Consider the following 144,179-nt stretch of genomic DNA (forward strand, 5'->3'; position numbering starts at 1 on the left):
AGCAGCAAGGCCAGGCAGGAGGCAGAGGGAACAATGGAGTGGGGAAGACATGGACAAGAGCCTTTATTGTGGCTAGCTTGAATAATTTTGAAGGTTCTGGTGCATGGTAGCTGGCCCTGCTTGTGTGGTACCCAGCCGTGGGGACATTAAGGCAGGAGACAATGGCCAGAGTGGAAGAGCTGGACAAAGACATTGAGCGGGAGTGTGGACTCTGTGTTGGTTAGTTGACTTGGAAGATGCACCTGCAGAGTAGTCATTTCCTCTCTCTAGGAACTGGCTGGACCTGGGAGGGGCAGTCCCTTCAGTGTCAGCAAACCCAGCTGTCAGTGCATTGAAACCTGTGGTTAATGCAGGTGCACACATGCCAGCTTGAAGGGAAAAGTGCTCCTGTGTGTGGGGAATGATGTAAAATGCTTGGGCATTCTAAGAAGAAGCAGCTTCCTGCTTAGGCTGGTTTGGTTTGGGTTTTGAAGAGTGTGCTGAGGAGGTCTCAATGGAGGAAGGACACTTGGCTGAGCCACCAAAAGTGATGTGTGACAGTTACTGGTGAGGTTGATTGCAAATGAAGAGTTCTGCCTGGACAGAGGCCCAGTATGGGAAGGTGTCTGAAGGAGCTTAGCAGGAAAAATGTAATAACAGAAGGTTCCTTCCACCTATCCAAGGCCAACAGAGGTCCACAATCTATGGTGCGGTGAAAAAAGAAACTTTATTCAGATGAAGAGTTTGCAAACTGTTCAGGTGGAAACCGAAAGTGTGCTCCCCAGAGACAAAAGAAAGCAGCTTTTATAGAGAAAGTTCTCACCCTGGTTCCTGATTGGTGCATTTTTATGCAAATGAGCAATCCCAATTTGCACAGTCTGGTTGGTTGTTAAGAGCTACTCTGATTGGTCAATAAAGATGCAAATGAGGATATGGCTGTGCAGTTTTGGTTGGACAGGGTAAGTTATCTCAACCCATTGGTCAAAATATGATATCAGGAACCCTGTCAGCTCAGCCAGCAGGAACTCAGTGTTGGAGGCTTGGCAGCCCTGTCTGTGGCTTTTCCACAAACCGTAGTTTTCATATGAGAAGCCTCTGCATAAACAATGGCTCTTAGCCTCTGTTATGATTTTTGAATCCAGTTAACCTCACTGAGTCCTTAGCAGGTATTTTCCTTCTTAAGGTCAACAAATGGTTGAGACACTAAAGTCAACTCTTGAATGCCCAACTGAGGCAACTCTGTAAGAGATGTGCAGAATAGTTAGCCTTCTGGGATTTCTCCTAATGAATTCATACATTCACAGCCACAGAGTTTAATCAACAAGGTTAGGATGCTGGTGTGAATTTATTCTGGATGGAAAAAAAATCCACTGTGGTAGTGGTTGAAAACTCAAGAGTCTCCCAGTCCTGCAGGTAACACCAGTGAGTGACAGAGTTCTGGGACTGCAGGGGACAACCAGGCCCCAGCTGAAAGGCTGGCGGTCTTTGAGCTCCAGAGGGTCACATTACAGGAATGGGGTCCAGAGTTACCAGGGTGAAGACTCTTGAAATAGTTTTCAGACAGGCTAGAAATTTGTATTGCGTTGTGAAACCCCCTGACTTTTGTAAGTCAACTTGTATCTTGGCAGAAGCTTAGCTAAACTCTCCCCCTCGTCTCAGCATGATGGAAGGTAGTGGAAGGCCTGCCAGGTGGACCCTGGATGGCCTCTTCCTGCTCTGCACCCATCATTCCAATTGAACTGTGAAGGTCAAAGAGGAAATGGGATGATTACAAGGTGTGCCTAAGTTGGGAAACTGAGGCACACTACAGCAGGGATCAGATCTAGCATCAAACATGATCCCCAACACCTCAAGTGAGCCCTTCTGCCAGGCTTTATCTTCATGTTTTGGTGGGAAAAACTTGTTCATCTTATAGATGTTGAATGTGTTTTGTGCTGGGCCCAGACTGACATTACACACTCAAAACCAAAACTGGATGGAGTGCTGTGCAATATGGAGTCGCTATTATAATTACTTTTCAACAAAACAAAACTGAAAGATGCTGTGAACAGTCTCTTCTTTTGCTGTCACTGTGGGTGCAGACTCCTGAAATGGTCTTCTGGTAGCACATGGAAAACATGGTGATTGACAGGTGAATGGATGGGAGACCTGCACAAGGCTCCCCTGTTCATATCACCTGGTCTGGTTCTGTGTCCCAGGCTGTGAGCTCAGTGGGTGGGCATGGCCTTCCTGACCCTGGTGGATGTCCAGTGCCTAGTATGGTGCTGGCATGAGCAGGTGTGCAGATGTGCTTCAGAGGAATGAATCTCATGTGGCAATGTCTGGTTTTAGTAGAGAAGATTTTTGAGAAACAGTCATAGAGAAAGCCACACAATAATCACAGCATTTGACAATGAAAGTCAAGAGGGTAGGTTCAAATAGAATTTGTAAAATACCTGACATTGTGATGACATAATTATTGGGGTAATGAATTTTTAGATTGGTTTTGCAGTGAGCCAACAACAGCTAAGAGGTTGTCTTCAGAATGTGAGGCCTCGTTTGGTAATGTGCCCTGCCATGTTGGCTGGGATGGACAGAGGAAAGGTTGGGCAGTGTTCCTTGGACAACTGTCTGTGGGTGTCAGACTGTGCCTAGGAAGCTGTGCTAGTAGAAAATGAGCCTGTGCTCACAGTGCTCATAGCAGCTGCCCTCTGTGCTCATTGTCATGTGTATCCACACCACCTTCCATCCACACTCCAGGGCCAGGCATGAATTCCAAATGTCTTATGCCCTAAAAAAGATTATGGTCCCCTTTAAAATGATCAATAAAGACAATTACTAAAGTATAAAATTACATTTAAGGAAGTCTTTATTGACCTTGGCTGGGTAGCTCAGTTGGTTAGAGCTTTGTCCCAATATGCCAACATTGCAGGTTCCATTCCCGGTCAGGGCATGTGCAGGAGTCAGCCAATGAATGCATAAATAAGTGGAACATCAAATCAGTGCTTCTCTCTCTCTCTTTCTCCCTTCCTCACTCTCTGTTTCTAAAAATCAATAAATAATTTTTTTAAAATGAAAGTCTTTATGAACTATAAAAATTAAGACAAATTGCTGCTTCCCTTCTCTCTTTGAGTGATGGATGGATATGCTCACTTCACTGATGTCTGAAGCACAGGTGTGCCCTGCCCATTAGATAATGTAGCACTGAGAGCACCTGTATGCATATGTCTGTGTATGTGTGTGTGCATACCTGTATGTGTGTGCATGCGTGTGTGTGAAATGTTCATTCAGAAATCAACATAAAAGACAGAAGTGTTCAAAGACAGGAAACTGCCCTACCCAGGACTATGGAGCATTGGCCTGCTTGGAGCAGAGGCTGACCTGCCACAGGCTGAGAGATGCTGCAAGATTGATCCATGAGTGTGCCTGTGGGGACAGTCCCACTCCACATTATAAGCTGCTCCAAGGAAGGCCCCAGTTCACAGTGACACAACAGCTTCAGAGCAAAATGCAGCCCTGCCACGGGGCGCAGGGTTTCTGGCAAGCTTGGAAAGCACCTTCTGCATGCGGAGCTGCAGGGGGGACTGCACATGGGCTGAAAGTAATGACCTGTCTGCGAGTCTGCCAGGGGCACCAGCATCAGCATCGCCTCCTGGTAGGGAATGTTCTTTTGAAATATGTTTTAAGATGTTACTCCCATCCTCTTAATTATGTCACAAACTTAGTAAAGCTGAATAATTAATGATCCTGGGACACTCGGAAATGCCATGTAAATGTTAAGGAGTAAAAATTACCCTGTGTGTTAAGTAGATATGCTGTTTTAAAAATATTTCATGGGAAGGTTAATTTCCAGAAGAGCCAAAAAGCTTTGTTTTACTGTCTTCAGGAACTCTTTGTATCTTATTTTCTTGCCCACATTTCAGAGACTTGGATATATTCTGTGTTCTGAAGTGTTAGAATAGCTTCAATACAAATGGCTGCTTGGTCCTTATAGCTCTGAGAATAAAGTTATCTGTTGGCTTTGGGTAAAACTGTGTCTATTTGGTTCTCTCTAGCCAGAGGCACTTTGGGCACAAAGAGAAGAAAGAGGTCCAGGTCACTGAGCACCAAATGCAGACCCTTCAGCTGATGCCTCACCTGGCCTCAACCTTGGCCCTGACCTTCACCAGCAGGTAAGATGGCCCTCGGGATTTGATTTCTCGAGCTGAGTTGAGGCTCTGGCATTCAGAAGAGTGAGAGGAGAGGCAAGGGGTGTGTTTCTTTTTCTCACTGTGAGCATGAAGGAGTCTGTGCTTAATCTGATCCTCAGATGAAAAGTTGTGTTCATATCTGAACAGTCTGTGTATCCAGATGAATGGGGTACTCAGAGAAGTTGAGGAGATTTGGATCAGCGTTTAGGAGAAACAGACTCAAACACAGTTTCTCTACCTCTAATAAAGGTTCTAATTTACAGTAAAGTTTTCAAAAATAGGTCAAGGTGTGTGCATGTTTGGGAGCAGGGAGGAGCCAGGCTGTAATGAAACACTGTGAAAGTACTGTGAGTTCACATAAATTTGGTTGTACGGCAGCCATCATCCATTCCTCCTCACACACCCAAGAGTTTGCCGGAGCAGTGGTGGGTCGTCGTCACAGTCTAAGGATCAGAAAACTGGAGATTTGCCAATTTCGGTCCCAACACAGAGATCCTGAAACCCTTGGAATTTTCTGGGCGATAAGAGCATCTTTTGATCTAATGAAGTGGCTCTGTGTGGGCTTCTGGATTAGGGCTGGTCACCAGAAAGACCAAACCATGACTTGAAACTTGGAATTTTCACACCCCATCCTATTCTGCAGAGAGAGGAGAAGAGGTAGAAATGGAGTCAATGATGGATCATGCCTACAAGATAAAGTCTCCACACAATCCCAGATGTCTGGGGTTCAGAGCTTCCTTCCGGGTTGGTGAACACAAGAGGTACTGGGAGAATGGTGCCCAGAGTGGGCATGGACGCTCCATACCCACCATACACGTCTCACCCTGAGCATCTTCTCCCTCTGGATGGCATCTGTACCTCATCACATCCTTTTATAAGCAACTGGGCTTTTATAATAAATTGGACTTCATTAGAAGTAGAATCATTTTGTGCTTCAAAGGGCACCATCAAGGAAATTAATAGTCCATAGAATGGGAGAAAATACAAATCATACATGGGTGAGCAAAAGTAGTTTTACAGTTATTCATTTGGAAAATAATACAATAATTAATAAATAATACAGGCATACACTCTGTGTTCTGTGTTCTGTGTACTCACAACTGTAAACCTACTTTTACCCCACCATGCATATTGGATAAGGGACTTGTATCTATAACATATAAAAATTATTGCAATTCAACAATAAAATGACTAATAGCCCAACTGAAAAAATGGGCAAATCTGAATAGATGTTTCTCCAAAGAATATATACAGATGGCCACTAAATACATGAAGAAATGCTAAACATCATTTTCATCAGGGAAATGCAAATCAAAACAATGAGATACCACTCACATGGACTTGGATGACTAGAATAAAAAAGACAGGTCCTGTAATAACGTGTGCTATTGAGGACATTGTGAAATGGAACCTTTATACATTGCTGGTAGGAATATAAAATGGTCCAACTACTTTAGAAAACATTTTGCAGTTCTTCAAAATGTTAAACATGAAATTACCATGACCCAGCAATTCCCCTACTGGTTACATACACACGATAAATGGAAACATGTGTATGCAAAAACTTGTACATGAACATTCATAGCATGAACATTATAATTATTTATAATACCCAAAATGTGGAAATTAGCCAAATGTCCATTAACTAATAAGTGGATAAACAAGTGTGGTGTATCTACACAATGGAATATTACTCAGCAATGAAAAGGAGTGAAGTACTGACATGTGCCACTGCAGAAATGGACCTTGAAAACTTTATGCTAGGTAAAAGAAGTTAATAACAAGAATCATATTACATGATTCCATTTTCAGAATAGCCAGGTTCAGATAGACAGAAAGCAGATGGGCTGCCAGAGGCTAGAGGGTAAAGGAGAGAATGAGGATTGACTGCTGATGGGTGGGGGGATTCTTATGGGGTGATGAAATGTTCTAAAATTAGTTATGGTCTTGTAACTCTATAAATGTACTTAATTGAATGGAATTGCTTTGAAAATTTAATTACTGATTGTTAATGTATTATAGAAATGTAATTTTTTAAAAAGATTGATGTTGTAGTCTGTGTTCTCACTAAATTCACCTATTAGGTCTACTAGTTTCTTTAAAGACTGATTTTCTGTATTCACAATCAGATCATATGTGCAGTTTTACTTCTTCCTTGCTAATATTTTTGCCTTTTTTCTTGTTTTTGCCTTACTGGACTGGCTAACCACTTTACTACAATATTGAACAGCAATGGTGAGAGTAAACAGCCTTTTCCTGATTTTAAAGGGAAAACATTCAGAGTTTTCCTACTAAGTGTGAAACTCACTGTAGAATCTATAGGTATCTTTTGCTATGTTGAAGAAATTCCCTTCTCCTCGAAGGCTGAAGATTTTTATCATAGGTGTTGAATTTTGACTAAAGTTTTCCCTCTCCTGTTATTTATTTAGTTGCTATGATTGTTACAGCTTTGTCCATCAGGAGCTCTTTTGTGCTGACTCCCATATCCTCTATTTCCTTTAACCCCTTTCCTCAACTTCTGCTAAGTCTCTCTATTTTTTTTCCCTCAAACTAAATAAGCTCCCTTAGCTGTAGACAAGACTGCTTCATCTTAATCTTAGTATTCTTAAGACTATTATTTTTTACCTGAATTCTTTTATCAATGATGTCAGAAAACACCTAGCTAGTGCATGAAGGTTTGTTAGCACTTTTTAATTGACATACTGTTTCCTATTGTTCTCATACCCTAGTTTCTTATGGGGAAACTCACAGCTGCTCTCTGATTTCCACAAATAGTACAGAGACCAGACAACTTGGATATTCTAATAATGCATCAATTAAGGAAATTCTGTTAAGAGACCATGTATTCATTATGAGTCTAGTAAAATATGGTCACAAAGACATGACATAAGCTGGCCTACAAAGTAGATCACACACAGGTATGGAGAGTACACCTTCTAGAGCAAGCAGTACCCAGGGCAACGTTGTCAAATGCCTGGCGTGTGTGTTCCCACTGCCACTTTTCATTCCTTGCCCATAGCAGACATCAATGAGTGATTGCAGTTCTTTTCCATTTTCCCATTGAGCTCACTCCTATATCTTTTTAAAGTGCTTACTTTTCTTTAGCACTTCTTTAATTTATGACCACAGAAGATTCTCCAGGGTCATGTATTTTTCCTTTTTCCTACCCCAGCCCTAGAATTTCTGGTTCCTTTTATTGGAGAACGGTGTTTAGAGCCAGAGGTCTGGATGCTGGGTATGCTGGCTATTACTGGAGTGTGATTGTTATAGTCCCCCTCTCAGAGGACATAGCTGGAAAAAGTATGTGTCTGTCAGTATATATAATAACATTTTTAAAATGAGTTTATACTGGTACCTCTAACCCTGGTCCAGCACAATAGGGTTTATTCAAACATTTTCCCCTTTCTGCATTTTCTGCATGTGTTACTTCTTTCTCTGACATTTCTTTCTTGGTTTTTTTTTTTTTAGCTTCCAATGTCTTTTTTAAAATTAAATTTTAAAAAATTATAGTTGACATACAGTATTATTTACTTTCAGGTGTATAACACAGCGATTAGACATTTATATAACTTAAGTAGTGATCCCTCCAGTAAGTCTAATGCACCTCTGATACCCTACATAGTTATCACAATGTTATTGTATTCACTATGCTGTACTTTAATTTTCAGGCATTCTGTGCTCAAACAAGAAAATGTATTGTAGCCCTGTAATAATAGTCACAGGGCTACAATATGTTTTCTTGTTTGACCTTAATATGCATGCACATTAGTTCCAGAATTGCAAATCTGTACCACTGTGAGGAAAAAGTTACCAACTAGCTGACACTGTTAGTATATACTTCTTCTTTCCTTTAGCCTAATCCAATCATTTCACACTAAAATTTCTCTCAAAGCATTGCTTCAGCTGTATCCCTCTGTTTTTGATATGTTCTATTTTCATTATCACTTTCATTCAGTTCAAAAGTTTCAAATCTTCCTTGAGACATTTGTTCTAGCTGCTTTGGTTGTTTAGAAGTCATTGACCAAAACATCCTTTAGGTGAATTCTGTTCTTTTAAATATATAGCTCAGAAAACACACACACACAAACATGCACACACACAGGCACACATGGAAAGAAATGTGTAATTTGTTATAGTTGGGAGGATAGTTCTGTAAATGTCTAGTAGGTTAAGTTGAATGCTTGTGCTCTTTACTGATTTTCAGCCTACTTCTTCTGTCAGTGACCGAGAAAAAAGGGTTGACATTTCCAAATATTATTATTAATTTGTCCATTTCTTCTTTCAGTTTTTGCCTCAAGTATTTTGAATTTTTTAGATGTATACACATGTAGGATTGTTATGACTTCATGGAGAATTGAATTGACTTTCATTGTCATGTAATTTTTCTCTAAATCCCTGAAACTATTCCTTGTCCTGAAGCCTGTTTTGTTATGTTAGTACAGGTGCTCCAGGTTTCTTTAGTTCAGTGTTTTCATGGTGCATCTTTCTTTATACTTTTATTTTTAGCCTACCTATATATTTTTAAGTGGTTTTCTTATAAAACCACATATAGCTGGGTCTTGAGTTGTTTTTTTTTTTTTTTTTTTTTTTTTTTCATTTTTCTGAAGCTGGAAACAGGGAGAGACAGTCAGACAGACTCCCGCATGCGCCCGACCGGGATCCACCCGGCACGCCCACCAGGGGGCGACGCTCTGCCCACCAGGGGGCGATGCTCTGCCCATCCTGGGCGTCGCCATGTTGCGACCAGAGCCACTCTAGCGCCTGGGGCAGAGGCCACAGAGCCATCCCCAGCGCCCGGGCCATCTTTGCTCCAATGGAGCCTTGGCTGCGGGAGGGGAAGAGAGAGACAGAGAGGAAAGCGCGGCGGAGGGGTGGAGAAGCAAATGGGCGCTTCTCCTGTGTGCCCTGGCCGGGAATCGAACCTGGGTCCTCCGCACGCTAGGCCGATGCTCTACCGCTTAAGTTTTTTTTAATCTAATTAAAAATCTCTAACTTTTAACTGGCTGGTGTGTTTAGACCAATTGCATTTAAAGTGATCATTGATATTTTTGGATTCAAATCCATATTGTTAGCAATTTTTATTTTTCCCAGTTTTGTTTCTTTTTTTCTGCTTGCTTTTGAGTTAATTAAACCTTGTTTATTATTCTATTTGTCTCTTTTATTGATTTTTTATTCATACTTTTAAAAATATTTTAACTTGACCTAGGATTTATAGCATAAACCTTAGTGAATCAGAGATTACCTTCAAATAATATTATACTGAGTCCCATGTGGTGTAAGGGTCTTGAATACTGTGTTCCCAATTCCTCCCTCCCATCCTTTTCTCTGTTATTGTTTTCATATAATTTATTTCTAAATGTGCTACAAACACACAGTACATTGTTACTTTTTCTTTTATATAGTTATATTTTAGAGCAAAAAAATAATAAAAAAATTAAAATTCCATATTTTTTCACATCTCCTATAATTTATTAAATTACACATTTATCAAGCCAAATTGAAATTATAATTAATTGAGTAGAGCCTAAGATTTGTGCCAGAAATGAACAATGATCTGAAAACTCTAAAAACTTTGAAAGGAAAATCCATGTAAAACAAAGTATATTCTACAGAAATACAAGTGTTGAACTTTAACTTGTTGGTACAGCATTTTCATGCTTTTAGAAAATCACATTACTAATGAATAAATCTATTTACCTATGGTCATTTAAATCATCTGCTAAAAATACACTACAATGTTCTTCATATTTTATTGAGACTCCACATTTCTATTGAACAAAATGTTGTTTGTTACATATTAAAATTCATTATTGCTTCTACAAAAAAAATACAAAAAATCAAGTTTTATTTTTACCTTTATTTATTTCATTTCTAACAATTTCTTTGTGCATATCCAAGTTTCTTTTGTGAAAAACTTCTAACATTTTTTGTAGACTAGGTCTGCTAGCAATAAACTCTCTTTATTTTCTTTCTTTTTCTTTTTTATTTTTATTTTTTGAGAAAGTCTTTATTCTCCTTTTTTGAAAAAGACAATGCCAATAGATCCAGAATTCTGGGTTGCTGTTTTATTTTTCTTTGGGCACTTTAAAGCAGTCTCTTTGTTCCTTCCTGAGCCCTTGGTTCTCATGAAAGAACAGCTATCATTTTTTCTGGCTGTTTCCTTATATTCCTTATACATTTCCACTCTAGCTGCTTTTAAGATTTTCTTTGGTTTTCAAAGTTTGATTACACTGGTCTAGGTGTGGTTTGTGGTTTTGTGTGTTTGTGCTGTTTGTTGAGCCTCTGGGATGTGTGGGTTGAAGTTTTTAATCAAATTTGGAATTTTTTTTTTTGGCCATTACTTTTTTAAATGTATGTTTTCTGCCCCAGTCTTTCTTTTCCTTCTGGGTCTCTAATGATAAAGATGTTAAACTGCTTCATATTGTCCTACATTTCACTGAAGTGGTGTTCTTCTTTTCCTATCTTTTTTTCTTTGTGCTTCAGTTGGGATAATGTTCATGAAGTTAGCTTCATGTTCTCTGTTCCCTTATGCAATGTCCAATCTACGAAACAAGAAGTGCTTGTTCCCTCCCTGGAATTCAGTTCATCAAGGCTTTCTGCAGTCTTTTTACACTATTTACAATTCTGTGGCCCAAGAAGTTACTAGACCACATAACAAAGAGTGGCTGTCTAGTCTACATTTGTATATACGTGCATCTTTATGTGGAACATAAATTGTCATGTGTATCAACATGTTTCCTTTTTCTTCATGTTCATTTTTATTTTTAGCTTGATTTAAACTTATTATATCTTGATTTTTTTTAAAAGAGGTATATTGCCAGTCATAATAACACTTAAAATTTCTCTTGACTTTTAGGGAGACACTCCCCAAATGCCAACATTTGAAAAATAGATAGAGGTCACAGTTCTAGCTTTAGGTTTAAAGAATAAAAATGAGAAGTGATTAATGACAATTAATTGATTAATAAGCCCCAGGTCCTGACCATGGCATGCGTGGGTGGAACGGTGAACAGGACAGGTCAGACCCGCACTTTCAGCAAGCTTCAGTGTCATTGACCCGGACCTTCTACTGTTCTTGACTTTTGCCTCCCTGTGTCCTTGGTCCTTTGTGTCCTCATCACAGCTCTGCTGCTCCTTCACCTTCTTTTCGTTCCCTCTGTCTTCCCATTGTGCCTGGGGGTGACTCACTAAAGATCTGGCTGGAAAAGTTCCCAGGAGGGAGTGTCTCACTAGAGGACAGGTTATGCATACCCTAAGACAAGCCTGGGGAGAAGCCTGCATTTTCCGCGACATCTGGTTTTCTTGTTTTTTTCTAGTTCGCTGACCCTGCTCTCTCTCCCTCAATTTATGAGGAAATAGTTTATGAAGTTGGTTACCACATGTCAAAATTTATGTTAGTACCTCTCCCCTGTCGCACACCTCACTCTTTAAAACTAAGGTTAAGGAACTGTGATTATAGGTCCTGTCTCTCATTCTTGTTTCTGTTTGTTAAATTGGGGGCCTGCTTGCTAGGCCCTGGGCATATAGTGGGGCTTGAGTTAGTGTGGACCCTGCTACGTGGACTTGCAGTGCCTTGTCTGGGGTTTTATAGTAGAAGGTTGGCAAGCAGACCAAGTTCCTGATCCCCTCTTTCTCCATTGTGTCATAGGCCTAGAAACAGAGAGGACCTGTTTAGCCCTTAGTGAGCCCCCTACCTCCACCCTCCACTAGAAACATTCTCTTACCCTCAACAAAGCTGATGGGTCCAGGAGGGGATGAGAACCTGCTTCCCACTGGCTGCTCCACTAGACAGTGCTGGCTTGTCGAGGATAGTGCTGGCACGGCCGGGGCCTCTGAAAGAGGTGACAGCCCTCAGAGGAGCCTACGAGGGCTCTGCTTCCTGCCTACTCTTTGCAGAGCTGTCAGAGCTGGCCCCTCCTCTCTCCCTATCACCTCCCAGGCTTTAGGCATCTTTTCAGGCCCTAAGGAGCAGGCAGCTAACAGAACTGTTGCAGCTCTGCCTGGGTGGCTTGTGTGACCTGATGGGATTCCTGTTTTCTGCCTTTGGCCGTGGGTGCTTATCCTGGGGTTTCTAATTAACCTCCTCCTGTGGGACCCAGGCTTCCAAGGCCTGCTTCCCACTACTGAGTGCTGCAGGTAGTGCCCTGGGTGCTTTCTGGTGCAGTGCCACGCCCATGGGTGACTGAGCCAGATCTCACTCAGTGTGCATGCCATGATGATTGGCTGCTGCCTCTGGGTTCTCACCCCTGACTGGGACAGTGATTCTTCTTGTGGTTGTAGCAGATGCTTGATAAGTTTAGTTGCAGTCGCCTCCAAGACTCCTGAAGCTTTCTACCCCTACCCCACAAGTAACCACTTATTTGTATAGCTGTAAACTAGAAACAACCAAAATTCTCATCAAAACATAAATGCATAAATGAAATGTGATCTACACAATGCACCATGGAATTCGAGTCAGCAATAAAAAGGAACATCTATGAATATGTGTTACAATATGATGAATCTCAAAACAATATGCTGCTTGAAATCAGCACATAGCACATACAGTATAATCCCATTTACATAAAATGCAAACTAGGCCCTGGCCAGGTAGCACAGTAGATAAAGCATCCTCTTAGCATGCTGAGGTTGTGGGTTCGATCCTGGGCAAGAAGCAATCAATGAGTGCATAACTAAATGGAGCAACTACGTGGAATGAATTGATGCTTCTCTCTCTCTCTCTCTCTTTCTCTCTCTCTTTCTCCCCTCCCTCCCCCTTCCTCTCTTTCTCTCTCTCAAATAATAAAAAAAACTTTTAAAAAATGCAAACTAATCTATAGTGACAAAAAGCAGGGCAGTTTTAAGGAGTGAGGTGGGGGTGGAGGAAGGGATGTACTGCAGAACGGCGGAATATTTGGGAATATTCTGTAACATGGTTGTAGTGGTGTTCTCATGGGCACATGCAGTTGTCAAAACTCTTTAAATGGTGTGCTTTGAATGAATGCAATCTGTTGTAAATAAATTATTCCTCAAAGATGTTGAAAAGGAAAAAAAAGATAAATTGTTTAAAACAAAAATGAAGTTTATAACATATGTAGAATATCTGTCTACTCTACAATAGCATAGTGCTTGGAGGCATAAATGGAGATTTACTGTTGTATTGTGAAGTTCTTACATTATCCGTGAAATGGTATAACATTTGAGGGGAAAATGTGATGAGTTTAAGATGCATATTTTAGCCTGTAGAAAAATCCCTAAATAAATAAATAAATAAAATAAGAAGAACAGCATAGTTAGAAATCAACAGTGGAATACTACAAATTATTCAATTAATTAAAAGAAAGCAGGAACAAAGTGGAAAGGAAACGAAGAACATTTGGGGTAAATACAGAAAAACTGCAAGATAATAGTTGTAAATCCAGTCAGGTAGGTGTAAGTGGTTTAAACATTCAGATTAGCACATTTCCAGGCAGGGTAAGTCAATTCTGAACTAGATGCTTTCTGTAAGAAACCCACTTAAAATATAAAGATAAATAGATTAAGAGTATGCAAAAAAAATTTTATCCTGGCAAACAATAACCATGAAAGGGCTGGAATGGATTTCATAAAAAGAAATATTTTAGATAAAGTGGATTTCAGAAAAAAGAATATTTCCAGAGATGAAGAAGAATACTATATAATGATAATACAGTTTACTCATGAAGAACACGTAACAATCTAAACGTGTATGAACGCAACAAAATAACCTCAAAATACATGAAGCAGAAATGGAAAGGATTTAAGGAGAAGTGAAAAAATTTGCAATTATGGTTGTGGACATCAGTCCTCCTGAGTAATTGGTATAAACAGGCAGGAAAACAGTAATGATATAAAAGCATCACTAATGAACTTGACCTGAATGACATTTACTGAACATTCTATCCAACAACAGCGCAGAGAACATTTATCAAAGTAGACCATATAAATTTTAAAAGATTGAAATTATACAAAGTGTGTTCTCTGATTAGGATGAAATTAAATTAGAAATTAAGAACAGAAAATATTTGGAATTATCCCCAAATATTAGGAAACCAAACACCACACATAGTTCACAGGTCAAAGAATAAATCACAAAGGAAATTAGAAAGCATTCTGAGCAAACTGAAAATGACACGTAACATATCAAAATCTGTTTCTTCAATGTTCCTAAAATATTACATATTCTAGTTGCCAAAAATCATTAGGAAAATAAAAGACTGATTTAAATTTGGAGTCATTTAGGCTACATACTTTAGGAAAAGCCAAAAAATCATTCACCTACTCATTTGAAATTGAAATGATATAATTCTCATTGACAGACTCTTATAGGATTATAAATACATCCTAATATAAATATATTAACTCAGAAGGAATAGACTGGGTATTCTATATAAATTTATAATTGCAAATTTAAACTGTAAAAGAAAAAGTATCCAATAGATGACTCATCTCCTATGTTTTAACCCAGTGTTTTTCAACCAGTGTGCCGCGGCACACTAGCGTGCCATGAGACATGGTCAGGTGTGCTGTGGGGAAATTAAACATGAGTCCCCAAACTACGGCCTGCTTACATACAAACAATGAGAAACAGGCAACTTTTTTGAGAAAAACCACAAAGGTAAACAAGAGAGCCCTCAAAGCTAGCTACCTTGTTGCTGAACTCGTAGCTAAATCAAAAAAGTCCCACACTGTGGCAGAAACATTAATACTGCCAGCTTGTAAAGCCATTGTAAATGAGATGCTTGGCCCTACCACGGCCAAAGAGATAGCTAAAGTGCCTCTCTCAGATAACACAATTGCCAGAGGTATTGATGACATGTCTGTGGACATTGAAACTGTTGTTTTGGAAAAGGTGCGCATCAGTAAGAAATTTGCCTTGCAACTTGATGAGTCGACGGATATTAGAGGACACTGTCAGCTCTTGGCCAACGTGCATTTTGTGGATGGAGAAGCCATTACAGAAAACTTCCTATTTTGCAAGGCACTGCCAGAAAAATCAACAGGAGAGGAAATATATCGGGTCACGTTGGAATATCTTGATAAAAGCGGGCTTACATGGGAAAACTGCACAGGTGTCTTCACTGATGGAGCCGCAGCCATGGTTGGGCGCATCAAAGGCTTCATAAGTAGGGTCAAAGAAAGAAACCCAGATGTTACTGTTATGCACTGTGTTTTGCACCGTGAGGCCCTCATTGTAAAGACCTTACCAGCAGATCTAGCTCCTGTGTTGGATGATGTTGTGAGCATAGTGAACTTTGTGAAGACACGACCTTTGAGATGTCGCTTATTTGCATCTTTGTGTAAAGAAATGGGAGCGGAACATAAAATCTTATTGCTCCACATGGAGGTCTGGTGGCTGTTGCATGGCAAAGTGCTGGCCCATGTGTATGAGTTGCGAGAGGAACTTAAAGTATTTCTGACAAACGAGAGGTCCGATTACTCAAAGCTGCTTGCAAGTGATGAGTGGTGTGCAAAGCTGGCATACCTGGCTGATATATTTCATTATCTGAATGAACTGAACACATGGATGCAAGGCCGAAATGAAAACCTGCTTACAAGCACTGATAAAATGAACGGATTCCATTTAAAGGTGCAGCTCTGGCAACAACATGTGCAGCGTGGCAACCTTGAGATGTCCCCACTCACCGAGAAACAGCATGATGGCAACACTGCTGCAGTGTGCGAGGTGATTGGCAGACATTTGAAAACTCTTGAGAAGACGTTGTCATTTTATTTCTCTTCAGCCTTCACAGAATGCCTTGACTGGGTTAGGGACCCATACAGCTCAGTATCCGTTGCTGGAAAGGCCATGACTTTAAAGGAGCAAGAGGAACTCATTGAACTGAAACAAAATCGTGGTTTAAAGCTAAAGTTTGCTGATCTTTCTTTGGACAGTTTTTGGTTATCTGTTGCCAAGGAGTTGCCCATTCTAGCCAACAAATCTATTTTGACATTGCTCCCGTTTTCAACCACATATCTATGTGAGCTGAGCTTCTCAAGCTTGACTGCGATAAAAACTAAAAACAGAGAGAGACTGAGAACTGTTGAGGAAAAGCTTCGTGTGTGTCTTTCTACCATTCCTGCCAGGACATTCCTTTTGTGTTCATCGAAACAGGCCCAGGTTTCACACTAAGTGAGTATAAATACATTTAGAAACTATATTATTAACTATATGTATAATATGTACTGTGCTGGAGTGTCATTTTGTGTCATTTGGTAGGTGGTGTGCCCCAGGATTTTGTAAATGTAAAAAATGTGCCACGACTCAAAAAAGGTTGAAAATCACTGTATTGGTAGATCCCATACAGTAAAATATAAAACTGAAAATACCCAACGACCATGTGGGGTTTATCCTAGGAATGTTAGGTTGGTTTAACATTTGAAAACCAATTTATACAATTGACCATATAACCATTATAAAAGAGAAGAGAGTATAATCATGTCAATAGATGACACTCAGTTGACAAAGATGAAGAGTGATCAGTAAACCAACACCCCCAGTGGCTGTCTCTGTTACCAGTCTCCAATGCTGGCTCCCTTTGAAAAGACCCAGGCTTCATGGAACTTTCCTGGATTCGTCCAGTAAGTTCAAAAGTGCTCAGCCCATGTGTTGACCATCCCTTGATCTTAGTGCCCAATCCTGAGGCTTCCTCTGTGTCCTAGAGTTTGACTGAGCATAGAAAGTGTTCAGTGAAGTTTTTACCCCTAACAGTTGTGACAGACAAGGACTCATTTTAGAAGAGACATTATAAACAAGGCTAATAGGAAGGACCTTAAAAGAAAGGAGAGAGGTTAAGCTGTGATGTTTTGAAAAATGGCAAATAGGAAAGCCAGAGCCAGGAAGAGGGAGCACAGATGGAGGAAGGCCATAAGACGTCACCATGGCGCTGCACAGCAGTGGCGCTCACTGGTGGCTGAGAAATGAGGACAAGAGGGATTCTGCATTTTGGTTCATAATCTGTATTAGGTTGCTGTTGGTGCTGTAACTAATTGTCACAAACTTCTGTGACTTAAACACATCATCTTACCATTCTGGAGGTTGGAAGTCCAAAATGGGTCTCACTGATGAAAAATTGAGGCTGCGGTCCTTCTGGGGGCTCTAGAAGGAAATAGATTTCCTTGTCTTTTCTAGCCTAGAAGCTGCCTCGCCACTTCACTCATGGCCCATTTGTCCATCTTCAAGGCCAGAAGTGCTGGCTGAGTCTCTCTCATGCCGCACCAGCCTGCCTGCTTTGCTGTCACATCTTTCCTGCCTTCCTCTCTTATAAGGACCCTTGCGATGACATTGGGCCCACATGGATAATCCGGGGTAACTTTCCTATCTCAAGCTCCTTAATTTAATTGCACTAACAAAATCCCTCTGCCAGGTGGGTAAGAAAGACTCAAGGTACAGGCGTGAGCACCTGCACACCTGTGGGGACCATGTATCTGCCTAGCACACGAACCACTTCAGAATTTTCCACAGAATTAGAATTTAAAACATTAAAACCACAGAGACATTAAACCCTTTTTGTGTGAGGGGTTAAAGAAAACAATTTGGAATATGATGCTGTGTGTGTAAACTAATGCAGGAAGAGAGTCAAGCCAGTGCCCATGTCAGCAGAGGTCTGGGGGTGGGGGGGCTGGCAGAAGAATATATGTGGACGGAGGTGAAGGAGAAGGTGTGGGGGCCTCAGGTTGCAGGGTGACAGTTTGAAGGGCATGTGTAGCCTCTGGGGGGAGGGTCTGAGGAGGAGAGGTTTTTGCCCAGTGCTGCGTTCTCACTGGGGTGCTGCTGCACGTGTCACATGTCTCTGCTGGTCTCGCAAGTATGCCAGGGTCCTTCTGGATGAGGATGTCTTCCAAGGGAAGGAGCTGGTGGACAACCAGCTGCTGCAGGCACTGGTGGCAGGGCTGAAGGCCTACACACCCGGGAGAATGTCCGCTGTCTGCAGGACTGCCTCAAGTGCACCGGAGGCATGGTGAGTCCCAGGGGGCCCGTCCCAAGGCTTCCTGTGTCATGGCATGCCCAGGGGAACACCTTGTGCCAAGCAGAAACCGCTACATTCCTCATGACCCTGGGTATATTGCTCAGCCTCATCTGTGTGCGTCTATCTCATCTGGTGCTGCAGGCCCGACACTGACAGTGCAAGGCTTGGCCACAGTGCCTGGCCCGCAGAGTCTCTGGAAGAGGCCATTAAACTTGGTGGTGTTGGTCTTGACGGTATGGGTAAGAGCCAGGTGACATAGGGTTTTAGCCCCGTAGGGAGAGATCAGAAGTTGACCTCAGGAGTTTCTCACTTGAGAAAGGGGCACATGGGGCATGCCAAGCATTTAGTTGGCTTGGTGTGTCTCCAGTCCTGGGCCACAGACTGGATTGGGGTGGGGGCACCCAGGGTGAGAAGTCCCATATGAACCTTCGGGGAGTGGAGAGGACTGAGAACAGCAGGGACCTGGGCCCTGTTCCGCGATGCCTACAGGGTGCAGGGCAGTCTCTGCACCTTGTGGGGTCCTAGAGCTGGTAAGAAGGGGGCCCCAGTGGGGTCTCTGAAGGCAGGACAGGCAAAGTGTGGGACTCTGAACCTGTGACTTGGTCATATGGCAGGACTATAGGCATCAGCTGTGGTGGCAACTGTGGTTCAGCCCCAGACGGAACCCTGTGTCAGCAACCCTGGGACGGCACCACCTCCAGGCCACAGATGCCACCTCCCAGACAAGAGCAAGCCCTTCGGCCTGAGTTTAATCCTGAACTCGGCTGAATATTTGCCTCAAAACAGCAATTCTGAACCTGAGGGGATGGGTGAAGAGTTTTAGCCTCAGTGAGAAGGGGTCAAGAAGGAGGTCAAGGGCAGCTGTAGAAAATAAAAGGGGCAGGATGAGTGTCTGGAGAGGGACTCTCAGCTTCTCTGCACTGGGGCTGGGCCTGTGGAAGGGGGGAGAGGGGCTAGGCCTTTCCGGGTGCTGGGCCCGAGGGTTCCTCCCACCTGAACGATGGCGGTGAGAGTGAGTGCCTCCCATGTACTCTCATCTGAGAACCTGCATGATCATTTTTTGGAAAGAGGCTCAGTAAAGTGTACACTGACCAGGGGGCCACGATCAGTCACATGTGCACTTGTGCCCGTGCTAGTGGTGGTGGACACACTTACTGGACTCTTATGGAAAGTTGTGTGGTGTCGACATGGAGAAGGAGGAGAATGGAGAAGAAAATGACAGTTGGCATGGGGACATTCTGAGACCCTCTGAGGTGGCCAGGAGCAATGACTTGTTGTGACCATCCCTAGTACCCTCACCCATTGGAGGCCCTGCAGGGGCCCATTTCCACCTGCTTCTCCAGGGAGGTGGCCGCCCCTCAAATAGGACTTGGCAGCACCTGGGAACAGCTCAGGGTTCCTGGCACAGCAAGAAGAGTTAGGCCAGCATCTGGGAGGTAAGACCTGAAGTGACCCTTAGGAACGGCAGCCTGCAAGGGTTGGGCTGGGGTACAGCTGGGGATGCTGGGCAGACTCAGATATTGTGGCCTGTGGCAGGTCACTCATCCCAAGGGTTCACTCAAAGCCACTATGGTCTTCGAGTCTTCTAGTCTTTCTCCTGTGGCTAGTATCTCTTCACACCTTCATGGGCTGTCATGCCCAGTGGTCTTCTGGCCCTGGCATCATACTGTTCTTCCTTTTGGCCTGCACGACTCTCCATCCTCAGCCCCGACCCGGTGCTCCATGCTGAAAGGTCATATTCACCCTTGGTCAATCTGAGCCCTGGTGGGCTGCACTGAGCAACCGGTCCTTACCCTGCTATCCAGTGGCCCTATTCAGTCATGCTGTGTCCTCATTGTCCAGCATGACCAGAGAAGAAATGACCCTCCACCTGCCATTATGAGAGACATAACTCTAGATGGCTGTTCTTCTGGCCAGGTGCCAGCCTTGAATTCACCCAGGTCCTCCTGGGAGCCACTCAGCACCCTGGGTATGGGGGCCCTGGCTTCCATTTCTGCTCCCTCCCTTCTTTTCCCCACCCTTGTCTTCTCAACATGTAGTACAGGCTACTGGTAGAAATACAAGTGGTTGTTGAAATCAAGCACAGCATCTCCAAATGATTCTCAGTTCAGATTCCCATACTGTGTACTCTCTAGGCAGGTCTCTGGATGAGGAAGTGTGCACTGGAGTCTGGGAGCTGCGGAGATGACCCTGACAGCCTCCTCCTTGTGGCCTGTAGGTCTTCCTTCTAAAAGTTGTATTTCAGCACATGTTCACTGTCTTTGGAGCCAGCAACCAAGAGTGTGCTTGAGCAAGTTATTTCCCTCTGTCCACCTCAGTTTTCCAATAGATAAAATGGGTATAAGACTTCCTTTGTAGCGATTCCTTTGTGAGGGCTACATTATGACACAATGAACATAAAATGTTTCCATGTGACCCAGTCGGTGACCATTGACATCTCTATGATGTGCTTACCCCAGGTATTTGGAAAGGAAAATACTGCACAGTGTCATTTACTTGCCATTACCATATTTTTCGCTCCATAAGATGCACTCCCCCCCCCCCAAAGTGGAGGGGAAAATGCCTGTGCGTCTTATGGAGCGAAAAATACAGTATTTTATTAAGTATTTTAACACACCATTTGGTTCATAATATTTTCTTTCTTATTTTCCTCCTTAAAACTGTAGGTGTGTCTTATGGTCAGTTGCGTCATATGGAGCGAAAAATACGGTATCTAAGGTGGATGCAGAGCCCGGCAAGGTGTGGCTGGCCCAGGCAGCAGCCAGGCTGGGAAGACTCAGGGAAATATGGGGAAGAGTCCCCAAGCAATGTCACTTTAGCAACTTAAAGGGTAAACAAGAACCTCCAGATGTGTATTGGAGGACCTGCAGGGAGGCAACATCTGCATGCAAGATGAAGGTGTGGGATAGTGTAGCACATCCAGGAACACAAGAATGGGCAGGGACTGGGTCCAAATGAGGGTACAAGGGAAGAGAGGACTGAGGAAAGGCAGCCAGAATTAGACCCAGGAGAAGGGATGACTCTCACTGCACAGCTGCTTGAGGCAGGCACTCAGATGGCCCCTCCAGTCCCCAGAGCCTCGTGGTACAACTGAGTTCATGGAAACAGAGCCTTCAACACAGTGCGTGGCAACTGTAGGCACTTGGCAGTGTTAGCTGTTCTCATTTATTACAACTTTACAAACAAGGAGACTGAGGTTGGGCCATGAAGGCAATCCCCCATCAAGGATGGGGACCAAATCCTTGATCACCACAGCCCTACTTCTACCTATAGTTCTGAGTTCAGTAAATACCTGGTGACAGACAGATAGACAGTTGTACTGATGGCAAACGGGATGGTGGACAGATATATCCCGTGCATTCATTTTCTTTTTCACTCTTAGAATTTGGGATTAAACTTGGCCTCTTTTTTTAATTTTTTTTGCTTTATTTATTTATTTATTTTACTTTTTTTTTTTTTGCTTCATTTTTTTTAAACACAAAGAATAAAGTAAATATCTTCCACAAACACACTTCACAGGGTTGATTGCCTCACTTACCTTATATTCTTTCTCTTCATTGTATGTATTTGTGTTTAAAATTGTATAGCTTCCCCTTTTCACCTAAGAGTTTATACGCTTGCTCCTTTGCAGTCCATTGTGGTGGCTGGTGCCTTTTACCTTGCAGATGTGCCATAATTTATTCAATTCCATTAGGCTGTGTCAAATTTTTTCATAATTAATTAATTAATTTTTATTCATTGAGAGGAGGGGAGGCAGAGACAGACTCCCACAAGCACCCCAACTGAGATCCACCTGGTCAACTAGGGGGCGATGCTCTGCCCATCTGGGGCCTTTGCTCCATTGCAACTGGAGCCATATTTTAGCACTTGAGGCAGAGGCCATGGAGCCATCCTCAGCACCTGGGGTGGGCAACTCACTCCAATTGAGCCATGGCTGCAAGAGGGGAGGAGAAGAGAGAGAGAGCGAGAGGGGGAGGAATGGAAAAGCAGACGGGTGCTTCTCTTGTGTGCCCTGACTGGGAATTGAACTCAGGACATCCATATGCAGAGCCAACTCTCTACCATGAGCTAACCGGCCAGGGCCTTTTTTCATTATTATAAATGACACTATAGACAACATTCTAGTACCTTTTTTTTTTTTTGCACAGTTGTGATAGTTCTCAGAATCAAGTATTTAAGCAATATTTGTATTGTCAACAAAGGTTATACCCATTCCCACTCCTGCCAAGAGTTGAACATGGAATCTTAATAATTGCTGGACCAGTGACATTCAACAGCTCACTGTGACCCAAAGTAAAAGGCACATTTTTCATTACTACCCTGTCTATACAAACCTAAAGACATGAGATCAAACAGAGAAATTTCATGAAGTAGTCCATGCTTGCCTCACGGTTGAGATGTACTTTAGTATTTTCTTTCGTTTTAAGAAAAGCTAGTCATGATGCATTAAACTGATTTCATGACCTGTAGTGTGTCACAGCCTATTGTTTCCAAAACACAGCCCCAACATGGTGATTAGACTCTGTGTGCTCATGGCCTGGGACCCAGGGGCAACAGGGTCTTCTTTTTAATTGTCATTAAGCGCTACTTATACATGTAGTCACCTTGATAAGTGTATTATCTATAGTAACTTAAGTACCAATAATTCTCAAGTTAAATGAGTATATTATAGGAAGAAACTGAGGCTAGAGGGAGAGAGAGAGAGAAAGATGGAAGAATTTGCTAAAGGTTAAGCAGCTAAAATGTGGCCGAGCTAGGCTTTGAACCCACCGAGTCTGTGGCTGGAGCCCATGCACTAAACCATTGTGCCGTATGCAAACTAAGTGTGCAGGTTTCTACACTGATGTTCCACAAAATAGCTGGGTTCATTTTAGGGGATGAGCATAGTTTGCATTTAACCAGTCACTTTGCAGCTGTGTGACCTCAGGCAGGTCACTCTCCTTCCTGAGCCCATTTGGAGGTACCCACAGAGAGTGCTTTGTAAACTGGTTCTTTGTGATGATGGAGGTTGCTGACAGGACCAGACCCTTTATCAGCCCCTGGGAGGTGATCCCCAATTCTTTCCCTGTGTTGCAGAGTTGAGGGAAATGAGGGGGATGTGATTAAATTACTTACTCAACCTCTTTGTGAGTCAGGGAGGGGCTGGAACAGGAGCTGGGAAAGCAAAGCCTGCTCCTGGCCTGCAGCCTTCACCATCCCCAGGGGCCAGGATTTTGTGCTCACATATGATCTGAAGTTTGGCTTCGAAGTCTCATTGTGTAAGTGAGAACCCTACCGGCCTCATCAGACATGATGCAAGCCCTTTACCTGCCCATGTGGAAACACTGAGCTAGGGCTCTGCAGGCTCTGACCAGGCCTGTGACTCAGGCTTCTCCTGCTTTTCTCTGCTTCCCTCTTTCTTTCTTTAAGGCTTGATGGGATCGAGCAACTCCTTAAATCTGTTGATATTTAACTGTACTTGCACATTGCCTCTTTACCTCATCCAACAAACCCAGAGTGACTTTCCTACAGTTGTCAGAGGGATGACTAAGGAAGCAGAATCCAGATTATATCCCCGCCTCTTGTGGGCTGTATTGTGGAGAGGGGCATCCTCAAGGGGGGTGGCATGCATCACGGAGGGGTTGGGAGCGCACCGTCAGAGCTCTGTGACCTTGGACCTCGCCCCTGTGAGCGTAGGTGTCCTTGTCTCCTAGACCTAGCACACAGTAAGTTCTCAATAAATGCTTGGCTGTCTTCATCCCTTCTCTTGGGTATGATCACAGGCACATGCGCTTTCAGTGCTCTCTGCTTTCTTGCACTTTGCAGGTAGTGAGTGTGTTTTCGTCAGCATCAAGGTGAGACCCTCCACTGGCAGAAAGATTGCAACTCTGAAGGCTCTGATGATGGTTAGCATTTTTTAGTTATAAATTAATTTTTTGGGTGGTGGTTGGGGGGAGATGCGAAGGCGGTAGGGGAGGGACACAAAGAAAACCAGTTAGAAGGTGACGGAAGACAATTGGACTTTGGGTGATGGGAATGCAGCATAATCAAATGTCAAAATAACCTGGAGATGTTTTCTCTGAACATATGTACCCTGATTTATCAATGTCACCCCATTAAAATTAATAATAAAAAATAATTTTTAATTAAGGTATGTCATTTTTTAGACATCTCCTATTACATACTTAATAGACTATAATAGAGAATGAACATAACTTTTACATGTACTGGGAAACCAAAATATGCATGTGATTCACTTTTTTGCCATATTTGCTTCATTGTGGTGGCTCCCGTCCTCCACCATGACTCATTAGACATGTGTTGAAGCTGCCTGGTTGGGGCTCTTCAGGGTGTGGCCTTGGACCAGCAAAGCAAGTCACATTCTCAGAAAACCTAACTTTAAAGCACCAGGATCTCCAGAGACAGGCTGGGTGTCTGAACAGGCTGCATGGTTCCCTGTGCACACCACCTAGGTAGAATTGTAATCTGAGCCTCCACTGCTGAACTTGGCCCTGCACAGCCGTATTCTTTCTTCACCTAGAACTGTTACAGCATCCTGAGGCCCTTGGGTGTTACCTATACCTACATGCCCTTGGCCAGGGGCTGTGCCTACACGTTGGCCCTGGATATCAACACTGGAAGATATCACTTCTGGGCTTACTGGCTTCAAGATCGGTTACCACAGCAGGATTTTGGGGCTGTTCCATGAGGGTCTTCCGAGAAAACATGCTCATCTCAGCCCCTGCTGCTGCGTTTCTGCCCACTGAGTTCCAGAATCCCTCATGGAAGAGCAGCACTGGCTGAAGCAGAAAAAAAGAATATCTGTACAATTGGAGCAAGATAAAGTCTCAGGAGAGAGCTGCAGCCCGGCCTGACAATAAAGTTATCAGCAAACACACACTGACCAATCCTTTCATGTTGGACGCAGGGCTGCTGCGAGCTGTTCGGAGATAGGATCCAGCTGGATAGCGGCTGAGAAATATACTGTACAGTTGCATAAGAGAGCACCAAAGCAATCATAAGCATTTGTAAATTAAAAAACAGAAGGGATGGCCAGACCCCCAGTTATTTAGTTGACTTAGGCCAAGACTTAATTCCTCGGGGAGATTCAGCACCACCTCATTCATCTGGCAGCGACCCTTTTCTGGAACAGAACCAAGATCCAAAATAAGCAAAGCAGAATTCTGGGAATCTGAAAGAGGTGACATGAGGTCCCTGTGCTGAAGCTCAAGCCTGCCTCCCCTCCTGAGAGGGCCTGCTCCTACTCTTCTCTGTTGCATATGGTTCCTGGTTTCCTGGGGTGGCAAAGAATAGGAAGGACACAAGGTCTCCGGATGCAAGCAGCTCAGGGTGCTGCTGACCACGGAAGATCCAGAACTAGAAGAACGAGATTCATGTATCCAAGAGCAAAGTGAGTCCCTGCCCGGCCCCGTGCAGGCATCAGAGCTCCTCTGGAACAGAAAGTCCTGCAGGCAGGTAGGCTGGTCCAAGGAAGATGATTGTTGGAGGGTCACCACTCCATCCTAGCCGCTGCGGATTTACTATTCCCTGAAATGACATATATAGTATTTGTAACTGCACAGCCTGTCGCAGCGATCCCCTGGGCATGTATCTCTGAAAACAGATAAGTAGGTCAGCTTGACTTAGATCTAATATGGCAGAGACCATTTTGCTCCCATCCAATTTCTTAAGAAACAGAGCCAAGAAAAATCCTGCCTGGTGCCTGGGCCATGTGCAGCCACTGGTGCTGGTGGAGGATTCTAAGTCTGGAAGTCATAGGTATAGCTGGCTAGAATTGCATATGTGGGCAGGGAAGGGACCAGGTTGACTTCACCATAACACCAATAACTGGCCCAGCTCCTGCTCAGAGAAGGTCCATGAACAGATCTGACAACAGCTTGGCTGGGGCTCAAGTGTTGACCCCAGTGGAAGGCCCTTCGAAGTGGTTACTATGACTATCAGCCAGACCCTTTGCTCAACCTCAACCTGATTTTTCTAGGATACCAATGGGGCTCTCACTAACTCTTTCCATTTCTATTTCATTGATTATAGATCCCTTACTCTGGACAGAGTGAGGACCTTCAAGAAGAATCTCAACATTCTGGGACTCTGGATTAAATTCTAGGATTTTGTCTTTGCTTTCACTTTCTGAGAATTACACAGGTGCTTGTTGGTTATAGGGATATAGAAAGACAGCACAATGAAAATCAGTTCAGGATGAGAAATTATTTCTCAACTTTGAAAGAACCTTGCTCCATGATTAAAGGAATTGGCTACTTTTTTTTCCTTTTTTTATTTAGAAATTAAATTTAATGGGGTGACATTGATCAATAAGAGTGCATAGGTTTCAGGTGAATATCTTACAGCATTTGAACTGTTGATTGTGTTGTGTGCTCATCACCCAAAGTCAAATCATTTTCCACCTTGTCTCTCTTTACTCCCCTTCCTCCAAACCCCTTCCCCGGGTAACCATTTCACTTAAAGAGGTTCCCATTATTGACCACCTGACATGTGACTCCTTGATAGATCAAGTGTTGGGATGTGTATAGATGTAGCCACCTTCAATTCTCCAGTAATCCTATGAGTAGGAATTAGTATCCCTATGGTGTTCCCATGGATGGCAGAACTAAGACCAGAGATGAGATGCTATTTCTTCAGGTCTAGTAAAAGGTGGAGGCTGGGCTTCTGATTCAGATCTTTAAATCCAAGGCTCTTGTCCCTAACACAGGACCTTGCTTTTTTCAGGGGAGGGGTTGATAATTTTGTTTTTAGCCCCTGGGTTCTGTGTTCATCAATATTCTACACTTAACCCTCATTTAACATAATCCTTGACTTTTTTAGAAAGTTTCTGTGTTTTGCTGTGAACTTGTGCTAAGTGGAAAAGATTGTTCTCAGTGAGAAAGTCCACATGTCACGTTTGTGAGTGTCTTAAGTTAGTAAGTCTTACCTTGTCAGGCAAATTAGAGTGGGAGCATTTTGGGCAGTAAAACTGACCCTCATCACTGATAAGAAAAAGAGAGATTAAAGAAATGACCCAAGGACAGTTCATTTTATTGGCAACATTCCTTTAAAGCCCAAACTTCTTAAGGGCATAAAGAAAGTGATTATAAATTTTATATAGAATGGATAGCATCTAACATATGAGAGAATACTGAATAGAATTGGAATTTATACTCAGCCAATTTGCCAAATTTCGAATCTGCTGTGTTCTCTTTTACACTCTTTATGATGGTTCATGATTCACCCCATCATATCAAGGAAATAAACGGGAAAAATGAAGCTTCACAAGTTGGTTTCTGGATTTATGATCATCTTGTAAAGATTGGGTTGCATAAAATAGGGATGCATCACAAATTTGCTCAAGCAGGAAAGGAGAATACATCCTAAAGGAGAGAGAGAAAAAGGTTCTGGAATCCAGATCTCACAAGGCCAGAAACTGGGGAGGGTTCTGGCCTCCAGTCCAGGCAGCTCTGCACTGGTCCCTCGGTTCCCACGGTCTCAGCTTCTACCGCTCTGGTGCCCACCCCATCCCCTTTCTTTGGAGCACTTGAGGCTGCCCTTGGCTCTGGAGCCCATAGCTTCTCCATTTCAGTGGCACTGAGATGGTATCCCACAGGTCCAGTGCTGAATCCCCAGCTCAATTGAAGTAGAGTCCTTCATGACTTTGTTGACTTTGGTTAGGGAATGGTGTCACCTATCATGGACACGCCTGCTGATTCCCTCCTCATCTAGGAAATGAGACAGTTCTCGGAGAACAGGAGCAGAACAGATATCTACTACAATACATTTGATAGATTTTAATGCATTTACTCAGTTGTGTAGCTGGTGTATAGAAATGACTTGAATTTTACATGTTGTTCTTATACCCAGAAAACTCTTTTTGTGTGTGTGACAGAGACAGAGAGAGAGAGACACAGAGAGAGACAGACAGGGAGAGAGATGAGAAGCATCAATTCTTTGTTGAGGCTCCTTACTTGTTTATTGATTGCTTTCTCATCTGTGCCTTGACTGGGTGGGGGTTGGGAGGGCACAGCAGAACGAGTGATCCCTTGCTGAAGCCAGTGACCTTGGGCTCAAGACAGCAATTTTGGGCTTTAAGCCAGTAACCTTTAGGCTCAAGCCAGCAACCATGAGGTCATGTCTATGATCCCAAGCTCAAGCTGGTGAGCCCATGCTCAAGCCAGAGGAGCCCACACTCAAGCCAGTGACCTCAGGGCTTTGAACCAGTCTGACACTCTATTCACTGTGCCACTGCCTGATCAGGCCAGAAAACTTCTGAAGCTCTCAAAATAATTCTGATGATCTATTGTTAGTTCTTTTGCATTTTCTGTGAAGATAGTCATGTCATCTATGAAAATGATCAACTTGTTTCTTCCCTTACAATTACTTACATGTATTTCTTTGTCACATTATTGAAGTGGCAAGAACCTCTAGTGCAGTGGTTGACAGAAGTTATAGCAGGCACCCATATTATATTCTTGACCTTAAAGGCATATGCTCACCCTTTGACCATTACAGATTCTATTTGGGGTGGGTATTTTCCAGACATTCTTTATCATGTTAAGAAAGTTCTCTTATCTGCTTAGTTTATGAAGAGGTGTGTATATGTTTTAAAATTATGAATGTGTTTGTTTTGTTTTAAAATTATGAATGTGTATGTATGTGTTTTAAAATTATGAATTGATTTGAATTTTATGGAATTACTTATGTGCGTTTATTTTATTGAGATAATTGCACCTTTTCCTTCCTTTAATTTATGAATGTGGTGAATTTACATTAACAGATTTTCTGCTATTTAACAAATCTTGAGTTTAGGGCAATATACAACTTAGTCAACGTGCGTGTGTGTATGTGTGCGTGAAGTGGGCTGCCCTTTCTTCCTGGTACTGCCCTTGTCTAATCTGGTTATCAAAGTTATACCACCCTCATTAGATGAAGGGGGCGGGGTGTTCCTTTTTCTAGTGTCTTGAAGAATTTCTATAAAATTGAATTATCTGTTCCTTGGCTCTTTGGTACAAATACTTGTAAAGCCATCTGATGCTCATTGTTTCTTTCTGGGCACATTTAAAATAATTGATTCTCTTTCTTTTGTGAGGATAGCTATTCAGGCTTTCTGTTTGTTTTGGGTAATCTATATTTTTTGGTCATTTGTCTACTCCCCCTTAGTTTTAAATTTCATTGGCATAAACTTCATGAGACACTCGGGTCCTTTCATCCCTGCTCCATCTGCAGTCATGCCCCCTTGCCGTTCCTCATAGGGCTTATTTTCCCCATGTCTGTGCCTCTTGATATATATTCATATGTTTTTCAAATAATAAACTTTTATTTCAGTTGATTCTTTCCAGGTTGTATCTGGTTTTTCTCTTTCTTTAATTTTCATCTTCATTGTTATTTCCTTCTACTTTCTTTGGGCTTGTTTTTCTGCCCTTCTTCCATTACCTTTATTGGGCTGTTATCTCATTGGTTTCCACCATTTCTCCTTTTCTATTTTAAATATTTGAAGTTATAACTTTTCTTTTTATGTACTGTTTCGGCTGATCAACAATGATTTGACATATAAGATTTTCTGTTTATTCTAAGTTTATTTTAATGTCCATCATGACTTACTTGACCCAAGAATTAGTTGAGCATGCTTTTTAAATTTTCCTAATGTCTAGTATTTAAAAATAGTAATCGCCAAACTTTGTTGAGTTCTTACTTTATGCTGGACACCAGTCTTCACATTTTACATTAATTCATATAACCCTCACAGCAACCCTACAAAGTAAGACTCTTATGTCCCCAACATTATATATGTGAAAAATGAGAGTTTAAGCAGTTCCTGAGTTGGCTGAGCCAAGACTCAGTCCCAGGCATGTTGGCGACAGTGTCAGCACTATAAATACTGCCTTCTCTTAGTAACTGTTCTCATTGTTGTTATAATGAAAACAACAATAATAATTATTATTATTATATTGGTTTCCCCACTTAATTTTATTGTAATCATAAAAAAATGACCAGTATAATATAGTTTTAAATATATATATTTTATTGTGACCTAGAAGAAGATGGATAATTTCTGTGTGTGACTCACAGGAATGTACATTCTGTAAGTGGGAGCAGGGTTTTATTTTATTATTTTTAAAGAATTTTAATTTTCATTCATTTCAGAGAGGGGAAGAGAGAGAAAGAGAGAGAAGGGGAGGATGAGCAGAAAACATCAATTCCCACATGCACCTTGACCAGGCAAGTCCAGGGTTTTGAACCAGTGACCTCAGCATTCCAGGTCAACGCTTTATCCACTGCACCACCACAGGTCAGGTGGGAGCAGGGTTTTAAATGTGTCCAATAGCTCAAGCTTACTAATGGCATTATTCAAATAGTCCCTATTCTTACTTTGGTGTGCTCTGTCTGATCTATCAATTATTGAGTGGCTAAATTCTCCTAATGTCAAGAGCTCTGTCAGAATCTCTGTGTAATTTACCAATTTTGGTTTCATTATTTTGAAGTTGTGTTTTTAGATATTTACAAGTTTAGAATTGTTCTGCCTTCCTAGCGAATTTAATCTTTAATTTTTTTCTTTACATTCAATTTATTGTAGTGACACTGGATAGCATAATTATACAAGTTTCAGACACCCAATTCCACAACACATCTCTGTACAGCGTATTGTGTGTTCACCCCCCAAAGTCACATCATCAGCCATCACCATTTATCCCCCACTACTCTCCCTCACCTCCCCCCACCCCAGCAACCAGCATACTGTTGCCTGTATCCTTTTTTGCTCAATCCCTTCAGCCCCTCAACATTCCCCCACCATAGCTGTCAGCCTGCTGTCTATGTATGAGTCTGTCTCTATTTTGCTTGTTAGTCTATTTGGTTCATTAGATTCCACATATGAGAAACACCATTGCCTTTCTCTGACTGGCTTATTTCACTTAGCATTATGCTCTCCAGGTTCATCCATTCTGCTGCAAAAGGTAAGATGTCTTTCTTTATTATCACCGAGTACAATTCCATTGTGTGAATCCACAGCTTTTTTGTATCCACTCATCTACTGATGGGTACTTGGCTATTTCCAGATCTTGGCTTTTGTAAATAACACTACAATGAACATAGGGATCCCTATATTCTTTTGAATTAGTGTTTCAGAATTCTTAGGATATATTCCCTGAAGTGGGATCATTGGGTCCAAAGGCAGTTTCATTTTTAATTTTTGAGGTAACTTAGTACTGCTTTCCACAGGGGCTGCACCAATCTATATTCCTATCACCAGTGCACAAAGATTTCCTTTTCTCCCCACCTTTGCTGACACTTGTTTGTTGATTTATTGACGGTAAGCATTCTGACAGTTGTGAGGTGATATCAAATTGTGGTTTTAATTTGCATTTCTCTGTCTTTAGGCCATCTGTATGTCCTCTTCAGAAATGTGTCTATTTAGATTCTTTGCCCATTTTTTAAAATAGATTTTTTTTGGTATTAAGTTTTATAAGTTCTTTATATATTTTGGATATTAACCCTTTATCGGTTGTATTGGAAAATATATTCTCCCATTCAGTGGGTTGTCTTTTCATTTTGTTGATAGTTTCCTTTCTTATGCAAAAACTTTTTAGTTTTATGTAGTTCCATATTCTTAATTTTGTTGTTGTTGTTGTTGTTCCCTTGTCTGAGGAGATATATCAGAAAAACACATTGCTATAAGAAATTTACTGCCTATGTTTTCTTCTGGGATAGTTAGGGTTTAGAATTTTAAGTCTTTATCCATTTTGAGTATATTCTTGTGTGTGGTGTAAAAAGGTAGTCTAGTTTCAATCTTTTGCACGTGTCCAGTTTTCTCAACACCACTTATTGAATCAACTGTCTTTATCAGCATTGTATGTTCTTGCCTCCTTTGTCAAATATTACTTGACCATATAGGAGTGGGTTGATTTTTGGGCTCTTTATTCTGTTTCATTGATCTATATATATGTCTGCTTTTATGCCAGTATCATTCTGTTTTGATTACTATGGCTTTGTATTATAGTTTGATACCAGGTAGCATGATTCCTTCAACTTTGTCCTTTTTCCTTAAGATTGCTCTGGCTATTTGGGGTCTTTTGTGGTACCATAATATTTTTTGGAATATTTGTTCTAGTTCTGTGAAATAAACATTGGTATCTTGATAGGAATTGTGTTGAATCTATTGCTTTGGGTAGTATTAACATTTTAGTGATATTCATTCTTCCTATCCTTGAACACAGAATATGCTTTTTTGTGTCTTTTTCAATTTGTTTCTTTAGGGTCTTAAAATTTTCTAAGTACAGGTATTTTACACCATTGGTTAAATTTATTCCTAGGTATTTTATTTTTTTGAAGCAATTGTAAGTGGTATTACTTTCTGAGTATCCTTTTTCTGATAGATCATTTTTGGTGTACAAAAATGCCACTGATTTCTAGATATTTATTTTGTATCCTGCTACTTTAATGAATTCATTTATCAGTTCTAGTACTTTTCTGGTGGAATCTTTAGGCTTCTCTATATACAGTTTCATGCCATCAGCAGATAATGAGTTTTACTCCTTCCTTTCCAATTTGTACACCTTTTATTTCTTCTCCTTGTCTGATTGCTGTGGCTAGGACTTCCAATACTATATTGAAAAAGAGTGATGATAGCAGACATCCCTATCTTGTTCCTGACCTTAAGGAAAACGCTTGTAGTTTTTGCCCACTGAGTATGATGTTGACTGTGGGTTTGTGATATATGGCCTTAATTATGTTGAGGTATGGGCCCTCTATTCCCACTTTGCTGAGAGTTTTTAATATAAATGGGTGCTGGGTTTTACCAAATGCTTTTTCTGTATCTACTGTATTAATATGATCCTGTGGTTTTTATCCTTCCTTTTGTTTTTGTGTATCATGTTTATTGATTTGTGGATTTATACCAACCTTGCATCCTTGGAATAAATCCCAGTTGATCATGGTATGTGACCTTTTTAATATATTGCTGGATCTGGTTTGCTAATATTTTGTTGAGGATTTTATTGGCCTATGATTTTCTTTCTTTGTAGAGTCTTTATCTGGTTTTGGAATTAGGGTAATGCTGGCCTTGTAAAGTGACCTTGAGAGTTATCTCTCCTGTTGAATTTTTTGAAATAGTTTAAGAAGGATGGTGTTAGTTCTTCTTTGAACGTTTGGTGAAATACACCCTTGAAGTCATCTTGTCCAGGACTTTTGTTTGTTGGGAGTGTTTTTTATTGTTATTACTGCTTCAATTTCACTGGTTGTAATCTGTCTATTCAGATTTTCTGATTCTACCTAATTCAGTTTTGAAAAATTTTGTATTTTTAGGAATTTATCCATTTTGTCCAGATTGTCTAATTTGTTGGCATATAATTATTCATAATATTTTCTCTCTATCCCTTGTATTTCTTTGGTGTCAGTTATTACTTCTCCTCTTTCATGTCTGATTTTATTTATTTGGGTCCTCTCTCTCTCTCTCTCTCTTTTCTTGATGAGTCCAGTTAAAGATTTGTCAATCTAGTTTATCTTTTAAAGAACCAGCTCTTAGTTTCATTGATCTTTTGTACTGTTTTTAGACTCTATTTTATTCATTTCTTCTCTGATTTTTATTATTTCCTTTCTTCTACTCACTTTGTTTTAGTTGTTCTTTTTCAAGTTCCTTTAAGTATAAAATTAGATTGTTCATTTGAGATTTTTCTTGTCTTTTGAGATAGGCTGGAAATGCTGTGAATTTCCCTTTTAGGACTGCTTTTGCTGTGTCCCATAGATTTGGGGTTGTTGTGGTCTCATTTTCATTTGTTTCAAGGTATCTTTTGATTTGTTTTTTTTTTTATCTCATTGATAATCCATTCATTGTTTAGTAGCATGTTGTTTAGCCTCCATGTGTTTGTGTGTTTCTTGGGTTTTTTTTTTCTTGTGAGTGATATCCACTTTTATACCATAATAGTCAAAGAAGACGCTTGATATGATTTCAATCTTCTTAAATTTACTGAGATTTGTTTTGTGTCTTAACATGTGCTACATTCTAGAAAAATGTTCCATGTGCACTTTGAAAAGAGTGTATATTCTGCTGCTTTTGGGTAAAATGCTCTGAAGATTTTAATAACATTCAGCTGATCTAATGTATCATTTAAGGCTGCCATTCCTTGTTGATTTTCTGTTTGGAAGATACATCCACTGATGTCAATGAGATGTTAAAATTTCCTACTATAAATAGATTCTGTCAATCTCTCCCTTTATGTCCATCAACATTTGTTTATGTGCTCCTACACATAAACATTGGGTGCATAAATGTTTACAAAATTTATATCCTTTTGTTGGATTACTTCCTATATCATTATGTAGGGTTCTTTTTTGTCTCTTACTATAGCTTTTCTTTTTTTTCTTGTTTTTTTTTTTATTAATTTTACTAGGGTGACATCAATAAATCAGGGTACATATGTTCAAAGAAAACATGTCCAGAATATCTTGTCAATCAATTACGTTGCATACCCATCACTCAAAGTCAGATTTTCCTCCGTCAACTTCTATCTAGTTTTCTTTGTGCCCCTCCCCCTCCCCCTTTTCCTCTCCCCCCCCCCCCCGCATAACCAACACACTTTTATCAATGTCTCTTAGTCTTGTTTTTATGTCCCACCTACGTATGGAATAATGCAGTTCTTGTTTTTTTTCTGATTTACTTATTTCACTCCGTATAATGTTATCAAGATCCCATCATTTTGTTGTAAATGATCCGATGTCATCATTTCTTATGGCTGAGTAGTATTCCATACTGTATGTGTGCCACATCTTTTTTATCCAGTCTTCTATTGAAGGGCTTTTTGGTTGTTTCCATGTCTTGGCCACTGTGAACAATGCTGCAATGAACATGGGGCTGCATGTGTCTTTACATATCAATGTTTCTGAGTTTTGGGAGTATATACCAAGTAGAGGGATTGCTGGGTCATAAGGTAGTTCTATTTTCAGTTTTTTGAAGAACCACCATACTTTCTTCCATAATGGTTGTACTACTTTACATTCCCACCAACAGTGAATGAGGGTTCCTTTTTCTCCACAGCCTCTGAACATTTGCTATTACCTGTCTTGTTAATAAAAGCTAATCTAACAGGTTTGAGGTGGTATCTCATTGTAGTTTTGATTTGCATTTCTCTAATAACTAATGAAGATAAGCATCTTTTCATATATCTGTTGGCCATTTGTATTTCTTCCTGGGAGAAGTGTCTGTTCATATCCTCTTCCCATTTTTTTATTGGATTGTTTGTTTGTTTGTTTGTTGTTGAGTTTTATGAGTTCTTTGTATATTTTGGATATTAGGCCCTTATCTGAGTTGTTGTTTGAAAATATCATTTCCCATTTAGTTGGCTGTCTGTTTATTTTCTTGTCAGTTTCTCTTGCTGAGCAAAAACTTCTTAGTCTGATGTAGTCCCATTCATTTATTTTTGCCTTCACTTCCCTTGCCATTGCAGTCAAATTCATAAAATGCTCTTTAAAATCAAGGTCCATGAGTTTAGAACCTATGTCTTCTTCTATGTACTTTATTGTTTCAGGTCTTATATTTAGGTCTTTGATCCATTTTTAGTTAATTTTAGTACAAGGGGACAAACTGTAGTCGAGTTTCATTCTTTTGCATGTGGCTTTCCAGGTTTCCCAGCACCATTTGTTGAAGAGGCTTTCTTTTCTCCATTGTGTGTGGTTGGCCCCTTTATCAAAAATTATTTGACCATATATATGTGGTTTTATTTCTGGAATTTCTATTCTGTTCCATTGGTCTGAATGTCTATTTTTCTGCCAATACCATGCTGTTTTGATTGTCATGGGTCTATAATATAGTTTGAAGTCAGGTATTGTAATGCCCCCAGCCTCATTCTTTTTCTTTAGGATTGCTTTGGCTATTCAGGGTTTTTTATAGTTCCATATAAATCTGATGATTTTTTCTTCCATTTCTTTAAAAAGTGTCATAGGAATTTTGATGGGAATTGCATTAAATTTGTATATTACTTTGAGTAATATGGCCATCTTGATTATATTTATTCTTCCTATCCAAGAACAAGGAATATTCATCCATTTCATTGTATCTTTTTCGATTTCCCTTAACAATGCTTTGTAGTTTTCATTATATAAGTCCTTTACATTTTTTGTTATGTTTATTCCTAGGTATTTTATATATATATATATTTGGTTGCAATCGTGAAGGGGATTATTATTTTTTACCTCATTCTCAAAAGTTTCATTGTTGGCATATAGAAAGGCTATGGACATTTGTATGTTAATTTTGTATCCTGCGAACGTACTGTATTGGCTTATTGTTTCTAGTAGTCTTTTTGTAGATTCTTTGGGGTTTTTGATGTATAGGATCATATCATCTGCAAAAAGTGATACCTTTACTTCTTCTTTTCTGATATGGATGCCTTTTATTTCTTTGTCTTGTCTGATTGCTCTGGTTAGAACCTCTAGCACCACATTAAATAAGAGTGGAGAGAGTGGACAACCCTGTCTTGTTCCTGATTTAAGGGGGAAAGCCTTCAGTTTTGTGCCATTTAATATGATATTAGCTGATGGTTTATCATATATGGCCTTTATCATGTTGAGATATTTTCCTTCTATACCCATTTTGTTGAGAGTCTTAAACATAAAATTGTGTTGTATTTTATCAAATGCCTTTTCTGCATCTATTGATAAGATCATGTGGTTTTTGTTTTTTGTTTTGTTGATATGGTGTATTACGTTAACCGTTTTACGTATGTTGAACCATCCTTGAGATTCTGGGATGAATCCCATTTGATCATGATGTATTATTTTTTTAATATGTTGTTGTATTTGATTTGCTAGTATTTTGTTTAGGATTTTAGCATCTGTGTTCATTAGAGATATTGGTCTGTAGCTTTCATTTTTGGTGCCATCCTTGCCTGGTTTTGGTATGAGGGTTTTGTTGGCCTCATAAAATGTGTTGGGAAGTATTGCTTCTTCTTCAATTTTTTGGAAGACTTTGAGTAGAATAGGAACCAAGTCTTCTTTGAATGTTTGGTAGAATTCGCTAGTATAACCATTTGGGCCTGGACTTTTATTTTTGGGGAGGTTTTTAATAGTTTTTTCTATTTCTTCCCTACTAATTGGTCTGTTTAGGCTTTCTGTTTCTTCTTGACTCAGTCTAGGAAGGTTGTATTGTTCTAGGAATTTATCCATTTCTTCTAGATTGTTGAATTTAGTGGCATAAAGTTTTTCATAGTATTCTACAATAATTATTTGTACATCTATGATGTCCGTGGTGATTTCTCCTCTTACATTTTGGATTTTGTTTATATGAGTTCTTTCTCTTTTTTCCTTGGTAAGTCTTGCCAAGGGTTTGTCAATTTTGTTGATCTTTTCAAAGAACCAGCTCCTTGTTCTATTAATTTTTTCTATAGTTTTTCTGTTCTCTATTTCATTTATTTCTGCTCTGATTTTTATTATCTCTTTTCTTTGGCTAGTTTTGGGTTGTCTTTGTTTTTCTTTTTCCAGTTCCTTAAGGTGTGAAGTTAAGTGGTCCACTTGGGCTCTCTCTTGTTTGTTCATATAGGTCTGAAATGATATAAACTTCCCTCTTATCACTGCTTTTGCTGCATCCCATAGATTCTGATATGTTTTATTGTCATTTTCATTTGTCTATATATATCTTTTGATCTCTGTGCTTATTTCTTGTTTGACCCATTCATTTTTAAAAATAGGTTGTTTAGTTTCCACATCTTTTTTTTCTGAAGCTAGAAATGGCGAGAGACAGTCAGACAGACTCCTGCATGCGCCCGACCGGGATCCACCAAGCACGCCCACCAGGGGGCGGCACTCTGCCCACCAAGGGGCGATGCTCTGCCCCTCTGGGGCATCGCTCTGTTGCGACCAGAGCCACTCCAGAGCCTGGGGCAGAGGCCAAGGAGCCATCCCCAGTGCCCAGGCCATCTTTTGCTCCAATGGAGCCTCGGCTGTGGGAGGGGAAGAGAGAGACAGAGAGGAAGGAGAGGAGGAGAGGTGGAGAAGCAGATGGGCACTTCTCCTATGTGCCCTGGCCGGGAATCAAACCTGGGTCCCCCGCACGCCAGGCCGATGCTCTACCACTGAGCCAACCGGCCAGGGCCAGTTTCCACATTTTTGTGGGGTTTTTTTCCTCTTTTTTGCAGTTGAATTCTAGTTTCAAGGCTTTATGATCAGAAAATATGCTTGGTACAACTTTGATTTTTCTGAATTTGCTGATGTTGCTTTTGTGGCCCAACATATGGTCAATTCTTGAGAATGATCCATGTACACTGGAGAAAAATGTATACTCAGTCACTTTGGAATGAAATGTTCTTTAGATGTCTATTATATCCAGGTACTCTAGTGTTTTGTTTAAGGCCAATATATCTTTATTGAATCTCTGTTTGGATGACCAATCTAGAGCCATCAGCAGTGTATTGAGATCTCTAAGTATGATTGTATTTTTGTCAGTTTTTGTTTTAAGGTCAATAAGTAGCTGTCTTATATATTTTGGTGCTCCTTGGTTTGTGCATATATATTAAGAAATGTTATGTCGGCCCTGGCTGGTTGGCTCAGTGGTAGAGCGTCAACCTGGCGTGCGAAAGTCCCGGATTCGATTCCCGGCCAGGGCACACAGGAGAGGCACCCATCTGCCTCTCCACCCCTCCTTCTCTCCTTCCTCTCTGTCTCTCTCTTCCCCTCCTGCAGCCAAGGCTCCACTGGAGCAGAGATGGTCCGGGTGCTGGGGATGGCTCCATGGCCTCTGCCTCGGGTGCTAGACTGGCTCTGGTCACAGCAGAGCTATGCCCTGGATGGGCAGAGCATCGCCCCCTGGTGGGCGTGCTGGGTGGATCCCGGTCGGGCGCATGCAGGAGTCTGTCTGACTGCCTTCCCGTTTCCAGCTTTGGAGAAATACAAAAAAAAAAAAAAAAAAAAAAGAATTGTTATGTCTTCTTGATTTAGCGTCCCCTTAATCATTATGTAATGACCATATTTGTCTCTGAGTACTTTTGCTGTCTTGTAGTCAGCATTATCAGATATGAGTATTCCTATGCCTGCTTTTTTTTGGATGTTATTTGCTTGGAGTATTGTTTTCCAGCCTTTCACTTTGAATTTGTTTTTCTCCTTGTTGCTTAGATGAGTTTCTTGTAGGAAGCATACAGTTGGATTTTCTTTTTTAATCCATTCTGCTACTCTGCCTTTTTATTGGTGAGTTTAATCCGTTTACATTTAGTGTAATTATTGCTACTTGTGAGTTCCCTATTGCCATTTTATACATTGCTTTCTGTTAGTTTTGTGTCTTGTTTGATTCTTCTCTTTTGTTTTTCTATCTTTTGTTTTTGTTTGGTTGTATTCCATACATCTTTCCTCTGTTGCTATTTTTTTTAAAGCATGTGCTTCTGTGGTGGTTTTTTCAATGGTAGTTACCATTAAATAATGAAAAGGGTTTCTACCCTTTTCTACCCATTGTAGTGCACTATCTTGTGAGTACTTTTGTACTCCATTGTCCTTTGCTACTGTTAATCTCCGTCCTCTCCCCTTTTTTTTGTTGTTGTTATCACAGTTTAAATTTGGTTTTATTATGTTCTTGGTGGAGCTTTTACTTGTGGTTTTGTTTTGTTTTGTTCTTTTTATCTGGTTGGAAAACCCCCTTTAGTAATTTCTAGAGTGGGGGTTTTCTGATGATAAATTCCCTCATCTTTTCTGTATCTGTGAATGTTTTTATTTCTCCTTCATATTTGAAGGATAGCTTTGATGGGTATAGTATTTGTGGCTGAAAGTTCCTCTCTTTCAGGACTTTACATAGTGAGGTCCACTCTCTTCTAGCTTGTAGAGTTTCTGCTGAGAAATCTGATGATAATCTAATGGGCCTTCCTTTATATGTTGTACTCTTCTTATCCCTGGCTGCCTTGAGAATTTTTTCTCTGTCATTGGTTTGTGCCAATTTCATTATGATGTGCCTTGGTGAAAACTTGGAGTTCTGTTTGCTTCTTGAATTTGAGGCTTTAGTTCATTCCACAGGCTTGGGAAGTTCTCATCTATTATTTGTTTGAATATGTTCTCCATTCCATTTTCTCTCTCTTCTCCCTCTGGTATACCTATTATTCTTATGTTATTCTTTTGGATGGAGTCAGACAATTCCTGTAGGGCTTTCTCATTTTTTTAAATTTTTGAGTCTCTTTCTTCTTCTCTCTGTTGTGCCTCAAGTTGCTTGTCTTCTATTTCACTAATCCTACCTTCTATCTGGCCTGTTCTATTAGCTAAGCTTGTTACTTTGTTTTTCAGCTCGTGAATTGAGTTTTTCATTTCTGTCTGATTTGTTTTTATAATTTCAATTTCCTTGATAATATATTCTTTGTGTTCATTGAGTTGTTTTCTGAGCTCCCTAAATTGCCTTTCTGTGTTTTCTTGTATATCTCTGAGTATTTTTAGGATTTCTATTTTAAATTCTATGTCATTTAGCTCCAAGTTTCCAATATATTAAATTTTTCTCCATAGATTTTTCCTCATCTATCTGTGCTACCTCTCTGTCTTTTGTATCCATGATATTTGATTTCCTTTTCCTTAATGGCATCTGAGGGTGGTTTTGTTGATAGTATTAGTGAGAATTAATAAAGAATAAAAAGTTATAAAAATAAAAAAGAATAAAAAAATTATTATTCCCCCCCCTTTTTATTCCTCTCCTCTCCTCTTCCTTCCTTCTTGAGAATATCTTGTGGTGAACTGTGAATTGTATTGTGCTAAATAGAACAAAAACTACCTATTATGGAGGGCCTGAGTTGGGGAGAAGTGATAAAGAGGCAAAAAAAGGGGTATGGACCCACAAAATGCAAAAAAGGAAAAAATTTGGGTCAAGAATAAAATTATTTGCTTTTAGGTGATGGTTGACTAAGAGATATGATGAGAGGAATAAGAGGGAAACAGGAAAAAGGGGGAAAATTAAAAAATTACTATTGTATTTAGTGGAGCAAGAACTAGATAAAATGGAGAGCCAGGGTTGGGAGCACTGCTAGTGAGTTAAAAAAGTGAAGTAAAAAACTCCAAAGTGCCACAAAGAAATATTTGAGTCCCAGATAAAATAATTTATTTGTGATTGAGGATTTAATGAGAGGAAAAGTAAAGGAGAAAAGAAGAAACTAATATAGAGGGAAAAAAATAAGAAAGAGGAAAACACAAAAAGAAGAAAAAAGAATAAAAGGAGAAAGAGAGAGTTAAGGGTTTTGGAGTGCAACCCTCATAGAGAGAAAGGAAGAAGAAAGAAAAGATAATGGGAGATGTAACACTTATGGGTTGTGTAGTTCAAGGAGAGGAGAGAGTAAGACCAGCAGAGAATTAAATGACCAAATTGTAAGAGGAAGAAAATAATCAAGACAAGAAGATAAGAGAAACAAACAAACAAATATAATAAAATGGGATAGGTTATAAAGTCTGAGGATTATTCTTGATTTTGAGATGTTATCTTCTTGCTTTTTCTTTTCTCTCCCTCTTCCTGGTCGGTAATTCTGTACCCCAGGTTCTGCCCCTATGGCACGCTTAGGTAGAGGTTTGCAGTTGATAAGTCTCTGGCGATGTCATATATTGGGCTTCAATCTTGTTGACAGTTGAGGCTCATAGCATTTGCAGGCTCCGACAATGAGAGAGTCTGTGTTACTGGAGCCTCTGGAGCTTCTCTCCTAGTCTTTCCTTCCTGAATTAGTAGCCTGATGAGCCAGCTATGAGGTTGCTGCTGCCTCTGCCTGGAGAGTCAGAGGCTCAAAGAGCTGGCAAATACCCACTCTATTCCCACTCAGCACAGGGCTCAGGGTAAGGCTCAATCAGTCAAAGCCCCTAGCATAATCAGGCGGGGCTTTGGCCCACACAAAGACCTCTGACTCTGCCCTTCTGTACGGGAACACGGGCACCCACTCCCAGGGAAATCTCTCGCCCACTATATCCGGCCAGCCGCCTCTCACTCCCGGTGAGGTGCTCCGCCTGCACGGAAAAGTTCAAGCATAGGGAATTTTGCTCCCACTCACTCCCCGCGTGCTGCTTTTTGGGGTGCAGGGGTGACCTCGAGACTCCGGTTTCGGCCTACAGAAAGGCCTCTGACTCTGCCCCTCTATCCGGTAACACAGGCACCCACTCCCAGGGGAATATCTCGCCCAATCTCCATGCTCACCAACCAGGATATCAGGCCGGCTGTCTCTCACTCTGAGTGAGGCACCCCACCAGCACAGAAAAGTTTGAGCATAGGGAGTTTCACTCCCGCTCCCTCCCGCCCGCTGCTTTTTGGGGTGCAGGGGCAATCCTGAGACTCCGGTTTCCACCCACAGAAAGGCCTCTGACTCTGCCCCTCTGTCTGGTAACACGGGTGCCCACTCCCAGGGCTCTAGGAGGAATCTCTCGCCCACTATCTGCGCGCGCCGACCAGGAGATTGGGGCGGATGGCTGTCCCAAGTGCCTTTCTTTATCTGAATTTGGTGCGAGCATTAGCTTGTGTTGACTGGGTTGCCATAAGCACAGTTTTTCCTCGGCTTGGATGTCCGGGCCACAGCCTGGTTTGTATGTTTGTGCCGCAGTCTGGTTCTATTCACACCCTATGCCTGTCTTAGTTCCTATACTCTCAGTTCCCAGTGAAAGCAGCCCTTATTTAGGTTAGTGAGGAAGGTGGTGTGTTTCTTCCTCCTTATTTCCTTCGGGGTTGATTATATATTTAGTCAATTTTTCACTCGATCATATCTTCGCATTTAGTGTGGAACTTCTGGAGGCTCCAAGGATAGATTTTTCTGTCTCTGGTTGAAGATCTTGTTGAATTTTGGGAGAGATTTATCGGTATCACTCCTTATGGTGCCATTTCTCTGACGTCACTCCTAACTTTTCTTTTTAAATCTATTTTGTCAGATATAAATATTGCTACCCCAGCTTAAAATTTTTTTCATTTGCATAACATATCTTTTTTTTAATTTAATTTAATTTAATTTATTTATTTATTTTGTATTTTTCTGAAGCTAGAAATGGGGAGAGACAGTCAGACAGACTCCCACATGTGCCTGACCGGGATCCACCCGGCACGCCCACGAGAAGGCGATGCTCTTCCCACCAGGAGGCAATGCTCCACCCCTCTGGGGCACTGCTCTGTTGCGACCAGAGCCACTCTAGCGCCTGGGGCAGAGGCCAAGGAGCCATCCCCAGCGCCCGGGCCATCCTTGCTCCAATGGAGCCTCGGCTGCGGGAGGGGAAGAGAGAGACAGAGAGGAAGGACAGGGGGAGGGATGGAGAAGCAGATGGGCGCTTCCCTTGTGTGCCCAGCCGGGAATCAAACCCGGGACTTCTGCACACCAGGCCAACACTCTACCACTGAGCCAACTGGCCAGGGCCTTTTTTTATTTCTTTACTATTAGTCTGTGTGTATTCATTGTTCTAAGGTAGTCTCTTATAGACAGCATATATATAGGCCTTTCTTTTTATTTATTTATTTATATTTAATTAATTTTAATAAGGTGACATTGATAAATCAGGGTATATATGTTCAGAGAAAACAGCTCTAGGTTATTTTGACATTGGATTATGCTGCATTTCCATCACCCAAAGTCCAATTGTCTTCTGTCACCTTTTTACTGGTTTTCTTTGTACCCCTCCCCTACCCCAACCCTCTCCCACTCCTCCCCCCTACATAACCCCCACACTCTTGTCCATGTCTCTGAGTCTCATTTTTATGTCCCACCTATGTATGGAATCATATAGTTCTTAGTTTTTTCTGATTTACTTATTTCACTCAGTATAATGTTATCAAGGTCCATCCATGTTGTTTAAAGGATCCGATGTCATCATTTCTTGTGGCTGCGTAATATTCCGTAGTATCTATGTACCAAAGCTTTTTAATCCACTCGTCCCCTGACGGACACTTGGGCTGTTTCTAGATCTTCGCTATTGTGAACAATGCTGCCATAAACATGGGGTGCATTTCTTCTTTTCAAACAGTGCTACGGTGTTCTTGGGGTATATTCCTAAGTGGTATAGCTGATCTAGTATGTCATTTAAGTCTGCTGTTTTCTTGGTTAATATTCTTTCTTGAGGATCTATCTAGTGATGTTAGTGGGGTATTGAAATCCCCTACTATTATAGTATTGCTGTTGATCTTGCCCTTTAAGTCCATCAAAGTCTGCTTTATATAGGTGCATAGATATTTATAACGGTTATATCTTCCTGTTGGATTGCTCCCTTTATCATTATGTAGTGACCTTCTTTATCTCTTACTATAGTCTTTGTTTTAAAGTCCATTTTGTCTGATATAAGTATTGCTACCCCAGCTTTTTTTTCATTTCCATTTGCGTGAAATATTTTTTTCCATCCTTTTATCTTCAGTCTGTGTGTATCTTTTGATTTAAGGTGTGTCTCTTGTAGACAGCATGTGTATGGGTCCTGTTTTCTTATCCACACAGCTACCCTATGTCTTTTGATCAGATCATTTAATCCATTTACATTTAATGTTATTATTGATATGTAATTGTTTATTGCCATTTTATTCTTTAAATCTGTATTTCTGTTTTGCTATATTTTTTTTCTCCTTTGATCTGTTTACGACAGGCCCCTTAGCATTTCTTGCAGCCTTGGTTTCGTTGTAGTGAATTCCTTGTGTTTTATTTTGTCTGGAAAGCTTTTTATTTCTCCTTCAATTTTAAACTATAGCTTTGCTGAATAAAGTAGTCTTGGTTGTAGGCTCTTGTTCTGCATTACTTTGAATATTTCTTGCCATTCCCTTCTGGCCTCAAGTGTTTCTGTTGAGAAGTCAGAAGTCATCCTTATGGGCGCTCCTTTGTAGGTGATAGTCTTTTTTTCTCTAGCAGCTTTTAATATTTTCTCTTTATTACTTAGCTATGGTATTTTAATTATGATGTTTCTTGATGTAGATTTCTTTGGGTTTCTCTTTAATGGAGTTCTCTGTGCTTCTTGAATTTGTGAGATGTTTTCCTGCCTTAATTGAGGGAAGTTTTCAGCTCTGATATGATTGAACAAAGTCTCTATCCCTTGTTCTTTCTCTTCTTCTTCAGGAACCCCTATGATGCAGATGTCATTTCTCTTCATGTTGTCACAGAGCTCTCTTAGAGTTTCCTCATACTTTTTGAGTCTCCTTTCTTTTTTCTGCTCTGCTTTCATGCCTTCATTTATCTTGCCCTCTAACTCGCTGATTTGATTCTCAGCTTCCTCCATCCTGCTTTTAATTCCTTCCATTGTGTTCTTGACTTCTGATATTGTATTTGTCATTTCTGACTGATTCTTTTTTTTATAAATAAATTTTTATTTTAATGGGGTGACATCAATAAATCAGGGTACATATATTCAAAGAAAACATTTCCAGGTTATCTTGTCATTTAGTTCTGTTGCATACCCATCACCCAAAGAGAGATTGCTCTCTGTCACCCTCTATCCAGTTTTCTTTGTACCCTTCCCCCTCCCCCTTCTCCCCTCCCCCCACCCCCCATAACCACCACACTCCTGTCCATGTCTCTTAGTCTCGCTTTTATGTCCCACCAATATATGGAATCCTGCAGTTCTTGTTTTTTTTCTGATTCACTTATTTCACTCCGCATAATGTTATCAAGATTCCACCATTCTGCTGTAAGTGATCCGATGTCATCATTTCTTCTAGCTGAATAGTATACCATGGTGTATATGTGTCCCATCTTCTTTATCCAGTCTTCTATTTTTTTTTACAGTGATTAAAAGCCTTTAAGCAAACTCTTGGCCAATACAGCAAGAATCCATAAAAAAGTAGTGTCCTTAATATGTTCACCAAGTACAAGTTGGCCCCATCACCATGCCAAATCCCTGAAAAATGCAACCCAACCACAGTTCAGTCTGTTAGGATCTGTCACAGGGGGCAGGAGTCCAGGAAAAGTCCACATCCAGGCAAAGTCCGCATGGCACTGGAATTGTTGTCACCATTCTATACTTTGCAGCTCATGTCCAAGTCCCAATGACCGCTGCTTCTAGCTGATAATGGTTCAGATAGACTGGAAAAGCCATTTGCAGCATGCATGGATATGGAGCTTCTGTTCTCCTCTGCCTGGAGAGATGAGATCAGGTTGCTTTTCCCTGGAGCTCTGCGACTGTGGCATGGTAAAGAGAACCTTGGGATACACTAAGCTGGGTGGCAAAGGTAGATTTATAATAGAAGTTGGCAAAAGGGGGAAAGAGAGCTCTAAATTAGAAGTAGGTCCCAGCCTGAAATATGAGTGGGGCATTGAGGTAGGAGGGATAAAGGAAACACTATCTATTAAGCAAAGCAGCAGAAAATAGGACTATCAACACCCACAACAGAGATCTTTGAGGGAAGAATAAAAAATCTGACTATTCAGGCAAAACATAGTTAAGTGGCCCTTGTGCAAATGAGAGCAGTTTACCTGCTTCTTGGAAGAAATACCCTAGGCTCGTCCACAGTGTCTTGGATGGGGCCAACGGCCCTGGGCACCTTCAACCTTTAGTGGCAAACCCCAGCACTCTGGGCGAGGTTAGGTCATAGGTGGCTGGAGCAAGGCTGGAAGAGACTGAACCCTCCCTTAGAGGAGCGAGGGGGAAGCCTACCTTCCAGTGTCCCTGTTTCCTCACAGCAGAGGCATGTAAGCTTGGCAGGCTTTAGCTCAATGACCTTCCTTTCCACTATTGAAGCAAGACCCAGATGGCATCCTATGAGACCCCTTTGGGGCGTTGGAGCCTTTAAGGGTGTATCCTAAAAGCTGGTAGTTCCCCTGATCTCTATTGGGCTTTTTCTGCCTCTAGGTATCTTAAAAGCCATGCTCAGAATATCTTGCTGAGGGGTTTGAGGATCTCCATTTACCTATATAAATCTTTTCCATATCTGGAGCTATTTGGAAAAAGACAAAACAGTGTTATTAGCTGGATCTAATAAAGAAGGTAGTAGTTTGCAGGCGAAAAGGATTTGGTGTCTCCTGATCATCAACATTCCAAAGAAATGTAACTTTTTTTAAAGTAAAAAACATGATATGGTAGACCCATAGGAGTTCCAGGATATGACTACCCCCTCTTAAATTTTTTTTTAAATTGACCTTAAAATGTTTGCTGAGTACACTTTAATAATACCTTAACTTTAAAGATTGTAAGCATGACAAAATACAGTAAATGCTTTTGCTCCATATGCAGGAGCATTTTCAGTTTAGCCAGTTTAGGAAATCCAATAATAAAACAATGCATACAGACAATGAGCTATAGCATGCTTAGCAGCCTCTCCTGTTCTGACCGAGGTTACTATAGATCTGGAATATGTATCTACTGTAATGTGGACATACGACTATTTGCCAAATGAAGGTATAAGAGTAACATCCATCTGCCAAAGTTGTCCTGGTAGAGGTCCTTGAGGGTTAACTCCAAATGAAGGGGCAGTATAGGACCCCTTGGACAGGATTTCCCAATCTGCCGTGCTGCTTCCCGAGAAAGTTGAAACTGTTTACACCGGGCTGCAGCGTTCTGGTGATGAATAGTATGAGACTGACTCGCTCGGTCTGTCATGGTTGCTCCATATAATTTTCTTTTGGGTAGCTTGATCAACAAGGGCATTCCTAGGCCCTGGCCGGTTGGCTCAGTGGTAGATCACTGGCCTGGTGTGCAGGATTCCCGGGTTTGATTCCCAGTCAGAGCACACAGAAGAAACGCCCATCTACTTCTCCACATCTCCCCCTCTCCTTCTTCTCTGTCTCTCTCTTCCCCTCCCGCAGCCAAGGCTCCACCAGAGCAAAGCCACCCTGGGCACTAAGGATGGCCCCATTGCCTCTGCCTCAGGCGCTAGAATGGCTCTGGTTGCAACAGAGCAACACCCCAGATGGGCAGAGCATTCCCCCCTGGTAGGCATGCCAGGTGGATCCTGGTCAGGCGCATGTGGGAGTCTGTCTGACTGCCTCCCCATTTCCATCTTCAGAAAAATACAAAAAATAAGTAAATAAAAGAAAAAATACAACCAAAAAAAAAGTGGGGGCATTCCCTTGTGCTAAAGCTCCAGGGAGCATGGAGTGAGCTTGAGTATGTCCTATAAAACATGGAGCTCTATGTTGACATATACATCTTTGAAGAAGGCGGAACTGCTGAAATAGTTCATCAGCATTTGTCCCTAAGACAGCAGTCTTTATTTTATTATTATTATTATTTTTTGTATTTTTCCAAAGCTGGAAACAGGGAGAGACAGTCAGACAGACTCCCGCATGCGCCCGACCGGGATCCACCTGACACGCCCACCAGGGGGCAATGCTCTTACCACCAGGGGGCGATGCTCTGCCCCTCCGGGGCGTCACTCTGTTGCGACCAGAGCCACTCTAGCGCCTGGGGCAGAGTCCAAAGAGCCATCCCCAGCACCTGGGCCATCTTTGCTCCAATGGAGCCTCGCTGCGGGAGGGAAAGAGAGAGACAGAGAGGAAGGAGAGGGGGAGGGGTGGAGAAGCAGATGGGCGCTTCTCCTGTGTGCCCTGGTCGGGAATCGAACCTGGGACCCCTTGCATGCCAGGCCGACACTCTACGACTGAGCCATCCGGCCAGGGCCAGACAGCAGTCTTTATAGTGGAAAAACCATAAGTAAATATTTGCTGTCTGTCTATAGATTAAAGGGGAATATGGCAAATGCTGAAAAGCCATGATCTTTGTGCCCCTCCCCTCCCCCAACCCTCTCCCTCTCCTCCCCCCACCCTGTAACCCCAACACTGTTGTCCATGTCTCTGAGTCTCATCTTTATGTCCCACCTATGCATGGAATCATATAGTTCTTAGTTTTTTCTGAATTACTTCTTTCACTCAGTATAATGTTATCAAGGCCCATCCATGTTGTTGTAAAAGATCCTATGTCATCATTTCTTATGGCTGAGTAGTATTCCATAGTATGTATGTATGTATATATATATATATATATATATATATATATATATACACACACCAAAGCTTTTTAATCCACTCGTCCTCTGATGGACACTTGGGCTGTTTCCAGATCTTTGCTATTGTGAACAATGCTGCCATAAACATGGGGGTGCATTTCTTCTTTTCAAACAGTGCTATGGTGTTCTTGGGGTATATTCCTAACAGTGGTATAGCTGGGTCAAAAGGCAGTTTGATTTTTAATTTCTTGAGGAATCTCCATACTGTTTTCCACAGTGGCTGCACCAGTCTGCATTCCCACCAGCAGTGCAGGAGGGTTCCCTTTTCTTCACATCCTCGCCAGCACTTATTCTGTGTTGTTTTATTGATGAGTGCCATTCTGACTGGTGTGAGGTGATATCTCATTGTGGTTTTAATTTGCATTTCTCTAATCATTAATGATGTTGAACATTTTTTCATATGCCTATTGGCCATCTGTGTGTCCTCTTTGGAGAACTGTCTATTCATTTCTTTTGCCCATTTTTGTAGGATTGTTTGTCTTCCTGGTATTAAGCTTTACAAGTTCTTTATAAATTTTGTTTATTAACCCCTTATCAGATGCAATGTCATATATATTCTCCCATTGTGTAGTTTGTCTTTTTATTCTGTTCTTATTGTCTTTAGCTGTGCAGAAGCTTTTTCGTTTGATAAAGTCCCATTTGTTTATCCTGTCTTTTATTTCACTTGCCTGTGGAGACAAATCAGCAAATATATTGCTGCGAGAGATGTCAGAGAGCTTACTGCCTATGTTTTCTTCTAAGATGCTTATGGTTTCACAGCTTACATTTAAGTCTTTTATCCATTTTGAGTTTATTTTTGTGAGTGGTGTAAGTTGGTGGTCTAGTTTCATTTTTTTGCAGGTAGCGTTGCAGGCTGACTTTATTCCATTGTATTTCCTTACCTCCTTTGTCAAATATCAGTTGTCCATAGAGCTGTGGATTTATTTCTGGGTTCTCTGTTCTGTTCCATTGATCTATGTGCCTGTTCTTATGCCAGTACCATGCTGTTTTGAGTACAATGGCCTTATAATATAACTTGACATCCGGAAGTGTGAAAGCTCCCACTTTATTCTTCCTTTTCAAGATTTCTGAGGCTATTCCTGTTCTCTTTTGGTTCCATATATTGAATAAATTTTTGGAATATGTGTTCTATATCTTTGAAGTAAGTCATTGGTATTTTAATCGGTATTGCATTGAATTTATAAATTTCTTTGGGTAATATAGACATTTTAATGATGTTTATTATTCCTAACCATGAGCATGCCTCCACTTATTTGTATCTTCCATGATTTCTTTTATCAATGTTTTTATAATTTTCTGAGTACAAGTCTTTAATATCCTTGGTTAGACTTATTCCTAGGTACTTTATTTTTTTGGTTGCAATGGTAAAGGGGATTGATTCCTTGATTTCTCTTTCTGACAGTTCATTATTAGTGTATAAAAATGCCTCTGATTTCTGAGTATTGATTTTATATCCTGCCACCTTGCCGAATTCATTTATCAGGTCTAGTAGTTTTTTGACTGAGACTTTAGGGTTTTCTATATACAATATCATATCATCTGCAAATAACGATAGTTTTACTTCTTTTCCAATTCAGATGCCTTTTATTTCTTTTTCTTGTCTGATTGCTGTGGCTAGGACTTCCAGAACTATGTTGAATAAGAGTGGTGAAAGGGGACACCCCTGCCTTGTTCCTGATCTTAAGGGGATTGCTTTTAATTTTTGCCCATTGAGTATGATGTTGGCTGTGGGTTTGTCATAGGTGGCCTTTATCATATTGAGGTATGTTCCCTGTATTCCCACTTTCCTGAGAGTTTTGATCATGAATAGGTGCTGGATTTTATCGAATGTTTTTTCTGCATCTATTGAAATTATCATGTGGTTTTTCTCCTTTCTTTTGTTTATGTGATGAATCACATTGATTGATTTGCGAATATTGTACCAGCCTTGCCTCCCAAGAATAAATCCCACTTGATCATGGTGTATGATTTTTTTCATATATTGCTGGATCCGGTTTGCTAATATTTTGTTGAGGATTTTTGCATCTAAGTTCATCAGGGATATTGACCTATAATTTTCTTTTTTTGTATTGTCTTTGACTGGTTTTGGAATCAGAATTATGCTCGCCACATAAAAGGAGTTTGGAAGTCTTCCTTCCTCTTGAATTTTTTGAAATAGCTTGAGAAAGATAGGAATTAGTTCTTCTTTGAATATTTGGTAGAATTCACTTGTGAAGCCATCAGGCCCAGGACTTTTCTTTTTTGGGAGGTTTTTGATTGCTGTTTCAATCTCATTTGTTGTAATTGGTCTGTTTAGGTTTTCTGATTCTTCCAGATTGATTTTTGGAAGATTATATGATTCAAGGAATTTGTCCATTTCATCTAGGTTGTCTAGTTTTTTGGCGTACAGTTCTTCATAGTATTTTCTTACAATATTTTGTATTTCTGTTGTGTCAGTTGTTATTTCTCCACTCTTGTTTCTCATTTTATTTATTTGAGTCCTCTCTTTTTTTTCTTGGTGAGTCTCGTTAAAGGTTCATCGATCTTGTTTACCTTTTCAAAGAACCAGCTCTTGGTTTCATTGATCCTCTGTATTGTTTCTTTAGTCTCTATGTCATTTATTTCTGCTCTGATCTTTATTATTTCCTTCCTTCTACTAGCTCTGGGCTTTACTTGCTGTTCTTTTTCTAGTTTGGGGGTTTTTTTTTGTATTTTTCTGAAGCTGGAAACAGGGAGAGACAGTTAGACAGACTCCCGCATGCATCCGACCGGGATTCACCTGCATGCCCACCAGGGGCGAAGCTCTGCCCACCAGGGGGCGATGCTCTGCCCCTCCGGGGGGTCACTCTGCCAAGACCAGAGCCACTCTAGCGCCTGGGGCAGAGGCCAATGAGCCATCCCCAGCGCCCAGGCCATCTTTGCTCCAATGGAGCCTTGGCTGTGGGAGGGGAAGAGAGAGACAGAGAGGAAGGAGGGGGGGTGGAGAAGCAAATGGGCGCTTCTCCTATGTGCCCTGGCCGGGAATCGAACCCGGGTCCCCTGCACACTCTACCGCTGAGCCAACCGGCCAGGGCTTTTTCTAGTTCTTTTAGATGCAAGGTTAAGTTGTTTATTTGAGCTTTTTCTAGCTTCTTGAGGTATGCCTGTAATGCTATAAACTTCCCTCTCAGGACTGCTTTTGCTGTGTCCCATAAATTTTGAGTTGATGTATGCTCATTATCATTTGTTTCTAGGAATTCTTAAATTTCTTCTTTGATCTCAATGTTAACCCATTCATTATTTAATAACATGCTATTTAGTTTCCAAATGTTTGAATGTTTTTCAATTTTTCTATTGTGGTTGATTTCTAGTTTAATGCCATTGTGATCAGAGAAAGTGCTCAATATGATTTCAATCTTTTTAAATTTGTTGAGACCGCTTTTGTGCCCTAACATGTGGTCTATTCTAGAGACTGTACCATGAGCGCTTGAAAAGAATGTATATTCTGCTGTTTTAGGGTGAAAGGTTCTAAAGATATCTATTAAATCGAGTTGATCTAATATGTCCTTTAAGTCTGCTGTTTCTTTGTTAATTTTCTTTCTTGAGGATCTATCTAATGATGTTAATGGGGTATTGAAATCCCCTACTATTATAGTATTGCTGTTGATCTCGCCCTTTAAGTCCATCAAAGTCTGCTTTATATATTTAGGTGCTCCTATATTAGGTGTGTAGATATTTATAATGGTTATATCTTCCTTTTGGATTGCTCCCTTTATCATTATGTAATGACCTTCTTTATCTCTAACTATGGTCTTTGTTTTAAAGTCTATTTTGTCTGATATAAGTATTGCTACCCCAGCTTTTTTTTTCATTTCCATTTGCGTGAAATATTTTTTTCCATCCTTTTATCTTCAGTCTGTGTGCATCTTTTAATTTAAGGTGTGTCTCTTGTAGACAGCATATGTATGGGTCCTGTTTTCTTATCCACGCAGCTACCCTATGTCTCTTGATTGGATCATTTAGTCCATTAACATTTAAGGTTATTACTGATATGTAATTGTTTATTGCCATTTTTTTTTTTAAACTGTATTCCTCTTTTGCTATATTCTTTTTTTCCTATGGTCTGTTTACAACAGGTCCCTTAGCATTTCTTGCAGCCTTGGTTTGGTTGCAGTGAATTCCTTGAGGGTTTTTTTTGTCTGTAAAGCTTTTTATTTTTCCTCCAATTTTGAATGATAGCCTTTCTGGATAAAGTAGTCTTGGTTGTAGATTCTTGTTCTGCATTACTTTGAATATTTCTTGCCATTCCCTTCTGGCCTCAAGTGTTTCTGTTGAGAAGTCAGAAGTCATCCTTATGGGCGCTCCTTTGTAGGTGATAGTCTTTTTTTCTCTAGCAGCTTTTAATATTTTCTCTTTATCCTTTAGCTTTGGTATTTTAATTATGATGTGTCTTGGTGTTGGTTTCTTTGGGTTTCTCCTTAATGGAGTTCTCTGTGCTTCCTGAACATGTGAAATGTTTTCCTGCCTTAATTGAGGGAAGTTTTCTGCTATGATATGTTTGAACAAAGTCTCTATCCCTTGTTCTTTCTCTTCTTTTTCAGGAACTGCTATGATACGGATGTTATTTCTCTTCATGTTGTCACAGAGTTCTCTTAGAGTTTCCTCAAACTTTTTGAGTCTCTTTTCTTTTTTCTGCTCTGCTTCCGTGCCTTTATTTATCATGTCCTCTAACTTGCTGATTCGATTCTCTGCTTCATCCATCCTGCTTTTAATTCCTTCCATTGTATTCTTTATTTCAGATATTGTGTTTGTCATTTCTGACTGATTCTTTTTTATTATTTCAATGTCCTTTTTTATATTTGTTATCTCTTTATTTAGGTTTTCGTAATGGCCATCTATGGTGGTTCTAATATCTTTGAGCATCCTAACAATCGTTATTTTAAACTCTGCATCTGGTAATTTGGTTATATCTGATTCACCTAGGTCCTTTTCTGGGGATTTCTCTTGGTTTATTTATGTTGTATTTCTCTGCCTCCGCATTTTCTCTTCACGGGAGTGGCTGTGATCATGCGCTCGGGTGCACAAGAGTTGGTGGCCTTGGCCTTTGCCTCGCCCCTGTGTGTGACATTATACTTGGTCCTGAGGGCACTGGCGAGCACCTTTGCTCAGCTGCGGGTCTCCGCCTGTTTCCAGGCTTTTGCCCTGCCTCTGCAGGAGGAGCCCACTCGAGGAACGGCTGCTAGCCTTGGCTCCTCCGCCAGGCAGGACTGCTTGCCCAAGCTCAGCTCAGTAGCAAAACTCCACCTCTTCTAGGCTTTTGGCTCCACCCCCGCGGGGGAGCCGGCTACCAAGTCAGACCACAAGCCTGGGTTGCACAGGCGGGGCAAGACTGTGCTCCTGTGCCCTTGCTCAGGGGCTGGTCTCCACCCTTTCCGGGGTTCCCGCCCTTCTCCCACAGGCTGGATTACAGGCTGCTGGCAGCTGAGCTTGACCACTTTTGCACGCCCCCTTCTCTCCAGCCAGGCAAGATTGAGCTCACACCTGAGCCCAGTGGTGGCCAGCTGGCTTCCGCCCCTGCCAGCAGAACCGCGCTTTTGTCTCCCATTGCCGCCCGACCTCCGGCGAGCCCTCAGCCATGTGGGTGGGGGCGTTGCAGCTCGGACCCTAAGACTCACTACTGTAGACCCAAAAGCTCCCTCCTTCTATGTGACTCTGCTCTGAATGCCGCGGGGGAGCTTGTTTGGCTGCTCTCCTGCTTCCCTTTGCTGGTATTGCTGTTTCCGGAGGAAATATTCACTTCAGCTTTGGGGAGTGACTTGTCCCCAGGGTTAGGGTGGCTATCTCCCAAAATGTTTCTCCCTGTGCCTCCTAGATTACACTCTCTTCCTGCTACTCTGGTCCTCTCCTCTCTCCCCACCCCCGGAGCACTGGGTGAGTGGTTGTGAGAGAGATGTTCTGCACGGTCCCTTTAAGAAGGATCCTGGGTCTGAGAAATCAGACTGTTTCTCACAAACAGTATCCTGACTTGTTTCCAGCTAAATACTGTCCTTACGCCTCTTCTGGGCTCTGGGGCTGCAGGCTGGGGCTTTGTTCCTGGGGCTCAGGACCTTTTCCCCTCTGCTAAACTCAATTCCTGCCACACAAGTCTCTCCCTGCTGCCATTCGCTCTGGGGAGCTGGGCAGCCCTTTTCGTGTTTCTGCTTATTCTACCAGTCTTGGTGTGGCTTCTTCGGTGTTCCTTGGTTGAAGAGTCCTCTTAGTTTAGTCCAAAGTTGGTTTTTCCAGATGACATTTCTTAAAATTAGTTTGTAATCCACTTTGGTTCTGGAAGGTAGATGTTGGTATGTCTGCCTACTCCAGCGCCATCTTGTCTCTCCAAGTGATTCTTTTTATTATTTCAATGTCCTTTTTTATATTTGCTCTTTATTTAGGTGTCTGTTATGACCATCTATTGTTATTCTAATATCTATGAGCATCCTAACAATCATTATTTTAAACTCTGCATCTGGTAATTTGGTTATATCTGACTCATTCAGATCCTTTTCTGGGGATTTCTCTTGATTCATTTGTGTTGCATTTCTCTGCCTTCTCATTCTGTCTGTGTAAAAGAAGGTTTTGGCCACTGGAGTCCACTGCGTGTGGTCTCTGTGTTCCCTAGGTGTGGTCTGCCTGCAGGCCCACCACTCCCTCTGCTGCTGCTGCCTAGGGCGTTTGGGTATGGGTGTTGCTGGTGCCTGCCCGCTGGGGCTGTTGCTGTGGTCTCCGGCTCTTCTTCATGGGAGTGGCTGTGATCACGTGCTCAGATTTACAAGCCCCAGTGGCCTTGACCTTTGCCCCGCCTCTGTGGATGGTTCTATGCTCAGCCCTGAGGGCAGCGGTGAGCACCTTTGCTCAGCTGCAGGTCTCTGCCTGATTCTGGGCTTTTGCCCCACCCTTGCAGGAGGAGCCCCTTGTGGGACGGCTGCAAGCCTTGGCTCCACAAGTCGGGTGGGACTGTGTGCCCATGCTCAGTAGTGGGACTCCGCCTGTTCTTGGCTTTTGGCTCCACCCCAGAGGGAGGAGCTGGTTCCCAAGTCAGGCCACAAGGCTCAGTTCCGCAGGCAGGGCAAGGATCTGCTCCTGTGCCCTTGCTCAAAGGTGGGTCTCCACCCCTTCCGGGGCTCCTGCCCTTCCCCCACAGGCTGGATTACACACAGCCTGCAGCTGGGCTTAACCACTTTCACGCATCCCCTCCTCCCCAGCCAGGCAAGACTGAGCTCACACCTGGGCCTGAGTGGTGGCCAGCCGGCTTCCGCCCTTGCCAACAGAACCAAGCTTCCGTGTCCCACTGCCGCCTGCCCTCCGGTGAGCCCTCAGCTGTGTGGATGGGGGTGCTGCAGCTCAGACCCTGAGACTCACTATTGTAGTTCCTTCTAAGCCAGCGGTTCTCAACCTGTGGGTTGCAACCTCGGCGGGGGTCAAACGACCAAAACACAGGGGTCGCCTAAAGCCATCGGAAAATACATATTTATTATAAATATGTATTTGCAATGGCTTTAGGCGACCCCTGTGTTTTGGTTGTTCGACTCCCACTGGGGTTGTGACTCACAGGTTGAAAACCACTGTTCTAAGCAACTCTGCTCTGAGTGCCATGGGAGAGCTTGTTTGACTGGTGTCCTGCTTCCCTTTGCTGGTATTGCTGTTTCTAGTGGAAATATTGGCTTCAGATTTGGGGAGTGACTCACCCCAGGGGTTAGGGTGGCTGTCTCTCAAAATGTTTCTCCCTGTGCCTCCTAGATTACACTCTCTTCCTGCTACCCCGGTCCTCTCCTCTCTCCCTACCCCCCAGAACCCTGGGTGAGTGGTTGTGAGAGAGGTGTTCTGCGTGGTCCCTTTAAGAAGAATCCTGGGTATGAGAAATCAGTCTTTTTCTCACAAACAGTATCCTGACTTGTGTCCAGCTAAATACTATCCATATGCCTCTTCTAGGCTCTGGGGCTGCAGGCTGGGGCTTTGTTCCTGGGACTCAGGACCCTCCTCTCTCTGCTAAACTCACTTCCTGCCATGTGAGTCTCTCCCGGCTGCCATTCGCTCTGGGGAGCTGGGCAGCCCTCTCCACATTTCCGCTTTTCCTACCAGTCTCAGTGTGACTTCTTCAGTATTCCTCTTAGTTTAGTCCAAAGTTGGTTTTTTCAGATGATGGTTCTTAAAATTAGTTTGTAGGCCCTGGCCCGTTGGCTCAGCAGTAGAGTGTCGGCCTGGCGTGCGGAAGTCCTGGGTTTGATTCCCGGCCAGGGCACACAGGAGAGGCGCCCATCTGCTTCTCCACCCCTCCCCCTCTCCTTCCTCTCTGTCTCTCTCTTCCCCTCCCTCAGCCAAGGCTCCATTGGAAAACAAGGATCTACAACCAAGGCTCCCAAAAGATGGCCCGGGCACTGGGGATGGCTCCTTGGCCTCTGCCCCAGGCGCTAGAGTGGCTCTGGTCATGACAGAGCAACGCCCGGATGGGCAGAGCATCGCCCCCTGGTGGGCATGCCGGGTGGATCCCGGTCAGGCGCATGTGGGAGTCTGTCTGACTGCCTCCCTGTTTCCAGCTTCAGGAAAAAAAAAAAGAGAGAGAGAGAGAGAGAAAAAATAGTTTGTAATCCACTTTGGTTCTGGGAGGTGGAAGGTGGTACGTCTGCCTACTCCATCGCCATCTAGTCCAGCCTAGGCCTTACTTTCTTATCCATCATTCAGCTATGTCTTTTGATTGGGGTCCCTATGTCTTCTGATTGGAGCATTTAAGTCATCTACATTTAGAGTGATTATTGATTAATATGTATTTATTGCCATTTTATTCCTTTAACAATGTTCCTCTGTTTTCTTTTCTTTCTTTCTTTTTAACAGAGACAGAGAAAAAGAGAGAGAGACAGACGGGGCAGACAGACAGAAAGGGAGAGAGATGAGAAGCATCACTTCTTAGTTGCAGCATCTTAGTTGTTCATTGATTGCTTTTTCATATGTGCCTTGACGGGAAGCTGCAGCAGAGTGAGTGACTCCTTACTCACTCCAGCAATCTTGTGCTCAAGCCAGCAACCATGGGGTCATGTCTATGATCCCACACTCAAGGTAGTGACCCTGCGCTCAAGTTGATGAGCCTGTGCTCAAGCCAGTGACCTTGGGGTTTTGAACCTGGCTCTATCCACCGTGCCACTACCTGGTCAGGCCCTCTGTTTTCCTTTTCCTCTTCCTCTTCTTCTTCTCCTTCACCTTTTCTTCTTTCTCTTCCTCCTTCTCCCCCTTCCCCTTCCCCTTTCCCTTCCTCCTCCTCCTCCCCTCTTCTTCTTCTTCTTCTTCTTCTTCCTTTTCTTCCTCCTCCTTCTTCTCTTCCTTCTCCTCTTATTTCTCCTCTTTTTCTTCTTCCTACTTTCTTCTTTGTCCTTTAACAATTCTTATAATGCTGGTATGGTAGTAAGAAACTCCTTTAGTTTTTTATTTTTCTGGGAAGTTCTTTATTTCTCCTTCAATTTTAAGTGATAGCTTTGCTGGGTAAAGTAGTCTTGGTTGTAGATCCTTGTTTTCATCACTTTAAAAATTTTATGCCAATCTCATCTGGCCTGAAATGTTTCTGTTGAGAAATCAATCTGTTGACAGCCTGATGGGAGCACCTTGTAAATAACTAACTGCTTTTCTCTTGATGCTTTTACAATTCTCTCTTTGTCTTTAAGCTTTGCCATTTAAATTATGATTTGCTTGGTATGGGCCTTTTTGGGTCCATTTCTGTGCTCCCAAGACTTGTATGTCTTTTTACTTCACCAACTTAGGGAAATTTTCAGTCATTATTTCTTCAAATAGGTTGCTCTCTCTTTTTTTCTTCTAGCACCTTATAATACAGATGTTGTTATGCTTCATGTTATCAAGGGTTCCTTAAACTCTCTTAATTGTTTTAAAGTCTTTTTTATTTTTGCCGCTCTGATTGAGTGTTTTTATCTTACTTGTTTTCCAAATCACTAATTTTATCTTTTGCTTCATTCAATCTACTTTTAATTCCTTTGAGTGTATTCTTGATGTCAGATATTGTATTCTTTATTTCTGATTGGTTTCTTTTTATGGGTTTCTTGTCCTTTTTTAGGCTTGCTATCTCTTTGTTGAAGTTCTCATTTTGTTCCTTGAGTACCCATATAACTATTACTTTGAATTCTATTTGATAAATTGCTTATTTCCATTTCTTTAGCTTTTTTTCTGAAGATTTCTTCTGTTCTGTCATTTGGGGCCTGTTTCTTTTTCTCCCTGTTTTGGCTGCCTCTTTATGTTTGTTTCATAGATCTGCTATGATTCTCTGTCTTTGTAGGGTGGCCTTATGTAATAGGTATTCTGTTGGTTCTAGTCATGCAGACTTCTTGACCACTTGAGCTGGGTGCTTCAGGAATGTCCCCTGTGTGGGTTATATGGGCCCTCCTGTTGTAATTGAGTTTTGATTGCTATTGGCTTGTACATAGAGTCAACCCTTAGGCTGGCTGAGTGTGAGGCTCTACCACAACCTGATTGTGTGAGCTGCTGTGTAGTTGCTGACATCAGGAAGTAGAATTCACCTGAGCTAGATTTGATGCCCAATGAGCTCTCCTTTTGTATATGCTGTTTGTGAAGCTAATTGGATTCTGCTCTGATGCTGTCTGAAGCTGGCCACTGGGTGTGTTGGTTTGGGGTCTCTTGGGAAGAAACCTAGTGCAGGCAAATGTAAGCTTCTGCTGGGCTTAGGTGCATGCAAGAAGGACCCAGTTGGATACCATGGCCAGCTTTTTAACAGCACTGGGTTTAGGGGTAGGTCAGCGGAGTCCCAAGGCACCCCAAGATCTGTAGCCAACAGCCTCCATCTGCTGGCTGCCTGTTAGGCTCAGTCATTGAAAGAGTCTCCGGTGTAGTTAGGAGGATGGGGCTAGTAGATCTCTCCTGAAGGGGAAGTGTTGGACAGGCTTCAGGGAAAGTGGTGGATGTGGGTCCCAACCCACAGCTATAGGTCTCAGTCTGCTCTGGATTTTGCCTTGACTTCAACAGGGCAGAGCCAGTAGGAATCAGGTAGGTGGACCTTTGGGACTCAGAGAGTGATCTACTGGCAGCCAGGAGGGTGGTTCTACCAAATTTCCTGTGAGAGGGAAGAACCAGATTCACAAAAAAAGTGGGAGGAATGGCCCCAGCCTCACAGCCAGATAACTGAGTCACTGTCCCCCTGGGTCTGCCCATACCTCTACTGCCTGGCTAAGGCTAATAAGTCTTCAGCAGGGCCTAATCTCTGTAGGGTGGGGTGAGAGGAAGTCCAGAGGGTGGAGTAATTGTTTTTTCCCAGGTTGATACCATTCAAAGGGGCACCAACTTGGGGGAAAACAATTGCCATCTTCTACCCAAGAAAGATGGTGACTGTAGTATTGGAGATTGATTCAGCTCAGGGATTCTGGTGGCTTCCCCCTACACTGTGTCTCTCCCCAGAGCTACAAACCCTAGACTCTTCTCACACTACTCCTGACTGCTCAGCCTTCCCTCTGCCAGAGCCCCAGGTAAGTGGCTGTGAACAAAGATTTTGTATGTTGAGCCTTTAAGAGAGTGTCTGTGTCTCTGCAGATTCCTTTCACTTTCTAGGAGACAGAAACCTCGCTGCTTTCCATAGCAGAGTGCTATGTGGCAGCCTCTTCTAGGCTATGGTGCTTTGGGATGGGAGCCCAGCTTAGGGTTAGGCCCCACCTTGTAAGGGGGATCCCCCACCTCTGCAGCTGCAGTATCCCTCCAGAACTTCAGCCACTGCTCATGGGAGCAAGACCAGCCCTTTTTGTGTCTTTGGTCTTCCTGCTAATCTCAACGTGGTTTCTTCTGTGAATTTTTGGTTATAAGAGTACAAATATTGATCGACTTACAACCTATGCAACTTACGACCGTTCGACTTTACGACCACAATCACTAGCCATGACTGCTCCGTGTCTGGCAGCACAAGCGTTGCCCAGCTGGGCATATGACAGTGTGGACCAGCTTCCGGCAGCATTACCATCTCCGCGTGCACCATTTCAACTGTTATCCCAGACTCGGTACAGCAATTTGTGTTTTGTGTCTTGGATATTTTATATCAAACCCCTCCCAAGATGTCTACCAAGAGGAAATTTTCTTTGCAAATATTAAACCTGTTGTACTGGTAATGCAGTGTTTTACTTAAACCTGACGAATGTAAAAATAAGAAACAAAATGGTGTAGAGATGATACAAATGGCATAAAATGAACAAAGAAAATTATGATATATAACAATAATGAAAGAAAATTATGATAAAATATGACTTAAAGATTTTTATAACATCATTTCACAGTACTGTACATATAGCCTACTCAACTTACAACCAAATTGTGTTATGACCGGTCTGTCAGAACCAATCATGGTCTAAAGTCGAGCACTAGCTGTATTCCTTTAGTTTTGGGTTGGTTATTGAGGATGGTTGTTCTTAAATTTAATTGTAACTCCAGTTTGGCCCTGGGAAGAAGTGAGTGTAATCACCTACTCCACCGCCATCTTGGATTGGTCTTTAATTCTTCCACAGTGACTCTCTTTAGCTCTAGTAATGCTTTAAAATGAATTTTATCTAATAGTAATATACTGATATAAGAACAAAAGCTTCCATTTGGTTGATATTTATCTGTTCTATCCTTTTCCTTTAAATTTCTCTGACTTGTGTTGCATTTATGTTTCTTATAAACATCACTTACCTATTTTTTAAATTTAGTTTACTCTGACAACCTCGTTTTTATCTGTTTACTGTCATTGCTGATTGATAGGAATTCATTTCTCCCCTCCTGCTCTTCGCTTTCTATTTGTTGTGTGTTATCTCTGCTTGTTCAAGCTTCTTACTTACCTTCAGACTTGTTTTTTCCCTTTTCCCATTCACCCCTCTTCTGTTTTTTATGATATTTATGTTGATTTTGGGGTCCCTCTAGCAATTGTATGTACACTTCACATGCAGTGTACAGTTCACTATCATCTTCCCCTTCTCCTAGCAATTCAAGAGCTTAGATTGCATTCTCTAGTCACAGCTCCTGCCCTCAATATTGTTTCTGTTATTTCAGTGATAGATGTTTTTCATCCCACAAATTAGCATTCATCATTATATGGGCTCAGGGTTTCTTTAGAACTACCACATTTTACCATTTTGTCTGATCACAGTTCCTTCTTATACATCCTTAGTCATTTTGCTCATTCTTGGAGCACCTCTTTTAATAGTGTAGGTAGGGTGTGGATCTGAACCTACTTGTTATATGTCCGAATGTATCTTTATTTCATGCTCAATCTGGAAAGCATAAAATTCATGGTGGACAGTTCTTTTATCTCAGCACTATCAAAATTTTACTATTATTCTGAATTCTTTGTTGCTGGGGAATTGGCTGGCTAATTGCAATTTTTCATGGCAGTCTAATTTTCTCCCTACTTCTTTCAAGGTGTTCTATTCATTTTGGTAACCTATGGTTTCATGATCATATGTTTAAATATGAATTCTTTTTTTTACTTTTTCCATTTGGGGTCATTTGGGTTTGCTGAACGTGTGGATGTGTGCCTCTCAACAATTCTACCCAATTTTAGGACATTGTCATTTTGGTAACAGTCTTCTTCCATTCTTTGTGTTATCTCCTAGGTATTTTAGGCTCACGTCAATATCTTTGTGGTTTTCAATCTATTGATTCTCTCTTCTAATTGTCCTTTGTTTCTCCTTCTGTTTTTTGTTTTGTGATTTTTTTTTCTGAGCCCACAATTTTGGAACTTTATCTGGGTAATTTTTTCAGGCCCAAGTAGATCTGCATTGATTCTGCCAGGTGCCTGGAGAACACAATCCACTTCAACCTAGTTCCTGCCTGGGCTTCAAGGGCCTCATGGATTCAGGCTGCAGAACCACGTGAAGTAATGCATTCTGGCTCTAGCTGAAGATTCTGAGAGATGCTTTTCCCCCATGCACAGCCAGAGCTGAGTCCAGAATTTTCTCAACATCTCCTGGGGTGAGGGTAGTGTTGTTTCTGCCACAGCAGGCACAGTTTCCCTAAGGACTATGTTTGTGTGGATGTCCTTATACAACCTCCCACCTGGCCTCCCTGCCTGCCTTTCTCCTTTTTGGAGTCATGTTCTCTCGTTGTGTCTGACCTCTGAGCATTTCTCTTTATCAGCTTAATATGCATTCAAATAATTTTTAAAAAATATGTCAAGTATATTTTCAGTGATTTCTATTGAAGAGTTAGTTTTCTTAAAGACTATTTCTTCTGTCATACTGCCAGGGATAGCTGTCCCACAAAAATCTGGCATCCCCTCTGCCATGCTATGAAAACTGTTTCTGTCCCTTCCCCAGTGATTCTGTGGCTCAGTCTGAAGGATCGCTCTTGGCCTCAGCTGCCTGAGTTCTCAGGAATATTGTCATGCGTGCCCCTCCTGGACACACCCTTCTCAGATCACAGGACCCTGTGCTTCTAGTCTTCTTCCCGCTGCCTGCATCATGGCCTCTCCTGCCAGTGTGGCTCTGCCTCACCTCCGAGCGTGGCTGTTTCCCACAGTGTGAGCCTGAGTCCTCTCCACGTAGCCACGCTCTTGATGATTCTGCCCTTTCCGAGGTTTTAAATACTATTTCTCTGGTGAGTTCGCTAATCATTTACGTCTCCATCCCAGGCCTCCTGCGCATCACCAGTCTTGTATCTGACTCTCATTTTGACCTTTCCTCTTGGATGTCTCACTGATTCTTACCTCTAACAGTTATAGATGTGAACATTTAGTCTTTCCCCACAAATGCGCTCCTCCTCTAAGACATTTCTCCTGAGTCAGTACCACCCTGTCCATCTGCTGTTCATGTGACCCAGCTTTCTTCCTGCTCATGCACACACTCAACCTTCACTAAACCCTGTCCTTCTGCCTCCATGTCACCAGTGACCCCTCTCCATGCCACCATCTAATCCAACTAGACTTTCTCTTTCACTCTTGGACCATGGTCACTCAGCAGCTAGAGCCATCATTTTATTTCCCCCCTGAAGTGAGAAGCAGGGGGCGGCAGCCAGACAGACTTCCACATGCGCCTGACCAGGATCCACCCGGCATGCCCACCAGGGGGTGATGCTCTGCCTTTCTGGGCTGTTGTTCCACTGCAACTGGAGCCATTCCAGTGCCTGAGGTGGAGGCCACAGAGCCATCCTCAACGCCCAGGGCCAACTTTGCTCCAGTGGAGCTTTGGCTGCAGGAGGGGAAGAGAGAGACAGAGAGGAAGGAGAAGGAGAAGGGTAGAGAAGCAGATGGTCACTTCTCCTGTGTGCCCTGGCCGGGAATCGACCTGGAAGTTCCACACGCCGGGCCAATGCTCTACCACTGAGCCAACTGGCCAGGACCTAGAGCCATTTTTTAAAATCACAAGTAATCTTATTCCAAAACTTAAAATTACTTATGACTTTACATTGCACCTAAAGTAACATCAGGATGGCACTTAACCCCGTCTGCCTCTCCATCCTTATCTTTGGGCCGCTTTCCTACAACTCACTACCTGCTGCCCAGTCTTGTTTCCTGTCCCCGCACATCTGTGCTCCTTCATGACCTCAGATGTTGGCACGGACTGCTTGCTTAGCAGAGCAAGCTTTCTCCCATTCTTGGCCCTACTGACTTCTTTACTTTCCGATTCCAAGTTAAACAGCCCTCTGAAAACCTCCTCTGGCATCTAGGTTAGAAGAGATCTTTCTTGTTATTTTTTCCTCATAGAACCTAGATCTTTTACTTTATGGAACTTACCCACAGATTTGTTAATTATGTATTTTATTTCTCTACTTGATCAAAGCCTGTCTCTTGGTTTGTAATGTGTAGCATCATGCCTGTGACACGAGACCCTCCATATAGAATTGGTGATGGGGCACATGACTGAATTCCCTCCCACCCATTGTCCGCAGTTTACAACATGTCAGCACTTCCATCACAACATCCAGCAGAGTGGGCCTTGAAGTCAGGTGGTCAGGAGACCCCACCCATATACGGCTGTCCCAGGAGATGTGGGGGTGCAGTGAATGTCACACACTCTGGCTGTCACATACCAGCTCTCTCTACTCAAGGTGGTAGAGATACACAGGCATAAAATTAATGCAACTCTCACACACGGTCCTTCCTGTGGTCCCCTCACAGATAAGATTGGTTTTGTCTGTTTCTTCTTCAAATAAACAAAATTTACCCTCATTTTGTTTAAACAGGGAGAGAAAACCTGTTTCTAATTTGTTCTGATATACTTATTAAATGTAAAAAAAACAAACACAGAGATGTTATAAACAGCAGGAAAATATTAAACTTTCGATGTACAAAATTTGAATCATAAAATATGCTTTGTGGGGCTCTAACTGAAATGGGACACAGCCTAATGACATTCACAATTACTTGCTAAGAGGCCCGATGGAACGCAGAGGCAGAGGGAGCATAACCGGCTGCCCGGCGCACTTTACCGAGACCAGACCCTGGGCTGCGTCTCCCGAAGATTCTGCTGGGTTTAGGAGCACAGAATTTACAGTCCCCACTGTCTAGTCCACGTTATTTTTTTTATATATTAAGAATGAAGTAAGCTAATGAAAAATATCATTCACTTTTTTTTGGATGAAACCTCTTTCTTTCCTCACTCCCCTCTTCTTTCTCATCTCTCTGCTCCCCTGCCCCCAACCTGAAATGTGTAAGCAAACTCCTCTGCTTCAGAGTTCAATGTGGAAAGAACAAAAATGGTGGGAACTACTATTTCGTTTGTAATAAACACCCAAAGTACTGTTAAGTGCCTTGAGGTGATGCCTTGAGAGGACTTCTAAGACTCCGGGGTTTTATTCACATCAGAGGAGCAGTTCATATTGATTTCTCTCTGGTTGTGACATAGCAAGACTCAGGTTAACACTTCACGCAAGTGCCTGTGTGCACATACACATGCTGCATTAATTTGCTGGGACTGCCATGACCAAGTAAGGACCTTAGACTGGGTGGCTTAAACCACAGAAATTTATTTTCTCACAGTTGTGGAGGCTGGAGGTCCTAGATCAAGGTGTTGGCAGAGTTGGTTCCTCCTGAAGTTTCTCTCCTTGGTTTGTAGATTGTCTTATTCTCGTCCCTGTGTCTTAACTTGGTCTCTCTCTCTCTCTGTGTCTGTGTCCTAATCTCCTCTTATAAGGACAATAGTCATAGTGGATTATTGCCCACCCCCATGACCTCATTTTATCCTACTTACCTTTTCACAGATCCTCTTGCCAAATACAGTTCCAGTCTGAGATCCTGAGGGTTTGAAATTCAACATATGAATTTTGGGACAACACAATTCACCCAATCATGCATGCATGCACACACACAAACACGCACACACACTCTGAAATGTTTTTAGAGGCCTCCCCAAAGTAAAATTTTAGTATTTTTTAGCAAGAGAGGCAGAGAGAGACCAAGAGAGGAGAGAGACAGACAGACAGGAAGGGAAAGAGATGAGAAACATCAACTCATAGTTGTGTCACTTTAGTTGTTCACTGATTGCTTCTTATATGTTCCTTGGCTAGGGGTTCCAGCCACGCCAGTGACCCCTTGCTCAAGTCTTGGGCTTAAACCAGTGACCTTGGGTTTAAGCCAGTGACCATGGGCTTCAAGTCAGTGACCTTTGGGCTCAAGCCAGTTACCATGGTGTCATGTCTATGTTCCCACGCTCAAACCGGCGACTCCCTGCTCAAGCTTGTGAGCCTGTGCTCAAGGCGGATGAGCCCGCTCTCAGTTGGCAAGCTGGGGTTTCGCACCTGTGTCCTTAGCATTTCAGTCTACACTTTATCCACTGCTCCATCACCAGTCAGGCAGTAAATTTTTAGTTTTAACTTGAGATACACTGACTGCCAAATTATCAGGTCTTGCAATAGAGAGACTCCCAACCAAGATGCACAGCAGTGATATTCAGCCCACTCCTCAGTGAGGCTTCAACAGCACAGGTACTGCCCATGCTCAATCATCAGCTTCCTTCCCCTAGAACACTCCATGGCTCCCTTTGCCCAGATCTGCTTTGTTGGTTTCTGCGTCTCCACACCTGCCTTCCCCACATCAGCCCCATGCTTACTATCCTCAATTCCTATCCCAAGCCTCTCTTTTGTAGTCTTTCCTTCTCAGGCACCCACATCATGAGATTAAGGATGACTTTTTATTTTTTTTCCTTTACATATTCTTTAATTTTTTGTTTTTTTTATTTTTTGTTTGTTTTTACAATACTTTTGTATTGCTTTTAGTAATTAATTAAAATTTTTATTTTTAATTAAAAAAATGACCTTTAAGTCATGTGTCTGTGAATATACATGGACATACACTGTAATCACTTGTCCCCACAGAACTGAGTGCCACAAATTTAAAATTCAAGTCCCTTAAGCGATGGCTGCCATCCTCCAGGAAATAACTTCTATGCCAGGTGTCTTTCTCTAAACTTACACACAAGTTCACACAGCACTCTATGTCTGGGCTTTGGGAACTCAGCTCTTTTTAAACAGGTCACCTCAGAGATCCCAAGGACTTATCATGAGGACAGGCCTCTTTGGCCTATTCTAAGAAAATCAGATCATATATAAGCCCCTGGTAGTTTCTATCTGCTGGTCTTCTATCTGCTGGTCATTTCAGTTGCCCACACCCTGGGCAAGGGCTGTGAGCCATGTTCCTTCAGCTGCGTTAGGGCCCTGCCTAGTCTAGCTCAGTGGTCGGCAAACTCATTAGTCAACAGAGCCAAATATCAACTATACAATGATTGAAATTTCTTTTGAGAGCGCAATTTTTTAAACTTAAACTATATAGGTAGGTACATTGTTATTAACTTAATTAGGGTACTCCTAAGCTGGCCCTTGCGCCCGCACTCAAGGAGCCAAAGAGCCGCATGTGGCTTGTGAGCCATGGTTTGCCGACCACTAGTCTAGCGTCTTCAAAGCAGTCACATAGTTGTACTTAATCTTCAAACTAGAAAAAGAGCTCAAAGCTAAGTTTCACCACCTAGAAGAGACATCGGTCACATTGCATTCAAAGAACTGTTGTAAGATGAGGCAACTTTATGGTCACAAGACTCCATTGCCTGTTCCCTGAGAGGCTGTCAGTGTCGTTTCCTGATTCTGCTGCCCATGGTAGATTGCCTGTCTGGTCATTTTAAAGCCCTGGTGGCCTGGCTTCTAGGGCAGAGCATGAACAAATTTAAATGTGGTGTCACAGAGAAACAGAGAAGCTGTTCCTCCCTCTCTTACTGGGTGAAACTGAGCAAAATGTTCAAATGAAATGTGTTTTGTTGCCTCAAACATATTCTGAGCACCAAGCACCTTTGCTTCTTTGTATAATGCTTCTTCCTAACACTGAGGTACTATATTTAGTGTAACTTTTTCTTCACAAGACCTTGAGAGATTATTCAAGTACATTTCAATGTAGTCCACAAGGCTCACTTTCTTCATCTGCAAAATGGGTACCGCCTGCCTTCCATGGCTGCTGTGAGGATGAAAACAATAAAGTGAAAAAATAAATGAAGTTTGGGTAAAGCTCCCAACAAAATATATGGGTTTTGGTGGGTCCTCAACAAATGGTGAATGGTGATGATGATGACATGAGTCCACGCTGCAGGGACACTGGGAGGCAGATCATGCTCCGTCAGAATCAAATTTTGCCCATGGGGTGGGTTTAACCCTGTGATTGGGGGAGGGGATGCAGAGGCTGAACTCCAAGTGGAAACATGACTGATTTGTTTACCCATAAATACAGTCCTTTTGAAGGTCATTGCGCTAAAGCCTGCCAGGCTTGCATGCCTTTGCTGTGAGGAAAAAGGGACACTGGAAGATAGGCTTCCCCCTCGCTCCTCTAAGGGAGGGTTCAGTCTCTTCCAGCCCTGCTCCAGCCACCTATAACTTAACCTTGCCCAGAATGCTGGGGTTTGCCACTGAAGGCTGAAGGTGCCCAGTGCCGTCGGCCCCATCCAAGACACTGTGGACGAGCCTAGGGTATTTATTCCAAGAAGCAGGTAAACTGATTCATTTGCATAAGGGCCACTTAACTATGTCTTGCCTGAATAGTCAGGTCTTTTATTCTTCCCTCAAAGATCTCTGTTGTGGGTGTTAATAGTCCTATTTTCTGCTGCTTTGCTTAATAGATAGTGTTTCTTTTATTCCTCCTACCTCAATGCCCCACTCATATTTCAGGCTGGGACCTACTCCTAATTTAGAGCTCTCTTTCCCCCTTTTGCCAACTTCTATTGTGAATTTACCTTTGCCACCCAGCTTAGTGTATCCCAAGGTTCTCTTTACCATGCCACAGTCACAGAGCTCCAGGGAAAGGCACCCTGGTCTCATCTTTCCAGGCAGAGGAGAACAGAAGCTCCATCTCCACACATGCTGCAGATGGCTTTTCCAGTCTACCTGAATCATTACCAGCTAGAAGCAGCGGTCATTGGGACTTGGACGTGAGCTGCAAAGTATAGAATTGTGACAATTCCAGTGCCATGCGGACTTTTCCTGGATGTGGACTTTTCCTGGACTCCTGTTCCTTGTGATAGCTCCTAATGGACTGAACTGGGGTTGGGTTGTATTTGCAGGGATTTGGAATGGTGTTGGTGCCAACTTGGACTTGGTGAACATGTTAAGGACACTACCCTTTTATGGATTCTTGTTGTATTGGCCAAGAGTTTGTTTAAAGGCTTTAATCACTGTAAAAAGATATATAGAAGACTGGATAAAGAAGATGCTGCACATATACACTATGGAATACTACTCAGCCATAAGAAATGATGACATCGGATCATTTACAATAAAATGGTGGGATCTTGATAACATTATAAGGAGTGAAATAAGTAAATCAGAAAAAAACAAGAACTGCATGATTCCATACATTGGTGGGACATAAAAATGAGACTAAGAGACATGGACAAGAGTGTGGTGGTTATGGGGAGGGGAGGAAAGGAGGGAGAGGGGGAGGGGGAAGGGGAGGGGCACAAAGAAAACTAGATAGAAGGTGACAGAGGACAATCTGACTTTGGGTGATGGGTATGCAACATAATTGAATGACAAGATAACCTGGAAAGGTTTTCTTTGACTATATGTACCCTGATTTATTGATGTCATCCCATTAAAATGAATAAAAATTTATTTATAAAAAAAATACAGTCTTTTTACCTTTAGGACAGTAATTCAGGATTCCTGCGGACTCACGAAGATGCCTTTACTTTTCTATACAGTACACAGCACTGTCTGGTAGCCTGCCAGAACTGCTCTGGTGCTGGGGATGAGGGAAAGTGGGGGATACTACTGGGGCAGGACGCATTGGTGCTCACAGGGCTCTGCAGCAAGTGCTGGCTTCTGTGACTCAAGTGACCATTTTCAGAAGTGAAGCTGGTCCCCCAAGGCCTTAAAGGTCCTTGGAGATTAGAGTGCATGGTTGCTTGCAGTAGCACCATTCTGGGACACTGATGTGGCTTGAACATGTGAGCAAGGTGAAATCTTGTCATGCCTTAGGCAGAGCTGAAGTCTAAATGCAGGTGATCCTGGGAGAAGTGACATGACAGTTGTCGCTGACATGACTTTGTGAGGCAAGATGGATCTGTGGGAGATTTTGAGAGTAGGGAAGATCCTGGGACGTAATGAGGAGAGCAAGAAGCTGGAAGAAAGAGAACACAGAGGCAGGCAAGAGGGGAGGGCCTGGGGCCAGACAAAGAGAGACTTTGCGTCCTTCATGGTTCGCCTGGGACTGAGCGACTTTTAGGGAGCAGTTGGTTCTCCCAGTTTTCTGCAGAAACATTATCAACACTTTGAAAATAAGCAACAGGCTCCTGCCATTTAAGTAAGGATTTCAGGAAGTAAAAGAGAAAAAAAAACACCTAGCTAAAAGCTGGAGTGTGAATTTATGACATGGAGAATTTAATGATATTAAGATGCAGAGTGGCAATTTAGAATTTTTATATTATCTTCTAAGAATAGTGGGTATAATTGCTAATTTTGAAAGGGTTGAGGGTGGGGTAAAAGGGGAGGCACCATTCCCCTGTAATAACTAATTCTTGATATTTATTAGAATTTATAAGGTTTGGAAAAAATTAGCATAATTTGTTGAAATATTTTGAAAAGAATATGACATGACTGTTTTTAAATGTTTTTACTATTAATGAAGGCAACATCAAAATAATATTTATGCAACAAAAACTACTGTGGTGGCTCAATATTCTTAGAATGATTATTCTGGGTAGGAAAAATAAGTTATTTTCTTTTTAATTTTTTATATATATATTTTAATTTCAAAGAAACTGTTAGTCTTTTATAATGATGGGATTGCAAGTTTAAAATGTTTTTTTTTTCCTTTTTTGCAATAGGGTTACATGATAGAAAACCAGATTGCAGGCTTAAAATGTGACATAGATATATTTGTAACTTTTGAAGGTGACAATGTTGTTATACTGCAGGGGAGATTCAGGAAATGTTAATTTTTCTTAAACAGCATAAATTTCAGTATCAAGAGTTATCCAGAAATCTGTAGTGTTTCAAGTGTTTTATCTCATCTGACGTCTTTCGTTGGCAGGTGTTCTCCTGCCAGGCACTGGCAGTAGTTGAACAGGGATTAAATTTATTCTCACTTACCTGAATTCTATGACGTTGAATTCTATATTTTTTGGTTTAAGGAAACTATGCATATTGAGTCAGATTCTTCTTCTTCTTTTTTTTTCAGAGACACAGAGAGAGGGATAGATAGGGACAAACAGATGGGAATGGAGAGAAATGAGAAGCATCAATCATTAGTTTTTCGTTTTGACACCTTAGTTGTTCATTGATTGCTTTCTCATATGTGCCTTTACTCCAGGCCTTCAGCAGACTGAGTAACCCCTTGCTGGAGCCAGCAACCTTGGGTCCAAGCTGGTGAGCTTTTGCCCAAGCCAGATGAGCCTGCACTCAAGCTGGCAACCTCGGGGTCTGGAACCTGGGTCCTCCGCATCGGTCCGACGCTCTATCTAGTGCGCCACCACCTGGTCAGGCGAGTCAGATTCTTCTAATGGGAAACCTAGTCCCAAAGAATATGTCAGACCCCAAAAGGTGAACATATAGATGATGTGAAAAGAAGATTTACAAAAAGAGGTAAATCAATCAACCTCACTAGTAATCAGAGAGATGCACATGAGGGCCTGCTGTAGTGCCGTTTGCTTTTCTCTGTCAGATTGGCTCACATTTAAGAATGTGTCGGAGCCCCAGTGTTGGCAAGAACAAAAGGGGTTACTCATCCATGTTTCTACTGGGCCATGTAGGATCTACTTCTGGGACTCTATCTAAGGCAATAATCCTAAATGCAGAGAAATTTGAGGGCACAAGTTTTTCATTAGTACATTATTTATTATAACAATAATATTGGAATGTAAAATTTCAATCATAGGAAAATTATAGAAACCGTGTTCTAGCCACTTGGTGGGGAATTGTATTGCCTTTAAAATTCTATTTACAAAGAATTTATTACAGAAATCAAAAACCTATGAAGTAGTAAGCAAAAATGATATAAAATTGTATTTAAAATGTGGTCACAACTTGATATTTTAAAAGAAGACTAGGGACTTCAGGTTCTGCTAAGATGGAGTGACCCCATTCTTCTAGGGCCCACATTCTAACAGTGAAACATCCTGGACACTACACAACAGAGCAGTACGGTATGATGCTGGACCAGGGAAGAAGGAGGCAGGCTACCTAGCGGAAGGAAATGGCATTCGGTTCTCTGGGTTTCCTCATTGCCTCTTGTAAACCTTGGAAAGGGCATGTTTGACCTGAATCTCTAACAGGCAAGCAAAATGTGCTCCCAAAAAAGCCTGCTCTCTTTAGGCCAAACGACAGGAAAGAAGATGGCTTAAGGGCATAAAACCCTTTGGCAATACTCGGTCACACACACACACACACGCACACACCCCAATTTTAGCTGAGCCTGGTAGAAGCTGATCACCCTGATTTCCAACTTGAGGAAGCAGGCAGAAGCAGGTAGCAGGTGTAGAAACCCTACCCCTCCAGCTGGTGGTGTTGGTGGGGCTGAGCAGGGAACTAATCTTCTATCCCTTGCCTTATGGAATGAGTGCAACTCAGACTCTCCCATCAGGGTAATGTCAGCAGATTCCATTGATGAGTTCAGAATTCACCTCCACCAGCAGCAGTAAGACCCAGTGAGGTGAGGTGAGGGGAGGTGGGGCTAATCATGTGTATACTCCAATCTTCTACCCCAGTGTCACCAGGGTTTAGGGTCCAACTGATGTTAACAGGATTAAACCAGGACATGTGAGTCAGGGCTAGTCACCACTCACATTACCCCTACCCCTGATGTCAGTGGGCCCAGTAAGAAACTGAAACTACGCACCCACACAGCAACAAGAAACCAAATTAGACAATGTGAAGCAGGACTAGTGGGATCCCTTTTCTCCCTATCCTCTCAACCTCATACTAAAGGGGCTCAGGGGGAGCTGAGCCTCCAGCCACACCTGGCATCAGTGGTGGAATGAGCTGGTATATTTAATACCCCACTTCCCCCTTTCTTAGTTTTAGTTGGAGCCAGTGGAATATTCACCTCTCCCCTCATCAAACATCAGTAAGAGGCATGAAGAGGAACTACTTCAGGCAATTATATTTTTTAAACAGGGGAGGGTAAAAAGACCTAAATGGAAGTGACATTTTTATGCATCACAAAGTGATAAAACATCAATACCACCAGATTATGATAAATTACATACATACTTACATGTGCACATGTATGCTCATGAACACACATTAATACTTAGAGCAACCACTAATAAAAGTATACGTAGTGATATAGTAGGGAAAATATCAGATAGACTAAAAAGAGAAAAAGACAAATCAATAATAATAGAAACTTTAACACATTACTCTCAGCTATTTGATAGAACTACTAGATCAAAAATCAGAAAAAAACATGGAAGAACTCAACAGTGCAATTAAACAACACAATTCTATTGATACAGAGTTGACCCTTGAGCAATGCTGGTATGAACTGCATGTGTTCACTTACATATTTTTTTCAATTGATTTACCCAATTCAAACCCATGTTTCTCAAGGGTCAGCTGGTGCTTATGAATTCATGTATGCAGAGGGCTGACTGTAGTTATATGTGCATTTTCAGTGGCATACACACTCTGTTCCCCTAATCCCTGCAATGTTCAAGGATCAACTATATAGAACAACTATAGAAAAAAGCATTTTACAAAGTCCAACAACAATTCATGATAAAAAGTCTCAGCAAACTAAAAATAGAGTGGAATTTTCTAACTTGATGAAAAGCATCTATAAAAAACTATAACATCATGCTTAATTATGAAACATTGAATATTTTCTTTCTAAGATGAAGACTAGGTCAAGGATCTTGGCTATTCAAGAAATATACAAAAGACCCTTTAGAACTAACAAGTGAGCTCAGCAAGGCTTCAGAATATAATATCAACACGAAAATTAATCACTTTTTATATACTAATAAAAAACATGTAGAAACTGAAATTAAACGGACAGTTTCATTTACAATTATTGCAAATAAAATAAAATACTTAGGTGTAAATCTAATAGACATGTATAGGATCTATATGCTGAAAATTATAAAATTCTGTTGAAACAAATTTAAAAAGTCCTAAAAATGAATATATGTACTATATTCATGGATTGGACAACTCTGCATAGCACAAATGTCAATTCTGCCCAAATTGTTCTATAGATTTAATGAAATTCCTATTAAAATCACAACAAAGTATTTTGTAGACTTAGACTAGCTTATTCTAAGACATCATTAATATAATAAAAGAGGAGTTTTCTGCCATCTTCCTGCCAAAGAACACTAATTTTGACATTCACGCATGGATGAGAGTGCCTTTGGAAGTCTGGAAGTCCAGTGGAGAAGTTCCAGTACACTGTTGGAACAAAAGGAAAAAAATCTGCAACTGGCCATACTGGCAAGGGAAAAAGAAACAGTTTCACTTTACCTACATCACTCCTCCCACAAGGTAGCATGGCTCAGTGACAAGAAGACCTCAGCCTGTGTTTTCTCCTACGGGGATAATAAGTGCATGTGAGGGACCACCCAGCTTCCTCAGCTGTGCAAGACACTGCTGTAGTAACCAAAACAACATGGAACTGGTATAAAAATAGACACGTAGACCAATGGGACAAAGTCAAATGCCCAGAAATAAATTTGAAAAGGGACCCAAGAATATTCAGTGAGGAACGGATAATCTCTTTAATAAATGGTACTGGGAAAACCATATAATCACATGTGGAAGAATGAAGTTGTATCCCTATCTTACACTACTCATAAAATTAACTTGAAATGGAGTAAAGACTTAAACATAAGAGCTGAAACTATGAGTCTCCTAGAAGAAAACATGGTATAAAATTTTCTTGGCAATTGAACTTAGCAACAATTTTTGGATATGACACCCAAAGCATAAGCAACAAAAATAAAAATAAACAAGTAGAACTCCATCAAACTAAAAAGCTTCTTCTTCACAGCTAAAGAAATAACAAAAGGAAAGGCAACCTATGAAATAAGAGAAAATATTTGCAAACCATCCATCTGGTAAGAGGTTAATATTCAAAACATGAAAGGAACTTATATAACTCAATAGCAACAAACAATCTGATTTTTAAAATGGACAGATGACCAAAATAGATGTTTTTTTAAACAGATATCCAAATTGTTCTATAGATTTAATAGAATCTATATGACCAAGAGGTATGTTAAAAGATTCTCAACATTATGAATTACCAGGAAATGCAAATCAAAACCATGGTGAGCTACCACCTCATACTTGTTAGAATGGCTATTCTGAAGAAGACACGAGATAATGAGTCCTGGCAAAGATGCAGAGAAAAGGGAACCCTTGTGCACTATTAGTGGGAAGGTAAATCGGTACAGCCACTATGTAAAATACCATGGAGGTTCCTCAAAAAATTTAAAACGTAACTGCCATATATTACAGCAATCCCCACTTCTGAGTATTTATCCAAAGAAAATGCAATCAAGATCTCAAAGAAATACCTGTACCCTCATGTGCTTTGTAGCACTATGGACAATAGCTATGACATATAAACAACCTAAGTGTCCATAGATGCACAAATGGATAAAGAAAATGTGATTATATATAAAGTAGAATATTATTTTGTGATATAAATGAGGGATATATTGCCATTTGAGATGATATGAATGGACCTTGAGGGTGTTAGACTAAGTGAAGTAAGTCAGACAGAGAAAGATACAATAAATGCTGTATAGTGTTGCCTATATGTGGAATCTAAAAAAGCAGTGCTCATAGGAAATAGAGTAGAATAGTTATTGTCAGCGGGCTGAGGGATGGGGAGAATAGGGAGATCTTGGACAAAGGATACCAGCTTCCAGCTATAAGATGAACGAGGTCTGGGAATGTAACGCACAGCATGGTGACTGTAGCTGACAGTGCTGTGCTGTACACTTGAAAGTTGCTAAGGGAGTAGATCTTAATGTTTTCACTACATTCAAAAACAAAATTATAGAGATGGAAATCAGATCGCTGTTGCCAGGAGTGAGGGAGGGAAAAGAGGAAAGTGGCTGTGGCTATGAAATGGCAGCATGAGCTATGCTTGGGATGGAGCTGTTATTATTTGACTGTAGTGGCCACCCACAGCTACACATGTGATAACATTGCATAGAAGTAAAACATACACACACACATACACACCTGCATCTAAAACTGGCAAAAATTAAATAGGCTCTGTGTATCGTACCAGCATCATTTTCCAGCATCATTGTAATATTGCATTATAGTTATGCAAGATACTACTTTTGGGACAAACTGGATACAAAGTACATGGGATTGCTGAATCATTTTTACAACTGCATATGAACCTACAATTAAATAAAAAGAAAAAGTAAAAAAAAGGAAATGAAAACCTAAGCATGAATAACTTCAGAAGAATATATCAAAATATTAGATGCAATTATCTCTATGTTGTAAGGTGTTTGATTTAAAAAATTTACATTGAAATAAATTTTTATAATAAGAATATTTATAATAAAAAAATTCTAACTTAAAGAGTAATACAGATACTTTTAGAATGCTATTCAGACTCGAGAGGAGAGACAAGATGGCGCTGGAGTAGGCGAACGTACCAGCATCTACCTCCCAGAACCAATGTGGATTACAAACTAATTTTATGAACTATCAACTGGAAAAACCAACTTTGGACTAAACTAAAAGGTCTCTTCAACCCAGGAACGCTGAAGAAGCCACCCAGAGACTGGTAGGAAAAGCGGAAACGCGGAGAGGGCGGCCCAGCTTCTAGCAGGGAGAGACTCGCGTGGCGGGAAGTGAGTTTAGCAGAGGGGAAAGGGCCCTGAGCCCCAGGAACAAAGCCCCAGACTGCAGCCCCAGAGCCCAGAAGAAGCATAAGGACAGTATTTAGCTGGAAACAAGTCAGGATACTGTTTGTGAGAGAGTCTGATTTCTCAGACCCAGGATCCTTCTTAAAGGGACCACGCAGAACATCTCTCTCACAAACACTCACCCGGGGCTCCTGGAGACGGAGAGAGAGGGGAGAGAACCACAGTAACAGAAAGAGAGTGCAATCTAGGAGGCATAGGGAGAAACATTTTTGGGAGATAGCCACTCTAACCCCTGGGACGAGTCACTCCCCAAAGTTGAAGTGAATATTTCCCCCGGAAACAGCAATACCAGCAAAGGGAAGCAGGAGAGCAGCCAAACAAGCTCCCCCGCGGCATTCAGAGCAGAGTCGCATAGAAGGAGGGAGCTTTCGGGTCTACGGTAGTGAGTCTTAGGGTCCGAGCTGCAACGCCCACACCCACACGGCTGAGGGCGCACCGGAGAGCGGGCGGCAGCGGGAGACAAAAGCGCGGTTCTGCTGGCAGGGGCGGAAGCCGGCTGGCCACCAGTGGGCTCAGGTGTGAGCTCAATCTTGCCCGGCTAGGGAGAAGGGGGCGTGCAAAAGCGGCTAAGCTCAGCTGCCGGCAGCCTGTAATCCAGCCTCCGGGAGAAGGGCGGGAAACCCAGAAAGGGTAGAAACCAGCCCCGGAGCAAGGGCAGAGGAGCACATCCCTGCCCCGCCTGTGCAACCCAGGCTTGCGGTCTGACTTGGTAGCAGGCTCCTCCCGTGGGGGTGGAGCCAAAAGCCCAGAAGAGGCGGAGTTCTGCTACGAAGCTGAGCTTGGGCACGCAGCCTTTCCTGGTGGTAGAGCCAAGGCTAGCAGCTGTTCCTTGAGGGGGATCATCCTGCAAAAGCAGGGCGAAAGCTCGGAAACAGGCGGAGACCCACAGCTGAGCAAAGGTGCTCGCCAGTGCCCTCAGGACCGAGCATAACATCACACACGGGGGCGGGGCAAAGGCCAAAGCCACCAACCCTTGTGCACCCGAGCACGTGATCACAGCCACTCTCGTGAAGAGAAAATGCGGAGGCAGAGAAATACAACACAAATAAACCAAGAGAAATCCCCAGAAAAGGACCTAAGTGAATCAGATATAACCAAATTACCAGATGCCGAGTTTAAAATAACGATTGTTAGGATGCTCAAAGATATTAGAACCACCATAGATGGCCATTACGAAAACCTAAATAAAGAGATAACAAATATAAAAAAGGACATTGAAATAATAAAAAAGAATCAGACAGAAACGACAAATACAATATCTGAAATAAAGAATACAATGGAAGGAATTAAAAGCAGGATGGATGAAGCAGAGAATCAAATCAGTGAGTTAGAGGACACAATAAATAAAGGCATGGAAGCAGAGCAGAAAAAAGAAAAGAGACTCAAAAAGTCTGAGGAAACTCTAAGAGAGCTCTGTGACAACATGAAGAGAAATAACATCCGCATCATAGGGGTTCCTGAAGAAGAATAGAAAGAACAAGGGATAGAGACTTTGTTCAAACATATTATAGCGGAAAACTTCCCCCAATTAAGGCAGGAAAATATTTCACATGTTCAGGAAGCACAGAGAACTCCATTAAGGAGAAATCCAAAGAAACCAACACCAAGACACATCATAATTAAATTACCAAAGCTAAATGATAAAGAGAAAATATTAAAAGCTGCTAGAGAAAAAAAGACTATCACCTACAAAGGAGCCCCCATAAGGATGACTTCTGACTTCTCAACAGAAACACTTGAGGCCAGAAGGGAATGGCAAGAAATATTCAAAGTAATGCAGAACAAGAACCTACAACCAAGACTACTTTATCCAGCAAGGCTATCATTTAAAATTGAAGGAGAAAGAAAAAGCTTTACAGACAAAAAAAAACTAAAGGATTTCACTACAACCAAACCAAGGCTGCAAGAAATGCTAAGGGACCTGTTGTAAACAGATCAAAGGAAAAAAAGAATATAGCAAAAGAGAAAAACAGTTTTAAAGAAAAAAAATGGCAATAAACAATTACATATCAGTAATAACCTTAAATGTTAATGGATTAAATGATCCGATCAAGAGACATAGGGTAGCTGCGTGGATAAGAAAACAGGACCCATACATATGCTGTCTACAAGAGACACACCTTAAATCAAAAGATGCACACAGACTGAAGATAAAAGGATGGAAAAAAATATTTCACGCAAATGGAAATGAAAAAAAAGCTGGGGTAGCAATACTTATATCAGACAAAATGGACTTTAGAACAAAGACCATAGTTAGAGATAAAGAAGGTCACTACATAATGATAAAGGGAGCAATACAAAAGGAAGATATAACCATTATAAATATCTACGCACCTAATATAGGAGCACCTAAATATATAAAGCAGACTTTGATAGACTTAAAGGGCGAGATCAACAGCAATACTATAATAGTAGGAGATTTCAATACCCCATTAACATCATTAGATAGGTCCTCAAGAAAGAAAATTAACAAAGAAAGAGCAGACTTAAAGGACATATTAGATGAACTTGATTTAATAGATATCTTCAGAACCTTTCACCCTAAAAGAGCAGAATATACATTCTTTTCAAGCGCTCATGGGACATTCTCTAGAATAGACCACATGTTAGGGCACAAAAGCGGGCTCAACAAATTTAAGAAGATTGAAATCATATCGAACACTTTCTCTGATCACAATGGCATTAAACTAGAAATCAACCACAATAGAAATATTGAAAAACATTCAAACACTTGGAAACTAAATAGCAAGTTATTAAACAATGAATGGGTTAACATTGAGATCAAAGAAGAAATTAAAAAATTCCTAGAAACAAACGATAATGAGCATACATCAACTCAAAATTTATGGGACACAGCAAAAGCAGTCCTGAGAGGGAAGTTTATAGCATTACAGGCATACCTCAAGAAGCTAGAAAAAGCTCAAATTAACAACTTAACCCTGCATCTAAAAGAACTAGAAAAAGAACAGCAAGTAAAGCCCAGAGCTAGTAGAAGGAAGGAAATAATAAAGATTAGAGCAGAAATAAGTGACATAGAGGCTAAAGAAACAATACAGAGGATCAATGAAACCAGGAGCTGGTTCTTTGAAAAGGTAAACAAGATCGATGAACCTTTAACAAGACTCACCAAGAAAAAAAGAGAGAGGACTCAAATAAATAAAATTAGAAACGAGAGTGGAGAAATAACAACGGACACAACAGAAATACAAAATATTGTAAGAAAATACTATGAAGAACTGTACGCCAAAAAACTAGACAACCTAGATGAAATGGACAAATTCCTTGAACCATATAATCTTCCAAAAATCAATCTGGAAGAATCAGAAAACCTAAACAGACCAATTACAACAAATGAGATTGAAACAGCTATCAAAAAACTCCCAAAAAAGAAAAGTCCTGGGCCTGATGGCTTCACAAGTGAATTCTACCAAATATTCAAAGAAGAACTAACTCCTATCCTTCTCAAGCTATTTCAAAAAATTCAAGAGGAAGGAAGACTTCCAAACTCCTTTTATGAGGCGAGCATAATTCTGATTCCAAAACCAGACAAAGACAACACAAAAAAAGAAAATTATAGGCCAATATCCCTGATGAACTTAGATGCAAAAATCCTCAATAAAATATTAGCAAACCGGATCCAGCAATATATGGAAAAAATCATACACCATGATCAAGTAGGATTTATTCTTGGGAGGCAAGGCTGGTACAATATTCGCAAATCAATCAATGTGATTCATCACATAAACAAAAGAAAGGAGAAAAACCACATGATAATTTCAATAGATGCAGAAAAAGCATTTGATAAAGTCCAGCACCCATTCATGATCAAAACTCTCAGCAAAGTGGGAATACAGGGAACATACCTCAACATGATAAAGGCCATCTATGACAAACCCACAGCCAACATAATACTCAATGGGCAAAAATTAAAAGCTATCCCCTTAAGATCAGGAACAAGGCAGGGTTGCCCCCTTTCACCACTCTTATTCAACATAGTTCTGGAAGTCCTCGCCACAGCAATCAGACAAGAAAAAGAAATAAAAGGCATCCAAATTGGAAAAGAAGAAGTAAAACTATCATTATTTGCAGATGACATGATATTGTATATAGAAAACCCTAAAGTTTCAGTCAAAAAACTACTAGACCTGATAAAAGAATTTGGCAAGGTGGCAGGATATAAAATCAATACTCAGAAATCAGAGGCATTTTTATACACTAATAATGAACTGTCAGAAAGAGAAATCAGGGAATCAATCCCCTTTACCATTGCAACCAAAAAAATAAAGTACCTAGGAATAAATCTAACCAAGGAGATTAAAGACTTGTACTCAGAAAATTATAAAACATTGATAAAAGAAATCAGGGAAGATACGAATAAGTGGAGGCATATACCGTGCTCATGGTTAGGAAGAATAAACATCATTAAAATGTCTATATTACCCAAAGCAATTTATAAATTCAATACAATACCAATGAAAATACCAATGACTTACTTCAAAGACATAGAACAGATATTCCAAAAATTTATATGGAACCAAAAAAGAACACGAATAGCCTCAGCAATCCTGAAAAGGAAGAAAAAAGCGGGAGGTATCACACTTCCAGATATCAAGTTATATTATAAGGCCATTGTACTCAAAACAGCATGGTACTGGCATAAGAACAGGCACATAGATCAATGGAACAGAACAGAGAACTCAGAAATAAACCCACAGCTCTATGGACAACTGATATTTGACAAAGGAGGTAAGACAATACAATGGAGTAAAGACAGCCTCTTCAACAAATGGTGTTGGGAAAACTGGACAGCTACCTGCAAAAAAATGAAACTAGACCACCAACTTACACCACTCACAAAAATAAACTCAAAATGGATAAAAGACTTCAATGTAAGCCATGAAACCATAAGCATTTTAGAAGAAAACATAGGCAGTAAGCTCTCTGACATCTCTCGCAGCAATATATTTGCTGATTTGTCTCCACAGGCAAGTGAAATAAAAGACAGGATAAACAAATGGGACTTTATCAAACGAAAAAGCTTCTGCACAGCTAAAGACAATAAGAACAGAATAAAAAGACAAACTACACAATGGGAGAATATATTTGACATAGCGTCTGATAAGGGGTTAATAACCAAAATTTATAAAGAACTTGTAAAACTTAATACCAGGAAGACAAACAATCCAATCCAAAAATGGGCAAAAGAAATGAATAGACATTTCTCCAAAGAGGACACACAGATGGCCAATAGGCATATGAAAAAATGTTCAACATCATTAATGATTAGAGAAATGCAAATTAAAACCACAATGAGATATCACCTCACACCAGTCAGAATGGCGCTCATCAATAAAACAACACAGAATAAGTGCTGGCGAGGATGTGGAGAAAAGGGAACCCTCCTGTACTGCTGGTGGGAATGCAGACTGGTGCAGCCACTGTGGAAAACAGTATGGAGATTCCTCAAGAAATTAAAAATCAAACTGCCTTTTGACCCAGCTATACCACTGTTAGGAATATACCCCAAGAACACCATAGCACTGTTTGAAAAGAAGAAATGCACCCCCATGTTTATGGCAGCATTGTTCACAATAGCAAAGATTTGGAAACAGCCCAAGTGTCCATCAGAGGATGAGTGGATTAAAAAGCTTTGGTATATATATACTATGGAATACTACTCAGCCATAAGAAATGATGACATAGGATCTTTTACAACAACATGGATGGGCCTTGATAACATTATACTGAGTGAAAGAAGTAAATCAGAAAAAACTAAGAACTATATGTTTCCACACATAGGTGGGACATAAAGATGAGACTCAGAGACATGAACAACAGTGTTGGGGTTACAGGGTGGGGGGAGGAGAGGGAGGGGGTTGGGGGAGGGGAGGGGCACAAAGATCATGGCTTTTCAGCATTGGCCATATTCCCCCCTTAATCTATAGACAGACAGCAAATATTTACGTATGGTGTTCCCACTATAAAGACTGCTGTCTTAGGGACAAATGCTGACAAACTATTTCAGCAGTTCCTCCTTCTTCAAAGACTTATATGTAAACATAGAGCTCCATGTTTCATAGGGCATACTCAAGCTCATTCCATGCTTCCTGGTGCTTTAGCACAAGGGAATGCCCCCCCCCCTTTTTTTTTTTTTTTGTATTTTTTTTTGGTATGTTTTATTTATTTATTTTTTGTATATTTCTGAGGATGGGGATGGGGAGGCAAGCAGACAGACTCCTGCATGCGCCTGACTGGGATCCACCTGGCATGCCTACCGGGGGGAATGCTCTGCCCATCTGGGATGTTGCTCTGTTACAACCGGAGTCATTCTAGCAACTAGGGCGGAGGCCATGGGGCCATCCTTAGTGCCCAGGGTGGATTTGCTCCGGTGGAGCCTTGGCTGTGGGCGGGAGGAGAGGGACCGGGAGGGGGGAGAGGGGGAGGGGTGGAGAGGTAGATGGGCGCTTCTCCTGTGTGCTCTGGCCGGGAATCGAACCCAGGAATCCTGCACACCAGGCCAATGACTCCGACGGGTCTACCATATCATGCTTTTTACTTAAAAAAAAAAAAATTTACATTTCTTTTGAAAGCTGATGAACAGGAGACACCAAATCTACCTTCTTTATTAGATCTAGCTAATAACACTGTTCTGTCTTTTTTCCAAATAGCTCCAGATATATGGAAAAGATTTATATAGGCGGATGGGGATCCTCAAACCCCTCAGCGAGATCTTCTGAGAATGGCTTTTAAGATACCTAGAGGCAGAAAAAGCCCAATAGAGATCAGGGGGAACTACCAGCTTTTAGGATACACCCTTAAAGGCTCCAGCACCCCAAAGGGGTCTCATAGGATGCCATCTGGGTCCTGCTTCAATAGTGGAAAGGAAGGTCATTGAGCTAAAGCCTGCCAGGCTTACACACCTCTGCTGTGAGGAAACAGGGACACTGGAAGGTGGGCTTCCCCCTCACTCCTCTAAGGGAGGGTTCAGTCTCTTCCAGGCCTGCTCCAGCCACCTATGACCTAACCTTGCCCAGAATGCTGGGGTTTGCCACTGAAGGTTGAAGGTGCCCAGGGCCGTCGATCCCATCTACGACATTGTGGACGAGCCTAGGGTATTTCTTCCAAGAAGCAGGTAAACTGATCTCATTTGCACAAGGGCCACTTAACTATGTTTTGCCTGAATAGTCAGATTCTTTATTCTTCCCTCAAAGATCTCTGTTGTGGGTGTTGATAGTCCTATTTTCTGCTGCTTTGCTTAATATATAGTGTTTCCTTTATTCCTCCTACCTCAATGCCCCACTCATATTTCAGGCTGGGACCTACTCTTAATTTAGAGCTCTCTTTCCTCCTTTTGCCAATTTGTATTATGAATTTACCTTTGCCACCCAGCTTAGTGTATCCCAAGGTTCTCTTTACCAGGCCACAGTCACAGAGCTCCAGGGAAAAGCAACCTGGTCTCAACTCTCCAGGCAGAGGAGAACAGAAGCTCCATATCCACGCATGCTGCAAATGGCTTTTTCCAGTCTACCTGAATCATTACCAGCTAGAAGCAGCGGTCATTGGGACTTGGACATGAGCTGCAAAGTATAGAATGGTGACAACAATTCCAGTGCCATACGGACTTTTCCTGTGGGGAACTTTCCTGGACTCCTGCTCCCTGTGACAGCTCCTAACAGACTGAACTGTGGTTGGGTTGCATTTTTCAGGGATTTGGCATGGTGAGGGGGCCAACTTGGACTTGGGGAACATGTTAAGGACACTACTCATTTATGGATTCTTGCTGTATTGGCCAAGAGTTTGCTTAAAGGCTTTTAATCACTGTAAAAAAAAAATAGAGGACTAGATGAAGAAGATGGGGCACATATACACCATGGTATATTATTCAGATAGGAGAAATGGTGACATTGGATCACTTATAGCGGAATGGTGGAGTCTTGGTAGCATTGTGCGGAGTGAAATAAGCGAATCAGAAAAAAACAGGAACTGCAGGATTCCATACATTAGTGGGACATAAAAGCGAGACTGAGAGGCATGAACAGGAGTGTGGTGGCTATGGGGGGTGGGGGGAGGGAAGGAGGGAGAGGGGGAGGGGAGGGGGAGGGGTACAGAGAGAACTGGATGGAGGGTGGCAGAGGACGATCTCTCTTTGGGTGATGGGTATGCAACATAGCTCAATGACAAGATAACCTGGAAATGTTTTCTTTGAATGTATGTACCCTGATTTATTGATGTCACCCCATTAAAATAAATATTTATAAATAAAAAAAAAAAGAATGCTATTCAGATATATATGTTAGTTCACTGATAACTAAGGTGTAACATGATACTCAGTGACAGCTCTCTCCTGCTTACTTATTTTTTTAACTTATAGAGAAACCTGTATCCCTGACCATGTAGCTCAGTTAGAGTGTCATTCCAGATATGCCAAGGTTGCAGATTCAATCCCTGGTCGGGAAACATACAACAGTCAGCCAATGGGTGCATGGATAGGTAGATGGTAAATCATGTTTTCTCTCTCTCTCTCTTCCTTTCTCCTTCTCCCTTCCTCTCTATAGTTCTTTTTCTTTTCTTTTCTTTTTAAAATGAGAAGAGGGGAGATAGGGAGACAGACTACATGTGACCCAACTGCGATCACCCAGCCAACCCCTGTCTGGGGCCCAGGCTCGAATCAACTTAGTTATCCTCAGTGATCGGGGCCAACGCTTGAACCAATTGTGCCACTGGCCATGAGAGGGGAAGAGAGAGAGAAGGGGTAGAGCAGTGGTGGTCAACCTGGTCCTACCACCTACTAGTGGGCATTCCAGCTTTCATGGTGGGCGGTAGTGGAGCAACCAAAGTATGAATAAAAAGATAAATTTAACTATAGTAAGTTGTTTTATAAAGATTTATTCTGCCAAACCTAGAGAAAATTTGACATAAAGTACTTGGTAAGTAATTATTATTATATGCTTTAACTTGCTGTAGCTCTGCTTTATAAATTTTATAAAGTTAAGTTACTTCCCTACTTTATAAATCACCATTACTGTGGAACTGGTGAGTGGTTAGAAAATTTTACTACTAACAGAGATACAAAAGTGGGCGGTAGGTATAAAAAGGTTGACTACCCCTGGGCTAGAGGGAAGGGGAGAGAAGCAGATGGTCTCTTCTCTTGTGTGCCCTGCAGGGGTTCAACCCCAAGACATTTGCATGCTGGGCCAGTGCTCTACCCACTGAGCCAACCGGTCAGGGCCCCTCTCTATAATTAATAAATTTAAAAATAAAAATAGAGAAATCTATAGTAAAGTACATGATTTGGGAGGAATTATTTAAGAAGCATTTAATTTGGATAGATTAAAAAACACCTGTTCTTTTGTCTCCCTCCTACTTAAATGCTGCTAACAACGCTGGTTAAGAATATTCAGCCCTGGTTGGTTGGCTCAGCGGTAGAGCATCGGCCTAGCGTGTGGAGGACCCGGGTTCGATTCCTGGCCAGGGCACACAGGAGAAGCGCCCATTTGCTTCTCCACCCCTCCACTGTGCTTTCCTCTCTGTCTCTCTCTTCCCCTCCCGCAGCCAAGGCTCCATTGGAGCAAAAGATGGCCCGGGTGCTGGGGATGGCTCTGTGGCCTCTGCCTCAGGCGCTAGAGTGGCTCTGGTCGCAACATGGCGACGCCCAGGATGGGCAGAGCATCGCCCCCTGGTGGGCAGAGCGTCGCCCCATGGTTGGCGTGCCAGGTGGATCCCGGTTGAGCGCATGCGGGAGTCTGTCTGACTGTCTCTCCCTGTTTCCAGCTTCAGAAAAATGCAAAAAAAAAAAAAAAAAAAAGAATATTCAGTAGTTTAGATGCTGCACTAATTCATGTTTCCATCTTGGCTGGTGATCCAAGTGTGTGAGGTTTTCCAATAGCTTTCTCTTAGGATGTGTATTGTAAACTGAAGTGTGTGGCTCAACATCTCTTGACTTCAAAGCTGTAATTCAGAGTTTTAATTACAAGCTCTCTTTGTGGGCACCATGGAAAGGCTGTTTAATTTGGCTGTGGGCATGGTCATAGTTTCTAACTGTGAACTGAAGTGGAAGCCCATGGAGAAACAGAGAACTGCTTGCTGTTTGTCCTATGGACAGGAGCAGGGGCAGTGCAGGGGCAGGACTCTGACTATGGAGGGCAGTTGTACAAGGGCACTGGCCACCCACTCGGGCAAGTGTGGGCCAGCATGGAAAGCCGGCAGCGCACATGTGCATTAAGAACCCACACCTGAGCTTCAGAGCCCAGTGTGTTTTACAGTTTGCCAGAAAGGAAGTCACCAAAGACCCTAAAACCAGGTTGCATAGACCTTCTTGACCATTCTCCAGACAGACATCTTTCCAGCACATGCTGAACAAATAGTACTTTAAGCCACGATGGATACTGATCAAGAGCAGGAGATATTTTATGAGTGGTGTGGTGTGTGTCAGGGGTCTGCAAGAGCACTGTGGTTTGACTGTTTTCTGGAGGACTCACAGAATTCAGCATATAGTCATAATTCTCCTTATGATTTATTGTAGCAAAAGGATGAAACACAAAATCAGCAGGGGAGAAGGCAAAGGGGCCAAGTCAGAAGCAAACCAGGAGCGTGCATGCTCCTCCCACTGGAGTCACACAGGACAGCCTTCATTCTCCAGCAAGGGCTGGAGACAGCCTGTGTGAAGTCTTGTTTACAGGGAGGCTCATTAGAGACCCGGCCTGAAGGTGTTTATTGGGCATCCTGTGCCTCTCATGTATCAAAATTCCACTTTCAGAAATAAAACAAGTAGCAGCATAAACCATAGTGTTTCACAAAGAGTTTAGAAACAGCAAGCCACACTGATCAGTCAGGGAATTCTGGAAAAGTCCCCACATCCAAGTTCCTAGATACCAGCAAGGACCAGCCTTGCCAGCAGGCCTTTCTGAGAATAGTAATCTCAGGCCTGCTGTGTAAACTTTTTCCTACAGTGGTCCACAGACCAGGAGAATGCCCTTCCCCACTTATTGCTAAGCAGGGACAAGATGAAAGGTAGTAGTGGGTGGTGAGGCAGCCCCAAGACATCAGAATGAGAAGGACAAGAAACTGAACCACTAGCATCAATGGGAGGGCTAGAAGCCAGGGAGTACTTCTGCTTCATGATGATGGTGTAAACACCATGATACTCCTCCCTCTTCAAAACCCTGTGCAATAACTGGAAGAAAGAACAGAAGGGAATAGTCCTCAAGGGCACTTATGGTGGAAGAGGGGCCCTCAGAGGATCAGGAGTTTGACAGATTTCTGGAGAACAGAAAGCTAATGGGATGGACTTGATGAATCAACCCCACAGTCATGGCCAAGGTGGGGGTGGTTTCTTGTGGATGTCTCTGGAGGGATGCTAAGTCGCAGGGACTGAGAGCAGGAGAGTGACTGGGCAGAAAGCAGGCATTTCTGTGACAGCCTTCTATCAGTAGGACGGCAGCCCCCCCCACATTGGAGCACTTGACCAGCTCTGGAAACCACCCTGGGAAGGACGCTGAACAGCCTGCCCAGGGAAGGCTTGATGTCCTGGGGTGAGAACTCAAGACCACATTAGTTTTGTGCTGGGGATGGGGGTCAGCCCTCTGTTTGACCATTGTTGATACCCTCTAACAGGAAACGTATCAGTTGACATGCCTGGCTTCGTCCCCAGAGCTTTCAGGCTGCCCGGCACCCACACAGTGACAGGAAAGGTGGTACTGGCTACCTGCACTGGTCAGCTGGCCTTCCACTTGGGTGTTGGAATCTGCCCATACTGGGGAGGCTTTCCTTCCCTGGACTGGATTCTGCTTTGATCCCACTTATTGAAGTAGAGAAAAATTTCAGGAGACTAGAGGACAGAAACTGGTTGATTAGTTTCACAGTATTCTGTCTTAACTCCACTGCTGTCAGCTCTCCGCCTGAAGGTGAGACTAGCAATATTAGCGATTATGAAGGACCACTGTCCCATGACTGGGGAGTTGTAGACAGAGTAGGCGTGTGTTTTCGAGTCTTTGCAGGCTTCACATACGTCCCTTTCAGCAGGGCAGAAGGTCTTCTGACCCTTTCATTATTTTCTTGGGGCCAGGGTTGGAGGCCCTGGGTGAAATTTAATCATATCCTCCACCAAATCCAATTACTACCCACACCCATGAAATCCCATTTTCACTTTCTTTGGCTTCATTAGAGATTCACCAGTACAGGAGCCTTCCTAATCCACTTGGGCAGATTTCTTGAAGAGTATCAGTCAGGCACTGTGCCTACATTGTTCATCACTCTGCAAGCAGAGCAAGTATGCAAAAAACGCAACTGACCTATAGCCTAAATGCTTAAAGACCATGTAGATATCTGGTTTCTTACAAGAAAGCTACCCCCTAGGGACTTTTAGGCCCCACAGATATTTCCCCAGGAGATTCAGAGATTTTTGTTTTGTTCTTTTTTTAACTACAACTTTTATTATAGAAAATTTCAAACAAATTTCAAGAGAAAAATGGAAATTATAGTACAATAATACTTGAGAATATTCTCCACTTCTAAGTGTTAATACTTTACTTTAAATGTCCTCTTATTACCTCTCTCTTTCCATGTGAAAGTAAATTGTGGCTTTCAGACACTTGAAAACATCAACATTAATTGTCTAAAATAAGGACATTTTCTTATATAAGAACAATACCATCATCATACTTAAGCAAATAAATAGTAGTTCCATAATATTATCTAATAAGGATGATCAGACACTTAGGGAAAATCAACAACATAAAAAAGGAATAAAAAGGTGAACTACTGACATTAGAGGAAACAAAACAGAGAAACTAAAATTAATTAGTGTCCCTAGAGACAGGTGATGACATTCTATTCATAAAACAAGAACAACCTGCTATGAAAAAATGAGCATTCAGAGAACCATAGTTTATTAATCCATAGTAACCATAGTGCAGAGAACTAGAGTAAATTATACTTTTCCAAAATTTAAAAAATCTAATATAAAGGCTAAAGGATAAATTTGAGGAAACTTCTCAAAATGGAGATCAGAAAAACCAAGTGAAGAGAAAAGGCTAAGAGATATGGATGATCAACACAGGAAATTCATAACATTCCTGAAAGAAGGAACAGATACTACAGATATGCAAACAAAAGCAGAGAAATAAGAGAAGAAAATTTCTCAGATCTGAAATAAAGGCACAGATCTTTGGCAGGAACCACTGGAAAAAGTCAGAACCTAAAAGATCACCAAGTAAGAACAAAGAGAGGGGCCCCAGACCTTAGCCTGAAAAAACATTAGATTATGTACTGAGAAGAAAGGGTCAGATTGACCTCATCCTTTTGAGCAGCTGCGATGAAGGCTGGAACAGGCTTCTCACCTCTTAACGCACTCATACATCCCCAGGCATCTTGTTCACATTCAGGTTCAGAGACTGCATTTCTACCAAGCTCCTAGGTGATGCTCAGGCTGTTGTCTGTGAGCCAGATTTTTGAATGGCAAAGGTCTAGACTAGAATGGAACAATGCCTTTAGAATTCAGAAGAAAGTTGTCTTAAATGTAAAATTTTATCGCTAGCCAAATTATTGATTAAATATGTGATGAAATAAAGACATAATAGATCTTCAAATGCTCAGTAAATTTATGTGTCACACACTTTCTGAAAAGTATTACTTGTAGATGAACTGTAGAAAAGCATAAAAAGAATTAAGAATTAGAAGACATGTATGCTTTCATGAGCTAACCCAAGAGGAGAATGTTTAAAGAAAAACCTGGATAGCGGTGCTGTGGCAAGCCTGGAACAAGATTAGTCCAAATTGGAACAGGAAGTCGGAGGATTCAAGAGCAAGACTTTTAACAAAGAAGCGATTTGGGTTCAAAATTGGACAATGTTTAAGAAGCAGGAAGATTTAGTGATATGATAGAAAAGGCATTTGTTTCTTGAAACAAAGGGGGGAAAGTCCATTAAGACTCCAGGAAAAACAAAACCATTCAAAAAAAGCATGTTCTAAGCAAACTGGAACAGGACATGAGAGTCTGGTTGACCTTGACACTGGACACTTACCCTTCCAGAAGAAAAAAAACTGCTTAAGAATGGCTGTTTCTCGCCTGAGGTCCTGGATAAACGGGTTTGAGCAGAAAACTTTCACTTTTTATTTAAGACCATTTAATGTGGCTTTTTTAAAAAATCGAGTATATATAAAACCATTGAAAAAGATAGTCCCTTATTTAAATGCAAAAGCTGAGGGTAGGAAGAGAAGGAATGAAGGATAACAAAGAAAGGATGAAGCCCCCCCTATATATACACACCCCAAACTCCCAGACCTGGTTCTCCCCTTTCCCCCCACTACTGGGGAGAATCCCAAATTCTTCTCCCAGATAAGCAGGACTCAGGTGCTGGAATGGGACATGGTGTAGGGTGAGGACTGGACCTCTGTTGGAGAACCTGGACTCTCTCTTATCCTAGAAAGACCTATGCAGTAAACCTGAAGGAACCTTCTCACTGGGCCCAGGCCTCCTGGCTGTGGGTGAGCCACAGTGATCAGCTGGTGGAGATGGAAAAGGCCAGAAAGAGAAAAGTCAGATTGTCCTCAAACTGGAGGGTAGGTTGGGTGAACTCCATTGTGGCATTATGGCACTTCAGCACTAAGGGGCCTGAGGCCCGATGGCCAAGGCAGGGATCTGAGGAGCTGGGTGACGGGCATGGATGACAGCTCTGCTTAAAGGGAGGTTCAGTGCCCTTCTCTTCTGAGGGCCTTATCTGAGACTGAGCAGGGCTGGCGGGCTGAGATGGCCTGACCTGAAGAACCAGGGACGAATGCTTTCAGTGATCTGCTCCCAAAACTAACAGTTGGGGATTTACACCCAGATTCATCCCCAATGATGGCAGGGAAATTAGGGGTGTGTGGAATGAGGTCCAAGAGGCCTGCCTAGTGAAGGCTGTAGGGGCCATGACAGAGCAGCCAGGCCTAAGCTGGGGACTGCATCTCAGCTTAGGGGTGGGGTGGTGCCAGACCAGGCTGGTGGCATTGGAAATGGAGTGAGGAGCACAGCTTGAAGATCCTCTAAGGACACAGAATTGATGTGAAGCATTTACAAAGGTGATCATTTGGGGGACTTGGAGGGACTTTGGAATAATGCACTTGTAGAAAAGCTGACCTAGGTTTTGAGCCAAGTTTGAACCAAGATTCTATTTTTCTCTTTCTGACACACAACACTGGTATTAAGTTTTCAAAACCAGAGGTTGTAGCATCTAAGTTTTGAAAACTCTTCTCACTGACTCCACACGTGAGTCTTGGAGAGAGGAAACTGCCTGGACCTGGCCACACTGTTGATCTTTACTTGTCTGCGCCCACAGTGACGTCTTCAGTTTCTGTACAGTGAGATGCATTTTGGCATTGTGTCCCAAATTGGAATTTAGAGTTCTTTACAGGAATGTATTGATTGTTTGTTTTAATTCTGATGGTAACCTAAACAAATCGCTTAAGTGGGTTATGCAGGTTATCTGAGTAAAGACTATACACCCAGAGACTGCTGTGCAGTTCTAGCTCTGGGGTCTGGATATATAAGAAACCCTTTGGCCCAAATAACACCCCCTGGGTCACCAGGAACTATTTAGGAAAGAGGAGATGTAGGTTTTCTATGAATATGTCTGTGCCAGGTGAGGGTGAAGGAATGGCGCTGAGTGCATGCACATCTGGATGGCAGGTTCCCAGGTGTTCAGAGACCAGAGGAGAAGGGCCTCCTTCCCCAGCCTTCTGAGGCCCAAGAAGGACACACCCAAAGGAACCACGTCCAGGTTCTGCCACACAGTCTGCCACATGTTATTAGGGCCATTGATTTGAATCTCTTGGTTTTGTAGCTTTGCTTGTATTCGATTTCATCATTTATAGCTGAACAAGAACTATAAACATAACGTGTTTATATCTAGTTTTATATTTGCATGTGTTTAAGTAACATAATTTGAAATGACTTAAGTCAACATGGGGGTTAAGGGGAATTTTTATTTTCCCTCAGAAGGAGTTTGTACGTTAGTCAAGTTATAGAAAACTTGATATGATTTTTTTTAACATTCTCATTGTGCTTTATTTTGCACAGCCATATCTATTCCAATGACACTGGACACTTTGCTGACTTGGACTTCAGGAATGGCCTGACACATGCATGTGCTGCATGGACACTTCTAGAATAGGGAGAGATAGGGGTGGGGGTGGGAAGGCCGTGGCACTGGCAGCGGGTAGGATACCTGGGCTGCCAGCAGCAGAGGTCCTGTGCTTCAGAAAGTGGACAAGTCAGCTTTGGGGAGTTCAGCTTGGACCCAGTTGCTGGTGGGCTTGCCACTCAGGACACAGTGGCTGCAGAATCCCAAGCAGCATGACCTAAACCATAAGAACATATATCGTCCCCCACGGTGACCCCATGCCTGGCTCAGTCTCTTTCTTGCATCCAGCTCCACAGCCCTGGCACGGTTCCTGGGTGCTCCATCAGCGCCTAGAAGGACACCCTTCCCCAGTGCCCCAGCTGGACTCCTTCCTCTAGGTCCCGTGGGCCAGGACTGCCATTAGCCAGTGTCCTAGCTACACGGGAGCTGGGAGTAAGCGCCGGGCATTTTCTACCGCTAGTGAGAGAAGGTGTGAGCCAGAAGGAAAAGTATGTGGGGTTTGGGGTCGTGGCCACTAGGAGCAGACAGCTGCTGTCCCACAGGGCAGGAGTGCTTCTGAGCTGGGCCCCACCATCGAGGTTGAGCCGCCCCAATCCCAGATGGCCTATCCGTCAGGGTGGGCACTGGGGCCAGAGTGGAAATGAGGGTTAGGACCTCACTCCTGGGGTCCTTACACCAGCTTCATGGGATCCCTGGACCAGGGGTGTCCAGATCAGGGTCTCCAGGGCCAGGCAGAGACCAGCATAACAGCCACAGAGCTTGGTGGGGCGGGGACAGAGGCAGACACAGGCCTTGCCCTCCTCCGGGGCTGCTGATACCTCCCAATGCTGCCCGAAGGAACACTGCTCACACTTCACAAGAATTCCCATTTTTCAGAAGCAAGAGAACATATGATTTGGTTTAATGTAAAGGGGCTGGGAGAGGTCAAAGGGTCCTTGTCTGTGGGAGGATGATCACGGAGCCTGGCACTCAGTAGGCACAGCCCTCCTGGCCCTGACCACTCACCTCTGCTGAAGGGCTCTGCTCCAGGAAACGGGGCCCCAAAGCTGATAGGTGGGGTTGGCGCCCCTCCGGGGAGGAGAGAGGTTGAGCAGCACAGGCTAGTACAGTCCTGGGAGAATGCCTGCCACTCATTGAAAGCTCTCCTTGCTGACTCCACATGTGAGACTTGGAGAGAAGAAGCTGCCTGGACTTGGGGCCAAAGTTCGAGCCATCACCACAAGAGCTCTGTGATGAGGACACCCACGGAGGCCAGAGAGCAAGAGCTCAGGGTGAGGGTTCTCAGAGCTCAGAATGACTGACTGCGGCCCCAGCCCAGCCCTCAGCTGCACCACCACGTTCACTGTGCTGTGCAGGACTGCCATGATCCCTCCCACTGTGCGCTGCTCACAGAGCGCCTCACTCAAGGCTGCGTCTGGTTGTTGTCCATTTTCTGATTCTAAGCTCCAGGTCAGTGTCCACCATCTTGTATTCTCACACCAGATGCAGCTCCAGGGTCTGTGTAACATGATGGTCTGATTTTCACACGCCGGGGTTCAGTCCCCACTCTGGCGTGCAATAGCCTAGGTGTGCTCCTTATCTCCCTGAGGCCCACTTCCCACATTTCTAAATGGAGTGATCACCCAAATTTTATCTTGATGTCATGACGCTTAACACAAAGTGTTAACCACAATTATTTGTACAGGCACACCTTGTTCTATTGTAGTTCACTTTACTGTATTTCTCAGATGTTATTTATTTATTTTTTTTACAAATTGAAGACAAGAACCACCTCCCACACCCCATCAAAAAAGAATTTAACTCGCTTTATTGCAAAACTCACATGTCCTGACCAAGTAGCTCAGTTGGTTAGAGCATTGTCCTAATATGCCAAGGATGTGGGTTTAATTCCTGATCAGGGTACATACAAGAATCAACCAATGAATGCATAAATAGGTGAAACAACAAATCAATGTTTCTCTCTCTCTCTCTCTCTCTCTCTCTCTCTTTCTCTCAAATCAATCAATAAAACAAAACAAAAAGTCACTTTATTGTGGTGGTCTGGAACCAGGCCTGCAGCATGTCTGTACACATAATGAAAATCTCAGCATCCTTTACCTGTTGCTAGTATCATGCATGGCACATAATAGGTGCTCCATAAATGTGTAATGGGTACATGTGGTCCAAGGGGCCTGGATTTTCCTAGACCACATGAGGAGTTTTTCTGATAGCTATAGGCAATGTTTCCAGATACAAGTTACTGACTGGAATGGAGGCAGAAAGCAGAGGACTGTGCCCAGTGCCAGAGTGGAAGGTTCAGTGGAATCTTGGAAGGGGAGCAAGGCTCAGGTAGGGGCTGGGTGGGCCTGGGTCCCAGTAGCCCAGGACGAGGGTCACCACATCTACAGCAGGAGGAGCCCTGATTCCATGTGAGCCAGATGCATGGAATGGTGACCTTCTGGTTGTTGAAAGATAACTTTTGAGATAGGTCAGTGAGCAAATATGGAGAGAGAAAGAAAGATAGAGGGAGGGAGGGAAGAGGAGAGGGAGAGAGAAAAAGAGAGAAGCTTTTCCTGATCATCATGGAAAAGAGATGTGCTTTGACTTGCTGTGCTTCTGTGCCTGTCGGGCCTGACAGATGCCCCCTGAGCGCCATGTTTATGCTCATGCTGATCTCTCCTATCAGACTGGAAGCTTCAGTGGAATAGAGGTTTCTTATTCATCTTTTTAATCCACACTATCAACAATATAGACAGTGGATGCCTTGCACATAGTCAGTGCTCCATAACTGTGGGTAGAATGAAAGAAAGAAACACAAAGTGCATTTTATTTTCTGTTGGAAAGAGACATTGAGAAAATAAGTTAAATTTGATCCCTATTTAACTAAGCAAACAAACAAAAAACTAACCAGTCTTAAGTTCAATTGAGCAGTGCATGAATTCTCTCTGGGCTTAAGTCACTGCTTCGAATACATCCATCCTCCTAAATAAAACTCAAATTCATGTTTCAATTCCTGGTATTACTCAGAGCAATGTATATGTTGGTCTATGTGTTAGTTTAAAGTGGTTCTTTCTCCTCAGCTCTCCTTTCCTCCCTTCCATCACCTCCCCTCCCCTCTCTTCACCTCCCCTCCTCTCTCTCTCTTCCCTTCTCTTCCTCTCCCCTCTTCTCTCTCTTTTACTCAGGCAATCTAAAAATTCTCCTAAAAGAAATCTTATTTCGATGTGATGTTCAGCATCTAACAGAAGTGAACAGTTAGAATCATGTCCGCTTGGTCTTTTCTTCAACCTGATACCCTTGGTGACACCTGGGATGCCCTCGGGAACCTAGGGTAGCCAGATGTAGATGTAATAAAAATGCAAGACATGCAGGTATGTTTGTGTCTGGTGGCCCTACTGGGACTTCAGGGTCCAGGTCCAGCTTCCTGGAAGGAGAGCTGGACAGTTGTATGGGGCCTTGTACTTAGAAGGGCCCTGATTGGTTTAATGTTCATCTCTCACCATCTTGAAATCCTTAACAATTTTTGAACATTTTTCTTTTGCACTGGGCCCCAAATCTTGTAGCCAGTCCTGCTAGGACATGATTTAGGATCCTAATGGCATAAGGACTGCCACTCTGAATAACTCAATTGGCCCTGGTCAGTGGCTCAGTGGATAGAGTGTCAGCTCAGCATGTGGAAGTCCCAGGTTCAATCCCTGGTCAGGGCACACAGGAGAAGTGACCATCTGCTTCTCTTCCCCTCCATCTCTGCCTTCTGTCCCTCTTCCCCTCCTACAGCCAGTGGCTTGATTGCTTTGAGTGTAGATCCCAGGTGCTAAGAGTAGCTTGGTTGGTCCAAGTGCAGCAGCCTCAGGTGCTAAAAATAGCTTAGTCGATTAAGCATTGGCCACAGATGGGAGTTGCTTGGTGGATTCAGTCAGGGCGCATGCAGGAGTCAATCTCACTCTCTTTCCTCCTCTCACTTAAAATAGTAGTAATAATAATAATAATAACTCTTTCGCCCTATGTGATACAAACCTGAGTGCATCTCCACTTCCCGGCTTGTCCTTGTTACTAAGTGAGTGACTTCTGGTGGCTTTTCCTTAGACAACTATTTTCTATTCTGATTGGCTCTAGGTGTTTCTACCTTCTCACTAGACCCTACATTTAGACTTTTAATCCAAGTTTCACTGAACCTGGCATAAATCAGTGAGGTACCTCGTGTAGAAATGCTACTTGCTTCATAGATGCCTTGAAAAGCCATTTGACCTAAAAAATAACTTTTATTGGTTACCTAATACATATGATACATATGATATTCATTATGAATGCATGTTATGATGTCATTTTGTGTGTGTGTGTAACTGCTTAGACTCAGAGTTTCCATATGTTGGCTGTAGATTAGCTTGATTCCACCTGCAGGTGGATCTTTTTCAAGAGAGAAGAACAGAGCTGTTCTGACTGCTCAGTTCCCTGGAGTTCTCTGGAAAAGGGCTCATGAACAGGTGCACCAAGACTCAGTCGCTAGGGATTAATCAAGTGCACAGAGTATTGCAAGATAAAAAGTATTCATATGTAGACTTGAGAATGTTTTAGCCACAAAAACAATCACCTAGAAAGAAATAACGTCACACATTTCTTAGGAAAATCTGATATAAGTATTCAAAACCCCAGACTTAGATAAGGATGTAATTCCTTGTATTGCGAAAAAATAATATTTCGCTTTACAGAATGATCTACTTCTGAGTTCATTTTCAAATAATGAGATATCTACTACAACCAGAACATTCAATGTATAAAAATTGTATTGAATTTCCTGGTTTGGATAATCACCATTGTTATGGAAATACCACTTTTCTGAGAATCTGGTGATGACTGAATAAAAAACTCACTGTGCTATTTTAATATTTTTAACTTTTTGTGGATCTATAATTATTTTTAAATGGAAAGTTAAAAATGTATATGTGTCTGTATGTATTATATTAGTACATAGTATAATTAGTATATAGTATCTATATTGTATATATGGATATACACATAGTACCTATATACACCTAGTACATTATAATGTGTTCAGGATAAAAATCTATGAGGTGAACGAGTGCATCTTGCCCCATGGAGAAGGTGACTGATCTATCTTTGCCTTCTCCTGGTCACTTATCAAATAAAGTATTGGATCTAGAGACTGTAACGCCCAAATCCCGTGGTAGCTATTGGTTTCAATCAGTGAATCTTTCACGAAAGGGGCATCAGCAGCAGAAAATAAAATCATTTCTTAAATCATGGGGTTTTTTTGCCTCATAACCTAGAAAAGGAGGAAAGATGCCAAAAGCAAGAAGCAAAAAGGAAAGAAAGAAAGAGCAAAAAAAAAAAAAATCTGCTTTTGGAAATCAGCCAAGGCCCAATTATCCATTTTTTCTGCTACGTTTAGCACCTGAACTGATGTCATTCTAATTTTAATTCTTGTTAGAGTGAGTTAATTTGCCCAATTTAAGTTGCTTAAACCAGAAAGGTAGAAGTAGTGACCAAAGTGGAAGGAAGTTATTAAGGAATTGAACAGACTAGCTGAGATACTGAAAACAGGAAGGGGATTTGTTTATTCATTCACTCAGCCAAGAGAGACGCCTCTGCTGCCGGCTCAGGCCCACATGTTTGGCGGCACAAGACGGGCAGACTCTGACCTCCTAGCACTCACCTTCCGGGCAGTAGAATAACAGGAGACCAACACCACGTTGTTGTGCTCTGTGTCATCAGGTGGAAATAAATGCTATGAAGAACAGTGACAGAAGATAAAGGTTTGAAGGTAAAGAGAAAGCAAATTTTAATTCCTGTGATGATATTGCTCTTGGGACCAGAGAGAGCTAGTGTTACAGCCATCATAAACTTAATAAATTAGAAAAAATAAAGAATGTAAATGTGAGTCCTAGTGATGTGTCTGTGAAAGGAAACTGGATTGTGGTATCATTTTAATTTATAGTCCAGTTAAAGTTAGTCAGCCCCCCCCCCCATTTTCCCCTCTGTTGGAAGTATTTTGATTTTCACACTTATTTTGTATAGCAGCAGCCATAAAAATGTTCATGTCCTTTGATGCCTAATACATTGATTGTTACACTTATTGGGCCTAATCCCCTCTTTCTCATAAAAAATATTTGTGACACCCCCTTTACTATCCTAAAATGGAATCATAGATGATATAACTTATCTAGAGGCATAATTTTAAGAATTCAAGACAATACTTCAAAGACACCAAAGAAAAGTAATTTATACTAAACCTAATGATATTGTAAGACCCAGCAATGCCACATCTGTACATGGAATTTGTGTGGCAGCCTCTGCTATAGACCAAAGCTCAGACCAGTCACAAGTGGGAAGATCACACCAGTGTGGGAGTCACCTCTGACTTTAGGGGGTGGGGCTGTAGTTGTCCACAGGCCTGGGGTGGGAGAGCCTGAAAGCTCCAGTGTCACTGAGTGAGGCTCTGGGCGGTCAGTCTGCTGCTTGTGTTTGACCACGTGGCATTAGACAGTACATGAGATATGACACTGTCCCAGGCGTTGCACACCTGGCTCTGCCCACCACGGCCCATAAAGCTTCCGCAGGCACAGATGCCTTGCACATAACCAGCATCCCTCGTGTAGGCAGAGCGGCCCTCATAGAAACCTCCGTGTCCACTGATTCCTGGATTTATTCTTAGGTAATAACCAAAAACAGAACAGTGCTTTATCTGAATGTGTTAATATCAGGATTATAGTAACACTATAAAAATGGGAAGAACCTAAATATTGAACTGAATAGAAATGTTTAATTACCTCTGATTTTTTCCAAACAAAAGATATACAGTTAGTAAACAGGTAGATAGAATCTGAAACAGCAGTGTGAACCAAAAGCACGACTTATGAGATACTGTTGGCCAAAAGCCTGTACATTTGATAGCATCTCTATAAAAAACATACACATATATGAACAAAGAAGAAAATATTCAGAATTTGGTTTGGTAGAAGAATGAATCAGCTATTTATTGCTGTGTAACAAACCACTCCCAGGTTTAGAAGCTTAAAACAACTTGGAGTTGTTAGCTTGTGGTTCTGTGGGTTGGCGATTGGTTTGGGTCACCGGTGTGATTCCTCACCAGCCTTGTCTGGGCCCACTCACATCATGGCAGTCAGCTAGGGGCTCGAGGGCAGGCTGGTCCAATGTGGCCTCTTTGATACATCTAGCAGCTGCTGCTATCAGCTGGGCCTAGTTCTGCCTCAGGCTAGCCAGACATTTTCTTCAATAAATCTGGAAAAGCAGACAGTGTTTTCCACCCAAACCATAACTTGAAAGCCACTGAGGGAAGAGATTGACTGAAATGGTTTTACATGTACACCTTTAATGCTTTTCCCGAGGCCTAATCAACCACAGACTGATCAGAGGCGAAAAAGAAAACAAACCAAACATCTGTCTGGTACAGAGAAGGCAAATTGGTTTTACCTGAAGTGTCAGCTGAAATAGTAGTAGTGGGACCAGCTTCAGAGGCTGGTGTCTCAAGGAGGAGAGGGACCAGAGGTCATTGGCTCGTTGGCCACCTTGGGCGGAACTGAGAGTGGAAGGGTAAGCACCACCATTTACTGTGGTGGAGAGGGGTCTCCTGGAAGGATGAAGTCTCGTATTTGGTTCCCAGGAGTTCACTAGAAGCAACCAGAACTCATCTGTCTGCAGCATAGGAAGACACTGGTGTATTTTACACTTTTGACAAATGACTAACAGATGTGTACACAGGTTGTGGTACAGGAACTGCTAGCTCAATACAACAAGCAGTATAAAGAAAGCCCACTTCTTAGCCTGCTCCAGAAATGGACTGAGTCTGGGGTTGACAAACTCAGAACCAGGTATATAACTGCTCAGGCTGTCACCATTGTTGGCCTCCAGTGTCTTATTATTGAGCCCAAGAGTATAGAGCCTTGTCATGGCACAGGTCACTCATTTGAAATGTTTCATATTTGATATGTATACAAAAATACACAAATACGTAAAATTACCACACATGCACCCATTCCCCAACTTAAGAACTGCAACAATCCTAATTCTGTTCTTTCTACTTGCACTCCTTATTACATGTCCACTGTTCCGAGCACTTCACAGTTTTAATTATAAAAACTGCATGAGGTAGGTTATTATTTCCATTCCACAGATGAAGAAAATGAGGCACAGAGGTTAAGTATTTTGCCCAAGGTGGCATGCTAATGAGTGATGGAACTAGGATTTGAACCCAGATACCCTGGTTTCAGGATCCATGCTTTTGGCTCTTGGTTAATCTTTTAGTATTGACTTTAAACTTGATAAATAAGGTGTAATGTATGTGGCATTCTGTGGCTTCTTGTTGTCACTTAGTATTTTGTTTCTAAAATTCCTCCAAGCTGTTTTGTGTAGCTAAAGAGCTGTTCTCTTTACTCATGACATCTTACTGTGTGTATACATCATAATTTACTTACTATTCTCATCTCCAGTACCAGTGACATTTGAGCTGTGTTTTTTATATTTCGCATAAAGCGCCAATGAAAAATCTTGTACATGTTTTCAGGGGAAATGTGCAAGAGTTTCTATAGGGCTTTCCAATTTAGTTGTGTGACTCAGAGCAAGAAATACATTTTACATCACATTGACACCCCCACATCCGTCGAGCACCCCTACCTAACAGGCACAACTGAAGTAAAAAAAAGTCATGAAATGATGCTTGCTTCATTGCTCGTAATGGCCTCTGATATTTTAAAATTTGAATCTTGATCCTTTAAACTGATTTCATGACCCCATTGGTGATTTACAATCTGTTGTTGGGAAAACACTCTTCATTAGTGTGTATTAGCTAGGAGTCAAACTGCTGTGTTGTGGGGAATGCCACTGTTCAACTTCACCACATAGTGCCAAATTGTTTTTGAATGTGGTTGTACAATTTATACCCTGCCAGCGGCATGCATTTTGTGAAACCATATCCTTGCCAACACTTGGCATTATTGGACTTAATTTTTGTTAATACAGTATAAGATAAAGATCTCTTTTGCTGGTTTAAAATTGCACTTTTCTTATTACTGTTAAGATTGAGCATGCTTTCACATATTTATTGCCATTTGCATTTCTCCTAATGTGAAATGCTTGTTCATGTGTTTTGCTAATTTTCTTTTTTTTTCTTTTTTTTGATCTTATTCTCATCAGCTTTTAGAGGTTCTTTATCCTTTCTGTTATAGATCTTACAATTATATTCTCCAAGTTTGTGGCTTCTCTTACGTTTTCTTTATGGTGTTTCCTGATGAACATAAATTCTTACATTACAAGTGAATTTTATAAATTATTTCTTTTATATTCACAGTTTCTGAGTATTTTAGGTCATGAAATATATATATTTCAAAGTTTGAGAGTTTCACCTTTCACGTTTAATTCTTGAATCTGTTAGAAATTTTTGTCTGTGGTATGAGAAAGGGATCTATTTCATTTTTTCCTCCCTTAGGGACTGTTCGTTGTTCCAGCACCATTTCTTGAATTGATTATTCTTTCCCGGTGATCTGCATTACCTCTCTGAACTTTATTAAATTCTATATGTGGGAGTCTATTTGGGACTATTTTGTTCCTAGTCTGTTTGCATTTCCTTAATCCAACAGTACATTGGACAATTACACCAGATTTATAATAATATAATATTATTATATAGAAAATATTATATCTGAAATATAATTCAGAATTGTGCAGGCTGTTCTGGGTCTTTTGCACTGTCATATGAGTTTTTGAATCAGTTCGATGAGTGCCTTAATAAACAACAACAGCCCTGCAGACAGACACAAAAGGGCAAATATTATGTGACTGCACTTATACCAGGTATCTAGAATAGTCAAATTCATAGAGACAGAAAGTAGATAGTGTTTACCGGGGCTGGAGGAAGATGAAATGAGCAGTTAGTGTTTGAAGAGGACAGAATTTCAGTTTTGGAGGTGAAAAAGTTCTGGAGCTGGATGGTAGTGGTGGTTGCCCAACAATGTGAGTGTGCTTAATGCCATTGAACTGCACACTTAAACATGGTTAAAATGATAGGTGGATTTTACATTCTGTATATTTTACCATAATTAAAAATCTGCTGGAATTTTCTTTGAAAGTGTACTAAATCTCTAGATTTGCATAAAAATTGACATATTTATAAAATGATCTTCCTCAAAGATTTTAATTTCCTAATTGTTAAATTAGGAAATTTCCTAAGTGTTAAACTAGTTTAATTTCCTAATTATGGAACTCTTTCAGAGTTCCATATGTAGTACAACCTTTCATAGATTTATTGCAAGGTACTTTATAATTTTGTTGCTATAGAAAGAATATGTTTAGCTCTGCAATATTCAGGACGATATTAGAGCATCACCGAAAGCACAGAGGCTGCCAGTTCAGCCCCTGACCGGGGCACATACAGGAGCAGCTTGATGTCCCTATCTCCTCCTTCCCTCCCTCTCTCTTATTCTGAAATCAATCAATAAAAAAATTTTAAAAAGAACATTTTCAAATTATGGTTTTGTTGTTGCCAGTTTATTATAAATGTGGTTGACTTTTGTATGTAAACCTGAGTGTAAATAAGTTTTTCCTAAATGTGTGTCTAGATTGTTTGGGGGTTTTTCCCCATAGACAGTCATACTCTCCACAGTAATGATTTATTTCTTCTTCCTTTCAAGTCACTATTCTTTTCTTCTTTTTGGTATAGAAGGTACTCTTTTGTTTTATTTCTGATTTTAAATAAAATTAGTTTAACATTTCACTGTGAAGAATATTTGTTGAATTTTTTATAGACACTTTAGTCCTTGAAGAAGCTCCATTTATTGTAATTTTTAATATATTTTTGTCATTACTAGATGGTGAATTTTACTAATGAATTTGATAAGTAATCCTTGTAAATCTGTTAATGTTAGAATACCCTTGCATGCTTGAGAAACACTCAATTTTGTTACGCTATGTTACTATTTTTGCATTTTCCTGGGCTTAGCTGGCTTATATTTTTCTTAGGGTTTTTGTGTATTGATTGGCATATTATTTTCTTTTCTGGTCCCTCCCTGATTTGGATTTATATTGTTTTTCTGGTTTCATAAAGTTATTGTGGGAATAGTTATTTATTTTGTGGAAGAGTTTGATAAGTTAATTGAAACCAAGCTGGGCCTAGGGGAATATTTAAACTACTGATTCAATTTGTTTAATTGTTTTAAGATCATTTAAGCTTGTGTCAGTTTTAATAAATGGTGTTTTTCTAAGAATTTATCCATTTTGTTTTGAATTTATTGGTATAAGTTTCTTCATGCTATTCTCTAATTATACTTTTCACTTCCACTAATCCATAGTTATGTCCAATTTGTCGTTCCTAAAGTTATTTCTGTGCCTTCTATCTTCTGTATCATTGTGTAGTTTGACCTCATCAGATGTTTCACTAGTTTATTTTTTCTCAACCAACCAGCTTTTCCCTTCATTAATCTCTTCTCTCATACCTGCTTCTTACTTCATTGATTTATCCCAATTTGTCCTGCACACTTTATGAAGTCAGTGCATCTTTTCTAATATTTCTAGTCCTCAGTGGGCATTTTATAGTTCTGATAGCCTTCCCCTCAATTTACTAGTTTGAAATTTTCAACATATAAGGAGTTGAAAGAACAGTACAGTTTCCATCAGAATTAGTTCCGTCCATTCAAGAACCTTGTTCCCAAGCTGGCAATACACATCTGCCCACTCATCTCTTTTCCAGATAGCAGATCAGGGCTTGTCCCTGTCACTCCGAAAGCATAACAGACTCTCACCCACATGCAAGTCTCTGCTCCCAGCAAACTTTCTAGGGCAGACTTGAGATGCGCCAGAGGCAGTTTTCCAATTGTAAATATTTGCAAAGTTCCAGTCCATTTATTTTTGTCTTGGTTATTAACCTCCAAAACAGTACACATTTCTCTCCCACACATTTAGACTTACTGATTCAGTCTGTCTGTGCTTATCTACGTAAGTCACCAAAACTTTCTTGCTCTGATTTCTATCCTTTGTCATTGCACTGTGGCCTAAGCACTTCTCCGGGCATTGGTGGTAGAGCAGTTGCGGGGTTCTCCACTGTATGGAGCTTATACTCTAGTAGAGCAGTAGGTGGCAATCATAGCAACACTCACGTGAGAAGATGGGGACATGAGGAAAGATGGGCTAGTAGCTTCCCGGTGCCTTGAAATCCCACCAGTTAACAGCCATAGTGTGGCTACCCATCGGGCCCCCTCCCCAGGACTAAGGATGAGCCAGTTGTACTAACTGGCCCCATGACACTGCTTGAGGAGGACAGGGTGCAGCGCTGACTCTAGGGGTTTTGAGTCTGTTTGTGCCTAAGTTTTCTCATTTGACAGATGGGGTAGATTGAAATTTCTATCTGCTGGAGAGAGTCACCCTCTCTGTGGGACACCCTGCCCTGTGCTTGTCCACACCCTTCTCACTGCCCCTCCAGCTCAGCGTATCCCCGAGACAAAACCTGACTTTGAGCATGTCCTGCCCAAGTGACCTTGAGCAGTTCACCACATCTTGCTGAGCCTCAGTTTCTTAAACTCAACATTCGATAATTACAGAAGATCATGGAATAATTCACAGCAACAATTAACACAGTTCCCGATACATAATGTTATAAATAAGAAATATAAAATATGTAAATATTTTATAAACATGTATAAATAAGAAATATTGTTAATTGACAAATACTTTGTGACATGTATATTTTTACTAATAATGATACGTGCAATCACTATTATAACACATGCCCAACAATGGTTGAATAAGTGAAGGTAAACCCACTTGGTTTACCTGTTAGTGAAGAAAGACTATATAAAATATTGAATGCTACCTATAATACAAGTATAGTGGAAAAAGCAGAAAGTCAAATTACCTTTATACCAAAAGGACCACCATGTGGGATAAATGCTGTGGGGCGAGCACGCATCAGAACAATACAGATGGAATCATGAGTCAAGGGGCAATTGTGTGTGCCAACTTTACTTTTCTGTTGGAAGAAAATTCCTGTGAAAATACAAGCCCTGTCTATTTCTCTCAGGTGTGTTCATTGGTGAGGACAAACTAGTAATGGCAGCCACTGTGTTTTTCCTTCAGTTTCCTGACCCTTAACATGGACACAGTTGGTAATCTCACCTTTCTATTGAAAGCAGTAAATTTTCATGAAAAGGTTTCTAAAGGTTTCATGAAGAACCTTCTAAAATGTTCTTCAACAAGGTTTGGTGGCCAAAATTTGCAATAAGGTAAGGATACATCATGTTTTATTTTTCCTCTTGACTTGTTTTTAAGGCATTTTCTTGCTGGGGAACTGTCTGCTAGATGTAGTAGGGGCGGAGTCAGTGTAATTACCAGCTTCTGGGAACAGCTGGACTTCCTACAGGCCACTAGTATGACTGCCTGCCTGCTCTGGAGGCCCTGATGCTACTGTGTGACCCTTTTGTGCCCATCTTTAAAATTCCACCTGCCAGCATTATTGGCTGCAGTGGGAGTTGGTGAGTGGAGTAATTTTAAGCCCTTATTGGAATTGAAAAGTCATTATCTCTGGATAATGAATGCATTGTTCTCTAGGGGAGAAGAGCATCAGGCATATGTAAAAATTAACCATTGGGTTAGCCTGAGCTGCACTCTCCTATTAGAGCACCCATCAGGCTCTGCAAAGACATAAAACCTTGCATTAGCACTGTTGGAAATCTAAAAGGAATGTTCACCAAAAACAGTGTCACTGAGGCTGGTTTGAGAAAATACCTGTGGCCCCAGCAGCATTTGTTTTATCTTCTAATCACAGCACTAACTAGACAATAGGACCCAAGTGAAAGATTTGCTTATCTTAACCTCTGCCAGACTCAGGGAGTCAGGGCTCTTATAACCTGAAACCAGACCACTGTTATCCTCTGCATGAGAATTAGGTCCCAAGAGAGCAAACACTGGGGTTCCATGCAACTCTCCTTCAGTTTTATACCAATTCCAAGATCATGTCTTCCCTTACAACAGAGTAGAGGGAGGAGGAAAAGGCACATGGGGATGGATATGCCCTCAGGACATACTCTGGAGGCAGAACATCCCGGGGAGCAGAGAGTGGTCAAGATCCAACCTGGTGGTACAGAGCCAGACTGATGAGTGCCTCTTGGGAACTGGGCCAGGGTGGTGCAAATCAGGCCCTCCTCCACAGACAGATCTGAGGTGAGGCCCTGCCAGAGGCCACCCTGCAGGTGAGTTTAAGTCACTCCAGGTAACTGGCCCTTATCAAACAACAGCAATAGACAGAATGAGAGAAGAAGGCAGTCAAAGACTAAAATGCAATAGCTGCAACAGCAAGCAGAATTAACAAGGATAAAATGTAATCTATCACCCACTCTCCAGTCTATAAAGTATAAAGATAGAACGACAAGAAATCATAGCAGACACAGAGTGAAAGTAAAAATTCACGCTGTGGATAACAATCACTCCTGAAAATGCTGGAACAAAAGGAGCAGAAATAATCATCACAGATGTAATAGAAAAATATTTTCCTTAGTGTAAAAAAAAAAAATCAAGATTTTGATGGGGGGGGGAAATGCCCGTATCCGGATGTAGCCTGCAAATCTAGAGGAAAGAGATGATCATAAAAGCAACTAGACAGAAAGCAATAGTTTACCCACAAAGGGAAAAAAAATAAGACTGGCTTCTGATTTTATTCACCAGCTCCAAATGAAGAAACACCCATTTTTCAAAGAGGAAACTTCATGACTTGAGCCTGCAATTCCAAGTCAAATTTAATCCATGAGTACAGGCAATGGAAAGATATTTTCAGATATCTAAGAATTAGAAGCAATTTCATCCATTTGGACTTCCTTAAAAATTATTCAAAGACCTACTATTCAACACTAAAAAAGATTAAAATTAATAACTCAAAAATAAGGAAGTCGAGATATAAAAGGATTGATGGTCCCCATGAAGCCAATCAATACATATGGGTTTTTAAAATATAATTATGAAAGAGATAAAAATGTTCTTTGGTAAAAACATTAATTAAAAAAACTCTTGACTAACTGGTTATATAATAGATTGGGTTTATAATATATTTTAAGGTAAGGTAAAAGCTAAAGTAAAGTATAAAAATGTTCAGTCTCTTACTTTACTTGCAGGGTAGGCAAAAGACATTGATTTGCTCTGACTTTGATCATTAGAGAAACATAGGTTAAAATATATGTTAGATTACTTTGAAAGTTAATACGGGCATTAAACTCAGGATGCTTGTTATGCAAATCACTACAGAAGACACAGAAAATATAAATAGGTGACCAGAAGTTTGTACCGTGTAGAATGAGCTAGAAACATGTTCTCAGAGGCTGCGGGCCTTCCAGCACTGCTCCTGGTGGACCTGCGCGGAGCGGAGGGGGCGGGTTGTCGAGTTCCCCTTGCCAGTTGTTCCTTGGTTTGAGAATTCCTCCAGGGATTGCTCTCTGAAATCTAGTTCCTGGTCATTGTGGCATCCCCTTTGTCACTTCCGTAATTTGATTAAGTGCAAGTCTCTGCTGTTCCTGGCCCCCAAAAAGTAATGATTTGATCTTGCAACGCACTGATCTGGTGATTTCTTGAAAACAACTTTTCCATTACAATATGATCCCTAAATTCAATTCAAAGTAAATCATGAGAGGCATCTTTGGTCACATTTCCATCCTACAGAGTCATAAATCCCCCCAGCCTTCATCTCTACAAGGTGGAGGGTTGATCTGAAGTGGGCTCTGACACACTGAATGGAAGATTTCAGTACTACTGAAAGCACAGACTCAGATTAGATCAGAAACAAATCTAATCACACACATTTGGTATAGAAACAAATCTAATTATATACTGTACATTAATGTGTAGTTATAGGCATCAAAATGATTTTTAAGAAGAGTAGATTTGAGATGACGTCAGAGTAATGGCGGAGTAGGAAGCGATACCGATAAATCTCCCCCAAAACTCAACAAGATCTTCAATCAGAAACAGAAAAACCTATACTTGGAGCCTCCAGATGCTTCACAATACACCCGAAGGTATGGTCGAGTGAAAAATTGGCTAAATATATAACCAAATCCTGAAGGAAATAGGGAGTAAGAAATGCTCCGCCTTCCTCACTAACCTAAACAGGGCGGCTTTCTCTGGTAACTGTGAATATAGAAACTGAGGCGGGCAAAGGGGGTGAATACATCCAGGCTGCGGCACAAAGGGCCGAACCAGGCTGTGGCACGGAGATCCTAGCGGAGGAAAAACTGTTCCTGTGGCAAGCCAGGCAATACAAGCTAACACTCGCGCCAAACCCAAACAAAGAAAGACAAGCAGGGCAGCCATTTTACCTGTTCTCCTGGTTGGTGCGCAGTTAGTGGGAGAGAGATCTCTTCCTAAGCCCCAGAAGTGGGTGTCCGTGTTGCCCCACAGAGAGGCAGGGTCAGAGGCCTTTCTGTGGGCCGAAAGCAGAATCTCTGGGCAGCCCCAGTGCCCTGGGAAAGCCGCGCACGGGAGGGAGCAAGAACTAATTCCAACGGTGGAAATTTTCCGTGCTGGTGAGGGTTTCACTCAGGGAAACGCGGCCAGCCTCATATCCTGGTGTGCGCGCGCAGATAGGTAGTGAGCGATTCCTCCGAGTGCCTCGGCAGTGCGCGCCCGTGTGATCGCACAGAGGGGCAGAGTCAGGGGCCTTTGTGTGGGCAAAAGTGGAATCTCGGGCCGCCCCAGCGCCTTGCAAAAGCCGCGCACGGGGACGGAGCGAGAGCGAATTCCAGCGCTGCAAATTTCCATGCGGATGGGGGTTTCACTCAGAGCGTGAGACTACTGGCCGGATATCCTGGTCTGCGCGTGCAGATAGTGAATGAGAGTTTCCTCCAAGCACCCCGGAAGTGGGTGCCCGCCTGTGTTACCGGACAGAGTGGCAGAGCCAGTGGTCTTTGAGTGGGCAGAAAGCCCGCCTGATTATGCTAGCAGCTCTGACTGACTGAGCCTTACCCAGAGCCCTGTGCTGAGTGGAAATAGAGTGGGGAGTTGCCAGCTCTTTGAGCCTCTTACTATCCAGGCAGAGGCAGCAGCAACCCCATAGCTGGATTCTCAGGCTACTAATTGAGGAAGGAAAGACTAGGAGAAAGGCTCCAGGAACACGGACTCTCTCACTGTCGGAGCCTATGAATGCTAATGAGCCTTGACTCCCAACGAGACTAAAGCACAATACATGACATTGCCATAGAGACTTATCAACTGCAAACCTCTACCTGAGCGTGCCAAAGGGGCAGAACCTGGGGTACAGAGTCACCGACCAGGAAGAGGGAGAGAAAAGAAAAAACAAGAAGATAACCTCTCAAAATCAAGAATAATCTGCAGACTTTATAACCTATCCCATTTTATTATATTTGTTCGTTTGTTTCTCTTATCTTCATTCTTGATATTTTTTTTCCTCCTCCAATTTGGCTGATTAACTCTCTGCCGGTCTTACTCTCTCCTCTCCTTGAACTACACTACCCATAAGTGTTACATCTCCCATTATCTTTTTTCTCCTCTTCCTTTCTCTCTATGAGGGTTGCACTCCAAAACCCTTAACTCTCTCTCTCTCCTTTCTTTTTTCTTCTTTTACTGGTTCTCTCTTTTTTTCTCTCTCTCTCTTTCTTTTCTCCCTCTATATTAGTTTCTTCCTTTCTCCTTTACATCTCCTCTCATTCAAACATCAATAACAAACAAATTATCTTATCTGGGACTCAAACTTATGTTTGTGGCATTTTGGGGGTTTTTACTTCACCTTTTTAACTCACTAGCAGTGCTCCCATCCCTGGCTCTCCATTTTATCTAGTTCTTGTTCCACTAAATACAATAGTATTTTTTTAATTTGTCCCCCCATTTTTCTGTTCTCCTCTTATTCCTCTCATCATAACTCTTAGACAACCAACACCTAAAAGCAAATCATTTTATTCTTGACCCAAATTTTTTCCTTATTTGCTTTTTGTGGGTCCATACCGCCCCCCCCTTTTTTTTTTTTTTGCCCCTTTATTACTTTTCCCCAATTCAGGACCTCCATCACAGGCATTATTTGTTATAATTCACAGTTCACCACAAGATTTTCTCAAGAAAAAGGGGAGAGGAGAGGAAAAAAGGAGGGGGGAATAATTTCCTTTTTTTTAAAATTATTATTTTATTTTTCTTTATTTCATTATTAATTTTTTTTAAAAAAAAACTCTTTTTTATTTTTTATTTTTTTAACTTTTTATTCTTTATTAAATATCATTAATACTATCAACAAAACCACCCTCAGATGCCATTAAGGAAGAGAAAATCGAATATCATGGATACAAAAGAAAGAGAGGTAACACAGCTAGATGAGGAAAAATCTATGGAGAAAAAATTTAATATATTGAAAACCTTGGAGCTAAATGACAGAGAATTCAAGATAGAAATCCTAAAAATCCTCCGAGATATACAAGAAAACACAGAAAGGCAATTTAGGGAGCTCAGAAAACAACTCAATGAACACAAAGAATATATGTCCAAAGAAATTGAAACTATAAAAACAAATCAAACAGAGATGAAAAACTCAATTCACGAGCTGAAAAACGAAGTAACAAGCTTAGCTAATAGAACAGGTCAGATAGAAGAGAGGATTAGTGAAATAGAAGACAAGCAACTTGAGGCACAACAGAGAGAAGAAAGAGACTCAAAAATTAAAAAAAATGAGATAGCCCTACAAGAATTATCTGACTCCATCAAAAAGAATAACATAAGAATAATAGGTATATCAGAGGGAGAAGAGAGAGAAAATGGAATGGAGAACATACTCAAACAAATAATAGATGAGAACTTCCCAAGCCTGTGGAAAGAACTAAAGCCTCAAATTCAAGAAGCAAACAGAACACCGAGTTTTCTTAACCCCAACAAACCTACTCCAAGGCATATCATAATGAAATTGACACAAACCAACAGCAAAGAAAAAATTCTCAAGGCAGCCAGGGAAAAGAAGAATACAACATATAAAGGAAGGCCCATTAGATTATCATCAGATTTCTCAGCAGAAACTCTACAAGCTAGAAGAGAGTGGACCCCAATATTTAAAGTCCTGAAAGAGAGAAACTTTCAGCCACGAATACTATACCCATCAAAGCTATCCTTCAAATATGAAGGAGAAATAAAAACATTCACAGATACAGAAAAGATGAGGGAATTTATCATCAGAAAACCCCCACTCCAGAAATTACTAAAGGGGGTTCTCCAATCAGATACAAAAAACAAAAAAAAAAAAAGCCACAAGTAAAAGCTCCAAGAAGAACACAATAAAACCAAATTTAAACTGTGACAACAACAAAAAGAAAGAGGGGGAGAAGATGGAGATTAACAGTAGCAAAGGATGATAGAGTGCAAAAGTACTCACAAAATAGTTTGCTACAATGAACAGGGTAGGGACCCTTTTCATTACTCAAAGGTAACCACCATTGAAAAAACCACCACAGAAGCACATGAGATAAAAAAGATAGCAACAGAGGAAAAATGTATGGAATACAACCAAATAAAAACAAAAGATAGAAAAACGAAAGAGAAGGATCAAACAAGACACAAAACTAACAGAAAGCAAGATATAAAATGGCAATAGGGAACTCACAAGTATCAATAATTACACTAAATGTAAACAGATTAAACTCACCAATAAAAAGGCACAGAGTAGCAGAATGGATTAAAAAAGAAAATCCAACTATATGCTGCCTACAGGAAACTCATCTAAGTAACAAGGATAAAAACAAATTCAAAGTGAAAGGCTGGAAAACAATACTCCAAGCAAATAACATCCAAAAAAAAGCAGGCGTAGCAATACTCATATCGGATAATGCTGACTACAAGACAGGAAAAGTACTCAGAGATAAAAATGGCCATTTCATAATGGCTAAGGGGACACTGAATCAAGAAGACATAACAATTCTTAATATATATGCACCAAACCAAGGAGCACCAAAATATATAAGACAGCTACTTATTGACCTTAAAACAAAAACTGACAAATATACAATCATACTTGGAGACCTCAATACACCGCTGACGGCTCTAGATCGGTCATCCAAACAGAGAATCAACAAAGACATAGTGGCCTTAAACAAAACACTAGAGCACCTGGATATGATAGACATCTACAGGACATTTCATCCCAAAGTGACTGAGTATACATTTTTCTCCAGTGTACATGGATCATTCTCAAGAATTGACCATATGTTGGGCCACAAAAACAACATCAGCAAATTCAGAAAAATTGAAGTTGTACCAAGCATATTTTCTGATCATAAAGCCTTGAAACTAGAATTCAACTGCAAAAAAGAGGAAAAAAATCCAACAAAAATGTGGAAACTAAACAACATACTTTTAAAAAATGAATGGGTCAAAGAAGAAATAAGTGCAGAGATCAAAAGATTTATACAGATAAATGAAAATGACAATACGACATATCAGAATCTATGGGATGCAGCAAAAGCAGTGATAAGAGGGAAGTTCATATCACTTCAGGCATATATGAACAAACAAGAGAGAGCCCAACTGAACCACTTAACTTCCCACCTTAAGGAACTAGAAAAAGAAGAACAAAGACAACCCAAAAGCAGCCGAAGAAAGGAGATAATAAAAATCAGAGCAGAAATAAATGAATTAGAGAACAGAAAAACTATAGAAAACATTAATAGAACAAGGAGCTGGTTCTTTGAAAAGATCAACAAAATTGACAAACCCTTGGCAAGACTTACCAAGGAAAAAAGAGAAAGAACTCATATAAACAAAATCCAAAATGAAAGAGGAGAAATCACCACGGACACCGTAGATATACAAAGAATTATTGTAGAATACTATGAAAAACTTTATGCCACTAAATTCAACAACCTAGAAGAAATGGATAAATTCCTAGAACAATACAACCTTCCTAGACTGAGTCAAGAAGAAGCAGAAAGCCTAAACAGACCTATCAGTAGAGAAGAAATAGAAAAAACCATTAAAAACCTCCCCCAAAATAAAAGTCCAGGCCCTGACGGCTATACCAGCGAATTTTATCAAACATTCAAAGAAGACTTGGTTCCTATTCTACTCAAAGTCTTCCAAAAAATTGAAGAAGAAGTAATACTTCCAAACACATTTTATGAGGCCAACATAACCCTCATACCAAAACCAGGCAAGGATGGCACAAAAAAAGAAAACTACAGACCAATATCTCTAATGAATACAGATGCTAAAATACTAAACAAAATACTAGCAAATTGAATACAACAACATATTAAAAAAATAATACATCATGATCAAGTGGGATTCATCCCAGAAAATCAAGGATGGTTCAACATACGTAAAACGGTTAACGTAATACACCATATCAACAAAACAAAGAACAAAAACCACATGATCTTATTAATAGATGCAGAAAAGGCTTTCGATAAAATACAACACAATTTTATGTTTAAGACTCTCAACAAAATGGGTATAGAAGGAAAATATCTCAACATGATAAAGGCCATATATGATAAACCATCAGCTAACATCATGTTAAATGGCACTAAACTGAAGGCTTTCCCCCTTAAATCAGGAACAAGACAGGGTTGTCCACTCTCTCCACTCTTATTTAATGTGGTACTAGAGGTTCTCGCCACAGCAATCAGACAAGACAAAGAAATAAAAGGCATCCATATCGGAAAAGAAGAAGTAAAGGTATCACTTTTTGCAGATGATATGATCCTATACATCGAAAACCCCAAAGAATCCACAAAAAGACTACTAGAAATAATAAGCCAATACAGTAAGGTCGCAGGATACAAAATTAACATTCAGAAGTCAATAGCCTTTCTATATGCCAACAATGAAACAACTGAGAAGGAACTCAAAAGAATAATCCCCTTCACGATTGCAACAAAAAAAATAAAATACTTAGGAATAAACATAACAAAGAATGTAAAGGACTTATATAATGAAAACTATAAACCGTTGTTAAGGGAAATTGAAAAAGATATAATGAGATGGAAGAATATACCTTGTTTTTGGCTAGGAAGAATAAATATAATCAAGATGGCTATATTACCCAAAGCAATATACAAATTCAATGCAATTCCCATCAAACTTCCAATGACGTTTTTTAAAGAAATGGAGCAAAAAATCATCAGATTTATATGGAACTATAAAAAACCCCGAATAGCCAAAGCAATCCTAAAGAAAAAGAATGAAGCTGGGAGCATTACAATACCTGACTTCAAACTCTATTATAGGGCCACGACAATCAAAACAGCATGGTATTGGCAGAAAAATAGACACTCAGACCAATGGAACAGAATAGAAAGTCCAGAAATAAAACCACATATATATAGTCAAATAATTTTTGATAAAGGAGCCAAGGACACACAATGGAGAAAAGAAAGCCTCTTCAATAAATGGTGCTGGGAAAACTGGAAAGCCACATGCAAAAGAATGAAACTGGACTACAGTCTCTCCCCCTGTACAAAAATTAACTCAAAATGGATCAAAGATCTAAACATAAGACCTGAAACAATTAAGTACATAGAAGAAGACATAGGTACTCAACTCATGGACCTGGGTTTTAAAGAGCATTTTATGAATTTGACTCCAATGGCAAGAGAAGTGAAGGCAAAAATTAATGAATGGGACTACATCAGACTAAGAAGTTTTTGCTCAGCAAGAGAAACTGATAACAAAATAACAGAAAGCCAACTAAGTGGGAAATGATATTTTCAAACAACAGCTCAGATAAGGGCCTAATATCCAAAATATACAAAGAACTCATAAAACTCAACAACAAACAAACAAACAATCCCATAAAAAAATGGGAAGAGGATATGAACAGACACTTCTCCCAGGAAGAAATACAAATGGCCAACAGATATATGAAAAGATGCTCATCTTCTTTAGCTATTAGAGAAATGCAAATCAAAACAGCAATGAGATACCACCTCACACCTGTTCGATTAGCTATTATTAGCAAGACAGGTAATAGCAAATGTTGGAGAGGCTGTGGAGAAAAAGGAACCCTCATACACTGTTGGTGGGAATGTAAAGTAGTACAACCATTATGGAAGAAAGTATGATGGTTCCTCAAAAAACTGAAAATAGAACTACCTTATGACCCAGCAATCCCTCTACTGGGTATATACCCCCAAAACTCAGAAACATTGATACGTAAAGACACATGCAGCCCCATGTTTATTGCAGCATTGTTCACAGTGGCCAGGACATGGAAACAACCAAAAAGCCCGTCAATAGATGACTGGATAAAGAAGATGTGGCACATATACACTATGGAATACTACTCAGCCATAAGAAATGATGACATCGGAACATTTACAGCAAAATGGTGGGATCTTGATAACATGATACGAAGTGAAATAAGTAAATCAGAAAAAAACAGGAACTGCATTATTCCTTACATAGGTGGGACATAAAAGTGAAACTAAGAGACATTGATAAGAGTGTGGTGGTTACGGGGGGGAGGGGGGAATGGGGGAGGGAAAGGGGGAGGGGGAGGGGCACAAAGAAAACAAGATAGAAGGTGACAGAGGACAATCTGACTTTGGGTGATGGGTATGCATCATAATTGAACGACAAGATAACCTGGACTTGTTATCTTTGAATATATGTATCCTGATTTATTGATGTCACCCCATTAAAAAAATAAAATTATTTAAAAAAAAAAAAAGAAGAGTAGATTTGGACTGAGCAATAGCAAGACATTTTTAGATATCTTTCAGAAGATTGATGTATTAGTCTGCTAAGGCTGCCATAACACAATACCAGAGACTGAGGGGCTTAAACAACAAGCATTTACATTCTCACACCAGAGGCTGGAAGGCCAGGAGGGAAGAACCAAGAGCCCAGAGAGAGGGTCCTACAGCCATGGACAATAAAACTGGGCATGGTGGGATGCAGCTGATCAAGGAACTTCTGACATTTGCTCAGCTGGATTTCAGAATTTCTATGGCTCACTGGCCCCTGTATTCCTCCTATTTTCTTCCTTTTTGAGCAAGACTATATATGGTGGTTATCTTATTCTTATCCCACTATTGTATTTTAACCAGTTATAGGACAGATAACTTGTCTCTTTAGTTAACAACCTTTATCATGAGGAACTGTACTGAAGGAATGACATCTGAGGAACCTTATCTGCACCCAGACTGGATGTAGATGATGGGATTCTGGAATTCTAACTAGTGCTGTAAGGGGATGAGATTTTTATGGGCCTTGGGAAAGACTGTGTGGGCTATGATAGACACCGTCCAGGATGACCTTCATTGATCCTGCCTCCTGGCGTCACAGCATTATATAGTCCCCACACTGGTCTGTGTAAACAGTGAAACACAACAGAAGCAATGATATGTCTTTTCTAAGACTGTGTTGTGAAGACACTGTGGTTTCTGTCTTAGCCTCTCTCACTCTCTCTCTCTCTTTCCCTCCCTCCCCTTACTTGGGGGAAGTGTCATGAGCAGTCCATGTGGCAAAGAACTGAGTCTTCTTGCTAAAACCTGTGTGAATGAGCATGGCATGTTTCCTCCAGTCCTGTTGCTGTCTTTGGAGATGGCAAGGGCTGGTGCAGGCAACATCCTGACTGCACCTTGTTAGAGAGCCTGAGCCAGAAGCTACCAATCAACACACGTCCAGGTTCCTAACTCTCAAAAACCATGTCAGAAAATAAAAGTTATTTTTCCCATGCTAAATTTGTAGATAATTGGTTGCATGATGGAAAATTATTTAGCATCTGAAAGCAAAGTTTGTCCAGTAATTTTCTCATTGACATATACATTTTTAAAAACAAAATACAAAATAGAGATTATATTGTGGGCTTGTGTGTGTGTGTGTGTGTGTGTGTGAGACAGAGACAGAGAAAGACAGAGAAAGGGATAGATAGGAACAGACAGACAGGAAGAGAAAGATGAGAAGCATCAATTCTTTGTTGTGCACCTTAGATATTCATTGATTGCTTTCTTATATGTGCCTTGACCGGGGCTCTACAGCAGAGCAAGTGATCCCTTGCTCAAGCCAGCAATCTTGGGCTCAAGCTGGTGAGCTTTGTTCAAATCGGATGAGCCCACTCTCAAACTGGCGACCTCAGGGTCTCAAACCTGGGTCCTCTGCATCCCAGTCCAACGCTCTATCCACTGGTCAGGCTATAATGTTTTTTATCAACATTTCTATTTAATAATATAAAGTGACATTATTTTTATGTCAACAAGAACATGATCACACAGTAAAATACAAGGGTTTTAGCATCAGACAGTTATATTTTACCACTTGTGATGCTTCTAGTTTTTTAGTTATTATAGAAAGCGCCACAGAGAACACGCTCAGTGTGCAGATCTGAGACCTGACGTACTGCCAAATTGTTCTCTATGAGTGTCGAACCAAATGGCACTTTCCCAAGGGTCACATTACTGCACACTCATTTTTCTAACACTTTATTTCTTCAACTTTCTCACTTTTTTTCTTCAGAATTAGGGAGTCTGTCATCTTGTGATATTTTTATTTTATGGGAATGAGAAACATAGGTCCAGTATAAAATATTTACCTTGAATTCTATTTCAGCATAGTATTAGATGCTCTTTGGTGCTTATACAATATTCAGAACTATTTTCTGCTTATGACTGTTCTCTGACAGGGAACAGATTGTTCACAAGTGTTGATCTTCTGATTTTTGAGCAAAGAAAATCTTTACACATGCATGAGTGTGTTTTTTGAACATTAAAAAAGATTTTAGGCATGTAATGCATTAAAGAAATACAAAGATTTTAGAATCAGAAAATTGTATTTTACCACTTGCAAGCTTTAGCTTCTATAACTATAAACTTGGGATGATAAAATAGGCACAACACAAACTTGTTGCAAGGATAGAATAACATAGAATGTGTTCTTTAAAAAAAAAACTTTTTTAAATGATAGATTGTATGCTCATTTTTGTTAGTTACAATCATTAATGTAACCATTTTAATGGCCAATTCAATTAAATCGTCATTGAGCAGTATCATTTTCTAGGGCTAAGCCTGGGATGAGCACCGAGATTATTAAGACATGCTCCTGCCTTGGGATAAGCTCCCTAGTTTTAGGCCCAGGAAAAATGAGATAAGTGCTAAGTTATGAAAACCTACAAGCTTAGAGGGAAGAATATTGACTTCTATATTTTAGTTTGTATTTTTGGCTCAGTTTTTTGTTCAGCTAGCTGTATGTTGGCCTATGTCTGCCTGCATTAATTTCATGTATCTTGAAATAAAAAGGTCTGTTCAGCAATTTGAACATCTGACCCAAACAGTCTGGACAAGAATCTTTGGACAGTGTCCAAAGTTGGGTGATTTCATCTAGAATACCAGGATTTTGCAAAAATAACCATGTGATTTTGTTGAGAACCTTTTAAAGAGACAAAAACAGAGTGGGCTTTAGAAATCTTCTTTTCTTCTCAGCTTTTCAGTATGCTCTTTAATTTTCTTCAAAAGCACATTTTATTTTAGAGATGCTTGGCCAACCCTCATCCGCATGTTAGACAGTCCATCTGCCCCTTACCCTGGAATGAGTGCTAGGGGCTAGCAGTTCACAGTCAGGGTCGGAGAGTCAAGACCACTAGGTCCTTGTGAGAGACTATGCCTTTCTCTCCTTGGTGGAGCCAGAATTTAACTCAAAGTGGGGCCAGGAAATGTCCTTCGTTGTGTAGGTGGCCATGGAGGGAGCCTGGCCCTGTACCTTCCATCGGAAATTTCCCTTCTCTAACTTTCCAGAGTCATGTTGCAAACATTGCTCATGGTGACTGCATCATTTCCCCATTAGTGGGAAGAAAAAACCCATAAACAATGGCTTCTCAGTGAGAATAATCTGTTAAGGATTTGGGTCATTTTATGGAGAAAAATCTGTAGAGAAAATATAGACCCTTATTAATCAATATGTTTAACAAATTATTAGTTTCAATGTGCATAAGAAAAATTGGGCAGGTGGAAGGAAGAGAATGCAGATGAGATGAACATTGTTGTCGTTAACCAGGAGCTGATTCACGCTCTGTCTCTCACCATGCTAATGCCTTACCCCTTTAGGGTATATAAAAATCGCTGGCAGTTGCCCTGCTCCACTCTGAAGGCTGAATTGCGAGGAAAGCGGAGATGGTTTGCAAATGAGCATCATGACTCATTCTCAAAATCCAGTGGCAAACTAACTTGGAAACAACTGCCTTTAGTTATTTTTCCTTCTTCAGAATTTGAGACTTGGATGAAGAAGAATTGGTAGAGGCTGGAAATAAAGTTATCAGAGGTGTAACTTTCTAGAGCTTTATGTTTAGAAAAATTACTGTCACTAACAGTTTTTATTGTTGTGGTCAGTGTGCGACCTGACTGCTCTTTAGTGTACGTGTGACTTTAAAACTCTTAATTTAGATCCTTAAAACCTCACACAGATATCATATTTCTGTAAAAACTGTCTTTACAAAGATGGTGCCTGACAGTGTCTTTGCTCAGGTCACCGTTGTGGGGGTTGGAATCTCATCTGAGTTCTCGTCTGTGGAAAAAGCAAACTGCAAATGCATTGGCAGGTGGATGGTGCAGCCTGGGCACGTGCTGGAGGTAGGGCTGTTGGCCTCTCCCATCAGCCACAGGTCCTCAACAGATTTTGTCATATGGTAGCTGGTAACCCCAGAGAGGAGCTGGGGAAAGACCAGTGTTGATGAACCCAGAGAGGAAATCTGGTGCTGGTTTGCTGGTACTTCTCTGAAACTTCGAGGGAACCGAGATAACGGCTGGCTTGTGTTTGTGACATTTTTAAAACTAACATAGTGGGCTGAACAGCAGATGTTTTGCTAAAAATCTCATGGCACAGAAATATCAAGAGCCTTGTTCCAGAGACAGATCATCAAAGACAGGAAGCAGGATTAGAAAGCAAATTTCCTGAGTTCATAATTCACGTTGATCTTGATACATCTTCTGACTCCCGTGGTCAAGTTGGGTTGAGAAGACAACTGGAAGATAGGGACAACCTGGTGGAGGGGCCTTTGTACTTTTAGAGCTTGGGTGCTTCCTAAGCAAAGGCTGCCTGGTCCGAAAGTGCCCCCTCCCCTCTGCTGACTGGTGCTTGAAGTTCCTTTAATGGGAACTTAATCCCATTCCTCAGTGACAAATAAGGCTTAAATTTGGGAAGCTCCAGAGAGAAGGAAGGGTGACTAAGAGCACCTCACAGGAAGCTGTATGTGGTGCCTGAGGAAGGGACAGAGGGTGGTCTAGAGAGTCCCCAGGGTAGACAGGCAGGAAGACCACAGAGTGGAGAGGCAGGAGGCACCATTGCCTCCCCAGTGAATGGTGCTCCCATGGTACTTCCCTCTTTGTTGGTTCTGGTCATAGGAAATATATCTGTTTTGTGAAGTGTCCTTCTCTCCTGTCTTCACCCCATAGCAACCCAGTTAATATTAGGAGTTGCATTTTCTCTTTTTCCCCTCACTTCTGGTTTTCTCTCTCTCTCTCATAGAAAGTACCTAATATTCTCTTTCTAAAGAAAACCGTCATAAGGAATGGAAAGGAAAGAAGGAAGGGGCTGTGAAGAGGAGAGAAAGGAAAAGGAACTTATAAACCTGATGACCACATGAGAGATGCAGTCATCTTTTCATTGTGAGAACTGAAAGGGTCCCTCGAGGATCTAGTCAAACCCACCAATTTACAGATGGGCAACCTGAGGATCAAGAATGTCAATGGTTTTGTCATGGTAACACAGTCACCAAGAGCAAATATGAGACTGATATTTGATTGTGCAGATATTCTAGTTTTCCTCAAACTTTGCCCCCTATTTTTAGTACCCATTTATGGCTCTTCCTGGCAACAATGACTACAGAGGTGCTTGCCTAGTGGGGACTTTCTGTTTCCCTTACTTCTCCTACATTTATTAATTAGAAGCAAAAGATGTTCTTTCTCCAGTAACTTATTTATTCAATTTATATCAGTGTTGATTCACAGATATTTATTTTATGTGCGGGCTACAATTGAGTATTAAATTAGGTATTTTCTTGCTCACATTGTTCCAGTTTTTGATCATTGAGAGCTCCATAAGGTTAGCCTCTGTGTCCCTTCGATATGTTTCCATCCTTTTCTCTTTTAGCACTTTCTTATTTTCTGGAGCCACAGAATGTTACAGGTACGTTTTGTATTTTCCCTGCCAGACCTATAGTCATCCATTTCTCCAAGAATCCCTGATTTCTTTTACTGGAGAAGGGTATTTAAGAACCAATATCTGGCTGTTGGGTGTGCTAATTGCTACTGGGGTGTCACCACTTCTATGTATGCTCTGAGCTAAGGAATATATATGTATGTATGTATGTATGTATGTATGTTTCCTAACTCACACATTCTCACAGAGATCTGTACATATATATATATTAGAAACCATGAGCTCATACTGGGAGTTCTGATTTCAATTCAAAACCACAGGCCTTCCATCTTTCATAGTTGTAATTTCTTTGTTTGAGAAAGTGAGAAACCTGACTTGCATTTGTCTATGATGTGTTTACTTATGTGATCTTCTCTGGGATACCCATTAAGTCATTTCAGGATAGAACACAGTGGTTTTGTTTGCGAATCTAATGTACAGCTTCTAATCAAAATATTATTCTAATTCCAAAATATTGCCAACTTTCACTTGTTTCTCTTTCTCCATACCCTTCAGTGAGGTTATGTTATTTATTTGTGACACAGTTAGGTTCTTTTTTTCCCTATATGTCTTCTTTTGGAGATCTCCCTCTATTCTAGTTGGTTATAGTCCTTTGTGTTTTGCCTATATGAAAAATCACTAAGTTTCCAGTACTCAAAGCTGCATAAAATGGTATGCTCTGAGGACTGTCACTCTTTCCTCACCCATATACCCTATTTCTATTCTTTTCTTTTCTCTTACATCCCTTCCATAGGTGTTCAGTCTTTTTAGTTTTGGGGTTGTCTTTCCTTTACTTCTCTCATATAAAAAAGCAGAAACATGTGTTTTCTTATATTGCTTTATATCTTACATAAAGGTTAGCATGCTATAGTACTCTCCTGCTTTTTAACAGTATGTCCTGGAAATCACTTTACATCAGTTAATAGAGATCTACTGTGTTTTATTTATTTGTTTTGTTTTTTATTTTTAGTATTATTTTTTTAAGTGAGAGGAGGGAAGATAGTGAGACAGACTTCTGCATACACCTGACTGGATTCCACCTAGAAACCCCCATTTGGAGCTGATACTTGAATCAACCAAGCTGTCCTCAGCACCCAAGGCTGATGCTTGGACCAATCAAGCCACTGGCTGTAGAGGGGAAGAGGGAGAGAAGAGGGAGGGGGGGAGAGAAGCAGATCATCACTTCTCATGTGTGCCCTGACCAGGGATCAAACCCAGGACATCTGCATACCAGACCGATGCTCTATCCACTGAGCAAACTGGCCAGGGCCAAAATCTACCACATTTTAATAGAAGAATAATACACTGTGTGGACGTACCATAGCTTATTCAACCCCTCTCTAATATATGAGAATTTAATTTTCCTCCTAATATTTTCAATTGGAAGTGATTCTACAATGAATAACCTGATGCATATCAATTTTAGTATTGCTTAAGGTGTATCTGCAGGCAAATTTTTAGAAATGTGATTGTTGGGTCCAAAGGTAGGTGCAGGTGTAGTTTAGTCAATCATTGTTGAGTTCCCCTTCAGAAGGGCTATGCAAGTCTGCATTTCCCACAGCGATGTTTGTTTCCCTGCTGCCTCATCAACAGAATGTATTCTTATATGTTTTTATTTTTGCTAATTTGATAAGGGAGAAATAGTATCTCTGTGTTGGTTTCGTTGACATTTCTCTAATCACAAGTGAATTTGAGCACTTTTTCATCTTGTGTGGACCATTTTAATGTATTCTCTATTTATATCATTTTCTCATTTATCTACAGGGTTTTTGGTACTTTATCCATTTATTTTTAAGAACACTTTTTGTATTAAGGATCTTAGCTTTTTGTCGTATTATATAACTTTTCCCAAAAAATTGTCTTTTGACTCTGTTCTTGGTAATTTTTGCCATGCAAAAAAATATTTTTTTAACTTCTGTGTGGTCAAATGTAGTAATATTTTTCTTCAATGCCTCTGAATTTTCACTGACAATTAGAAAGCCCTTCCCTACACTTAGATTAAAAAGAAAGTTACCAGATGGAAATTTCAGTGTTAATCTCCTGAGGAGTCAGCAGCTGAAGTATGGGACTGTCAGAAAGACTGAAAACTAAGGAGGAAAATACAAAAATAAAGAGGGAGTCACAGAGAGAAATTGCCACTCAAGTCCTTAACTGCTAACTGAAATGTGTATGGTTGGACAGGACTCCAACGAGCACAGGTGATATTTAATATGGAAGGCTTAAAGAGCTCAACAGTGAGTTTCATTTTTCTACTACACTGAAACCAGAATTTGTCATTTGAATCCTGCCAAGTTAAAGGGGTAAGGTAAAGTCAATAGGCTGACCATTAAAACCCTTGAAAGACCATGCCCTAGGTATAAAACTTTGAGAAAAATAAATTCACCCAGGGACTAAAGATAAAATTAAAATAAACTAAAGGCAAAATCAAAAATATTCTTCCTAATAAAGCATAAAACCAAGCCTCCATAAATTCAAGTTTATCTAGTGATTTAATTGCATGCTGGAATAAATCTCAACATTCTTTAAGAGAAGATAACAGATTCAGAATGAATATTATTTACAGTGTTCAATACAATAAAATATTACCAGACATGTAAAAAAATAGGAATATGAAGTCCATAATCAAAGTAAAAAGCAGTCAATAGAAAAAGACCTCCAGCCCTGGCCAGTGGCACAGTGAGGCCGCCAGTTTGATCCCAGGGTCATCAGCTCGATCCCAAGAGCAAAGCTCAACACCAAGGGTGCCAGTGTGAGCCCAGTCAGGGCACATATGAGAAGCAATTAATGGGTGCACAACTAAGTGGAGCAATGAGTTGATGCTTCTCTGTTTCTCTCTCTCTTTTTCCATTCCTTGTTCTCAAATCAATAGGAAAAAATACCTCCCCAATACCCAGATGTTAAAATCAGTAGACAAGGGGTATTGTAAAAATATAATGAATATATTGAGTGAACAGGAGATAAAAAAGTGAAAATTTCAGGAAGACATAGAAACTGGAAAAAAATTTTTAAAAAAGAAGGACCAAATGGGATAGAACTAAAAAACAGAACTATAAATCAAATATTAATTGGTTGGGGTTAACAACAGATTGAATATTACAAAGGAAAAACCCAGTGAACATGAAGAGAGTTCAACAGAAATCATTTGAATTAAACCACAGAGTGATAAAAGATTGATGAAATGAACAAAGCCCCAACGACATATGGTACAAGATCGCACATTCTAACATACATGTATTTGGCATCTCACAAGAAGATGAGAGGAAATGGAACAAAAAAAGTATTAACCAAATAAAAAATGTTTTAATGACAGCCCACAAATTCAGAAAGCTCAGTGAGATTCAAGCAAAGAGGATTAAAAACAAGCAAACAGGAGCATCATAGTTAAGCTGCTAAAAGCCAGATCTAAGAACAAATTTAAAAAATATGCAGAGAAGAAAGAACATTAGGAACAGAGAAGCAATGTTATGAATGATAGTTGATTTTCTCTAGAAACTGTCAAGCTAGGAGACAGTGGAAAAGATGTCTGAAGAACTGCTATCAGAAAAAAGAACTGTCTACCTCTAGTTCTAGATATGGTACAGATACATATCAAAAGTGAATTAAAGGCATTTTCAGGTAAAAGAAATCTGAGGGAATCTGTCATCAGCAGACCTGCACTACAGTCAATACTAAGGACAGTTCTTCAAGTTGAATAAAGTGAAATAACACAAAAATGTAAATCTAAAGTAAAGATGAGCCTGACCTGTGGTGGCGCAGTGGATAAAGCGTCAACCTGGAAATGCTGAGGTTGCCGGTTCGAAACTCTGGGCTTGCCTGGTCAAGGCACATATGGGAGTTGATGCTTCCAGCTCCTCCCCCCTTCTCTCTCTCTCTGTCTCTCTCCTCTCTCTCTCTCTGTCTTTCCCTTTCCTCTCTAAAATGAATAAATAAAAAATTAAACAAAACAAAACAAAACAAACAAACAAAAAAAAAAACCTTTAAAGTAAAGATGAACACTGAAAATGCAAAATATGTAGGTAAATATTGACACTTTTTATTCCTGTCTTAAACCTTTTAGAATTCAATTGACTCTTTAAAGCAAAAATAAATATAATTATATAGAGTTGATAAGATATATAGAAGTAAAATACATGGCAACAACAGCACAAAAGGAATTATTATATTATAAGCTTCTTAAATTATACACAAAGTGTTATTAATTAAAGGCAGATTATTTTAAGAGAATATATATATGTATATATTAATAGAGAAGGTAGACTAAGACAAGAAGAAAAAACCTTAGTAATCCAGAAGTCATGGGAAAAAGAACAAAATTAAAGACCTAATGAGATAGCCTGACCAAGTGCTGGTGCAGTGGATAGAGTGTTGGACTGGGATGCGGAGGACCAGGTTCGAAACCCCAAGGTTGCCAGCTTGAGCACAGGCTCATCTGGTTTGAGCAAGGCTCACCAGCTTGAGCCCAAGGTCGCTGGCTTGAGCAAGGGGTCACTCTGTCTGCTGTAACCCCCCGGTCAAGGTACATATGAGAAAGCAATCAATGAACAACTAAGGTGCCACAACTACCAGTTGATGCTTCTCATCTCTCTCCCTTCCTGTCTGTCTGTCCCTATCTGCCCCTCTCTCTGTCTCTGTCTCTAATACACACACACATACACACACACACACACACACCTAATGAGATAGACTACAAGAGGCCATATAGTACACTTGTGCCCAACACTATCAATAATTACATAAATTATCCATGGCTGGTGACGAGAGTGTTGGCGTGGCATATGGACGTCCTGGTTTGATTCCCAGTCAGGGCACGCAAGAGAAGCAACCATCTGCTTCTCTCCCCCTCTCTCCCCCTTCTCTCTCTCTTCCCCTCTTGCAGCCACTGGCTCAGTTGGTTTGAGCATTGGCCCTGAGCATTGAGGATAGCTCAGTTGATTCAAGCATCAGGGGTTGCCAGGTGGATCCCTATTGGGGCTTATGTGGGAGTCTGTCTCTCTATCTCCCCTCCTTTTACTTAGAAAGAAAGAAAGAAGAAAGGAAGGAAGGAAGGAAGGAAGGAAGGAAGGAAGGAAGGAAGGAAGGAAGGAAGGAAGGAAGGAAGGAAGGAAGGAAGGAAAAGAAAGATAAAACTACACACAGAACTACAGCGGTCCATAAGACAAGTCTCAGTAATTTTTTAAAGATTGAAATAATACAGAATATATTCTCGGCTGACAATTGAATTAGAGATCAATAACAAAAAACTATCTGGAAAATCTACCAAATGTATAAATATTAAGCAATCCTCTCTAAATAACCTGTGAACCAACAAAGGAATCAATAAGGAAATTAGGAAATATTTCAAACTTAACAATAATGAAAACAGAGCATATCAAATGAGTTTTTAGTAGGAAATTTATAGCTTGCAATGCCTATCTTAGAAAATAAAAATGCTTCCAAGTAAATGCTGTAAGCCTCCACCTTAATAAGCTAGAAAAAGAAGAGCAAAATAAATACTCTGGCCAGATAGCTCAGTTGGTTAAAGCATCATTCTGACATACCGAGGTTGTGGGTTTGATACCTGGTCATTCTCTCTCTCTCTCTCTCTCTCTTCCTCTCTCCCTCTCTCTCTCCCTTAGTCTCTGTCTAAAAATCATTAATTAAAAATAAATACATAAAATAAAGGTAATGATAAAGATTAGAGAGAAAGCAATAGGATAGAAAAACTATAGAGAAAATAAGGAAACCTAAAGGTTTTTTCTATGAAATAATTAGTAAATTGATCCCTGGCAAGACTGATCAAGAGAAAAAGAGATCAAGCACTAGCATGGTCAAGAATAGGCCCTGGAGAGTGATGGCGCGGTAGGAAGCGATACCGAAAATCTCCCCATAAACTCAACAAGTTCTTCAACCAGAAACAGAAAAACCTATCTTTGGAGTCTTCAGATGCTTCACAACACACCTGAAGGTAGGGTCGAGTGAAAGATTGGCTAGATAAATGGTCAAACCCCAGGGGAAATAAGGAGTAAGAAATGCTCCGCCTTCCTCTAATCCAAACAGGATGGCTTTCACTGAGAACTGAGAATATAGAAACTAAGGCGGGCATAGGGAGTGAATAGATCCAGGCCGCGGTACAAACAGCCAAACCAGGCTGTGGCATGGAAATCCAAGCCGCGGAAAAACCTGGGCAATTCAAGCTAACACGCGCGCCAAACCCAGACAAAGACAAGTGGGGCAGCCATTTTCCGCATCTCCTGGTCAGCGCGCGCGTGGATAGTGGGCAAGAGATTCCTATGAACACTTCAGGGGTGGGCACAGCCCGTGCTAACCCACAGAGAAGCAGAGTCAGAGGCCTCTGTGTGGGCAAAAAGCGGCATCTCCTAGGAGCCCCAGCGCCCTGAGGGGACCGGGCACGGGGAGGGAGCTGGAGCCAACTCTAACGGTGGAACTTTTCTGTGCGAGAGGAGGGCTTTCTCGGAGTGAGAGGCGTCCCGCCTGAGCCTGATATTCTGGTCAGCGCGCACGCACGGAGAGTGGGCAGGAGATTCCTCCAAACTCCTCAGGGGTGGGCGCCCGTGTTTTCCCACAGAGGAGCAGAGTCAGAGGCCTGTGAGCGGGCCAGGAGCGGAAGCCCCAGCGCCCTGGGAAAGCCGCATGGGGACAGAGCGAAAGCCAATTCCAACGCCATAACTTTTCCGTGTGGGCAGAGGGCTTTCTCGGAGTGAGAGAAAGCTTGATTCCAACTGGTCTGATATCCAGGTCGTCGCTCATGGAGAGTGGGCAAGAGATTCCTCCGAACTCCTCAGGGGTGAGCGCCCGTGTTTTCCCACAGAGGAATAGAGTCAGAGGCCTGTGAGCGGGTCAGGAGAGGAATCTCTGAGCTGCCCCAGCACCCTGAGGGGGCCGCGCACAGGGATAGAGCGAGAGCCAATTCCAATGCTCAATCTTTTCTGTGTGGGTAGGGATTTCACTCGAAGTGTGACCTGGCTGGTCTGACATCCTGGTGGGCGCGCATGGAGAGTGGGCAAGAGATTCCTCCAAACGCCTCAGGAGTGGGCACCCGTGTTATCCCACAGAGGGGCAGAGACAGAGGTCTTTGAGTGGGAGGAAGCCCCGCCTGATTATGCTAGCAGCTCTGACTGACTGAGCCTTACTCAGAGCCCTGTGCTGAGTGGGAATAGAGTGGGGAGTTGCCAGCTCTTTGAGCCTCTTACTATCCAGACAGAGGCAACAGCAACCCCATAGCTAGATTATCAGGCTTCTAATTGTGGAAGGAAAGACTAGGAGAGAGGCTCCAGGAACACTCTCACAGTGAGAGACCCTCTCACTGTTGGAGCCTATAAACGCTAATGAGCCTCGACTGCCAACGAGACTGAAGCCCAATACATGACATCGCCATAGAGAATTATCAACTGCAAACCTCTTCCAGAGCGTGCCACAGGGGCAGAACCTGGGGTACAAAGTCACCGACCAGAAAGACAGAAAAGAAAAAGCAAGATGACAACCTCTCAAAATCAAGAATAATCTGGAGACTTTATAACCTATCCCATTTTATTATATTTGTTCGTCTGTGTCTCTTTTCTTCATTCTTGATTTTTTTTTTTCTATTCCAATTTGGTCATTTAATTCTCTCTCAGTCTTACTCTCGCCTCTCTTTGAACTACACTACCCATAAGTGTTACATCTCCCATTATCTTTTCTTTCCTCCTCCTTTCTCTCTATGAGGGTTGCAATCCAAAACCCCTAACTCTCTCTTTCTCTCTCCTCTTTTTTCTTTTTTCTTCTTTAAGTGGTTCCATCTTTTCTCTCTCTCTCTCTCTCTCTCTCTCTCTCTCTCTTTTCTCCCTCTATATTAGTCTCTTCCTCTCTCCTTTACGTCTTCTCTCATTCAAACCTCAATAACGAACAAATTATCTTATCTGGGACTCAAACTTAAGTTTGTGGCATTTTGGAGGGTTTTTACTTCACCTTTTTAACACATTAGCAGTGCTCCCATCCCTGGCTCTCCATTTTATCTAGTTCTTGTTCCACTAAATACAATAGTAATTTTTTAATTTTCCACCCCTTTTTCCTGTTTCCCTCTTATTCCTCTCATCATAACTCTGAGTCAGCCAACACCTAAAAGCAAATCATTTTATTCTTGACCCAAATTTTTTCCTAATTTGCTTTTTGTGGGTCTATACTGCCCCTCCTTTTTTATATATATATTTTTTTCTTTTATTTATTTTTCTTTTTTTTCTTTTTCCTTTACCCCTTTATTACTTCTCCCTAATTCAGGCCCTCCACTACAGGTATTGTTTGTTCTATTTAGTACAATATAATCCACAGATCATCACAAGATTTTCTCAAGAAAGAGGGGAGAGAAGAGGAGAGGAAAAAAGGAGGGGAAGGAATAATTCTCTTATTTCTCAAATTTTTATCTTATTTTATTTTTCTTTATTTAATGATTAATTTTTTTAAAAATGCAATTTTTTATTTTTTTTTTATCTTTTTATTCCTTATAAAATGTCATTAATACTATCAAGAAAACCACCCTCAGATGCCATTAAAGAAGAGAAAATCGAATATCATGGATACAAAAGAAAGAGAGGTAACACAGAGAGATGAGGAAAAATCTATGGAGAAAAAATTTAAGATATTGAAAACCTTGGAGTTAAATGACAGAGAATTTAAAATAGAAATCCTAAAACTACTCAGAGATATACAAGAAAACACAGAAAGGCAATTTAGGGAGCTCAGAAAACAACTTGATGAACACAAAGAGTATATCTCCAAGGAAATTGAAACTATAAAAACAAATCAAACAGAGATGAAAAACTCAATTCATGAGCTGAAAAATGAGGTAACAAGCTTAGCTAATAGAACAGGCCAGATAGAAGAGAGGATTAGCGAAACAGAAGACAAGCAACTTGAGGCTCAACAAAGAGAAGAAGAAAGAGATTCAAAAATTTAAAAAAATGAGATAGCCCTACAGGAATTATCTGACTCCATCAAAAAGAATAACATAAGAATAATAGGTATATCAGAGGGAGAAGAGAGAGAAAATGGAATGAAGAACATACTCAAACAAATAATAGATGAGAACTTCCCAAGCCTCTGGAAAGAACTAAAACCTCAAATTCTAGAAGCAAACAGAACTCCAAGTTTTCTTAACCCCAACAAACCTACTTCAAGGCACATCATAATAAAATTGGCACAAACCAACTGCAAAGAAAAAATTCTCAAGGCAGCCAGGGAAAAGAAGAATACAACATATAAAGGAAGGCCCATTAGATCATCATCAGATTTCTCAACAGAAACTCTACAAGCTAGAAGAGAGTGGACCCCAATATTTAAAGTCTTGAAAGAGAGGAACTTTCAGCCATGAATACTATACCCATCAAAGCTATCCTTCAAATATGAAGGAGAAATAAAAACATTCACAGATACAGAAAAGATGAGAGAATTTATCACCAGAAAACCCCCACTCCAGGAAATACTAAAGGGGGTTCTCCAATCAGATACAAAGAATAAAAAAAAAAAAAAAACAAAGCCACAAGTAAAAGCTCCAAGAAGAACATAACAAAACCAACTTTAAACTGTGACAACAATAAGAAAGGGGGGGGAGAGGATGGAGATTAACAGTAGCAAAGGGCAATGGAGGGCAAAAGTACTCACAAAATAGTGCACTACAATGAACAGGGTAGGAAACCTTTTCATTACTTAATGGTAACCACCATTGAAAAAACCACCACAGAAGCACATGATTTAAAAAAGATAGCAACAGAGGAAAGATGTATGGAACACAACCAAATAAAAACAAAAGATAGAAAAACGAAAGAAAAGAATCAAACAAGGCACAAAACTAACAGAAAGCAATCTATAAAATGGCAATAAGGAACTCACAAGTGTCAATAATTACACTAAATGTAAACGGATTAAACTCACCAATAAAAAGGCACAGAGTAGCCGAATGGATCAAAAAAGAAAATCCAACTGTATGCTGCCTACAAGAAACTCATCTAAGTAACAAGGATAAAAACAAATTCAAAGTGAAAGGCTGGAAAACAATGCTCCAAGCAAATAACATTCACAAAAAAGCAGGCGTAGCCATACTCATATCTGATGATGCTGGCTACAAGACAGTAAAAGTACTCAGAGACAAAAATGGCCATTTCATAATGGCTAAGGGGACACTGAATCAAGAAGACATAACAATTCTTAATATATATGCACCAAACCAAGGAGCACCAAAATATATAAGACAGCTACTTATTGACCTTAAAACAAAAACTGACAAAAATACAATCATACCTGGAGACCTCAATACACTGCTGTCGGCTCTAGATCGGTCATCCAAACAGAATCAACAAAGATATAGCGGCCTTAAACAAAACACTAGAGCACCTGGATATGATAGACATCTACAGGACATTTCATCCCAAAGTGACTGAGTATACATTTTTCTCCAATGTACATGGATCATTCTCAAGAATTGACCATATGTTGAACCACAAAAACAACATCAGCAAATTCAGAAAAATCGAAGTTGTTCCAAGCATATTTTCTGATCATAAAGCCTTGAAACTAGAATTCAACTGCAAAAAAGAGGGAAAAAATCCCACAAAAATGTGGAAACTAAACAACATACTTTTAAAGAATGAATGGGTCAAGGAAGAAATAAGTGCAGAGATCAAAAGATAAATACAGATAAATGAAAATGACAATACGACATATCAGAATCTATGGGATGCAGCAAAAGCAGTGATAAGAGGGAAGTTCATATCACTTCAGGCCTATATGAACAAACAAGAGAGAGCCCAACTGAACCACTTAACTTCACACCTTAAGGAACTAGAAAAAGAAGAACAAAGACAACCCAAAACCAGCCGAAGAAAGGAGATAATAAAAATTAGAGCAGAAATAAATGAAATAGAGAACAGAAAAACTATAGAAAAAATTAATAGAACAAGGAGCTGGTTCTTTGAAAAGATCAACAAAATTGACAAACCCTTGGCAAGACTTACCAAGGAAAAAAGAGAAAGAACTCATATAAACAAAATCCAAAATGAAAGAGGAGAAATCACCACGGACACCGTAGATATACAAAGAATTATTGTAGAATACTATGAAAAACTTTATGCCACTAAATTCAACAACCTAGAAGAAATGGATAAATTCCTAGAACAATACAACCTTCCTAGACTGAGTCAAGAAGAAGCAGAAAGCCTAAACAGACCTATCAGTAGAGAAGAAATAGAAAAAACCATTAAAAACCTCCCCAAAAATAAAAGTCCAGGCCCTGACGGCTATACCAGCGAATTTTATCAAACATTCAAAGAAGACTTGGTTCCTATTCTACAGAAAGTCTTCCAAAAAATTGAAGAAGAAGCAATACTTCCAAACACATTTTATGAGGCAAACATAACCCTTATACCAAAACCAGGCAAGGATGGCACAAAAAAAGAAAACTACAGACCAATATCTGTAATGAATACAGATGCTAAAATACTAAACAAAATACTAGCAAATTGAATACAACAACATATTAAAAAAATAATACATCATGATCAACTGGGATTCATCCCAGAAAATCAAGGATGGTTCAACATACGTAAAACGGTTAACATAATACACCATATCAACAAAACAAAGAACAAGAACCACATGATATTATCAATAGATGCAGAAAAGGCTTTTGATAAAATACAACACAATTTTATGTTTAAGACTCTCAACAAAATGGGTATAGAAGGAAAATATCTCAACATGATAAAGGCCATATATGATAAACCATCAGCTAACATCATACTAAATGGCACAAAACTGAAGGCTTTCCCCCTTAAATCAGGAACAAGACAGGGTTGTCCACTCTCTCCACTCTTATTTAATGTGGTACTAGAGGTTCTTGCCACAGCAATCAGACAAGACAAAGAAATAAAAGGCATCCATATCGGAAAAGAAGAAGTAAAGGTATCACTTTTTGCAGATGATATGATCCTATACATTGAAAACCCCAAAGAATCCACAAAAAGACTACTAGAAATAATAAGCCAATACAGTAAGGTCGCAGGATACAAAATTAACATACAGAAGTCAATAGCCTTTCTATATGCCAACAATGAAACATTTGAGAATGAACTCAAAAGAATAATCCCCTTCACGATTGCAACAAAAAAATAAAATACCTAGGAATAAACATAACAAAGAATGTAAAGGACTTATACAATGAAAACTATAAACCATTGTTAAGGGAAATCGAAAAAGATATTATGAGATGGAAGAACATTCCTTGTTCTTGGTTAGGTAGAATAAATATAGTCAAGATGGCCATATTACCCAAAGCAATATACAAATTTAATGCAATTCCCATCAAAATTCCAATGACATTTTTTAAAGAAATGGAGCAAAAAATCATCAGATTTATATGGAACTATAAAAAGCCCCGAATAGCCAAAGCAATCCTAAAGAAAACAAATGAAGCTGGGGGCATTACAATACCTGACTTCAAACTCTATTATAGGGCCACGACAATCAAAACAGCATGGTATTGGCAGAAAATTAGACACTCAGAACAGAATAGAAAGCCCAGAAATAAAACCACATATATATAGTCAAATAATTTTTGATAAAGGGGCCAACAACACACAATGGAGAAAAGAAAGCCTCTTCAACAAATGGTGCTGGGAAAACTGGAAAGCCACATGCAAAAGAATGAAGCTGGACTACAGTTTGTCCCCCTGTACTAAAATTAACTCAAAATGGATCAAAGATCTAAACATAAGACCTGAAACAATAAAGTACATAGAAGAAGACATAGGTTCTAAACTCATGGACCTGGGCTTTAAAGAGCATTTTTTGAATTTGACTCCACAGGCAAGAGAAGTGAAAGCAAAAATTAATGAATGGGACTACATCAGACTAAGAAGTTTTTGCTCAGCAAGAGAAACTGATAACAAGATAAACAGACAGCCAACTAATTGGGAAATGATATTTTTAAACACCTGCTCAGATAAGGGCCTACTAATATCCAAAATATACAAAGAACTCATAAAACTCAACAACAAACAAACAAACAATCCAATAAAAAAATGGGAAGAGGATATGAACAGACACTTCTCCCAGGAAGAAATACAAATGGCCAACAGATATATGAAAAGATGCTCATCTTCTTTAGTTATTAGAGAAATGCAAATCAAAACTGCAATGAGATACCACCTCACACCTGTTAGATTAGCTATTATTAACAAGACAATAGCAAATGTTGGAGAGGTTGTGGAGAAAAAGGAACCCTCATCCACTGTTGGTGGGAATGTAAAGTAGTACAACCATTATGGAAGAAAGCATGGTGGTTCCTCAAAAAACTGAAAATAGAACTACCTTATGACCCAGCAATCCCTCTACTGGGTATATACCCAAAAAACTCAGAAACATTGACTCGTAAAGACACATGCAGCCCCATGTTCATTGCAGCATTGTTCACAGTGGCCAGGACATGGAAACAACCAAAAAGCCCATCAATAGATGACTGGATAAAGAAGATGTGGCACATATACACTATGGAATACTACTCAGCCATAAGAAATGTTGACATCGGATCATTTATAGCAAAATGGTGGGAGCTTGACAACATTATATGGAGTGAAATAAGTAAATCAGAAAAAACCAGGAACTGCATTATTCCATACGTAGATGGGACATAAAAGTGAGACCAAGAGACATTGATAAGAGTGTGGTGGTTATGGGGGGAGGGGGGAGAGGGAGAGGGAAGGGGGAGGGAGAGGGGCACAAAGAGAACTAGATAGAGGGTGACAGGACAATCTGACTTTGGGTGATGGGTATGCAACATAATTGAACGACAAGATAACCTGGACATGTTATCCTTGAATATATGTATCTTGATTTACTGATGTCACCCCATTAAAAATAAATAAAATAAAATATAAAAAAATAAATAAATAAATAAACTTTCCACCTCAACCTAATAAAAAAAATAATAATAAAAGAATAGGCCCTGGCCAGTTGGCTCAGTGGTAGAGTGTCGGCTTGGCATGCAGGAGTCCCGGGTTCAATTCCCGGCCAGGGCACACAGGAGAAGTGCCCATCTGCTTCTCTACCCTTTCCCCTCTCCTTCCTCTCTGTCTCTCTCTTCCCCTCCCGCAGCCAAGGCTCCATTGGAGCAAAGTTGGCCCGGGCGCTGGGGATGGCTCTGTGGCCTCTGCCTCAGGTGCTAGAACAGCTCTGGTTGCAACAGAGCGACACCCCAGATGGGCAGAGTATTGCCCCCTGGTGGGCATTTCGGGTGAATCTTGGTCAGGCGCATGCAGGAGTCTGTCTGACTGCCTCCCTGTTTCCAACTTAAGAAAAATACAAAAAAAAAAAAAAAAGAATAAAAGGGGACATCATAATGCATGGTAGAGATATTTAAAATACAAGAGAATATTATAAACAACTTTATGCAAATAAATTCTAAAACATAGAACAAATTCCTTTCAAAAGAAAAAACACAACTTTCAAGGAAGCAAAAAAATCTTTTTTTTTTTTTTTAATTTTTATTTATTTATTTATTTATTTTTAGAGAGGATAGAGAGACAGAGAGAAGGGGGAGGAGCTGGAAGCATCAACTCCCATATGTGCCTTGACCAGGCAAGCCCAGGGCTTTGAACCAGCAACCTCAGCGTTTCCAGGTTGACGCTTTACCCACTGCGCCACCACAGGTCAGGCAACAAAAAAATCTTAAAAAATATATTAATAAATTTAATTTGTTGTGGAAATATTCCACAAAGAGAGCTACAAGATCCGATGGCTTTTCTGTTGAATACTCTCAAATAGTTAAAGACAAAATAATTCCAGTCTTACACAAAACACTTTCAAAAATCAGTATACGTCATTACCAAGAAGTAATAAGTATATTGCAAGAAAATATAAACCAATATTCTTCATGACTACAGGTAGAAGTGTATAATAAAATATTAATGATCAAATCCAGCAATATATATGAAAGAGTATATCACCAGGTGGTGTTTATTCCAGGAATGCAAGGTTGATTTAATATTCAAATATCAGTCAATGAAATTTGCAAAATTGACACAATAATGGGAAAAAATATATGATTATATAATAAAGAAAAAATTTACAACATTCAACATCACTTTATAGTTAAAAAGTCTTAGCAAAGTAGGACTAGAAAGCAAATTTCTCAGTTTTAAGTGCATGTATTATAAACCTGTTGTTAACATCATTTCCAATGGAGAAATATTACATGCATTCCTCCTTAAGAAAGAAAACAAGACAAGAATATACATTCTCTCCACTTCTATTAACATTACACTGGAAGTCCTAGCTGTGCAACATGGCAGGGGAAAAATGACCTGAAAATTGTAAAGGAAGAAAGAAGGCTGTCTTAATTTGCAGATGAAATAATTGTTTACATAGAAAATATGAAAGAATTTACAAAAAAAACCCACCCCCAAATCCAAACACTACTAGGACTAATAAATCAGTACAAGTTTATAGGGTACAAACTCAATATCCAAAATAAAATTTATTTTTACATATTATTAATAAGCACTTGAAAAACATGTAAAATTAAATTGGTTTATGATATTCTTTAAAAACATGAAGTTCTTAGTAATTCATTTAACAATAAAAATTCAAACAATACAAGAGCTTTATAATGAAAACTATAAAACATTGCAGAAATTAAAGCAAGCTTAAATAAAGGGAGAAGTATACCTTGTTTGTGCATAAAAAGACTCATATTGCTATGATGCTTATTCTCCTCTAATTGGCCTGTTGATTCCACACCATCTCAATCGAAATCTCAGCAGGAATTTTTCAGAAACTCACAAACTGCTTTGATAATTCACAGGGAAGTGCAAATGGCCTCAAATAGCCAAAGCAACTAAGAAGGAAGTTAAAGAAATGTGGAGGCCTTGTACTACCTGACTTCAAAGTGTATGCTAATGTTCCAATAATCCAGACAGTTTGTGACTGGTGTGAGAACAAGCAAACAGATCAACAGAACACTAGAGAGTTCAGAAATTGACCCATTCATATATGCTCATTTGATTTTTGACAAAAGCATGAAGAAAATTAAATGATGAAAAGATCATTTTTTTCAACATCTTCTGCAGGAAACACTAAGATGTTTGAATGGAGAAGAGATAAACCTTGACCTATTTCCTGTATAGTACACAAAAATTAATTTGAGGGTGATCATCGACTTAAAGTGAAAGTGAAAACTATAAAACTTTCAGAAGACAACACAGGAGAATATCCTTGTGAAGTTAGGTAAACTAAGATTTTTTTTAAAGGAGATAAAAAGCACAAATCAGTAAATTAAATATTGATTAATTGGAGTTTTTCCAACATTAAACATTTTTTTTGTTGTTGTTCTTTAAAAAACACCAGGAACAAAAATGACAACCATTAGCTTGGAGAAATTATTTGCAATACATGTATCTTACAAAAGACTGTTATCTAGAATAAATAAAGAACTTTAACAACTCAATAATAAAAAGACACAATCCAAGAAAAATTGCACAAAAGACTTTAGAAGACACTTCACAAAAGAAGATGAAAGAAAGGTAATGAGCACATGAAACTGTGTTCAATCATATTACTCATCAGGGAAACAGAAATTAAAACCACAATGAAATAGCATGACGCTGAAGTGGTTTGAATGAAAATGATTGATAGCACTTAACCCTGGTGACAATATGGAGCAACAAGAACTTTCATAATTTCTGTTAATAGTATCAAGTGGTAATAACCACTCTGGAAAAAAAACAGTTTGGCAGTTTTTCATACAGTTAAATATATACCTATCCTGTGATCAGCAATTCCCTCCCTAGGTATTTACCCAAAAGAAATGAAACCATGCTCATGAAAGGCTTGTACAAGAATGTTTGTAGCAGTTTTATCAATAATAGCCAAAAACTAGAAATAACACTAATGTTTACTATCTTGAGATTGGAAAAACCTAGTGTGGTATATTCATACAACAGAATTCTACTCAGCAATAGAAAAGGATAGACTATTGTTTGAATTTTACACGTCATGTTTAGTGAACAATGCCTAACACAAGAGTTAATAAGGTATGATTTCATTTAATGACATTCATTGAAGAAGTGGTGACATTAGCTGATGGTGATATGGGAATCACAGAGTAGATATTGACTAGAAGGAGTGTCTGACGTGTGGGAAATTTCTGTATCTTGGTCTGGGTAGTTGCATGGGTATATATACATGTAAAACATCCTCAAGCTATAAACTTAAGATTTATGCATGTTACACATCTGACAGTATGCATTTTCTACCTCAATGAAAAGCTTTAAAATTCTAACTTAAATAATGCCTCACAGCATTTAGACAGATTGAGTGCATTTACAGGCTATTTGTCACCTTTTCATATATAAAATTAGGAACTTGAAAGTTTCCAACAGGAGGAGTCAGCTACTGAATCTTGATGATACACTAATTGTAGGAAAGAAGAAATGGCTAATGACAACAACATTCACCAGGTTTCAGCTGTGTGCTAGACACTTTCCAATGTCACACCAAAGCACTGTAGTGGGTTCCCAGGCCAGCTGGCCCCATGGGATCCACAAAGCATGGTGACAGATGACAGATGGTGATCTATACCAGTGGCCAAGATCACAGGAGTCTAGCAACAGGTGACCTGTTGAGAGCTGCTGGCCCCAAAGAAGGCAGGTGCACCTGTGAGGCTGGACCGCCAAAAGCAGGGCCCTGGTCAAGGTGGTGAGGAAGGCCTGGTCACAGACAGTCACCCAGATAGGACAAAGGGACAAGACAGAACTTAGTTCAGAGACAAGCAAATCTGTAGGGACATGTGCCAAAATCTGGACTCGTGAGAAAAGAGCATACCAATACCATAGAAATGACATCTTTCTAGTTTATGACACACTAATACTGGAAGGCTTGGCTTGGCAGAAGAGACTGCATACTGAACAACTGCTTGCTTGCTTTCTTTCTTTCTTTCTTTTTCTTTTTTGTCTTTCCTGGTATTTATTTTTTCAGCTTTATTGAGATATAATTGACATATAACATTGTGTAAGTTTAAGTTGTACAATGTGATGATCTGATACACATATAAGTTAAAAATGATTACTACACTAGTGTTAGTTAGCACTTCTATCACCTCACATAATTATCTTTTTGGGAATGGGGGTTTAGACATTTAAGATCTACTCCCTTAGCAACTTTCAAGTGTACAGCACAGCACTGTCAGCTACAGTCACCATGCTGTGCGTTACATTCCCAGACCTCGTTCATCTTATAGCTGGAAGCTGGTATTCTTTGCCCAAGATCTCCCCATTCTCCCCACCCCCAACCCCTGGCAGATACTTTTCTACCATGTTTCTATGACTTCAGTGTTTTTAGGTTCCACATATAAGTGGGGTCATACGGTATTTGTCCTTGTGTATTTCACTTAGCATAATGCCCTCAAGGTCCCATCCATGTATCACAAATGGCAAGATTTTTGTTTATTTCATAACTAAAAAATATTCTATTGTATATACACACACATTGCTTTTGTCCATCTATCTATAAATGGATACTTTGGTTGCTTCCATATTTTTGCCAGTGTGAGTAAAGGTGCAATGAACATAAGGTATCTCTTCAAGACAGTGATTTCATTTTCTTCAGGGAAATACTCCAAAGTGGGATTCTTAGATTATACAGTAGTTGAATTTTTTTTAATTTTTGAGGAACCTTCATACTTTTTTCCTTAGTGGCTGCACCAATTTACATTTCTACCAACAGGGCATGAGGGTTCCCTTTCCTCCACATCCTTGCCAGCACTTCCTCTTGTCTTTTGGATAATAGCTATTCTAACACTGTGGTTTTGATTTCCATTTCCCTGATGATTCCCTGATGATTAGTGATGTTGAACATCTTTTCATGTACTTGTTGGCCATTTGATTTCTTCTTTGGAAAATGTCTATTCAGGTCCTCTGCCTATTTTTCAAAATGGATTTTTTATTATTATTGAATTGTATGTGTTCCTTAGATATTTTAACTATTAACCTCTGTTACATAGATGATCTGAAAATATTTTCTCCCATTTCATAGGCTGCCTTTCGTTTTGTTTATTGTTTCTTTTTCTGTGCAGAAGCTTTTTAGTTTGAGGTCGTCCCACTTGTTTACTTTTGTTTTTGTTTCCTGTGCTTTCCGTGTCATATCCAAAAAAATTGCTGCCAGGACCAAGGTCTAGGAGCTTTTTTCCTATGTTTTCTTCTGGCAGTTTTATGGTTCTAGGTCTTACATTTAAGTCTGGAATACATTTTGAGTTAGTTTTTGTGGTTTGTGTAAGATAAAGTTCCAATTTCATTCTCTTGGTTGCAGTTATCTAGTTTTCTTAACACCATTTATTTAAGAGACTACCTTTTCCCATTGAGTGTCCTTGGCTTCCTTGACCAAATATACAAGGGTTTACTTATGGCTCTTGATTCTGTTTGATTGGTTTGTGTGTCTATGTTTATTATAGGACCGAACTATTTCTGATTACTTTAGCTTTGTGATTATCGTTTGACATCAGAAAGTGTGACATCTCCAGCTTAGTTATTTCTCAGGATTGCTTTGGCTATGCAGGGTCTTCTGTGGTTCCATATAAATTTTAAATTTATTTTTTCAATTTCTAGGAGAAATGCTATTGAAATTTTGATAGGATTGTGTTGGATCAATAAATTGCTTTGGATATTATAGACATTTTACAATATTAATTCTTCCATTTATTTGTATCTTCCATTTTTTTCTTTTTTGTGTGTGACAGAGACAGAGAAAGGGACAGATAGTAACAGACAGACAGGAAGGGAAAGAGATGAGAAGTATAAATTCTTCGTTGCAGCACCTTAGTTGTTCATTAATTGCTTTCTTATATGTGCCTTGACCGGGGGGCTACAGCAGATTGAGCGACCCCTTGTTCAAGCCAACGACCTTAGGCTCAAGCTGGTGAGCCTTGCTCAAACCAGATGAGCCCGCGCTCAAGCTGGCCACCTCGGGGTCTCGAACCTGGGTCCTCTGTTCCAGTCTGACACTCTATCCACTGCGCCACCGCCTGGTCAGGCTTCAGTATTTTTTTTATCAATGTCTTATAGTTTTTGATGTGCAGATATTTCACCTCTTTGGTTAAATTAATTCCCAAGTAAGTCTTTTTTTTTTTTTATGTAATGGCAAATGGGATAGCTTTTATTTGTTTTTCAGATATTTTGTTGTTAATGTATAAAAATGGAATTGATTTCTGCATATTGATTTTGTATCCTGCAACTTTACTGAATTCAGATATTAGTTCTAATGGTGTTTTGGTAGAATCTTTAGTATCTTCTATATATAAGATCATGTCATCTGCAAATAGAGACAACTTTACTTCTTTCCAATTTGATTTTTTTTTATTTTTTCCTAATTGTTCTGGCTAGGATTTCTAGTACTATGCCGAATAGGACTGCTGAGATGGGGAATCCTTGTCTTGTTCTTGATTTTAGAGGGAAAGCTTTTGACCTTTTGCTGCTGAGTGTGATATTAGCTGTGGGCTTGAAGGACAGTTTCTGCAGTTCTCTGTGATGATAGGGTAGACTTGTCTTGGGTCTTGAAATTTCTGGAGACAGTATTGGGGCAAACAGGAATGAGCCTATGATTTTGTTTCGTTCTGCCCTTCCACAAAGCCCATGGGCAGACTCTCATGGTTAGCTGGGATTGAGGACATTTGTAATGAGGGACAGCCTCGGTCCCAGTGCTTTGCCATACAGCCAGTGACCTGATTGCAGGACTGAGAAGGGGGAAGTTGTCTGACAGTGACAGGGGCCTCCGTCAGGATGAGAAATTTAGGATCAAGTGTACAGATGGAAGATGACATTAGGAAACAGCAGTTTGCAAAAAAGAGAGTCAGCTACATCTCTACAAAGGGCTTAACACCTCAGCATTAGCTCTCTCCACTGAGGTGGTGCTAAGTCCCTCCTGTCACCCTGCCATTTTAGTGGGTTGGTATGGGGACAGACACTTATTTACCTCACACAGAGGGTGTCTCACCTTCTGAAATGTGGGCTGTTTTAGAATTCCTCAAAGGTTAGCCAAAATTTTGCCTCTTAGTGACAGTGAAATAAAAATGCTTTGCTGGAGCTTCAAATATATATTTAAATAAGAAACAAAAAGAAAACCTGTAACCATTATTATTTTCATTGAATAGTTCCTTGCTTGAAGGATGTTGCTCCCAATACGGTGCACCGGCAACAAGCAAGTTCTGGGGCCGTAACAATGAGTGAGACGTGATGACCGTCTTTCACAGACTCTCAGAGAGGGAGGGATGGGTGGCAATGATGCAGGTCTAGGGGGAGCGGCAGTGACTAGGGTCTAAGCATAGGGAGGGTCACCCCATTCTGAAGGACGGTGGCATGTAGGGCAGAGTGTCCTGGAGCTGAGTCCTGTGTGATGAGCGGCAGAGCATGCCATCTCACAGCATCCCCAGGCAGAGTGGGGTGGGGCCTTCGAAGCGAGGCATGCTGTGAGCAAGCTTCCGAGCAGCAAGCCAGCGGGCACCCCGGTCCCTGCTGGAAAAGCTGCAACAAGGTGACTGAGCAGCTTGCAAGTCCTCACCGAGACTTGTGCACTCTGTGAGCAGGGCTGAGCACCTTCCACCTTCCCTGCGGGTGATGGGGGCCACGGCCTGACCACGTTGATGTCAG

This window comes from Saccopteryx bilineata, chromosome 3 (genome assembly GCF_036850765.1).
Source record: "Saccopteryx bilineata isolate mSacBil1 chromosome 3, mSacBil1_pri_phased_curated, whole genome shotgun sequence".
NCBI classification, from domain to species: Eukaryota; Metazoa; Chordata; class Mammalia; order Chiroptera; family Emballonuridae; genus Saccopteryx; species Saccopteryx bilineata.